The sequence below is a fragment of the Carassius gibelio genome, chromosome A11 (genome assembly GCF_023724105.1).
Source record: "Carassius gibelio isolate Cgi1373 ecotype wild population from Czech Republic chromosome A11, carGib1.2-hapl.c, whole genome shotgun sequence".
NCBI classification, from domain to species: domain Eukaryota; kingdom Metazoa; phylum Chordata; class Actinopteri; order Cypriniformes; family Cyprinidae; genus Carassius; species Carassius gibelio.
Genome location: NC_068381.1, coordinates 2,336,215 through 2,480,393, shown reverse-complemented (window position 1 = coordinate 2,480,393; position 144,179 = coordinate 2,336,215). Strand labels below are relative to the sequence as shown.

The 144,179-nt window shown below is 35.9% G+C and overlaps 1 protein-coding gene and 1 long non-coding RNA gene across 3 annotated transcripts; one reads left to right on the top strand and one right to left on the bottom strand.

Annotated features, from left to right (window-relative positions):
- Window positions 1-38,629: 38,629 nt before the first annotated feature.
- Window positions 38,630-45,797, bottom strand: LOC128021998 (uncharacterized). The gene is made up of 2 exons (XR_008185833.1): window positions 45,656-45,797; window positions 38,630-39,808 (listed from the first exon to the last, which is right to left on the bottom strand). It is a non-coding gene; the product is annotated as an uncharacterized LOC128021998 (long non-coding RNA).
- Window positions 45,798-63,446: 17,649 nt separating this feature from the next.
- Window positions 63,447-141,357, top strand: LOC128021966 (zinc finger protein GLI2-like). Of its 2 annotated transcripts, none has more exons than XM_052609076.1 (14): window positions 63,447-63,775; window positions 78,202-78,321; window positions 104,068-104,173; window positions 113,384-113,577; window positions 116,497-116,670; window positions 122,843-123,044; window positions 123,131-123,317; window positions 124,091-124,201; window positions 128,467-128,601; window positions 131,472-131,621; window positions 133,021-133,185; window positions 134,943-135,224; window positions 136,702-137,026; window positions 137,135-141,357. In XM_052609076.1, exons 2-14 carry the CDS (start codon window positions 78,213-78,215, stop codon window positions 139,273-139,275), a joined length of 4,281 nt encoding a protein of 1,426 aa, XP_052465036.1. In that variant the 5' UTR covers window positions 63,447-63,775; window positions 78,202-78,212; the 3' UTR covers window positions 139,276-141,357. The 2 variants fall into 2 exon arrangements, with proteins under 2 accessions (XP_052465036.1, XP_052465037.1); XM_052609077.1 differs by having other exon boundaries at window positions 78,205-78,321; window positions 137,135-140,824.
- The last annotated feature ends 2,822 nt before the right edge of the window (window positions 141,358-144,179 follow it).

Sequence of the window (144,179 nt, the reverse complement as noted above, 5' to 3'; positions counted from 1 at the left end):
ACAATAGACTTTTCCTGTAGAACACTGTAAAATAAATGGAAATGATTGAAAAAAACAACAACAACAAAAATGTGTGGTTATAAATTGGCCAGGTTTTACATTGCAGATTTAGTGGTCAACATAGCACCAAAATTAAACACACACACACACACACACAACAACAACATAAGATCTCCGAGGAAATATTACGACTCAAAGGTTGCTCTTTTAAAGTACAGAACAGTTCTCAAATAAATAAAAGAAAATGACTAATGACACTATTATCTTTGAGCTGCTTACAGGTGAATTGAACTTGATTCATAATTGACAAACTTTGCAACACTGACACAGTTATTAAAATGAACTGAATCAACACTAAACTGAATTGAGTTGAATAATGATCTACCATAGAGGTGCTTATACTGTATATGAATTGAATTTTTTCTTGACCTTTGCAGCATTGACACTGTCATTGAGCTGAATTGAATAAACATTGAATGTAATTAAGTTGAATAATGACACTGTTATCTGCTGAATTGAATTTGCTCATAATTGATGAACGTTGCACAATTTACATAGTTATTGAACTGAACTGAATTGAACACTGAACATAACTGAATTGAATAATGACACTATTGCCTCTTGAGTTGAATTTGTAGCATAATTGATGAATTTTACAATAATTCTGACTAATGGCACTGTTATCTTCTGAGCTGCTTACAGGTGAATTGAACTTGATTCATAATTGATGAACGGATCTGAATAACGACACTGCTGTGTTCTATAGAGTTACTGAGCTGAAATCAAATTAGTTTAATAATTGATAAATTTATAACATTGACAAACTTAATCAACACTGAACGGAGTTAGATAAGTATGCTATCATCTGTAACTCTAACTGAATTGGTTTAATAATTGACAAACTTTGCAACATTAACAATGAACTGAATCAATACTGAACAGAATTGAATTTTGGAGTTTTTTCATAATTGATTAATTTTACAACATTAACACTGTTACTGAACTGAATTGAGTTAACAACACTAATCTTCTGCAAAGCTGCTTTACATAAAATGTCTCAATTGTGTCGTAATTGATGAACTTTGCAACACTGTTATTGAATAGAATCAACACTGAACATGAATTCAATAATGAAATCATTGTCTGCTGAATTTGATTTTTTTTATCAATATCATAAATTCCGAAACAAATTCAAGTTCAATTACATTATTGTTTGATAAATTGAATTTTTCATAATTGATTTATTTCTAAAAATGACATGTTATTAAATTGAACTGAATAAACACTGAACAAAATAGAGTTAAGTCAGCCGAATTGAATGTTTCATAATTGATTCATTTTACAACATTGACACACATATTGAAATTAATTGAATCAACAATGAATTGAAATGAGCTCAATAATGAAACTACTGTATTCTGTAGAGCTGAACTGAATTCGTTTAATAACTGACAGTTTTTGAAAAGAATTGAATCAACACTGAACAATCTTTCATAGAGCTGATTTAAATCAGAAAATGAACTTGTTCTGTACAAGTTATTTTCCTGTTTAAGCTGCTTTGAAACTATCTGTATTGTATAAAGTACTATAGAAATAAATGTGACTTGACTTACGTATCAACTTTGTCTTCTAAATATTCCCGTGGAGCCATTAAAAAAGACACAAATGAGTCACTAGTTGTCATCTAGTTGGAATATAGAAATATAAACTGAATGTTACAGTAATAACAGCTCAGATTATTGGATGAGAAATGTGTGAGCTTTTATTGAGATCTCGGCGTTTGGCATCTTGGCATTTTGAGACGTTTTAGGATTCTTTTGAAACTCCAGAGGACAAAAATGTGAGGTTACCTTATTCCTCAGATGTGTCTAGAGCATTGATTTTCTTGTTATTGTTCCACTGATCCAAGATTAGAGGAAAAAAAATCAATCGAATTCACCCCTGGACACTGTCCAGATGAATCAGATCACTTCGTTATCACTCAGCGCTATTGAATTTATGTCAGTTCACATTCAAAGACATGAGGCGTTTCATCGAAGTGAAAATGTCAAGCATAAACATTAGCGATAGACTGATATAGTATATGTCATTAACCCAACAGAAACCATATTTCTGCCTAATCAGTCTAAAAACAATCTCCCTCATCAACAGATGCTCATTACTGGTGTATGTTTAATTCATTTGTACACAAACAACATCCTAAAATACATGTCTTTTGTTTTTAATGAACAAGCGCATGTCATTTCCATCACATCTGCATTGTTTAGCAGCATTCTCTGGTAGAGCTAATTTGGAGGGAACACTTTAATTATAATTTGTCTGACGAAAACTGATTAAAAATGCACAAGGAATCCAGGTTGGCTATGCTTGTTTGTAAAAATGGCCGAAATCTTGTGATTATATATCAAAACAGATATTTAAATGAATGAATAACTAAATAAATTACAAAAAAAGAAATAAATATTCCTATTGTAATCTTAACATTTAGTAAAAAACGAATCAAGAAACAGATTTTTTTTGACATTACAACTGTAAAATTTAAAAACTAAGATTTATTATCCTGATTTCGTCATTTTCAAATGTTTAACCATCAAACTTTTATTTATTTTGCTATATTGCAATTTCGTGCGACCCTATTTTGTGGTGTAAAATTACATTTTAAACAATTTTGGAAATAACTTTCTCTTTAAAACAGCAACATTTTTTATGCAACCTAAATACGGATATATTTTTTTGTACACACTATGACAATTTCTGCTTGACATTAAAAGACCTAAAAATATTAAGTTTACAAGTTATGTTTTTGGGGTGTTTTCGCTCATATTTCATCTTAAGCTATTTACTGACAGTGTTCAGCTCTCAGCGTCGGTCAAAACACACACACACACACACACACACACACAAAACCTCAGAAACATTGACTACAACAGAAAAAAGCTGCCAAGAGAGGAATAGCACAATCCAAGCACATGTGGAAACATCTCCTCGTCATTTTGAGCTCTCATGTGGCACAGAAAATTGCTCTTTTGAAGAAATCTAAACATGCATTCTGCAAACCCTCCAAATATGAGCTTTATTTGTCTTTTGCTCAGAAACAGCAAATGCAAAAGTCAACGGCCAATGCATACAGATATGTTTAATTATTTATCTGAGTTTGAAATGGACACTTGGACATGAATTAGCTTCACCATTAAATACAGCTTTATGGGAAAATATAAAAAAAAACAAAGCAATGCTCTCCGACACTGAACAGGTTTATCTTCATAACCTACTTTTCTCAAGGCGCAGATATGGTTTTCTGTCTTAAAATCACACGTGAGTCAAGAATCTCAGTGACCATAATTACCAACTGACAGTCAAAACAAACAAAACTTCTCCTAAACAACCCCAAAAACGAATGACAAAACTAAAAGATAAACACTCACGCATTCGTAGCCGAGGTGAGAAATTAAGTGTGAAGTGTGAGAAAAAAGAGTCACGGTGATAAAAGCCTGTCTGTCAAAATACATCACGAACACAGACGCTAGACCAATAAGAGTCTCTGTGTTTGATGAGAAATCTGACGCAGCAAGTCGTGCTAACACGCTAACAATAACATATGTTCAAGGCAACAAAAGAATTATCAGATGATAACAAACATAAGTAAATAACCCTGGTTCCTTTGACAAAAACCCAGTTTCCTGCAGTTGTGTTTTTTGGACTCTTATTCTGACGGCACCCATTCACTGCAAAGCACCCATTGGTGAGCAAGTGATGCAATGCTACATTTCTCCAAATCTGATGAGGAAACAAACTCATCTACATCTTGGATCTTCGGAAGGTGAACACATTTTCTGAAAATTTTGTTGGATCAACTATATGCAGTGCTTTAAGTGGCCCAAAAGAGGTGCCGGTACTCTATTATTGCCAAAAAAAAAAAATATATATTTCCAGTTTTTTTTTTGATGACTCCTCTCATCCCCTGAGGTAACAACAACTATATTGAAGGGGTTTTATATACAGCAGTCAACAGGCGACCTTAATAATAAATCCTTTTTTTAGTTTGTGGATTTGCTTGAGCTAGAAAGAAATGCTGAACATAAATAAAATGTGCAAAAGGATTTTGAAAAAATACCCTTAGAAAGAGGTACAGCATTAGGCTACTGCATTCAAACTTCCAAACTGACTCAAATGATTCGCGAACCCGCTCCGAACTCCCGAACTGACTCAAATGATTCGTGATCACCAAATCGAATCAAATGATTCGCGAACCTGCTTTGAACTCCCGAACTGACTCAAATGATTTTCAAACCCGCTACGAACTCCCGAACTGAATCAAATGATTCGCGATCCCGCTCCGAACTCCCAAACTGACTCAAATGATTCGCGAACCCGAACTCTCGAATTGATTCAAATGATCCGCGAAGCCGCTCCGAACTCCCGAACTGATTCAAATGATTCGTGATCACCAAACTGACTCAAATGATTCGCGAACCCGCTTTGAACTCCCGAATTTACTCAAATGATTCGCGAACCCGCTCCGAACTCCCGAACTGACTCAAATGATTCGTGATCACTAAATCGAATCAAATGATTCGCGAACCCGCTTTGAACTCCCGAACTGACTCAAATGATTTGCAAACCCGCTACGAACTCCCGAACTGAATCAAATGATTCGCGATCCCGCTCCGAACTCCCAAACTGACTCAAATGATTCGCGAACCCGAACTCTCGAATTGATTCAAATGATCCGCAAAGCCGCTCCGAACTTCCAAACTGACTCAAATGATTTGCGATCCCCAAGTTGACTCAATGATTCGCGATCCCGCTCCGAACTCCCGAACTGACTCAAATGATTCGCGATCCCGCTCCGAACTCCCAAACTGACTCAAATGATTCGCGAACCCGAACTCTCGAATTGATTCAAATGATCCGCGAAGCCGCTCCGAACTCCCAAACTGATTCAAATTATTTGCGATCCTCAAACTGACTCAAATGATTCGCAAACCCGCTCCGAACCCCCGAACTAGGATGAATTAGGAAGCGTGCATTGTGATGGGTGCTCTGAAAAGCGGCAGCGCAGGCAAAGGATTAAAACCTCTATTTAAACATATGTCCAAATGAACATACCGGTACGCTAAAAGCACGTTCTGGGCACATGGAGAGGTGGCAGTACGCTCAAGAGCTATATTTGGAAGTGGTGGTACTGAGTACCAGTGCATACCGGCCCACTTAAAGCACTGACTATATGTTACTGAAAACCTCTGTAGACTCATATAGACAGACACTTGACAGGAACCACATTAAGTTACCAGGAAAACGACACTATTTTGAAAACAGATTAAATACAGTAACTATACTAATAATATACATAAAAAAACATCCATAGAAAATTACAAGTACACTGTCAGATTTACAGACAATTCCTTAGACATTAACCCCTAAAATACTACAAAATACAATAATTTTCTTACTTAGCATTTTGTCTTGTTTTCCAGTAAAAATATAGAAAAATTCTTAAATCAAGACTTACCTTGGGAAAAAAAAATATTGCGATTATACGTCTTGTTTCCTAAATACATACATATTATATATATATAAAAGTAGTAAGTTCATGCTTTACTGTAGAAAAATATATAAATATATCAGCCAGTCGTGAAAGATAAATGATCTTGAATTAAGCTGATTTTTCAGACTCCTATGGCAGATATTTGTTCTTGTTTTTAGCATAATCTCACTTCACTTTGTTGCATTTTTCTGAAGTACTTCTGCATCTCAACTAAATGTGTCTCGATGTATGAATGTTTAGATATTTGTATCAGAAAACAAGACAAAACTACTTTTTCCTGCAGTGTAAATAGTTGACTTTGACAGATATTTTGTTAAGTTTCACAACCCTCCATCAGATCTCCCTCAAGGTAAAGACCTTGTTTAACTGACCCTCCAGATCTCAACAGAGGAACGTTTCATTGCTCGTGAGACTTCATGGAGATCTTAGATATGTCTCTCACAAAATCCCTGAGATAAAAAGGTAAACAGCTTTACAAAGTACTGACAGACTCCATATTTGACCTTTGGGTCTGTGGAAATCTGAATTATATTAAAAACGGTCTTAGTCTTAGTAAAAAAAAATGCACCAATACTGACTAAGATAGAATGACAGACAGAGAGAAATATCCATGTTAATTTATTTTCTTTTAATTCCACTTCCTGTCATTTCAATTCAGCTCCCTGGACAATTTAATTAAATCTCACACTCAATAATCGAAAATAAATTCTGCACCACACCATCACTCTCTTAACTCTCAGAAAGAAATACAATAAAGGTACAGAAGCTGTCTCTGGGGCAGTACCATTTCCGAAATGTACAAATATGTACCATTTAGGTACTAATATACATATTTAATGTAATAATATGCAGCCGTTAGAGGTAAATAACACACGAAGGAGTAGCTTTCAAAACAGTCCTGCCTCAGTGACAGTTTTGTACCTTTTTTTCAGAGAATATTCAGTCCTTCGTTTATTACAATCTCATCTTTTCTGAAGAGGTTTCCATATGATCCATACTGCCTGACTCTCCAAAGACAAGAGAAAAGGAGGGCCGAGGCGCTTGTTTAAATTCTAGCCGAGACAAAGCCTATTGACTGGGGCAGGGAAGGCCTCACAGGACGAGGGAGAACAGATGCCAGCGATTGAAGACACATAGAACGATAAAAAGAGCACGCAGGCCAGCTTTACTGTAATCTATAGGCCTGTAAAAGCCATATCCATTCAGCCTCCAGAGTACCTCGCTCACACAAACATAGAAAGGCTTTCACTTTCCCCGTCCGTCCGTATCTGATAACCCTCTCCCATCAGAGACACCCTCCTGTGTCAAGGCATTGGTCAGTTTTAATGCCCACCTTACGGTAATTGTTAAGCATCCAAACAAAGGGTGGGAAGTTTCTTTAAGGTACACAAAGGTAACCCTAGTCAGACTGGCAAGCTTCATGCTAGCTCTCTAGAGGTCAAAAAGGGTCTCAATGTACGTCTTTAAAATAATAATTTATGTAGTTTATTGAGGCAAATGTAGTAGTTAAATGTGAATTAGTGTTCCCTATCTACAAATAAATATTATTTCAGTATTCCGTTTCAAAATCTCACATTTATTTCAGCGTATCTTGCTATTTCTATATCACTTATGAAATCTGAGTAAAACCATTTTTTTTTCCAGTGAACACATAGAAATTCCTGAAAACCGGAATCAGGGAAAACTGTATATACACAACACACAGAAACTTCATCTCCCAGCTTGTCCTCACCATAAGTGCATTCGACCCAGAAAAAAATCTCTCTTTTTGCACACTTTTGTGTGGTTTGCATTGACACACGGGTGCTATACTTGACCTGGGATGCTTAACCTCTGACCTCCGACTCTTCAGATAAAGGCTGACGGAGAAACTAAGCCAAGCTGTCACTCAAAGTCCTGGACCAGAAGTGCAATGAATTGGTTTGAGTCCAGGACTGAGTTACAGATCTGGGAACAGACGGGAGTGTAAGAGAGATTCAACATTCGCTTCAGTTGTCGACTTTAGTTTTAATTTTTTACTGAAAGTTCTACAACCTGATGATTTCTTACCTGTCTAAAAGAGAAGTTGGACTGAAGCTCCTGGTTTGTAATCGATGTCCTTGGCGTCCAGCGTTCTTGTCTTAATAAGCTGGATTTGTCTCGTCTTGTCTTGAAGAAGGGTGTGTTTGCCGAGGCTTTCAAGCGAGTTTATGCAGTGCTAAGGGTCCAATAAACCTCTTTTGGTTTAAGTGGCAGCGGTTCTTGGGACTCATCTGCATCATTAAACGCAGCAAACGCTTGGTGCTTTTCAAAGCAGATTACATCAGGTCAGCTTCATTTGACCTCAGATTATCCTTGACATATGTTTGATTTTTGGGGGACTCCAGCGGTACGGCTTATTGAGAGACGTTGTCCAAGAGTTTAGCCAAGGTCAGAACCTTCACATTCAAACCCCCATCAAGACGGGTTTCTCCGTAAATACAGACCCTGGTGCTTGTAGGGTAAAGGATTACGGAGTGGTCAAATTCAACTACAAATGTAAACAAAGTTTATAAAAAAGTATTTTTTTTTTGTTCTCTTCAAGCTAAAAGCCAGTTTTATGTCATAAGCACAGATCTGCAACTTATTTTGGTTTGATGTCTGGAGATTCTCAGACTGCAGGTGTCTAATATTTGTAGATTCAGTTTTATCTCCAGCAGACTCATCAAAAAACCCAAGGCCATTTGTTGTGTTTTCCCATGGAATCTGCCAGGGCTTCGCATCCGCCTGCAGAGAGACTGACAGCAGCCTTAAAGCACAGACGTACAACACAAAATAAAAATGTGTTTTAAAGTTTTTTGGGGAGAAAGCATGATAGAATGAAAATGACAAAGACAATGAATGGAAGACAGAATGAGAGTGAAATAACAATGGAACGAGAATGGGGGAACGACAGAACGAGAGAATGATAGAACAGGAATGAAAAAATGATAGAATGAGATGAGGAAACTGACAGAATGACAAAACGGGTGTCATGATTTGCAGGAGAGGAATGTGGAGTAACACAAACAAAAGTCTTTAAGAATCCACAGGAAACAGAGAACAGGGAGGACATTCAACAAGTGTAACTGGGGTGTAAGGATAATTGGGAAGACACATGTGCAAGTAATGACTGACCAATTAAAGGGAACACAGCACACAGGGGGAGGAAAAACAGAATGAAATGTTTGAGATTGGGATTGGGTGGGAACCAAGGAGAAGGTTCCAGTGGAGGACTGACACCCATGAGGGGGCCGGCAGACAGAGTCCATGGAGGAGACGATGGAGGGAGGTGCCAGGGAGGAGTGGTCGCCAAACTCCAAGGGACTGACCAATGGTGGCAGAGCAGGTGGTGGAGGAGCCTGAGGCGGAGATGGAGAGCCGAAAAGCCAGAGTGATGGGGAGGATCTGGAGGTCCTAGGTGGAGCTGATGGTGCCGGCGACAGACTACTGACACAGAGATGTGGATACGGGAGACCGCTGTGGAGCCGGACCGACAGAGGACTGAGTTGGAGAAAAGGAACCAGGATGAAGAAACCAGGTGGAGCTCCAGAACTGCCGGGCCATAACGAAGAGGAGGGAGCTAGGAGCCATGGTGGAGCTGATGGGTCAATGGACTGAGGCGGAGTCCAAGCCTCGGAGGCTGGAGGTGGAGGTGAGGGAGATTCCGACCCCATCGACTTTGGAGGATGGCAGTCCCATGGGGCTCACACCGCATAGATGGCTGGATGAGGGTGAGCAGAGGTGGAGAAGGCAGGAGTGGGTGGGAGAGCAGGCATTTTTGAGGAGCGGGCACTGGAGGACACATTCTAGGAGCAGGCACTGGAGAATTGGAAGAACCCACAGGGCTGGACGAGGGAACCATTAATGAAGGAAGGCTGGAGGGAACCAGTGAAGACAATGGATGGAGAAGAGGGGAGAGGGGGCAGTTTGATCTCTAGATCAGATTCCCAGTCAATGAGATCCTCCTTCTCACACACCTGGACTGACGTCAATGCCTCTATCTCTAAAGGCTTGCCTCTAGGTCAGGAGTGACACTGGAAACTGGCTACTGGGAACTGGTCGGGAATGGAGATCCATTTCTCACCAGTGTTTACTCCAAAAAGTTGGTGAAATGCACTCGAAGACTGTCCTCGGATGACGGCGCTCTGTACGCGATGGTCAAATTGCTTGTGAACTGCAGGGCCATAACAGAGACGGGGGAGCTAGGAGGCATGCCGGTACTAAGAACAGTCTAGTTTGGGCCCAGAGCGATTTCTAGGTCAGGAGTGACACTGGCAACTGGCTACTGGGAAGGAGGAGGTATTCCGGGCAAAGGACGGGATCCATAGGACACACTATGGAAGCAAAAAACATGGTAACAAAATGGAGAGGAGACACAAAATTTAAATAGTTTGGGTCATTTATTCTGTCATAATTCTCAGGAGAGGAATGAGGAACGAGGAGTCGCAGGAGTAACACGAACAAAAGTCTTTAATAATCCACAGGAAACAGAGAACAAGGAGGACATTCAACCATTAAAACCGACAACACAAACTGAAATGACTGGAGCTTTTAAACACAGGATGATTGGGAAGACACAGGTACAAGGAATGATTTTTTCAAAAGGAACACGGCACACATGGGGAGGAAAAACAACGGAATGAGTCCAGGGGCGTTACAACGAGAATGACAGAATGATATAAATTGAGAGTATGACAGAACTCGAATGATAGAACAACAGAACGAGAATGAGGGAATGACAGAATGAGAGAATGAGATTGAGGGGAATAAGAGAACTATAGAAAGAGGCAGAAATTGAAAGAACGACAGACAGGAGGAGGCATTTCACCCTTCAGTAAGTGACCTTGAATGTGTTCTGCCCCAAAGCCGTTTCTGCACAGACAGAGAGCTTTGTACACAAATATGGCCACCCTGAGGCGCGGAAACGCCCTTTAATTGCTCGGACTCCACTCAATCACTTCTGGACTTGTAAATGTACTAGCATTTGTCAAGGAGATCTAAAGATTTGGACACTGACAATGTGTCGTAAGGAGGGGAGGGTGTGTCAATGGAGAAACCAGAGAGTCCAATTCTGAGGAAGTGACATGAGAGGTCAAAAGGTCAGCAGATGGGACAATGCCGAAAGAGCACCCTGGTGACCTCACGATCACCACCCTCCCTGCTGCGGAGTAAACTTCTGGAAGTGTCTGGGATTATCCAAACAGACCCATGCGGTTATCACCCGACAGCATATTAACACACTTACGACACCCACTTCAGCTTCTGCTGTGTTTGACACCTCTTCACTAACAAGTGCACAGTTCTGTGAAGCTCTACATCATGAAAGAGCTTCTCTTTATTCATTCAATATGTTTAAAGACCTCAGAGGAGATGTTTAGCTTGCGCATAGGCATTCGCCCACACTGTGCAACTACATTTTTACATTTCCTAAAGTGGGTCTGCAACTTCGCACAGTAACAGCACATGTTTCTCAACAAAACACCTTATTTTAGGAAGCATTCGTAAAGTGACTGTATTGTAAGAGTGACTGTATGTCAAGTACCTTGAATGTCTTGTTGCCATTATAAAATGCTAAAAAATAAAAATAAAATAATTATATAAAATGTATATATAAAATGTTGGGTGCCACGTATGTAGCAGGATGCATACTGTAATAGATAAAATTAGCATTAAAAAATTATATATACATTTTTGTTATTTATATTTTAACACTTATGCATCCAGCTTGCAATATATATATATATATATATATATATATATATATAACAAGCTGGATGCATAAGTGTTAAAACAACCATTTAAAAAACTATTATAATTTGAAATATTTTAAGCAAACAGGATGCATAATTGTTAAAATTAGCATTTAAAAAAAACAATAAATAGAATTGCATGTACTGAGAGCAAATAGGATGCATATTCCTAAAAAATAGTATTAAAAAATAAAATATGATTTGATATATTGTAGCAAACAGGATGCATAATTGTAAAATTATAATTTTACAATAAATTATATAAGCTATATAATTTTCTAAAATATATTAACACGTTTTATAAGAAATAATTGTAGATAGGTAGAGTTAATTTTTATAATTAATTACATTTTATTAATTAAATATTTAATGATACTATATTTTTTAATAATTTAAATAGATGAATGAAAATCTAATTTATAATTAAAATGTGAATTTAGCGAAATAGAATAGCAATTTAATGTAATTCAAAGACATAATACTTCATGCAAAAGTTTTGTTTTTTAATCAATTTAATTTTTCAGTATTTTTTAGAGGTTTGATCACATATATTCTTGCCTAAAACACACTGCCCCACACCAGTTTTGTCCAAGCATTCACATGCAGGCCCTATAAGAGGCCAAAACATCCTCTCAGTGCCCGATCCTAGGCTCCTAATGATGCGGTTCATCCATTAAGCAAGTGCACAGACCCATTCACCTACTAACTGCATTAATATCCTCCCGTCCTCATGCGACCTCCCCTCGGGTCGCTCCGCGGGAGCAGAGAGATGCATCTATTATAGTGCAAGCGTGCGGCTCCCCCATTAGCACGGATCTCACCACAATGTGTCTTTAGGAGAGTCAGTCTCGAGTCCTGGTTGAAATATCACAATAACAGCGTGCCGATGCTTTTCCCACGACCCTCCCATACACAGCGGTCCATTATGAGCAGCTTCCAGTCTCTCCTCTTCCCTTTACAGCGGTAAAACTCCTCCACTGGCCAATGAAAGGGTTTACAAATCAGGGGCTCTTTCGCTGGTGAAAGCGAGAGTTTATCGACCTCGGGGTCAGCAAATTTGGGCTTGAACAACGACGTGAGTGTATATATAGGATGAATTGGCTTTAAAAAGATTCAAGGTCTTATTACCTGCTTCATTACTCTTTGCATATGCAAGAAATGCACTGTATGCTAATGTTCAATTATGAATATGAAATGTGTATTTATCATCAATTAGGCCGAGTGGTTATATTCAACACAGCATGGACTCAAGTGCCTTGCTGTTGTTTTCAAATGGTAGAAATACTACTAATAAAAATATAAGATAATAATAAATATAATAACACCAATTAAAAATGATAAACATAAATAAAACTAAAATAATGCATAATTAAATATAAGTCTATCCTATAAAATGGTAAAAATAAATACTCTGATAATAGGAAAAATAAAAATAAATATATTAATAAATAGAACAAATAAATACATAAATATAAACATTCTATAAAATGGTTAATAATACAATAATAATATTACATAAAATATCAAATTTATTCTATATAACCTCTATTCTATAAAATGGTAAACAAAATATTAAATAAATAACAATAAAGATAATAAATGAATTAAATTAGCAATAAATAAATTCAATAAAATTTGATTAAATAAAAGTAAAATTAAACTAGAATGAAATTTAAAGTTTATGTAATTTATGCTAGTCCTCTAATTCAAAGTCTTGAAGCCAAATAACATGAAATGGTTTTAAAAACCGAAACCTTTCATTTATGACACGATCCATTCTTCATCATTTTGTTGTTTCATCTTAAAATTCCACTTTTTTTTTTTTTTTATAAGCGTGGCCAAATTATATTCCAAATCCATGTGCATAATTATTTTCACATCCAGAAGAAGATGTTGTTGTTGATGAAAAAAAAACACACTTTTGAATACTAATTAATATCATTGAAAGTATGTAAAAGTGTGTAAAACTGTGTAAAACGGCAGCCAGTGAAACAGCACCTGAAGCCATATGAGGACACGGACCAGATAAAAGCCCTATCAACACACACACACACACACACACACACATTCACTCGCTCGCTCACATTCTTCAACCCCATTAATGGCTCCTCCAAACCAAAACAAGCTCAAGCCGAAGACACAAACGCTCTCGAAAACATGGAAAACCAGCATCGAATCCTGATAATGCCTTCCAGGGTCACATCTGAATCTGAATCTGGTGTTTTCCCATCTACTAAGCCCCCCCCCCCCCCCCCAAAAAATTTATTGGACTTCTATTGGACTATTGAAAAATAACACCCATTCACTGCCATTGCAAAGTTGAAAGAGCCAGGATATGTTTGAATATAACTCAGATTGTAAGCAAGTGATATTCACCAAGGATGCCTTGAGGGTGAGAAAATAAATAAAATAAATAAATATCAAATAAAAAAGCTTACTCACCAAATCCCTAAACCAGTGTTTCTTAATTATTGGGTTGTGACCCAAAAATTGCAAGAAAAAAATGCAAGAAAATGCAAGAAAATACATTTTATTTTGCAAATGCAAAAAAAAAAAAAAAAAAGTGCTAAATGCAAATAATAAATAGCAACTAATTATAACGATGTATAGTTAGGATCACAAAATAAACACTTACCAAACTTTTGAAAGCATCCTGTACTTTAGATGTCAAAGGTTTTGCACGATACAATTAGCTAGTCAACCAAAATAGGATCCACACTACTGTACATTAAACACATCTTGCTGTGCTAGTGTTTGTGCATTTACAACATTGTCATTTTCTATTCAGCATTCCTTATCGTGGAAATAACGCTTAATGTTTTTTTTTAAGAAGACCATTCTTTTCCCCAATAATCAGTTCTGGTGATGCGTCCAAAGTAAAACTTGTGTCCTGAAGCAAAACCCTGACCCACATCAGTGGAAACACGATGCCATCATACTAAATTTGAATGATGCCTGAGTAAGTAATGAATGAATGCCAGACTTCCTTTGCTAATTAGTTAGTAATTAGCAAAGAAGGAACCTTTATAGTGTGCATTATTAGTGCAGCAGCGCAGAACTAACACCCAATGCCCGAACACATATTATTATTATTTCCGAGGCTAATCTCATATTCAGAGTGTATCAGCTGACCTAGAAACAACACAATGGCAACTTTTGCGTCTTAAGGGCGCTGGGTGAGGACAATGGTGGCATTGAGCGGGTTTGGCTTGAGGGAAACCCCAACAGATGCCTTGACCCAACACAACCTGTTGAAGAACTCAATCACGTCCCATTACGCCTGTCAACACGGCTCTGCAATCCAGCGGCCTGCTCTCTCTCAGCGCTGATTAAAACGCACAACTCTCCGTGGAAAGCCAGTCATCAAGTTTGCCATTAGAAACACCCCTGAGAGAGAGCGAAGAGGCCAATCTGGGATGTGATTAAACCACAGAGACTGAGAAGAGAGCCCTGTGTCCTCCAGTCAAAGACACAAAATACAGATTCTTTATTGGCATTGATGGTTCCATGAAAACCCCAAATTTTCCACTGCACAAAAGATACTTGGAAAAGGTCCTTTAAATCATCAAAATGTTAATTTAAAATTAAATCAAAATTAAATTTGTATTTTTTTTAAACGGTTCTCTGGAAAGTATTTGAGGGACCAAAAATGGTTCTTCTATGCAAAAACCCCAATTTGGAACTTTTATTTTTAATACACTGTTTTTTTTTTTTTTTTTTTATTATTAAACATTTTTGACTGAAAATTTTTACTTTTTTAAATTAATTAATGTATTTTTAAATAGTACTTCATTAGAATGGTACTAAACCTGGTAAAGATTTTGACACTTTCTATATGAACACATACAAAATTTAAATATATAACATTAAAAACAATTAATTAAAATTATTAAATAAAAAATAATGGACATGATTTGAAAAGGTTAGATGGTCCTGGGGGAACAAATATTATAATTGGTTCTGCATCCAAAAAATATATCTATAACTAAAAGCTCTTTTTTTATATTGTGTGATATCAACCTCAAATTCTGAACTCAACTTCTATAAATTTATGGCTTTAGTTTTCACACAGTTTGAGAGTAAAACACGTTTTTGGAAAATATATTTCATTTAAAACTTAAAAACAGTATTTTTGTGCATTTTGTTCAGAATAATAAACTTTTATAACTTTTTTTCACTTCAGTAATAATCTGCCAAAAAAAAAAAAAAATCTGTGCTCCAAGCATTTTAACAGTTAAGTTGGACATTTTATTTTCTATGCTAATAAATGGAGAATATCTGTTCCATAAATATAATTTAGTACCATAAAATCACCTAAAAATACAATATATGAAATACAAAACATTATCAAACTAAAACATAGTATATTAAGGCATTTTTGACTGTCACTAGAGCAGCATTAGAGGGTTAAATGAGTGTACACTGCAGACTTACTATCATACAACTCTAAACAGATGTGGTTCAGTAGGCCGTCTAGATGAGATTTCTTCTTTGCTGGCATTAATTCAGAGGCTTTTTTTAAAATGGGATGGGGTTGGGTGGTGTAGGAATGCATGGAGGGAATTGCGAAGCTAACTGTGGGGAAATTGCATGGAGCCCAGTGGGAATTTCGGCAGACCCAGACAAATGCCTTCAGAGCCAAGATCTGAGATTATCATAATGGGAGACAAAGAGAAAACGTCTGAGGTTGGGATCAGTCCCAGCTCAATATTGTGGCCATTGACTAATAAAACAATAGACGTCAGACTTCGAGTTGCATGCGCTCCTTTTCAGATGTCAGGAGAACACGCACGACTCTCGAAAGAAAACTCCAAGCTGTCACAATCTCCAACGAGGATATTGCACTGATTTACCTTTTGCTTTTAAAACCACGCTTTGCAAATCCACACGAGCACAGTGTCGGTGGAAAAGCCACTTTTAATATTCAAAGTCCCGCCTCAAATATAATGAGTAAAACAGGCTCCGCTGTGACGGATGACCTGTGAAATGACCGCTGTCGGTTTGTGTGAGGGACACGATGGTTTCAGATATCTGCAAACAACGAGCTGAAGCCATAGATTGATGGCACGGGTACGTGAGACCGAAGTGTGTTCGGTGGGAGACAAAAGAGAGAGGTGATGAACTCCAGACGCAAACTCAAGTGCAAGTGCGAGAGACCACCGGGACTCCCGCGAGATTTCTAGCTTCTAGCATAAAAAGCATATCAAGGAGCTTAAAATTAAAACCGGTGGCTCCTGATGATACACTAAGGTCTTATGAAGTGAAACGATCAGTACGTGCAAGAAACCAAACATTATTTACAACATTATTATTAAAGCATCCAATAGTCATGTCAAACGTGCATGTTTTGCATGTCTAAAACATATAAAGTAAATAAACTAATTAGGGATGCACGATAATATCGGTACAACATCGGTATCGGCCGATAAAAGCTTAAAATGAGCATCATCGGTATCGGCTGATATGACTATTTCTGCCGATGAGCCAAACCGATATTCTCCAAGTGAAATAATTGACCTATTTTTCAGATGTGAATGCCTACATTTGTAAAATAATACATTTATGGTAGAATCAGTACAGAAGAGATACATGGATTTCTCTTCAGTAAAATTAAAGTTTAAATTTATCAGGCGAAAAATTTTTATATATATCGGTATCGGCCAAAATTATTTTGAAAATATCGGCATATCGAATATCGGCCAAAATCCAATATCGTGCATCCCTAAAACTAATGTTCATCAACTCATCTTTTTACAGTTAGAATGAGAAATTATTAAATGTTAACTAGTTCACTGTAAAGAACCGAATCAAATGAATGATTCGTTTGATTCAGTTTCTTGCACAGACTGATTGATTCGCTTCATAAGAAGGTGAGTAAATGAACAGCACTTTTTCATTTTTGGGTGAACTGTCCCTTTAAATTCTTGCTGTCTGGTAACCATTGATTTGAGAAACCTCTCAAATTTGACACTGTAACTGAACGCAGTCTCTTTTAAATTTCCCCCTGGGTAGTTTAGAAGTAAAAACATCAATCCGTCCTGGAGAAGAAATCTGAGGGTTTTTACGCACACATGTCCCATCTTGGAGGAAACCAGCGGATTTGAGGAACCATCTGTTGGCCAAAGCCTTTGGGAAGCACACTAATATGGATTTAGGATATTGCTCTCTGCAGGTGGGACGGGAATGGCCCCTCTTTAGAGAAATTAAAAAAAAGTTAGTGTGCTACTCATAAATACACAAATTGAGGTGCTTTGTACATTTGATTTCAATGTTATCTTTCAACATTAAAGTGTTCTTGGACATTTTCTTTGTTGGTCAGATGTTCCTGTCTCAGTGTTCAGATATTTAACATGTGGCAGCATTATTGACCTCTGCTCTGACCTGCAGTCAATCAAAAAAGCTCACACTTAGATTTACATTCATGCATTTGGCAGATGCTTGGATCCAAATCAACTTACATTGCTTTCTAGATATAAAGGTTATCACTTCATGTGTTCCCTGGGAATTAAACGCATGCCATTGTTACAGAAAAGCCCAATTACATATACACTTTTAACACAGTTTTATTCAAAACAACTTACATTGCATTCAATGGATACATTTGATCAGCTCTTGCTTTCCCTGGGAATCAAACCCATGACTTAAAAGTACAGTATAAAATATATATATATAAAAGAAAAAAACATTGTGTCCACATTGGACTTGGACTTGAAAATGGATTTAGATCTATTTATTATTATATTATTATTATTATATTTTAAAAGCTATACAGGTGTACAGGCTATGCAATAAAACTATCTAGATAAAAATAAAAAAAATGTTGCAAAAATACTATTGTATTATAATATATATTTTAATAATAAAAGAAAAGAAAAAAAAAATCCTTTAGTTTAACTTGATGGACTAAATAAATGAATGCATTAATTAAATAAAACTACATAGACTATATAAAAAACACTAATACTACCTTAAAATACACAGATGAAAATTAAAACCTAATTTTACTATATAATTAATATACATATGTACACATTTAAAAAAAAAATTATGAAAATTACAAAAACAAAGACACAGAGACTAAAATGAGCTAAAATTACAAAAAGAAAAATAAAGATATAAAAATGCAAGCTAATTAAAAATGTCAATAAAAGCATCAAAATGATAACAGCATAAAGTAGATAATGGAAAACACAAAATAACCAATGTGATTGAGGTCACCTGAAAGCTTCACTACATTAATAATGCATGTGATTTTTGAGTCAATTACAAACGCCTTTCATGTCATTTGCATCTATGATTTTAATTTGTTAATGATTCATCACTTTCAGACTTTCTGATACAAAATATCTCATGCATTAATGTTGTTCCTTGCTTTTAAACCTGTGATGAAAATATGAAACTAATGCCAACACACAAAATAAACGTGAGCTGGCATAACAGACGAGTCCGAAAACACAAGATTAATTTAGCCCTCTGACAACTAAACCAGGGCAAATAAACCCTTCTTATCAGGTTAATTGCTAAATTTAAGCCATTCAAATCTTTCTTATCATTTATTGATTCTTGGAGTTTGTGATGCCAGATCATAAGGGCAAGATATTAGTTATTAGCAGCAACTCAGTGTGAACTGAACTGTGTCTGTGACATCTGTAAACGTGGCACTAACTATCCTACACATATCTGATTTAAGCTGCTCTTTAATTAGTTTTCGGACAGGTCCGCGAGGCTCTTTGTGCCTCTCTTTGAGTTGTGCATTAGCTTGTGAAACACAGCAGACGAGCTCTCTTCACCAGAGGTCAGCTGAGGGCAAAGATAACAGGAAGTTCAGACCTCCCGTATTTGAGCTCTTTCTAGTGACCGACAAACTCAATAAATGAAGCGAGAGGCGAGCGGCGCGGGGTCACACACCTGTAATATAGAATCCACACCACACCCTTTCATATATCTTCACAGTGTAAGCCAATCTGCCTAAATCAGTGATTTACACCATGAATTCCTTCTGCAGCATGCTTCAGTGTTAAACTGTTCTGGCACACAGTATGTTGATTCTCAAAGAACGTGGACAAGGTTATCAGTACGATTTTTAATGTTTTTAAATAGGCCTCTTCTGCTCATCACGGTTGCATTTATTTGATCACAAATTCTATTTTTTTTTTTTACATTGTGAAAAAGTATTACAATTTAAAATTATGGTGTTCTATTTTAATATACTTTAAAATATAATTTATTTCTGTGATTCAAAACTGAATTTTACTCCAGTCTTCAGTGTCACGTGATCCTTCATAAATCACTCTAAAAATGCTGATTTATTATTAATGTTGAAAACATGAATTTTTTTGTTGCTTTTTTTTTTTGGAGACTGTGATACTCTTGTCAGGATTCTTTGATGAATAAAAAGTTAAAAACAACAGCATTAATTCAAAATAGAAATATTTTCTAACAGTGTAAGTCTTTTATAAATTTAACACAACTACTTAATAAAAGTACACTGGTAAAAATGATTTTGTAGTGAAGTAAATACTACATTAATGCACATAATTTCTACATTAAATAATTTAGTTAAGGCAAGAACTAAAAAACAGAGTAAATTCTATGTTGGTACTCAATTTAAGCTTGTAGAAATTAAAGTCGGAACATAAGTATATGTTACTTGGAGCTGTTTGTTATGTTTACAAGGATTCTTTAAGTAAATATCAAAGTTATGATCCCATATTTCCCATCATGCACTGGGGCACAAATAAATGTCACTGTTTTCAAGTTGTATTTACACAGTTTTATGGTTGCTTTTGATGTTAAGTTCAGTAACTTATTGTTTTGTGTCATTTGGAGTTCATTTTCTACTCAAAATGACCCATTCATACTTTTGCTTAATTTTTATTACATTTTATTTGATTTCATTTGATTCAATACTTAAGTTTAGTTTAAGTTTACTACTTAAATAAAGTTTACAAACAAGAGTCAGTCAAGTTTACTGGGAATTTCCAAGTAAACAACTTAAACATTTCTATTTAAAACTACTAGGCTTTTACTTGTAAACATGTTTGGTAGATTAACTAGCCTTTTCTGATTGTTTCCATCTTTTTTCCAAGTAAATCCTACTACAGAAAAAAATTACCAATCCCAAACCTTTGAGCGTTAGCATATGTGGTAGCATTATACATAAATGTATATACATATATGTGCACCAAGGGATGCATGAGTCCTTACAGCGCTTTGCTAAATAAATCATGAATGTTTTGGCAAATTTCCACTGTAATGTGCTAATTTTGAAGAATAAAAGAAGTGTAAATAGAAAGAGCTATAAAATGAATGCAGATAGCAGCTTGTGTTTGGAAATGTTTGAGTTTTATTAAGATTTCTGATTCATTCGGTGAGTTTTTTAAAGGCGTCTTCCTCAGTTCAACCAGAGCAATGACCCTGACCCTAATCCCAAACTTAAACTCATAAAATCGCTTGACCTCAGAGGAAAATTCCAAGTTTGATGTCTCTCATTATTTATTTTCTTTAACCAACACATACAGAAAAAATCCGATGAAAGATCTGGGCAGATTATCAATTAATAAAGTCTAAGTACCTTCCACAATACTATGTTATAACTTCAAATCACTGCATGATTTGTAAACTAATACATCTTGTTATTTGCATAACATAAAGTATGGCTATTCTGTTGTGGTAAACTTGCTCGGTAGCATACCCGGTACAGTGGTACACATACAATGAGCGATCATTATTGGTAAAAAATTTGTTATTTTCAATTGCATTAACCTTGTAGCACCACTAACCAGACATTTAATATCCAAAAAGCTGCAATACGCACCGTCCAACAACCAACATAATGAAATGTCAGAACTGAAACTGAAACATGCGAAGAAGCATTATAATATTATTTTGCTGAAATTAAGCCACACGCACATTTTCCCAATGAACCTGGGATCACACGCTAAAAAGGTTTTGTCTAAACAAATAAATAAATACAATTAATGCAAACGTTCCAAAAATAGAGTTCCAAGAGTTATGACGACTTGGAATTAAATTGTTCAACCAAAAAACTACAAAGATATAGATTAACCTAATTTAAACACACATTTTTGAGTTGATTAATATTCAAATAAATAAGTAGTTTCAATGTGCTTATTTAGCATGTGCTTAACCTGACCATGAGAACGGAATTGTAGCCACAAAAAAGTAAACATAACAGAAATAAAAAAATTTATAAACGTCAATCATAACAGCATAAAACACTAACACAACTAAAAAACATATAAAATTACACTTAATTAAAAAATGTACAGTATATAAAGAAGGCTGCAAACTGGAAATATACAGTCTGATTTTACGTAATCAAGGAAGTTAATAATAATTGAAATACAATCAATCAATACAGAAATTGGCGTTTAAATGACACACACAATACTACATTTATGTAAGATTATATTTCAACAGAACTCATCAAAATATTGCTTGCAACTTAAAATACTTTTCAGCTTGCAACCATGCATTTATTTAAGTTGTGGTCTTCTTTTTAGAGCTCACTATAGAGTCAGCGTCTATTTTATTTGTTTTCATTATTATATAATATATAATTTCTCGGCCCGGTCAAGTGAAGCAGCAAAGTGTGCTTCCCACAGTTACAGGCACAGGTCAAGGGTCGCAGCTCTGGACCCTTTCTTTCGCGCATCAAGATTAGTCGTATAAGCCAACGGTCTAAAATAACTACTGGAGCCTTTTGTGTTCGGCGGAGAAAAGAAAATGTCCCCCTCTCGTATCTTTGTGATCTGTAAACGCCAATTGTCCCTGGTGTGTAGAGAGTTAGAATGTCATTTTATCTGCCTTCTCTCCCCTCAGAAGTGTGTAGATTCGCGAGATCTTGTTGGCACAATGGTTTGTTGGGGCTTTGGGCGGCTCGTTTTGATGTTGGGAGTCGTATGGAGCTGTCGCATCATGCGAAGGACACATGAATGTACACACACACACACACACACACACACATGTATGGCACGCCATCCTGCTATCCCTGATGTGGCGTTGTGTTACCTGCATGGCTTTTCTTTGATGTGAGAATGCTTTCACAGGCTGGAGAACAGGTAACAAAACAGCGCATTAGACACCTTTTCCACCGCGAACAGTTCAACTGTGAGGAGCATTGTCCATTGTGTGCAACTCGGAGACACACAATCGAAGACTTTGTGTTGGTATGTGTTCGGTTCTTTAAGAATATCCCCACCGAACGGGGCGTCAGGAGAGGACACGTTGTTACAACTCGTAGTGGATTTTATTTATTCTTGGTTCATTTTTTATTACAGTTGATTAGTCCACAAATATCAGCAGCAGGTTATAAACCTGGAGAAATAGAGAGGTTATAATGTAAACAATACTGATAACCATAAAATCTAAATATAGATTACATAATATAATATATACAAATATAAATAAAATATAAATTTCAATATAGTCAGTATTTAATCTTATAAATATCATAATATACTTTGTGTAGCCATTTAGTTTAAATACTAAGCACATGCATATTAATGTCAATATACATACAATATACAATGTTAATATACAATGTCAATGTTACACATTAAACCAATAGCGTTCTCAGTCTGTTGGCTCAAAGTGAAAAACAGTGAGTGTAGTTCTAAGTGGCATCGCTGAGCATAGTAATCCATTACAAAATGTAAAGTGATCAACTACATTACCCATCCAGCACCGCAAACAGGAAGTAACTCGTGTGACAGTGAAACGCTCCAATTTCAAACATTTGCCTTTTTATAGCCACGGATACTATCGAGCCGACAATATTAAACATCAGATCGCACACAAGGTTTTATCAGGGTGACCAAAGTAACAGTTATCAATCATACAAACCGCGCACATATAACGGCAGCACAGCAATAACGCAACAGACAACAAACTCAATGGATAAAAACAGCAGCTTACCGGTGGCGCATCTCTCCTGACGAGACAACATGCCAAAATGAATACTCGCTCCCACTTATAGCCCGCGCTCATTCATTACTGGATTTAACACACCTGTTTGGGATTTGACTGGTCCATGCTTCAATCAGGCAAGTGAAACCTCCCACCTATTATCCTGCGTTACATTACGAACACCCGTGACACAGTGAACGCAACACCTCCCACTTGACCGACTGATCATGTGATTTAAGGCGGTCACAGGCAAAACATTACACCACATAATATATACATTTTTTTTTTTTTTTTTTCTTCATGAAGAATAGGACACCATTGTCATTGTTCAGACACCTCCCCTGACAGATGTGTGGTGTTCTGCCAGGTTTGGTCATATGGGGTATGTACTCTTCATTCTTCGTGAATGGTGGTGCAAGTGGTGGTGAAGGCAGCGCCTGGAGAACTGGTGGCCAAAAAGACGAGGTCTAGGAGTCACTGGTCTTCCACAGGGATGAGGACTACCAGTCTCCTCACGTCTCGCCGTAGGATGACTGACGTCAACTGCTGAGTATTCCTCTTCAGTTGCCCAACTATAAGGGAGGCAGGGGGGCCTGCACACGTCTTAACGTCTGCGTCTCTCACAAGTCCTTTCTTGTCAGGGTACACAGCCTGGATCCGTCCGAGCCGGAATTGCCCTCGCAGTGCGTTTTGATCAGCAATCCAAACAATGTCACCTATCGCTACATTTCTTTGGGTCTGGTGCCACTTTGGCCGAATGAATAAGTTAGGTCCGGCCAGTTCACTCCACTTCTTCCAGAACATATCCACACCAATCTGGATGGATCTGAAACGGCGCCAGGGATGGGTGCACAAGTCAATTCCTCCTGTATCTCCCCCTTGCCTGGTCCTCCCGAGAAGCAGAGTATTGGGGGTCAAATACTCTATAGAGTCTTCTTGTTCTTGTGCCCTAGCGTCAATCGGCCTTTCATTTGTGAGGTTAGCTGCCTGGTAGAAGAGGGTTTGGAGCTCACCCCAGGTGAGCGAGCTTGTTGTCCCTCCGAGGCTAGTGAGAGCCCTTTTTATGAGCTTAACTGCAGCTTCCGCAGACCCGTTGCGATGAGGTGCGTCAGCCGGATGAAAGTTCCATGCCCACACTGTCCCATTCTTGGCGGCTTTGTCCTCTATGGATGCTTCCCGTAAGGTAGCTAAGTACCTATGCAAATCTTGTAGGGCAGGTTTAGCTCCAATGAAATTGGTTCCTCTATCTGACCACAATTTTCTGGGATTGCCTCTCAATGCTACAAAGCGGGAGTAAGTTTGGAGAAAGCTTTCAGATGATTGGTCGTCAACGAGGTCCACATGGACTGCCCTTGATGCCATGCAACAGAATACTATGCCCCAAACTTTTTTTCCTGTTCTTTTCTTGACAGCATCCTTGATTTCAAAGGGGCCAAAGAGGTCTAGTGTGGTATACTCAAATGGGTTAGCACGCTGTGAGCGTTCTGGCGGCAGATCACTCATCATCTGCTGGCACATCTTCCCTTTCAGTTTGCGACATGTAATACAGTTGTTTGCAACTTTCTTTACTATCCTCCGACCTTGCACAATCCATGCCTTCCTCCTGGTACGCAGAAGCGTGGCAGCAACACCTTCATGGTTCTCGTCATGAGCTTCTCTTGACAGTAGTGTTGCGAGCCATGAACGAAATGGAATTAAAGGAACAGCTGTTCCATCTTCTTTCCAGGACTGGATTCGTCCTCCACAGAGAAGGATTCCCGTGCTCTCGTCTTTGTGGACCACCAAGCGGTTCAGTGTTGAGTCCAGGAACTGACTGCCATCTTGAGCTGCGAGGACCAGGTCTTGGAAAGCTTGCGCTCTCTCCTCAGTTGACAAGATAGAGCAGTTTACCTCCCACTTTGATGAGTTAGGTGCCTGGCATTGGTTCAGCCAGGTTTCTGCAGCCCTTCGAGTCCAGGCTATGGAACCACACAGCTTAGACAGAGAACTGAAGCGTTGAGGTTTCACAAGGCGTACCAAACCAATCGCCCAGGGCCTTCTCTCTCTGTCTGCCACTGATGTTGCACCCGGGACAGCTGGTGATGTTGATCTACCGTTGACTCCATGTCTGAGGTCCGCCTTGATGTCAGGCCCGTTAAGGTCAGTTCTTTCTTTTGACTGGGCCCTGGTAATCACAGCTGAGAAGGCTTTCCGCTGAAGTTTTCCCACATCTTCAGCAGCAGAGGGTGTAATCTCACTGGCCATCTTCATAGGCCAGTCGGTCTTAGGCCATTTCAGGAACTCAGGGCCTTGCTGCCATTCTGACCCTTCATCAAGTTCCTCCGGAGTTGCACCTCTGGTAAGAATGTCAGCAATGTTTCGTCTGCCTTCAATCCACCTCCAATCTTCCACATGTCCGGCTTTCTGAATCTCACCGATTCGATTTGCGAAAAAGGTCTGGAAGCCGTAGCTATCCTTTTGGATGGCTGCCAGGATTGTTTGGCTGTCCACAAAGTGAATCCATTGCTTAACTTTAATGTGGCAGTGCTTCTCAAAATACTTTTTTAGGCGGGTAGCGAAGACCGCGCCACAGAGTTCTGCTTTGATCACATCTCCTTTTTGGTCGAGAGGGGTGAGTTTAGCCTTGGATTCCACCAACTTCACTACAACCTTGTCTTGGTTCTCCCACCGCAGGTAGAGTACGGCTCCATAGGAGGATTCGCTTCCATCTGAGAACGTGATCCCTGTCGGTGGGCCTATGGCTCCAGGAGGCGTGAGGCTTCTCTCAAACCTTACCTGGCCAAGTCTCACAAATTCTTCAAAGAGCGTTATTGCGGCTTCTCTAAGTTTCAGTGAGAGAGGAGCATCCCATGTGTCTTTAAATAGGTTGTCCTTGCCAGCTTCCTGGAATGATTCTCGTACCAACATCACTCCCCTCTGTTTGGCTGGTGAGGCAAGACCAACCGGGTCGTATAATGCGGCAATCTGGCTAAGAAGTATGCGTCGGGTAAGGGGATTTGGTGTTCCTTCCCTGACATCCTCCATGCTCAGATTAAATCCTGTCCTCATTTTCCCTCTTTTCTTAGAGAAGTTGATAGAAGTTAGCAACCGGAGCTTGTCTGTCTCAGGTTCGTAACCGACCCCAAGCGCTTTGCTCTCCCCATCATGCATTTGGTTGGGCAGTACGAGGGTTGTGGGTACAGTTGTTTCAGAAGGGGCTCCACTCCTCCCACTTTGGCGTGACAGAACCCATGGTTTCAGGAAGAAGCCTCCCGCTCTCAAAATCTCCTCCACCCCTTTAGTGATCCTCCCCAGTGTCTTGGGGTCATCATGTGAGGTCAGGATGTCATCCACATAGCTGTCCTCAGTCAGAGCTCGCCGTTCTTCAATCATATCAGCAAACTGAGGAAGGTTGGCTGTCTCTTTCATTGCAACTTGGGCAATACATCCTGCTGGTTTATCGCCGATATTTACTCTGACGACTGCAAACTCCTCAATGTTGTCCTCAGGGTAGTCTCTCCAGAGAAAGCGGTGGAGGTGAACTTCATCATCTTTCAGCCACACTGAGTTATACATCTTTTTTACATCACCCAGTGCGGCATGGAGTCCACTCCTGAACCTCAGAAGGACACCTCTGATGGGATTGAGTACATCAGGACCCTTGTGAAGGAGATCATTTAGACTTATGCCTCGGAACTCTTGGCTACTATTCCACACAATTCTCACAGGGGTTGAGGAGGAGTGAGGGTTCGGTGCAACCAGATGGCTGATGTACCATTTAGGTCCTTCCCAGTTGTTAATTTCCTCCCTTGTGAGTTTTGCAGCAGCCCCTCTTGAAACCATTTCATATATTTGTTCTTTGTATGCAGCCTTCCACACAGGATCTTTCTCCAGACGTTTCTCAGTGTTTCTGAAGGTCGCCTCCACTGCCTGCCGATTGTTTGGCAGTGCTGTGAGGTCTGTCTTCCAGGGATAAGCTGCGTCCCAGTGGGGAGAGTTGCTGTGTTTGTCCGCCAGCACGTATGTTAGGCATTCTTTTATCTTTTCCAGGTCCCGCTCTTCCTTAAGGGTCATTTCTTTTCCTCCAGGGGGGCACCTACCACACTTGCAGCCACCACATTGAGGACTGCACGCAGCTCCGATGCTGTCCCACCTGAACCACTCGAAGACGTCTTTGTTGGCTGTTGCTGTGCTCCGGACAAGCGCATTTCCTTCCTCTTCCCGAGGTATGATGGTCTCTTTATACGCCATCGAGGCTGATCTCATGGTTCTCGCAAGGTGAGTCTCGGAGCAGTAAACGGCCATGTCAACTGTCTCAATGAGATCGGGATGGGTTCCCCCAACGGTCTTTCCTAGGGGACCGTCCCAGAGAACGAGGTCTTCCACAATCCTGATTGGCTGGGGAACAAGACGACCTTCCCGATGACTGATAAGAAGGTCAATCTTTGTGGGACGGACCAGTTCGTCTCTAGGTACATTTGGGAAAAACTTCTGCAGTTGCTCGGCAGTGACTGATTGAGTCACTTCGGCGATGTTTTCCAGGCCATAGCAGAGAATTCTATGCTCTGCCACTTTTCCCTTGGATGTCTTCACCTTCAGCCGCAGGGAATATCTTTTGGTCAGGACAGTCTTCTTCATTCCCCCGATTCCATGGACTATAAGCCTGATGTTCTCACCGCACAGTCCAAGTTGATCGGCAGTTTCATTGGTGATATAATTGGTATCAGATGCGAGGTCGATTAGGGAGCCAATAAGGCAACCCGAGTTTGTCGTCACTTCCATCAGCATCATCACCACTGGATGTTCTTGCAGTGCATCTCCAGTCTTGGCACATACAGTTGATGATATTTTGTTTGAGAATGCATTCTTGTATTTCTCTCTTTGTTCTGGAGTAAGTTCTACCAGAAACTCCTCTTGTTTGTTAGTTAGGCCAAGTTTCTTTCCTCCAATTTTTATGGTACTCTGCTCCTCACTGCTGTAGTCCTTCTTTGGAGTCGGTAGCTTAGGACACAGAAGGTAATTGTGGTCCGACACCCCTCCTTTCCGACAGTCTACTTTTGGGCAGAGGTATCTGGGTGTGCATCCTTTACCATCCTTGGGGTGGGGCCTCAAACACTTGGAGCACAACCCTAGCTTCTTCACATGGGCTCTCTTTCTTAAGAGATCTTGCTCCCTGAAGATCTTGCACGCAAATAGCTTGCCAGCATGGGAGTCATCTTCACAGACAGTACAGCTGGGATAGTCGTCCTTCTGACCTGCTGTGGATTTAGTAAAAGCCTTCCTCCCTCTCTTATCTGGGTAGTCTGCAGCACCCTTTTCCACAGGGCCTTTGTCCACAGGGCTTGGCTCCAACTGATCCAATTCCTCAAGAATCTCCTCTTGCCTTTTCAAGAATCCTAGGAGGCAATCAAAATGATACTTTGGAGAGAACCTGTTTGCTGGGTCAGTTTTGTGCATAATCCACTCCTTCTTGAGTGAACTGGGAAGCTTGCTTTCAAGAGATTGAGCAACAACACGGTTCTTCACGGCATCCTCTTCACCAAGAATCTGGAGGTTGTACAGTGCTCTTTCAACAGCCTGGATCAGTTCAATGGTTCTTCTTGGATTGTTTCCTTTAACAGGGGGAAGAGACTGGACTTCGCTGGTGATCATTAGGACTATTTTTGCTTTGTTCCCGTATTTGCTGTCCAGCAGCCTGAACATATCGTCGGCGGATCCACAGCTAGATAGGACGAGATCCTTCTTAACCTTTTCGTGGAGACTATTTAATAAGTGGAACTTTTTTATACATTCCACACCTTGTGGGTTACCCAATTCTTGTAGGTCCTCCCACTCAGTCTTCCAGCGGTAATAGTCCCTCATGTCACCAGAGAAAGTCGGTAGCCGTGCTCTTTCAAGGCTGATTTGAGGCTTGAGATTAAAGTTCCCTTTGGTCCTTTCCGGGCTGCTCTGCTGTGAGAGGGGCCGTGTGTTCATGTTCAATGCCCCCGCATACGTTTTGGGCTTCAGCTGGCGATCGGCAGATATGTCAGGGAGAGAGATGAAAGGAGCATCTCGTATCGGATCACCAACCGCGCTGCTTTCATCTTCCAGGTTTCTTTCTCTACCCTTCACTTGGTCTGCTTCGTCCTCCTCCAGTTTGTCAGACAACGCCAGGACCCTCTTCTCTAGTGTCTTGTGGCGTGTCCTGAGATCTAATGCCCTCGAACCAGGAACCAACTCCTTCCACTCTACTAGCATTTCTCTGAGTTCAATGACCTCTCTCTCAAGACCTCTATTTCTTAGCCTACGGTCCTTGACTGACTTCCGAGGGTTAACTTCCTCTTCCTCTGCCTGAGTGATGGCCGACTCAGCTGTTTTGACCTGCTTAAAAAACACCTCCTCTGCATAGCTGGTCCAAAAGGTTTCCTGGGTAGCATTCTTTACCTCAAGGAACCTGTTCTCACACTCCGCTGTCTTTTCATCAATTTGGTTTGCAGATTCTATGACCTCCTCATCCGTTGACTCTCTCAGGGCTTCAGCATACTCATGTCCCGCATCTATGACTTTAAAAAAGTCTGTCCTGAAAATCTTCCATTCACTGAGTACTTCAGTCGGTTCCAAGAGTCCCGGTTTGGTGAGAGTATGAGCCCTTTTGGTGAATGAAGCCTGTGATCTTGATCGCACACTTTTAAGCTTTTCCAAGTCTGCCATTGTTACTCCCTTTGTGTTGACTGGAGACGTCAATGCCAATGTGCACACGAGCTCCTTTATCCTTGATCAACGGGCAGTTTGATTAATGATAAACTTGGGGTCAGTCAAAGAAGTGAGAGGCCAACTGATCCTGGGTTGATTGAGCTTCCTTAATGAAGCAGTCCGTGGCTGTTTTTTTTTTGCTGCATTCAATCCAGTGCAGTGGGCCGCGGTTTATAACTGTTCGGTTCTTTAAGAATATCCCCACCGAACGGGGCGTCAGGAGAGGACACGTTGTTACAACTCGTAGTGGATTTTATTTATTCTTGGTTCATTTTTTATTACAGTTGATTAGTCCACAAATATCAGCAGCAGGTTATAAACCTGGAGAAATAGAGAGGTTATAATGTAAACAATACTGATAACCATAAAATCTAAATATAGATTACATAATATAATATATACAAATATAAATAAAATATAAATTTCAATATAGTCAGTATTTAATCTTATAAATATCATAATATACTTTGTGTAGCCATTTAGTTTAAATACTAAGCACATGCATATTAATGTCAATATACATACAATATACAATGTTAATATACAATGTCAATGTTACACATTAAACCAATAGCGTTCTCAGTCTGTTGGCTCAAAGTGAAAAACAGTGAGTGTAGTTCTAAGTGGCATCGCTGAGCATAGTAATCCATTACAAAATGTAAAGTGATCAACTACATTACCCATCCAGCACCGCAAACAGGAAGTAACTCGTGTGACAGTGAAACGCTCCAATTTCAAACATTTGCCTTTTTATAGCCACGGATACTATCGAGCCGACAATATTAAACATCAGATCGCACACAAGGTTTTATCAGGGTGACCAAAGTAACAGTTATCAATCATACAAACCGCGCACATATAACGGCAGCACAGCAATAACGCAACAGACAACAAACTCAATGGATAAAAACAGCAGCTTACCGGTGGCGCATCTCTCCTGACGAGACAACATGCCAAAATGAATACTCGCTCCCACTTATAGCCCGCGCTCATTCATTACTGGATTTAACACACCTGTTTGGGATTTGACTGGTCCATGCTTCAATCAGGCAAGTGAAACCTCCCACCTATTATCCTGCGTTACATTACGAACACCCGTGACACAGTGAACGCAACAGTATGATTGATACAGAGAAATTTAATCACGCTAACTGGCTGGTGCTTTTAACTGTATCTGTGGCTGTATTGAGAGAGGAGGGACGGTAAACAATGGCCGGCCCTGTGGTTGTGGGCAGCAGGGAGCTGGGTTTCCAGAGCTTAGGTCAGGACACCAGATACCTGCATTTGCCTTGTAGTTCGCTCCAGGACAAGATTTTTTCCTCCTGAGAGGACATCAATTTAGTAGATTGGCATGGTTTCACAACCCACTTTGGCCTGGTCGAAACGATCCTATTCATTCCAGGTCTTGGGGACTTTAAGGAGTAGTTCATCCAAAAGTGGATTTTTTTACTCGCACCATTATGCGCTGAAAACTTTTGGTGCAGGATTTACTTGGAAACAATTTTCACTCAAATTGCTAGTAAGTGTCAACAATAACTCAAGCAAGTAACATTGAATTAAAAGTGACATTTTTAAATGAAAAGCGTGAAATTATGTTGTCTTGTATCAAGTACTCCAAAAATCTTTTTCATGTTTTATAAACAGCTTTGAAGATTCATTTTTCACAGTCGGGAACACAAAGAGACATGTAAAAAAAAGTATTATTTACGAATCCATTTTTAATAAAATACCATATCTGTAAAGAAACAAAAATGAGAAAGGAAGTATTTTATCTGATTCGTATAAAATACACATTTAAGTATAAAAATATGAGAAATATTTATTATATTTTGCATAATAATACTATTAAATGGATTAATTAATAAATGTTAAATGGATTATTTAAATTACTGTTAAGAGTGAATTTACATTACATTTTCATATCTGTTTTTGTCTTTATTAAATTGCTATTAGCTCCTCACTAAGTAGGAAATCTATATATCTATCTATCTAAAACTGTATAAACTGTATCTCATGTAATATATTTATATATATACATATAGGAGTTGCACAAGTTGACAGAGTGGTCTTTCAAGGTGCAGTCATTTGTGTAGAGGGGGAATAGCAGTGGGGAGAGGACATAGCCCTGGGGGACGCCAGTGCTGATGGTGTAGGTGTTGGATGTGAGTTTTCACAGCCTTACTATCTGTGTCCTGTCTGTCAGGAAGCTAGTGATCCACTAACAGACGGAGGTTGGTACAGAGAGCTGAGTTAGTTTATTCTGAAGGGATATGCAGAAATGATTGTGTTGAAAGCGAAGCAGAAGTCCATCCCATATTGACTGCATCATCCACAGACCTGTTTGCTCGGTAAGCAAACTGCAGGGGGTCCAGCAAGGGTCCAGTTATGTCCTTCAAGTAGCCCAGATATTTGATGATGGTGGAGCGTTTGAAGCAGAAGGGGACTTCACACAGCTCCAGGGATCTGTTGAAGATCAATGTGAAGATGGGTGATAGCTGGACAGTGCAGGCTTTGAGGCGGGCCGGAGAGACACCGTCTGGGCCTTTGGCTTTCCTTATTTTCTGCTTCCTGAAGACTTTGCTGGGGATGGGCTCTTGTAGCTGGTGATGGCTTTCAGGCCATTCCACACTGATGTAGAGTCGTTACTTGAAAGCTGTTTTTATTGGCTCCTCGGAGTAGTTTAACTTTGCCACTCATTTATCTGCATTAACCGACGGAGAACTGTAAACAATACATATATGCTGTTAAATCATTGAAATACTAACTTGAAATCTCTAAGGAACAAGTAAATATTCTAGGTCAAAATGGTTAGGCTGACAAAAATGTTTGGGAATGTCTGCTAAAGAACAAAAACAAATTAGCTACTTTTCCAAAATCATGTTCATTTGGAGCCACAACAAAGGACACTGAAAGCACTCCGGTCCTGTTCAGACCCACATTGAAACTGCAAACTTGTTAATTGCAATAAAATCTTTTACATTTTAGATTTACGTTTACTACATGCTCTGCTTTCAAAGCTGTTGCACGTCTATTTGAGTTGTAAAAGCCAGTTAGTCGCCCATGTGCCTCTCCCCCCTTCTATGGTTACTGCTTATCCCATCCCAAAAAGAGAAGGAAAAAAACTTGACATATAGAGCTGAGAGAGTCTCAGCCTTTCATATTGTGATATCTGATACACAGGGAGTTTTTGAGGAAAGCTCAAATGTTTATTTTCGCCGAGTTGCCTTTGGGCTTATGGGAGGTTCGTTTGGCATTCGAGAAGTGTGTCGGGTGTTCAAGATTTAGCAGCTCTTTCTATGTTTGTGTTCTGGGCCTCGTCTGGTCTCGCATAAAGGACGTTTCTCATGCTGAGAGGTCAGAATGAACATCTACACAACTAGACAACCACCAAATCGATAGAAGGCTAGATTTATAAATCAAAGAATCTGATGCAACTAAACTATGGAGTGCATATAAATAAATAAATGAAAAACTGAAATATAACAGCATAAATTGATACATAAATAAATCTACAAAGAAATGTAAAAATATATATATATTTCTAGTTTTTTTTCCTTATTTAAGTGTGATATTTATATTCATTTTTAATGTATTTATACCTTTATTTCCAAAAAAATGTAATCTACAAAGAAATTTAAAAAAACAAAACAAAAACAAACATAATTTCTGTTTATATTTCCTTATTTGCGTATAATGTTTATATATATATATTAGGGGTGTAACGGTTCACAAAATTCACGGTTCGGTTCGATACGATACACTGATGTCACGGTTCGGTTCGGTTCGGTTCGATACGTTTTAGATACAGCAAAATGTAAAAACATCTCAACTTTTCAGAATGCCGCAAGCGCACCGCGGGTCATGTGACAAGAACTAACCAATCAGCTTCATCCTTTCCCGTAACAACGTTGAGAGCTCAGCCAAGATGAAGGATCAGCTGATCATAGTTGTATATGGATTGCAATTTTGAAATAAATTTAGTAGCAGAGCTACTGCAAGCGATTTTTAGAGCTGCAAATCCATTTATCCTTCGCTGAAATTTCCGCGTCTCATGGAGAGAGCACGTCATTGTTGCTTAGCAAAGACAGACGCCTCATGAGCGCTTCTGCCCAAGCGCTTTGGAAAGGAGGAGAAAGACGCGCTTAGCGTTTTCCATGCGTTTTTAGGCACGATATGTGAACGGCCCCTAAGGCGCTCGCTCACTCAGCACGCGCTGAAGGCTCGTTGCAAAATGTCGAATGCCTTTAACAGACCAGAAATATAAGATCCTAAAATAACCAACAGGTCTGGTGTTTGGGTTGGATTCCCTGTAAGCTATAGTTTCTAAATGCTGCAGGGATAGTTTGCTGCGTGCATGTTTCTCCTTTTTTTCGTCTTTTCCCAGATAGTACTGACGCATATATCCCAGATATTCCCGCTGGTGTTTTTTTTTTTTTTTTTTTGTAATCCCGCTGGTGTACCCTGTCATGTTGCAGATGCGACATACCGTTGTTTTTTTATCCACCACTCTCTTGCCATCACCATTATAGCTTAAAGGGAATCCAAAGTGCACCCAAACACCAGACCTGTTGGTTACTGGAGGATCTTCTTTTTCTAGTCTGTTAAACGCATTGGCTATTTTGCAACGAGCCTTCAGCGCGTACTGAGTGAGCGAGCGCCTGCTGAGTAGCCTAACATAAACATATAAGATGGTGTTTTTTTCTTCTTCGGGAGTGTCAGGGGCGTTGCCTGTTACGTTGTTTGGGTTATTGGGCTACCTTGTTGAACGCATATCATTATATTTCTCTCTCTCTCTTTTTTTTTTTTTTTTCAAATATAATTAATTACTCCAACGAACCGTTCGGTATACATAATGCGTACCGCGTACCGAACCGAAAGCGTCGTACCGAACGGTTCAATACGAATACGCGTATCGTTACACCCCTAATATATATATATATATATATATATATATATTTTTTTTTTTATATATATATATATATATATATATATATATATTTTTATTATACATTTATTTACTTCCACGTTTATTAATTTCAACATTTATTAATTTCTATATGTATTTGTCAACACTTATACATTTCCATATTTATTTATTTTTCACAAATAAATACATAAATTGAATACAAAAAATATTGAATCAAAATAAATAAATGCATAAATAAATCAAGAATGTAAAGAAAAATTTACATGTAAAAAAAACTTAATGAGCATGAATTTGTACTTATATTTTTCAAATTTATGTATTTATATGTATGTTTAAGTTTATTCAAAGATTATTGGGATATGTTTGACAAATTTCCAAGCAAAAAATTGTTTCTAAATCAATTATCTTTTTTCCGCAGATGTTAAAAAAGTATAAAAATATTGGAATCTCAAATGAAATCTCTTTAATATCTCAAAAACCCAATCTCAGCCTCAAAAAACAAGTGTCTCCAAAGAGATCTCAGAAATGTTTCGAAATGTGCTCTATACTGTATGACAACTATTGAGTCATTTGTGCCAAGTTTTACTTCTCCTCAGGATTTTAGGAGAAACAAACACACACATCGATCATGTTAGCGCGTCTCTGTTCAGAGGCTAATCAGATTTCTTAGCTCCTCTAAACCCACTTTGTCAGATGACTGTGATGATCAGACGTGCCAGCTGTCATTCCCGCCTGTATAAAAACACCAAAAACAATTCATTCACCTGGCCGTTGGAGATCGTTATACACCTTTTGATTAAACTGCCCGGATTTCTCTCATCAAATGGAAATTGTGTGTCATAAAACCCAGACAGCAACACTAAAATAATGGGTCCTTTCAGAAAAATACTCTCTTGAAGAACTGATGCTTCACTAGTTCCTCAGATCAGTTTTTTTGGTTTCTGGATTCTTTAAAACATCAAGACAATATATGAATAACACAAAACTCCTAAAGGGTCATATTTTGCCCCAAGAAATATCGATTGATGCATTTACTTTTCATTGCTGATGTCCTTCAGTGACTACCCTCACGAAAAAGAAGCTCATTCAAGTGTGTTATTAGTATACTTCTTTTAAATTAAAAATAGGAAAGTATCCTTTTAGTTTACGTTTTATGTACTCCTCAGAAATATACTTAAAATGACATTTAAGTATACTGTACTTGACTTATACTTACAATATATTTGAGCTATTCCTAGAATCCCTGTTTTTTATTGTTATACGGACGCTAGTACACATCTTCTGCACAGAATTTTTGAATTGTTACATTTGTTACATTGTTACAAATTATTGTTCTAATGATGGATGGATGGATGGATAGAGTTTTTACAGTAAGAATTACTTTAATATGAAAATAATGCCACAATATAAAAAAGTTATTTTAGGATGTCAGGTCATGGGACATTCACCCTTATATCTAAAGTCATACCTGAACATAAAAAGAAGTTTAAGAAAAGAAAAGTTTTCTGTCCGATTGAATTGATTTCGGTTGCCTGCAAGTATCCTCAGCGATATCTTTCTCATTAGACTGTGACGCGTGTTTCTCCTCGTATGTCTGAAAGGTATGTGTTATTATGGCACAGGACGTTTCATTACGAACCATGGCGGGGAAAGAAAGATTTAGATGTTGCCTGGACTCTGGTGGGGCAGAAGGTCAAGCAGGGGTCAGTTCTCCATCCCCCTGACCACACGACAGCGAATCCCTCCAGAATCCCTCAGCCTTTAATCAAAACCAATGTGATGTGAACTCGCAGGGGAGAACCAGGGGAACATTCCTCTGAAACATTCATGCAGCTTTTGTCAATTTCCTGGGAGCGCGAGAGAGGCGAACATTTGCTCACACACACACACACACACACACACACACACAGAGAAGTGATATATGGGATCCAGATCCAATTTGTCTTGTTCGCTGGAGCTGTTGGGTTACACTGGTCAGGACAGAGCTGGACCCGACAAGCTTTGATTTAAGACCTGATTGAGCGAGATTAGCCAGGGACGGGCTCCATTGGTTTGGATGTGAGCATTATTTAATGCACTGGGGGTTCAGGTGCTTGTGAAAGCTTTTGTGAATGAACTTAGAGCTGGGATTGTATGTGAAACACATGCCACCTTTACTCGAGATTGTTCAAGAAGCTTCTAGAAAGCCCTAATATTGGGTTGATGAGTTTTGCAGTGTCTTGAAACTCATATTGAATCTCATATTGAATTACAGCCAGTGTAGAGTTTAAATAATATATTGAGTTCAAAAGTTTGGGATCAGTAACTTTTTTTAAGAATTCTCTTCTGATCATCAAGGCTTCATTGGTCAAAAATACAGAAACAAAATGGTAATATCGTAAAATATTATTATCATTTAAAATAATGTTTTCTTTTTGTTATTTTTTTTACCTTAATAAACTTTAAAATATAATGTGATGTGCAGCTGTATTTTCAGCATTATTACTCCAGTCTTCAGTGTCACATGATCTTCAGAAATCATTGTAATATGCTGGAAATAGTTTTTTTTTTTATCCCAGTGCTACTTATTTATTTTATTTTATTTTATTTTTGGAATCTGTGAAACTTTTTTAAATAAATGCTGTTAAAAAAAACAGCATTTATTCGAAATATTAATCTTTTCAAACAATATATGTCTTTATTATCTCTTTTTATCAATGTAGCACTTCCTTGCTGAACAAAAGCATTAATTTCCTTCAAAAAAAAAGAAAGAAAGAATAATAATAAAATTCTGTACATTTGAATAAATGCTGATCATATCTGCATATATTACTTGACATCTTCCAGTTTGCATACCGGTCCAACCGCTCGACCAGTGATGCCATCACCACTACCCTCCACTCAGAACTCACTCATATGAGAAAAAGTACTCATACGTCAGAATGCTGTTTATAGATTTCAGTTCAGCATTGAACACAATCATCCCTCAACAGCTCATTCACAAACTGGTCCAGCTGGGGCTCAACACTTCGCTGTGCAACTGACTGTTGGACTTTCTGACTGGAAGACCCCAGGCAGTACGGGTCGGCAGCAACACATCCAGCACCATCACACTGAACACTGGGGTCCCCCAAGGATGTGTGCTGAGCCCCCTCCTCTTCACTCTGCTGACCCATGACTGCACACTATCACATAACTCCAGCCTCCAGCCTGAATATTCAGCAATATTGTTGGCTTTATTGCACAAACACAGACTCTTTGTTAATTTACTCTTGCATTATTGACAAACTATTTCCCTGTTTAACACTGTAAAGCTGTATTGTACAAAGCGCTATAATATTTCAACATTGGTGACGTTCGGAAATTTGTATTCATGACATAAGTGCCCAAATATTTTCCCAAGCAAATAATGTTTTCTGAAGTCTTTCTCGGATGTAAAGAAAACAGGCGACTCAAGACAGCGTTCTCACCATCAAAGTGTGAAACACACAGAACACAGACACAAACTTCAACACATGCAAATCACTCTCAATGAGTCACTCCAACAATAAAATGCTGGGACTCACAAAATCCTTTAGTTTCTGCTGTAGACGACCACAGATCGATGTTGTTTGACTTAATAGTGAACACAGTGAATACAATGACAGGTTTAGAGATTGAGACCAACACAACAGGGTTCTGGAAGCAAAAAAAAAACTATACAATTGTGAAACTACTTATTATAATATTTTGTATATTATTTTCATAAATAAATAAATTCATTCATTAATCAAAAGTTGATTTTGATTTTCAAATTATTTATTGATTGATTTTGTATAAGATTAAAGTTGCAAGAATGGCATTTCTGTCTGTTAATGTAAACACCGTTTTCTGAAATCTGATGACAAATGAGTTTGTTGAAATAAAGCTAATGAGATGCACTTCTACTCCTTCTGCCTGAATAAGGCCTGTGACAATCATGCAATTCCCCAGAGGGCCCCTGAGGGCCCCAATGCATGCTGCATGAGTGCTCGTGTTATTGTGGATTACAGCTCTCATTACTGTGTGCACTGGGCCCCAAATCACTGCAAAATATGAATGTGCAACAGTAAAAGTTTATCTGAAGAACATATGAGTTGCTTTTGCAAGTGCAAAACTCGCTGCCATGAAAAAAAAAGTGCTGAAAAAATGAGCTCCTCAAAATGTGATGAATACGAACGGGCGACCTTATTTCCAATAGGCAAAAGAAATCATTCACGCTTCGTGAAAAGGGTGTTTTGTTCCAGTTAAATCCCAGGTGCTTTTGTTCCTCTGTCAGCTTTTTTAAGGTAAATATATATAGAAATATGAATAATGTGCAGCAAAATGAGACTTGAATTGTGCATTCATAAGTTAATTCATAAGTTCACAGTATGTTCACGTTTGTTGTTGAAATGTAAATTGTTAAAGTATTCCCCTAAAATTCATCTTTTATGTTTGCAACGAACACCATGAAACGAAATATGAGAAATCATTGAGTGCTTTCTTCTAATTAGATTTACTTCTAATTGCTGTTTGCCAAGAGGACAAGTTAAGTCAAAAATGGCACAGTTTACCTAACTCTCCCCTAAATATAATCGTCAGTATCCTTCAGCCGAAACCACTATCCCACCTCGTTCCCTCATTTATCTAATGAACACCATATGGACCATACCAATAAAAATGGCGGGAAGAGGGTGGAGGAGGTCTTGAGCATGTGTGTGTGTGTTTTTGATGGGTGTGATGCTCTGCCCCTTGTTTTGTGGTGGGCTGAGGGTCGGACAGGGGGGTTTAAGGCAGAAGGTCTCTTGTTAATCAGAATTAGGCATTGGCGAGGGGCAATGCGGCCGCTGTAGCGCTCTAATCCCTGAATGCCTCTTAATCGTCTCTGCTCCAACAGTCACAGATTCAGCTGGCCGCTCCACCTCCTCAGATCAACCACGCTGATTAGCGACGATGGCCCTACAGAGACAGAAAGAACAAGAGAGGGGGCTGAGGGCGGCTAATTTAAATAACAATGCCAGGATAAGCACCCTTGTTCACTCAGAAATATTTAATATGTACAATACACTCTTAAAAATAAAGGGCTCCTACAAGGGGTTTTTGTAGCAAAGCCACTGAACCACCAGTAACCAAACAAGTAGTTTGAACTGAAATGTGTGTTGGCAGTGTGTGTAGGCTACACAACCACCCTATAATGATAAAAATCCATGAAGTGTTTTTTATATATATATATATGCTCAAATCTTTACATCATGTTGATCTCAGATGCCTTTCTGTGTGACGTCACACAAACAGGCCCCTCCCACTACAGTTTGATTGACAGTAGTGTTTCAGTACGGACTGGACTGGTGTCTAACCTTAGCTCCGCCCCCTGATTGACTGTCAGGAGCAGATGTAGACAAGAATCCTCAGCGATCGAGGTGTTTTGTTATTGGAAATAATTATGACCATAGCAGTCGTCATTTACGAACGACATCTGAGCTGCTGAAGACTTTTTTTTCAACACATTAAAACTAAAACTGCTGAAGTGTGAATCATCATGCTCTTTTTGTTTACCACTAGCGCATGCTGATGATGTTTTGTTCTTCTACAGTAACATACAGTAGACCAATAACCGATATTTTGAACTGATATATATGTCTGGAGTGTAAATGTTAATTATAATCAAAATTAAGGATAACAAGGGCTCCGACAAAAACTTTTTAAAAATGTTTTTAAAATTATTTTATTGACAAATCATTTCAATTTTACACTAGTTATACTGTTTATATCGGCTCAAAATATCGGTTATCGGTCTACTCAATATATAATAATCAGTATCTGTCCTGAAAAAACTTTTATATTAAAATAAATAGACAAATGCATCACAATTAACCAAATTAAAGCTGAAATAGATTTCACAAAATGTGCCCTTGGTTCACTTTATTTCAACTGCACATAAGCATTTCAGCAATATTACGCCAAAACATAAGCTTGAAGATTTGGTGTGTTGAAAACGTACTAAAACAATTATATATTTTAGCTGTTTGCATCATGTCATGTGACTATAAGCCAACATCTGAGATTGTAAGCATGTGAATGTGCTGCCAAATTATTGAAATATTATCTTAAAATCTCAGGGCTACATCAAATAGAATTTTAAGTTTTAGGGGTTCAGCTATCCCCGTAAAAAAGCTTGTGCTTTAAAGCCGTGCAGCTATTTATGGCCAGATGACTTTAGTATGTTTACATAAGGACTTTAAAAGCCTTCAAGGAGGCTGTCTAAACCAGTAACAACTTTCAAAACTACAAGTACCAGGCAAATCAAAGTGAAAGCAGTCGGATTAGAAGAATCAGGCCTGCAGAAGCATGCAGCATTAATTGTGCGTATGCATTAAGAGCGTGCTTGTGCACAGGGTCAAACAGGTTTAATGTGAGTTAGCATATGTAGCTTTCATTAGAATAAGTTTAGCTTACTCTCACCTTCATGTGGCTTAGACTTAGCATCTAGACTAAATAAAGCCAATCAACAACAGCTGCTTGGACTTCTGAACCAAAACCTTTAAAGAACTTAATCGTACTACAGCTTCTTTGCATAGCAAAGCATTGACCGTTAGCATTTTCCTTTCAATAACACTACTCTGAGGTTTAACTGAGTCCGGTGCCTGGTAATTAGATCAGGAAATTACTTCCCTTAATTAATTTGTGCCGAACAATATTACAGGATTATTCTAATGAAATCTACTTGAAATAAAATAACTGAATTAAACAATAGAAAATTATAAATATAAAAAAACTTAAAATATAAAAATGATTTCAGCTAGTTGCCAAAGCAACATTTCTTATTTTTATTTATTTATAACTTAATGTACTAAAATAACTTAAAAAATACAAATATAATCAAATAAAAAATTAGCATACCGTTTTATAAAATAATTGTAATAAATGAAAATCACAAAAACGCACAATAAAATTGGTCAAACTTACAAAAAAATACAATTCGAATAAAACAATTAAATAAAATGAATAAAATGATATAGTTAAAAAATAGTAATAAAAATTACAAAAACATAATAAAATACTCATTCAATCTCCACTTATATTATTCTACATAATTTATAAAGGTTTTCTTAAGGACTTGTCCAGTCTTTTAAGAAGAAAACAATCTAATGTATAGGCTAGTTAACATTTGAGACTTAATGAAATGTTTTCAGTTTGTTTATTTTTATATGAAAATATGGTATGCATTTTCCTTCAAACTATGGTATAAACATCATTCAATGCAAATTGGGAGCATTGTAATTAATAATCGCAATTACTATTACAATTTCAAGGGTATAATCTACAGTTATGATTTTTGGTTGTGTAGTTAAGCTTAAGTTGTACAAGTGTGAGTGTCGAAAGCCTCCCAGAATGCATCACACTTCAATGTCTTCAGGAGCAGCAGGATTACATGAGTAAAGTGAGGCATCATCACTTTAAAAGTGCTCTGCACGCGAGCCAACACCTGAACATTAGCACTTCTGCAATAAACCTGCAGAAGATCAGCACACACTCACATAAACCCCCACAGCTGAAGGCCTGTTAGCAGTGTTTACACTCTCAATCTCCCGGCTGATCTCTAGTGTGATTAAACATGATCCATGGGCCGCGCTGGCAGAGAAATCTCCCGTAAAGCTCGACAGAAAGACATGAAAGGTATTCTAGGTGTGAGTGGTTGCCGAGGAGTTGCTAAAGTATTATTATTTTTGTTTAATCTAAATTACTCTGTTGTTGCTAAGGGGACCAGGGTGATTGACAAGTGGTTGCTAGTGTTCTTGGTAAGTTTGTTTTGTCTGTCTACAAGTTTCTTTTTTCTGTCCTTTAAATTTAGTCAATGTTTTGTCAGGATATTAATATTGTTTCATTGTTTTATTCGACTTTTTATTTATTTGTCTCTTTAGTTGATATATAAATATATATATATATATATATATATATATATATATATATATATATATATATATATATATATATATATATATATATATATATATATATACACAAACATTTCATATTAATAAAAACAGATTAATCCAAAATTTAAATCCAAAAATTAAATAAAAATGTAATAAAGCATGCTTTAAAGCTGCAGTAGGTAACTTTTGTAAAAATATATTTTTTACATATTAGTTAAACCTGTTATTATGTCCTGACAGCAGTGGTAGAATGTAACGAAGTATTTGTACTTCGTTACTGTACTTAAGTAAATTTTTACGTATCTATACTTTACTTAAGTAAAAAAAATAATGCATACTTATACTTTTACTCAAGTAGATTTTTCAGCAATTATCTGTACTTTCTACTCCACTACATTATTAAAATGCGTGTCGTTACATCCTTCCGAATCTTGCATAAAAATTTTTTTGGTCGACTGACGTTTTGGCGTTGCTGGCCAATGCACGTTGAAACAGATCGGAGATCTGATTGGCCAAAGAACTCACGCGCTCAGCGCGTGTTTTGAAACAACACAAGCGGAACTGATGTAAATCGAAGATATTATAATATTAGTTTGACGTAAGTTAGAGGTAACTCTTACCCTAACAGGGCAACTTCTTTAGCTGGTTATTAGCACAGCAGGGACGATAGCTTGCTAGTTACATTTTTGGAGATGAGCAAACTACTGCTATATCTGTACATTCGTAGTTGGCTAAAATAGCTGTTTGTTTTGACTCGATGAAAAAATGTTAAAACTATTTATACGGCGTCGGCTCCTAGCTTCTTTACCATACAACATTGGGTATTTATTTGACATTCACAAGTAAGCATGCAGGCAAAACTATAGACGGTTTCATCGGGCGCACGCGCCTGGACCTAAGTTAACTTCTGGTCTGTGTTGTGTATATCGGTCTGGCTGCGGTGCCATCTACAAACGCAGTTAAAGCCAAGGTGATGAGTAGACTGAAGTTGGGCTCAGGTGGCTGTGCTGCGGGATGTGTTTCCCATACATTTATTTATTTTTGGAGACTCGCAACAATTTTAAAACTGATCGATTTTCAAACAGGCTTCTTTTAATAAACATGAGTAACGTAACGTTACGTAATGCACTGCACGTTTAATAATAATAATTCCTTACATTTATGTTTAAATATCAAAACGAGGCACGGGTGTTTTTATATCGCTGTATTTCTGAAAGAAGATTTGCATGTTATATGCGTGATAAAGCAGCGTGTGAGCGTACCAGCTCTGCTTTGTTTACAGCTGTTACTGGGGAAACCTCTATTTCTCGCGCTTTATGTCTATGCTTTAAAACATCTCCTGCTGGCAAATAATGAATTAGCATTTTCATTAAGTCCGCCTGATCCACACAGAAAACACATTTTGTTTGTTATCAAAAAATATCTACTCTAGAGGGACTTGGCTGTTGTTATTGATTCTATTTGGAGTCTACAGGAAGTTAAGTTAGGTCCACAAAAGCGCTCACGCGCATTAACGTTTGTTTATGTTGATGCCGTTGAAACCGTCTATATCTTGGTTTGATTCGATTGTGAACAATTTTGAACTATGACAGTAGTTTTTCGTCAATATCATGATATTATATATATATATATACAGTACAGGCCAAAAGTTTGGAAACATTACTATTTTTAATGTTTTTGACAGAAGTTTCTTCTTCTTATCAAGCCTGCATTTATTTGATCAAAAATACAGAAATAAATGTAATATTGAGCAGAATAATATTGTGCAGAATAAACTGGTCATACAAATTTGATTAAAGTGTTCAGAATAACACTCACCTGTGTACTTTTGAGTTTTTTTTTACTGCTCTTAATAGTATAGTAAAAATAAAATAAATTGTATGTCATAATAAAATAAATTGTACGTCATAATTGGCTTAGCCTAATTATTATTTAATGAGTAATAAGTAAATAACCAGATTTTTACAGTGTCAGTATTGCACAACAACTCTTTCCAGTACACAATAGATATTGTTTGTGATTGTTACAATTGAATAGCCCAGACATTGAGACAACTGATTGTACTTTTACTTAAAAAAATACTTTAAAGTAAATTTAAAAGTATGTAATTATACTTTTACTTAAGTATATATTTTGCAGGGTAGTTGTACTTTTACTTAAGTACTAAACTTAAGTACTTCCTCCACCACTGCCTGACAGTAGAGTATGAGACAGATAATCTGTGAAAAAATCAAGCTCCTCTGGCTCCTCCCAGTGTCCTATTGCCATTTGCAGAAACTCCATCGCTCCCGGTAAAAAACAACCAATCAGAGCTGCGGTCCGTAACTTTGTTTGTGTTCAAAATGTAGAAAAATGTATATAATAAGCGAGTACACCATGAATCCATTTTCCAAACCGTGTTTTTGGCTTGTCCTGAATCACTAGGGTGCACCTATAATAAGTGTTTATATTCGGACTATTTTAGATTGCTTCGGGGATACCGCGGCGGAGTAACCCGGTACCTTTGTGATTCTTCATAGACATAAACAGAGAGAAGTAGTTCCGGCTACAATGTTCTTCCGCAAGACGCAAGCAAGCAGTTCAAATAAATATATTTTTTAAATGTCCTTGTAAAAATATATATTATATTTTATACAGTGGCGTAGCAAGTCAGTCCCGGGCCCATATGCAATAAAAAAATTCACGGGCCCCCTTATAGCCCCCCTTCGAGTGGGATGCCAGGTATCCAAAAAAGAAAAGAAAAGAAAAAACACCATTTAAACACTTTCAAACTATTGATCTTGGCACGGTGGGTCAAAAAGTAAAAACATAAAACTACTCAGTCATTTTGGCACGGCGGCCAAAAGTGTAAAAACACAAAACTACTCACTCATTTTAGTTGCACTGAATATCCAGCATTTGACTCGTCTGCGACTGCTTCTTCGCTCCCCGACTCTCTGCACCTCATCAAGGTGTCAGCTGCATTGTTGTTTCATCCAAAGACGTGCAACTGCTTTTAGCTGACAAAAAAATTCCTTCTCACCTTCGACGTTGTTGTTGTTGTCCTTCGCACTAACGTAGGGTCGGCAAGAAAAACGGTCTATTTTGGGTAGTTGTTGTGTCGTGACTAACTTCTCCACCTTCTCTTTTCTCTTTAAGGCCCCACTTTTATGTTTATATTTGTCCATCTTTAATGTTCACGTAGATAGCCGCTATAGTCACCTCTCACATTGTGTTTTCTTTCTTCTTTTATTTCTTTTTGCCGCGACGTAAATAAATGACGGCGTAGTAGTCTACGGCAGCCGCGGAGTGCAAAAAAAAAAATTATAAACGCAAACAAGACATTACGGAGAAATAAGAAATTACTACACATGATATGCATAAAATAATATATTTATTGTGGCCACAAATTAAAATTAATTTGAAAAAAGAAATGTATTAAAAGCTGGGCCCGGGCCCTGACGCTACGCCACTGATTTTATAATAAAAAATGTAAAAATGTAATGTATTCATTTAAACGTGCAACAGCATTTAACAATTTTTTTTTTTTTAACATTTTTCTCATACCGGGAACCTGAAAATCCTTATTATAAAATTATATATGACTCTACCAAATTTATATTATTTATTATAAAAGTATTTTATAATTATGTTGCTATATTATTAAGTAATATAATTATAATTATGTATATATTATTACTAGAAATATATATATATATGCAAATTAATGTAAATCAATTAATGTAAAATATTATATATATATATATATATATATATACAATTCAAAACTTTAACTTAATTAAAACATACTTTATTATATAAAACGCAGACACACACACACACACACACACACACACACACACACACACACACACACACACACACACACACATATATATATATATATATATATATATATATATATATATATATATATATATAATATTATATATATAAAACTTTTTGTGTGTGTGTGTGAATACATATGTTCTGGCTCATTAACAAGCCATTGGTAAGTGGTTTTTGGAAAATTTGCTCCAGCAGCAGTGATGCTCGACTCAGTAAACAGCCCTAACAAGCGTCCAGGAGCGCAGATGGGTCTCCCATCGTGTTTATAGAGGTGCTGAATTCCCCCTGATCTTATCTGCTCATCACATCCCACATTCAGGTCAGACCGCATCTGCGTTCATCCTTTTAATATAGCCCTAGTGTCAACATTATGACATTAGGTTTGCAGATCACGACGGGAAACTATGTGGCGTTCTGCAAGTCCTGGAGACTTCTGAAGAGGGTTAAGGCTGCCTAGGATGCCCAGACTCGATGCAGACAAACAGAATGCAGAGTGGATGGGATGTCAAGATCGGGTCAGGAACGGTCACAGCGTCTGGAATCCATTGAGGCTCTGGAATCTCAAAAGTGCTATCTCACACCAAAGGACCTTAAATACATCAGCAGTAGCATACGTCTTGCACGGGGACCTGGATATTGTCACTGCTCTGGATAAGCGTGCACAAAAACATGCTCTTAAAGGGCCGGTTCCTCTTAAATTCAGCTGTAACCGGGGTCAGAGCTCTCAGGTTACTCAACGTGACCTCCTTCCCCCAACACACACACACACACACACACACACTTGTACATGGACTTGAGCTCTAATGCGAGAGCTTTCAGGACGGACGAGATATGAAAAGAATGTGAAAAGGTTTCTCGACTCTTGTTAGTTCAGCTGAATGATTTTAGCATGGACCACTCTTGGAGAGTGTCTTATTGGTAGTGATGAACTCTACACTCTTCTAATGCTGCATTCCGATCCGGATGGAAAGTCGGAATTTCCGAAATTCTACTTGGGAAAATTGCAATTAAACTCCTCTTGAGGAGTGGAATTTATCAAAACTGAAATGTCACAAGAAAAAAAAAAATTTTTGTACATGCATCTTGTTATTTGTTAAATGTTTAAATAAAAATGTAAATGTTAATTAAAAATGCACAAAACCATTCCATAGTTTGTAGTCAGTAAGATTTTCTTTTTTAAAAACATGAATTATTATTATTAGACGACCACAATCGATCAAAAGTGACATTTAAGATATTTATAATGTTACAAATGTTTCTTTATAATGTTTCAGTTTCTATTTCAAATAAATGCTGTTCTTTTGAACTTTCTATTCATCTGTGAATCCTGAAAAATGAAATGTATCACCTTTTCCACAAAAATATAAATATGTGCAACTGTTTTCAACATTGATAATAATCATAAAGGTTTATTGAGCATTAAATAATCATATTTTCATGATTTCTGAAGATCATGTGACACTGAAGACTGGAGGAATGATGCTGAAAATTCAGCGCAGCATCACAGAAATAAATTACATTTTAACACAGATTCACACAGAATACAGATATTTTAAATTGTAATAATATTTCAAATTTTTACTGTATTTTATGAATCAATAAATTAAGCCTTGATGAGCAGAATAGACTTTGAATACATTTTTAGTTTTGTTTTGTCTTGCATCTCAGTGTTTCCGGTCTGCTGTGTCTGTAGAAATGTGAGGAATTCCAAACGAGGCTCATTTCCTCTGATAGCGCTGAAGGGGTTTAGACGTGTCCTCATGAGGGATCAGGAGCGTCTAGATAACTAGGGTTCATCGGCGGTCGAGTGGTCTGCTAATATAATGTGTGTAACAGTCGCCGTGCCAGGTGGACTCAAAACACCGGTGTAAGAGTGTGACGTCAGGCTGAAATCAGGAAGATCTGGATGTGAACATCTTTCATCCCTCGAGAAGACGATTTGTATCAGTGTTAAACCCGTCGTGACCTTCGCCCCGTCACATCAGTATCAAAATATCAGACAGGAACAACATCTGCAGATGGAAAACAGGTCCAGGCTCAGGAACGATCCTCGTGGAGATATCCAGAGATCTTCTGCTCTCCGGTTGCTCTTTTAATGTCTGTCTGTGGGGGTTTAACCTGTTTTATGGTCCAGGAGTCAAGTAAAAAGACACATGGTTTGAGGAGTCATTCGTGTCTGGAGTGCAAATGCTACAAAACGACCCTTTTTACATTCAATGAAAGTATAAAGGTTTGCAAACAGTATTTCAATGTAAAATGGCACAGGAGAAAGTTTCTTAACATCTAGTGCTATTTTATTACTTTTTTAATAATATTTTAATAATATTACATATATGTGTGTGTGTGTGTGAAATTTATATTAATTTAATGTATGTAGAAATATTAATATTTACTATATATTTCATTTTATATTTAAATTTTTTAGTATAGGAGACTTATGTTCAGTTATATTTGTTTTCATATAAGTTTATATTGTCATTTTAGTAATTTTATGTGCTATTGTCATTTTTTTAGTTCTTTTTTATTTATTTTAGTTTAGTTTTAGTTCTTATGTAAATTTTGTGCTTCAACTTAAACTAAACGATAATTATGAAAGTTTCATTTCATATTTATATTTTAATTTTCTGATGTATTTCAGTCTATCTACCAAATGAAACATCACACATTTATATATATATACTACTGTTAAAATTTTTGAGATCAGTAACATTTATTTTTAATAAATTATTACTTAAGGAAGGATGTTATAAAAGATTTCCATTTCAAATAAAGGCTGTTCTTTTGAACTTTCTATTTATCGTGGAAACTTGAAAAATACACAAATATCACAGTTTTCCACAAAAATATTGTGCAGCACAACTGTTTTCAACATTGATAATAATCAGAAATGTTTCTTGAGCAGTAAATCATCATATTTTCATGATTTCTGAAGATCATGTGACACTGAAGACTGGAGGAATGATGCTGAAAATTCAGCGCAGCATCACAGAAATAAATTACACTTTAACACAGATTCACACAGAAAACAAATATTTTAAATTGTAATAATATTAACCATTTTAAATGTATTTTTGCTCAAATAAATGCAGCCTTGGTGCACATGTAAGGCCTTCCTCAGAAATATACAGATCAAACTGTAGGGAGGAGAAGAGGTGACACAGCGAGATGAGTCTCCATTAGTCTTTTTTCAGGCCTGCTGTCTCACCCAAGAGGAGCACAGAGAACAAAAGGAGACATCCCTGCGCACTCACCTTTCCTTCCTTCTCACGTTCTGCATGTTTCACAGCTCGCACAAAAGAGATCCGCTGCTGCAGACCTCAGTCAGCTGACTCCACGCTCGTAATACAGAGCCTTTACTTTCAGAAAGAGCAGGAATAGTTGAATGTGAAATAGAAAATGTGCTGGGATTGTGTTCACCCTCAGGCCATCCCAGATCTAGATGAGTTTGTTTCTTCATCAGATTTGGAGAAATGTAGCATTGCATCACTTGCTCTGCAGTGAATGGGTGCCGTCAGAACGAGAGTCTAAACAGCTGATAAAAACATCACAATAATCCACAGCACTCCAGTCCATCAGTTAACATCTGGAGAAGACAAACGATGAAACAAATCCAGCATTAAGACAAATACATAATTTAATAAACCATGATAACTCTTCCTCCGGTGAGAAAAGTGCATCTTCTGATGTCTCTCACATGAAAATCCAGCCACATATTTATGCTTGATTTTTACATTTTATTGTGATTATTGTGATGTTTTTATCAGCTGTTTGGACTCTCATTCTGACGGCACCCATTCACTACAGAGCAACTTTTTCGATGAAGGATGCATTATTGCGGATTATAGACTCATATTTTAGCCAGAAGCGACAGTGAAAATATTAAATCATCTCTATTGGAGATGAGGGGTTAAACACGCACGACTTGCTTCACAAGTCACTCCTCTGAAGGACAGAACTTAAACACGACCTAGCCGAACTCAAATCTGAATTGCTGTATCGTGGAGGAGACACTGGGGCACGACCGGCCTCTCCAAACACACAATGGGAGGGGGTCACGATGCCAGAGCTGCTGAATAAATCATACGGCCGTCCGGGACGAAGGGAGGAGGGTTGTGGCCCTGAAGTGTAGAGGGGCCAGATATGAGAGGGGGGGTCAGAGGTCGTGTCCCTTCATGTCGGAGAACACTTCACAAAGAGCCTCACACCCCGTCTACACTGAGAGCAGACGACAAATCAACAAAAAAGAAAGAATGTTCCGTTAGGAAACACTGAGCACACACTTCAGAAACATTCTGTCCAGTTGTGGAAAGGATAGAATGTTCGTGAGAGTAGAATGTCATTTAAATGTGAAATGTAACAACTTTCGAAATTCAAAGATGTTTCTTTGTAACGGTCTGTGTTGGTCAGTGGATATACACCAGATAATTAGGCACAGATTTGTAATCGTTCCATAATTTACATGATTTTTTATATATATTTAATACAACTATACACAGAACTATTTATTAATGATAAAGAAAAAATTGCTTCTAATGACAAATCTTTTACAAACTTGTTTCTCCTGTGAAGACTGTGAAATCTTTTTTTCTACTAATAAGAATTAGTTTCAGTTTTAAAATATGATTTGGATCTGAAATATTGTGGCAATTTTTAAGGGGAAAATTTTTTCAAAATTTTAAAAGATGTTTTTTTTTTACATAATTGGATACATTAAAACTAAATAATATATATAATGTATTAAAAAAGATATAAAATAATAATAATAAATTAAGCAAATCTTTAAAGAATGTTGAAATGTTGTATCAAGAGCATTTTCTCATAATACTGTGACAAATACTGAGATCAAATACTAATAATAACGACTTTAATGTAACAAAGTTTAGATCTTCAGAACCTTTCATTAATTGATTTTGGAAGGTAGTTTGCATTCTTTTAATTCATTCTAATTATATATATATATATATATATATATATATATATATATATATATATATATATATATATATATATATATATATATAGTTGCATTGATTCATTTTATTTAGGATGTTGCAGAAAGTTTCATTGATTTATAGCTTATTTTGGTGTTGTCATATAATTTAACTTTGCATCAGTGTTATTTTAGTATCATTTATATATTTTTTCAGTTTTTATTTTAATTTAAGTTAACATTTTATTATTAATGTCTGTCTTTTCATTCGTTTTTTTACATCTAGGTTGTTTTTTAACGTATGTTGTTGTTGTTTGTGTCATGTTGTTTTGATTTGCAGTGTTGATGGACAGGATCATGTTTAGTTGTGTGTCTCGCTCTCGGTGTGTGAGAGCGGGTCTGTGATGCTCACGCTGGGACGGCTGTGATTCATACACCTGTCATGGGTAAATACAACAGAGCAAGAGGTCACTCGCCAATTTGTATAGTGCTAGGGGTCTTGAAAAGCATGCACTCCGGAGGAACACAATAAATGCTATTTGTGTGTGTGTGTGTGTGTGTGTGTGTGTGCTCTTGTTTTTGTTTCATATCAGGACACAACTCTGTATAATGACATGGGTATTACACAGGTATAACAAGGAGAGGGTGACTTATAACACTCTTAGAAAAAAGGGTTCATTGGGGTTCTATATAGATAACCCGCTTTTAACTCCCAAACTGACTCAAATGATTCGCGACTCCGTTACGAACTCCCGAACTGATTCAAATGATTCGCGAACTTTAAATTCACTCAAATGATTCGCGAACCCGCTCCAAAATCCCGAACTGACTCAAATGATTCGCGATCCCGCTCCGAACTGCCGAACTGATTCGCGATCCCCGAACTGACTCAAATGATTCGCGATCCTGCTCTGAACACAAGAGAACTCTTTGACAAACAGCTGCTGTGCTTCTAAAGAACACACTTTTCACAAAAACAAACGTGTGTGTGTGTGTGTGTGTGTGTGTGTGTGTGTGTAACTTAACCAGACTTTAAGTACAAAATAACTGAAATTGTATATTTAGACTTATATGACATCGTACATGACATACTCAATTCAAAAAAGCAATTCATGTAGCTATTATAATAAGCTGGTTTGGTCAGCTCTTTGCATTCATGGCTCAGGTGAATGAAACTGGTCTCTCTCTCTCTCTCTCTCTCTGTGTGTGTGTGTGTGTGTGTGTGTGGAGAAGTTGGTAAAAAACACCAAATGCAGAACAAGAACACATTTACTCTTTCAGCTCTCCTCAGAGGTTTCATGTCTCCATTTTTCTTTCTCTAATCCTCGTACTCAGTTACATTTAAATCTACACGTGCTCATAAACGTCTTGGATTTTTGTTAAGTTTATCAGTTTTTGTTATCTTTAATAGCATGCACAGCAAATATTTCTTGCCATCTTTGGACATTGAAGTTCATCTGCGTCTCTAGCGCCACCTAATGTTCATTCAGTGTCCTCTCTGTTGAGCTCATGTGACAATATCAGTTTGAAACTCTGTGCTGCACACTATTATTTTATTCACATAATATTTAATAGGTAGAGAGTACACAGCGCATGTTTCATCTTATTTGAATTTATTAATCACTGAATCTGTATATTAATCATTATGTGTGTGTGCTGGTTTTCCGGTCTCGTCCTGTCAGTTTCTCACATCACATCCCCTGTGTTTGAACTGTGTGAAGTGCCAATTACAAACAAGCCAGTTTTACGCCCCTGATTGGTTCCACACAGCCAGTAAAATGGACAGAAGGCCTTCAGAGGCTGTTTTTTGGGTCAGAACGAGCTGACAAATGTGTGACAGAAATGCAGAGGTGATATTTCAGAGGTCAGTCGAGGAACAAACCACCAGTGTTTGAAGCGGGTTACTAATAGACTGCTGTTACTCTTACTGTTGAAACATTAGTGAAGAGAAACAGCTTTTCAGATTCACAGAGTTTCTTTGTGGAGGTGTAATAGTGAAAAATTTTACAGTTTTTTCTTAGCTGTTTGGGGAGATCTGTATTATTATCATGATTATTATTTTTATTTACATTTTCATACTTTTTTATATAACCGCGTGAGTTTTCATAGTGGTAGTTTTGGATTATTTTTATTTTTTTACTTATTTTCATATTTTTCAAATAAATTTTTTAAATATTTTAAAATATTTTACAGTTGTCAGATTGGGGTCATTTCCCATTTGGACTTTAACTCTTTTTTTTTATTAATTTTATTCTTTAAACATTTTTTTTTTTTTTTACTGGAACTTAAATCATAAAAAATGTCCTTACTTTGTATATATATATACAGAAGTAAAACTGAAATAAAAATTTATAAAATATATATAGAGAGAGAGAGAGGGAGAGAGACATTAAAAAAAGACACGAAACATTTCTAAAATAGTTCAAATTAAAACAGGATATATAAAAATTTAAACTGATTCAAAATCTTCATAAATGTTAATAATAATAATAATAATAATAATAATAATAATAATAAAATAACGCTAGTAAATATACTGAATAACACAACTCACTTTTAGACCTTTTTTTATTATTTGAAAAGTTTTACATTGCGCTAATGTTGAAATAACGTCCAACCCTTTCCTTTACAGTATATAATGCACAATACTGACAAAATTGAGGTTATTATAACTAATTGCAGGCAGATTATTTACAGCTGCGCACTTGAGATCTTCTTCATCACCTGCTTCTCACAAATACACGCAGTTGTGTCGCCCCCTACAGGACAGACGCGACCTGCACACCTGAAGCACAGGAACATGTTGCAGAAATCACAATGGGAGGCCTTGTATTGTAAGTACATACTTTTCCCCACATGCAAACACAGCTCAACTGGGTTGTGCTGCTGAAGCTGTACTCTCTGTTCGTCTCAGAGGAGGGTTTGTGGGGATTTGTGAGAAGAACAATGCTGCTCTTGAGTGCAGTCACGGGGGTTAAACTCCCTCTCGGCCTGTGAGCCCCAACAATGAGCTGGACAGAAGATCTAGCAGCAGTTTCGACTGTGCTGCTTCCACCCAGAGCCGCCCGAGAGCCCGGCGTGTCTTTATCAGGGATCTTTAATCCCTCAATCACCCGTGGGTTCCGTCCCGTCCCATCCGAGCCGTCCAGCTGCTGATGATCATGAAGAAACTGCATTCTCCTCAAACTACAAAAAGTTTTGTTCTTCTGTATTGTTGTCTTGTGTTGTAGTACAAATGTTGTAAAATCAGGATGCATTTACTTGAGAAGCAAAATTAAATGAGATATTAAATGTTTTTCTCCTTTGTATTAAAAAGTGTTTTTTTCGGACCTCATTGGAAGATATTTGTACTTGTTTTAAGCAAAAACTCACTTAATTTGGATAAATTTTATAATAACAATAAAAAAAAATAAAATAAAAAAACAGCTGAAAATGAAAATTGTTCCAGAGGTGAAGTTGAATGTGCTTTATCAACAACAACAACAACAACAACAAAAAATAATAGAAATAATAACATTATTCTTATATATTTATATATAAAACACCTACTACACCTTTAAATTCTCATGTCAGTGTAAGAATTAGTTTATACAATAAAAAAAATTATAAAAACTTACACTGAAATTAAAATTCCAAGGTGAAGTAGGTGTGTTTTAAAGAAAAGTGACCAAAACAATATTTATTAACATAATTATAAAATTAAGAGATTTCATTAGGAATAATTGCATTAGTAGTAATAATAATACTATTTTTATGTATATAATTGATTAAACGTACACTGAAATTACAATTCAAGATGGAGTTGGTGCATTAAAAATATTTATAAATATATAAACATATAAATATAATAATATTTATATGTCTATAATTTATAAACTAAAGCTTTAAGAGGTGCAGTAAGCACATTCAATATAAAATTATCATATATATATATATATATATATATATATATATATATATATATATATATATATATATATATATATATATATATATATATATACAAAAATATAAAAAATGTACAAAAAATAATATAATGATAATAATTATATTTTTTTATTTATATTATCAATCTTACATAGGAATTTATATTAAAAGGGAGACTAAGTGCATTTTAATGTACAATTATATATATATATATATATATATATATATATATATATATATATATATATATATATATATATATATATATATTCATACACATATATTCACTGTAATTTTTAGTACATTTTTAATTCTTTTGTCATTTTTATGAGTCTATATAGATTGTATTTATTAGTTTTAGTTAGCTAAAATATAAAAAGTTTACTTTTCATTTTAGTTAATGTCTATTTTGATTCTAGTAACTTTTTTTAACCAATTTTAGTCAATATATAGAATTATATTTCATTTTTTATTCCTTTTCATTTTATTGTATTGTGACTTTTACGTGTTCTTTTTACACATATGTTGCTTTTTTTATTTTTTATTTAACGTTTACTTTGTTTCGAGTAACGATAATTAAAGAACTGACTTCACACAGTAAATCCACTAATACATCACTTTCTTATGCATTATGTTTTGATGTTTGTAAAGACACAAGTTTCAGTTTGTGAAGTTATTAGTGAAAGTCTTTAACTGGTCAGTGTTTGGGGTCAACAGCACTTCCTGCCGGAGACAGACGGCATTCTGGGATACGCAGAGCCTGCAGTGGCAGCTGAACTGATGAAGGCACTTTCCTCCAGACGCTGGAGGACTTTACTTCTGTCCCAGACGTCACACACCGTGTCCTTAATGTCTTCTTCAGCCGCTTTCACAGCAGCGCTGGGAGCCTCAGAGCTGTCTGAGACGACAAATACAGGAGGACAAACACCGAAATAAACATCACAAGATCTCCACAGACAAGAAACGACCTGGAAACTACTTCTTTACTGAGAACAATGTGACTGATTCTGCTGCGTTCAGCTTCAGTCGTGGTTTCAGGGTTTAAGTTCTCATGAGTGTTTCTGGTATATGATCACAGTACTTTTTAATTCTAATGTATTTCTAATGTAAAACTCAAGAGATGAAAATGTATAAAATACATGTGGCAACGAAATCAAATCAAAACTATGATTTTAGGAACATCTTTACAAGTTTTAACCATCTGCAGATTCATTGACATGTTTTTCAGAGTGATGTTGAGGAAGTTTTAATATACAAAATAGTTGCTTTTTCATAAATGAAAATTTCGTTGTATTTCACGCAAATGGTTTGTCGTATGCAGGGGCGGATCCCCAGTTGGCAACAACGAATTAAAGGTTATGGGCAATTTGAAAATTTACTAGCGCGAATCTTTCCTGATTCGTGATCCCGCTACGAACTCCCGAACTGATTCAAATGATTCGCGTACCCGGTTTGAACTCCCGAACTGACTCAAATGATTCGCGAACCCGCTACAAACTCCCGAACTGATTCAAATGATTTGCGATCCCCAAACTGACTCAAATGATTCGCGATCCCGCACCGAACTCCCAAACTGACTCAAATGATTCGCGATCCCGCTACGAACTCCCAAACTGATTCAAATGATTCGCGATCCCCAAACTGACTCAAATGATTCGCAATCCCGCTCCGAACTCCCGAACTGACTCAAATGATTCGCGATCCCGCTATGAACTCCCAAACTGATTCAAATGATTCGCGATCCCCAAACTGACTCAAATGATTCGCGAACCCCGCTTTGAACTCCCGAACTGACGCAAATGATTCGCGAACCCGCTCTGAACTCTGACATATATTCGGATATAAATGTAATTTAAAAAATAAAAGTTAATAATTTTCGATTTTCAAATATTGCACCTGTCAAACATAGTAAACCACTTTTAAAAATCGTAAGGATACGTAACAACTTCGTTTTGTGTCAGAACTTTCACACTTTCATTCATAAATTCACCCAGTTTGTGTTTGAAAAGCAACAGGGATTGAATCGCGGAAATGGAACTTGCTGATCGAACTTCACGGAATTCGGCCATTTTTTTATGAATAAATCAAAAGTAGCATTTAATCAAATCTCGATATGGACTAGTGTCTGCAATATTAAAGGTGTCCAGTACCATCGCTCCCTACCATCCCAGTTGCTCAAAAAAAAAAAAAAAAAAAAAAACGTCCTCCATTCTCCCATCCGCGCTAGCACCTCATGTTTGCGGTTGAATGTTCATGATTGATGGATGAACATCTATGCCCGGGTAGAGTACATCAGCAATCCAGCGAAGAGAAAAGAAAACTAAAAGTAAAAAAAAAAACATTGGACGTTGGACGAGTTTCAATTTAGGGACCGTCTCTAAAGTTACATGCGATATTGGTATACACTTTTCTAACGTCAGTAGCATTTGATGAGAACGACTTATAGTCATAAAAACAACTGTAATTGTTCATGTAGGTGTCAGCTACAATGCACACCTTATACATTTTTAATATATATTAAAATAAAGTATAAATCATTTAGGTAAGAACAAGGCCTGTTTATCACTTTCAGGCACATTCCTGTGAAAGATTTTTTTTTCTCAGGTACCTTACGAAAATTACCAATCATCTTTCTTGTAGCCATAACTGCAAATTAACCATGGTTTTGTTACTTCAAATAATAATTTACAAAGTATTAACACACTGTAATATTTTGTTGTTGTTGTTATTGCTATAAAAACAGACCTAAGCCATCAATAGCCTTTAAAATGACTTAAAATGCATTATATAAAAAAATAATGAGGCAATTATGATTGGTTAATAATAACACTGTTAAAATACTTAATGTAGGCAAATACAAAATAAACAATTTATGTACATGTTATTACAAATGCCATGTGATTGCTGCTGTTACTCTTACAGGATGATCAAATCCTTGTTTAGGCTACTGACCAAACATTTAATTCATATTCACTTAATCTTTCATTTTTGGACACCTTTTTTGCTATAGATGACACAGGCTTTATAATTTCTTCAACAACAACAACAAAATGTGCATAATTTCTTTATGCACTGAGAGCTTCTTACACTCCAAAGAGAAAGGAAAAATGGATTGAATCATTAATATAGCCCACTATTACAGTATTTCTTACTATTTTTATTTTAAAAAAAATTTAATTAGATTTTCTGTTTTCATTTTCATTGTAGTTAAAATTTCAGTATGATATTTTAATTTTATTTTGTTCAATTATTATTTTATTTTTATTTTTGCTAACATGCTCCGATCTAATTCCCAATCCCATTGGAGCCCTTTGCAAAAAATCCTGTATATCATTTTTATTTTTATAATTATTTCCATGATGCAATGGATGTAACAGATTCGCGGTTTCGAAAAGCTCCGTTTCCCCATCAATATGTGCTTTATAAAATCTGCTGACAAAGGAAATGCCATTGTCATCATGGACAGAGAACAGTATGTCTGGGAGGGAGCGAAAGTCGAAAATGAGTGACTCATTTGATCTGTGAATCGCTTCAACTGAATGATCGAAGTCACGCGTTTGAATCAATCGGATCGGTTCCAGCGTAAATGACTCGTTCAATTGAATCGGTTCATCGGTTCCTCTTTTCTCTTCAGTCATGTTTACACGACACTGTCAGCACTACTACTGGCTTGGCTCACTAGTATTATGAGATTTAACTGAAATAAGCGAAAAAAGTATGGTGTTTGCAAATAAAATATCCATATCCAAATTATGAAGCCACATTTAACAAAACTTAAAGTATTAAAAAAAAAAGTAAATTTAAATGAAGCTGAATTAAAATAAAATAAAAATACTACATGAAGAATTTAAACTAAATAAAAATTATAAATGTGTCCTCTTGCAATAACTGAAATAAGTTTAAGTTGAAGCACTAAAACTGCAAACTGGAAATTAATAAAAAAAAATTAAAATAAAATAAATATAAATGAGACCTAATATAATATTTAAAAAGGACAAAACACTAAGAAAAAGGGCATAAAAAACACATAACAAAACTACTACCAATTTATTTTTACTAAATTGATCTTTGTGTGCTAATAATAAAAATATAGATACTAGTTATAATAATTTATTTATAAAATAAAAAATGAATTAAAGTAAAAGTGCAGTTGTTCACTTGTATTAATGTTAACTAATGCTAGCATAAATGCTGAAATTAACAATAACTATAATAATAAATGCTAGAGAAATATTGTTTGTTCCTGTGGACATAATTATTGTATATTTATAAATATTTATTTATTTATGTATTTATTTATTTATTTATTTAACTAAACTAAACCCACATCTATCAAAACATTTATAATAAAAAATAAAAAAAATAAAAGAAAGATTAAATAATACATATTATAAATATTAATAAATACAAATTATAAATGTTCCCTTTGCAGATAACATAAATAAGTTGATGTTGAAGTAACTGTAAACAAATAAAAACTAAAAAAAAGAAACCTAAATATTTATCAAGAACAAAATGACAAAACTTACCAAAAAAATAATAAATAAATAAAAACATAACATTAAACTCCCAAAAAATGTGAGTTAAATAAAAATAAATAAAAGCTAATTCAAAATATTAATAAATAATGCTAAAATAACACTGCATGTTAGCTAACAGTTAACTAACACTGATGCTTCATTGTAGAGTATTTTATTTAGTTATTTATTTAGTTTTCTGTTCCTATCCCACGCTGTGTTCCTGGAAATCAAGATGTCATCTCAACGCTTCCACACTAATGAAGTGCTTTTGCATGGATTAAAGCAGTGATCTGCACATCCATCCCGACGCGTTTCATCTCATGCCTGCGCTGTGAGGTCAGTGTGAACCCACCCGAACCAACCCACACGTCATCCTCCATTACAGCCCAATCACTACGGCCGAATCTAAATCAATTAGATATGAAGCCCAGAGGTCACAGGGTCAGCGCTGGGATGAGGCGTTCATTATGAGCGCAGCATATCTGATTTAATACACCGCTGGAACGGGAAGCCACTCGGGAGAACTGCGGATATTAAAGGTCAAATGTCATCCAGCATGTGGGCCCAAGATAAAGTTACTGTGATATACTCCGGAAAAGATGGAACATTTTAGGTTTATATACAGAGAAAGACATCAGGCACGTGTTTTACAGATAACCCATAATATACACATGTGTGCAATTTGTTTAATTATTTGTCAAAAGTTTGCAATAATTAAGATTTTTGACTGCATTTATTGGATTAAAAATACAGCAAAAACTGTGAAATATTATTCGAGTTTAAAATAACTATTTTCTGTGTTAATATAGTGTAAAATGCATTTTATTGCTGTCATTTTCAGCATCATTACTCCATTCTTCAGTATCACGTGATCCTCCAGAAATCATGAAAATATGATGATTTGTTGTAATAATATTTGACAATATTACTGTTTTTTTTTATAGTTTTTTAAGGTAAAATACTTTTTAAAAAAATATTGCAAAAATATATAATTTATTTAAGTGTTAGTTTTTTTTTGTACTTTATTGATCTTTGTTAATTTATGTTAATAAAATAATAATAACAAGTTATGTTAACAGATACTACTTTTGATTTTAAAAATGCATTTATAAATGTTGAAATTAATATTAACTAGATAAATGCTATTTAAATGCTATTGAAATATTGCTCTTAGTTAACAGGGTTATTATAAATGATAAAAAAAATACATTTAACTAAACTAAAACTAAATCTATTAAAAAGCTTTTTCTCTCTCTCTTTGAAATAAAGCTAATAAATTACTGAAATCAGTTTAAGTTGAAGCACTAAAGCTGCTAACTGGAAATAAATAATAAAAAAATTAACATTTAATTTAAACATTTTTTAATAGGTTTAAATATTACTATATTAATTAAAATGTATTATTTATTTTATAAAATAATATAATTTTTCGTTTTTATTATTATTGTTATTATTTATTATTACATTTTTCTGCATCTCTCTTGCTACAATAAAGCACCAGGTCCTTGTAAACACTAGGTGGCGCTGTAACATTACTCTGACCCTCTGCACGTCAGTCAGAAGAGTTCAGCGCGTGCAGCTGACGTTCCTCTGGAATCTGATTCTGACGTCACGCTCATTAGAAGCTTCTCTCAAAGGATGTTGAGGGATTTTCTGTGGTGTCAGGTGTATTTTGAGAAGATGAGAAGACAAAGTTCAGTATGAAATCACAAGGTGAGCAATATCAAGTTGATTCAAAACTCATAAAATACGTCATTAGAAAAACAATTGGTCCTTGTTTTGAGGCTATTAGGCTCTTTATTGGGAAGGAAACTGTTGACTCAAATTATGAACAAATTATGTCATGCTCACGGAAGAAAAAAGAGCTATAGAGGAGACCGGGGCTAGTTGTCACACTATTTTTACTCCATTAAATATATATTTTTTCATTTAAAATAGAATGTCTGTATAAAAACACACATTAAAGCCTTGACTACAAAAGCCTATTGAACGTTTCCACCTCACGTTTGAAATCTGCCATTAAATAATATTTGACATGCTTTTTAGCTGAAATGAACTGCCAGTTATTTATAAGTATAGTTTTAGCTTGTGAAATAATTATATTTCAAGCTTGTGTTCATCTAAAAAGAGAACACAGTTCAACATTTCAGTTCAGATCTATATAACTTAAATATGATTGCATTGGAATTTCAGTTTAATGCATTGAATTATATATATATATATATATATATATATATATATATATATATATATATATATATATATATATATATATATATATAAACATGATTCTAATCTAAGGCAGATTTGAATTAGGCGTTTGAAACAATAAACTATAGAAAATAATAATTTGATTTATTCATTTGTGATTGGACATTTTCTTATGTGACGACTAGCCCCAGTCTCTCTTATAGTGCATAAATAATTCTAACAGGATTTTCTGAAATGCATTATGTCTAGTGTTTCACTAGTGTTTCAAACAGGGAAAAATCTTTCACTTTAAGGAAGTTCTGCTGTAAAGTACTTTATTTACCCCTAAATAATACCTGAAGCTATATACATTGAGTATAAAGTGCACATATCAGTACTTTCTGAAAGCAAACCACTCCTGAGACAGATTTCTAGCTTTTTTTCTGAAAGTGATTTCTGACCTAAAGGCCTCCGTTAGCACCAAAACATGGCATTTCAGCAGATCTGTGCATATTTTAAAAATGAATCTTTAAAATACTGCCATCTAAACACCGGCATTCAATATTCAGCACTTTGCTTTCAAAATGTGCTTATATTTATAATCATGCTGCTGAGGTTAAGCTATTTTTTTCCTTCTTTTTGTTAAGCATCAAAAATATTTTAAGCATCAATTAAAAGACACTTTTATTTTTAGCTATAGATAATAAAAATAAAAATCTGGTTTTATTTTTGCATGAAAACATGCACATCTTGAAATGTGCATCAGCATGTGAATAGCCTATGCATGTTAGAGTATTAAATAATGGTGATTTAATCATAATCTGTTTTAGAACAGCTCACGTCTTAATTAAGCGTATTTAAACTTCACACGAATTCGTTTTGACCCCATTTCCATTTCCTATTCGAAATACAGACCCACACTCAGCTAAAAGTGATGAATGAGGCTGATTTAAGCGAGTGAGATCTGGGACGAAATGCGTCGATACCGATGGTCTGTTCTCCTGCTTTTCAGCGCTATTATACAAAATAGGAACATAAATAATAATAGTTTAATAAAAATAAATTATAATGAAATTAAACACAACTTTAAAAAAATTAAAAACGTGTTTATAAAGTTTATAGTAAAACTTTTCATGCATTTTCTTTTTTTTAAGATGACCTGTAGGAAATCTTGTAACTTTTGTCAGCGCGAGCATTCAGTGTGAAGCCCGACCCATCAGAGAGAGAGAGAGAGAGAGAGAGAGAGAGAGAGAGAGAGAGCATTGAAAACAGATCACCGGGGGTCTCACAGCACACAGTCGCGCTCACAAACTCTTCTGTTGTTTTTGTTTCCCAAACTTCTCCGATCCGGTTCCGTGCGCGCGGCGCGCAGATGAAAACTTCTTTCGTTCTCTCTCAGTGATGGACCGTAAAAGTTAGAAGCAGCTCCTAGAAGAAACTTTCCGCCTCGGAGCCGCCGTCTGTCGCGCAGATCTCGCTCGGGGTTTGATGGATGTTCGCGGGACGCGCTTCTGTTTTCCGGAGCCACAAAGTTTGCAGTGAAGAAAGAGTTTGATCGCGCGAGTTTGGAGCTTTGAGTCACTTTTCAGAGCTGGTGAGTGATCCATAGGAACACATTATAAATGCACGTGCATGTTTGACGAAATCTTGAAACTATTATAATTTTTTTCGTCATTGTTAAGAAAATCAGTTCGGGTCATTATAATATTTTTATATATTTTTTTCTGGTACACAAAACTTCGGGGGTGAAGTTGCATTACAAATATGATCCAATAGAGTTGCTTTTCGACTCTTGTTTGACTCCTGGCACTGGAATCCCAAACATTCTGCTGCAATTTGATCCACATGGGGGAAGATGTGATCAGAAGGTGCCAGGCACCAGTCCTAAACACATCTACTCATCCAGGCGTGTTAGAAAGAGTCTGCATGCGTTAAAACCCGTGCATTTCATATTTCAGAATCCAGTGCATGTGCAAAATAACTTCCTTCTAAAGTTTTAAAGTTTACATTTGAGGGGGGAAATATGTGCATTGCACCAAAATTGTATTTATTTGGTTTTCAAGCAACATAGACTTAAAAAAATAAAAAATTCTGTTGTAGAAATGCTCTTTTTATTGTATTATTGACACTACGTTAAGTAAACAGTGTAATAGAGGCTAATGGATGCAAACAGAAGTTCAGAGACCTGGTGTTTGCTCTTCAGACTTTCTTTGTCTTTCTCTGTTTACTGTGTGCTTTTCCTCCTGAAATACAATCGATTTCTGTGATCTCTCTCTCTCTCAGCCGTTAAAAAAAAAAAATTCACTGAGATATAGAAAAAACGAAGAGCCATAACAGGCTCCAAAAAAATCAAAAAGCTATAATTGGCCCACTTAAATCCTGGAAGAAATAGCAAAAAGCATTTGGTGGGAGTGAGTTCACATGCATTAGCATGAGAAAACAGTGTTAGTGCATTTGCCATTGTGTGCAATGAAGAGTTCTAGCAGTCAGAATAAAGGATGTGAAAGAACGACAGGCCCATTCAGGATTATTCAGGTCCGGCCGAGCTGATGGTCACCGGGGCCCCGGGGCCGCAGGGGCCTCTTTCATCTCCCTCGGAGCCTTTTTCACACATCCCGCTCTCTCAGTCTCCGTCAAGCCCTTTCTCACTGCAGAAGAATTTAATGAAGCGAATGCGAAAGCAGAGGAGATGAAAAACCGGAGGCCTGAATGGAAACGGAGTAAAACTCCCGCCGAGACGATTGAGAAGTTAAGACAAGAGCGAGAGAGAGACTCCACACATCACCACCAATTAACACCGCGACTCGGCCAAATAAAACGCACTTAAAACTTGTTTTATTCCATGCAACTAAAACGAGCTGTGCTTATAGATCCAGCTAGGCTGTTCATAGAGCAATTTCAAGACAACCCACCACAATGATTTAAAGTAACGCAGCATTAGAAACGGCATCTTTGTGCTAAAATGTTTCATGCTTTATATTCCATCTTTAAAGTGTTTGTTTGTGGAGCTCATGAAGGACAGCCGATTCAAAGTGATTGGAGTTTGATGAGCGTTAAAGTCCTCTTCTGAAGTGCTGTTAGCAGGATTGTTTTAAGACTCTTTAACTCTTTTGTTTGTCTTGCTAAGACTCCAGAGCACAATAGTCTTTCTCACAGGAGTATATAAGGTCAGAAGACTTTCATTAGGTCAAGAAATCCCGGGGAAGTCGAGCTCCTGTGAAGTCCTTCTATTGTGGAGCGTGAATAGAGCCGCTGGCCCCTGAAAACATGAGCTGTTTTATACCGGACAAAAGATACTGCTGGAGTTTTATTATCTTCCTATTGCTGAACCTGCTTGACCGTCAACTAAACGTTATTTGCTGATGATATGAAATCTTTCTTCTTGTTTTAATCTGCATAATTGCCTCTCGTTGAATGCATTGCACCATTAGTGCAAACTAAAACTAGTTCACTTGTGATTTTGTCCATTCCTTCAGTTGCAATCCATGCACATATATCCCAGTTTCAACCAATCAGATCGCAAGGTGCCGCTCAGCATAACCAATCACTGGCATCGATGTGTTTTCATGATCTGATCACTGCTGTCTCCTAATTAGCTGCAAAACTCTCAAGCAACATCATTATTTGTATTAAACCCATAACCTGTATTTAATGCCATCTGCGTCGTATTTTCTTTGACCTTTTGTGGTTTTATTCGTAGTTTTTCAGGATGAGGCTGTCACGAAACCTGTCCGTCATCAACATGGGTCTGAATTGACTTTATTCCATGTTTCAGATTAAATATTACGTTTGATTGGACACACATCTTTTGGTGTCAAAAATAAATTAATAAAAATTTATAAAAAAAAATAGTTTAATAATTAATAATAAATGTATATTTATTTTTATTATAAATGTATAAATATATATTATTTTTTACAAAATTATTTCATTTAAACCCCCAAAAAGTGTGTATGCATATAAATAAATAAATAATAAGTTACTAAATTAATACTAAGTTGCATTATGTGTGTGTTCAAAAAAAATATTTTATTTGTAAATTACGTATGTATATAAAGTATTTATTGTGCTACTTTTTTGTTGGTGTTGTTGTTAGTAATTGCCATAATTATTGTGGAGGGATATAAAAGTGTAGCCTAAATTAGTAAATGCTAGATGTTCAGCGTTTGTTCTTCAGACTAAAGTACCGTGAAAACCTCCCGCTGTACTGAAGAACTATATTTGAGTTTGCTAGTTCAGCGACTCGGCTCCGAGGATCCTGTATTCGTGCCTCCATCAAGCTCTCGACTGGCTTTGATTCGGGATTTAATGAATTCCTGAAGGGATGCGGTAACCGGATGATACTCCTTTGATACCTAAAGAACTTCTGACAGCAGAGAGCCGTGGGTTTATGTGCACAGATCATCATCGCTGATGCCTGATAGCAGAAAATCCCCGGCGTTACTCAAGGGTTTGGCTCGTGGCCTAGCGCCGGTCCGGACACGCTGTGCAGATGTTTACATTATTGAGACTCAGTTATTGTAAAACAGACAGTACTCTGTGGTTCATTTGTCTTTCATCGGGGCACATTTGCTCATCTTTAGGCCTTTGCAAGACCTGCTTGAGTTTGCTGGTTCCTCTTCTGAATCACGTCTGTATCCATATGAACATTTTATCCACATAGAGACTTTTTAGAAATTGTATTTAAATATCAACTTTCTGTCAGACGTTTCTCTAAAAATGGACCCAAATAGGTCAGTAGTTCGCATACAAGACCATTTGATGAGAAATGTTTGAGTTGTTGCTGAAATCTTTTCATTGCAGACTTTGCTTCTGGAAAATCTTAGCACAGTTTGAGACATTCGTGAGATTTTTTTATTTTATTGTTTTGTGATCTTCAGCATTTGCTCTCCTTTCAGTTCATTTTCCAGTAATTGTTTTGAGGAAATACTGTATATACAGTATATATATATTTTTTATATATATTCACAAATTGTGTCAGTTTATAAAAACATATACAATTATAATTTTAATTGTATAATTTCTAATTTAATATATACTTTATTAATATTCAAATTTAATTTTATAATATATTACATAATTTTACATTTTTACATAATTTATTTGATAATATATGTGCAAAATATATATTTATTAAATATACATTTTTTAATTGTAATTATATAATATATCTAAATATATAATTAATGTTTATATATTCTTTATATATATTTTATCAATATTATTTTTACATTATTTTATAATATATGCACATGAATGGTTATATGTACATATGCATTGTATACATGTACATAAATACATATGTTTTATATATATATATATATATATATATATATATATATATATATATATATATATATATATATATATATATTTTATAATAATAACAATTCGTATATGATTTATAATATATAATAAAAATAATAATTTGATCAATAATAAATAAATTGATAATTGAAATAATTTTATAAAATTATTGAATTTTAGAATATATTATTTATAACTATTTTCAAAATGTATTTTTGATCATATTTTTCATAATATGTGCTTAAAAACAGCTAGAATCTCTTTGTGAATTGTTAATATATTGCAATTTAATTTTAGAATATATTATTAGATTCATTATTAATATTTAAATGGGGTTTTCAGGTTGTGTTTAAACTCCTGTCAGCTTTCTTTACAAAAAGCCACCACTGTCTCAACGCTAAAAGCTGACATAACCACCCGTGTAAGTGGTTGAAACCCCTCGCTGCTCAATAACAACAGAGAGGAAGTTTATATTACAGTCCTGGTGTCAAAGCACAAGTGTCTCTTAAAAACACCATTTGGCCGGTGGATCAAAGCGTGCTGTTAAAAACCCCTGTGATGTCCGTCACTGAGGCTCATCCCGCCGCAGGCGTCTGGAGCCGTGGGTTGTGTGGCGGTGACACATGTGAGATGTAATGGCTTTGACGGCTGTTTTGGGGAGACGGGAGGAATCCTCCTGCCCTGAACTTCAGCGGGGGCTGCAATCGCAACATCTGTTCGGCATTGGACGCACCGATGGAGATTGTCCACAGGATATTGCACTTAGCAGCGGGGACCACGGGGCTCCACTATCACGCAAAACTACTGAAACAGCATTAACTCTAATACTATGGAAGGCCAACAGGGTCAAAAGTTTTTAAATGGAATGCATGAAATTTGACACTAAGTTTGTCTCAAGATCTACCCGCATTCTAAACCTTTCTTGTAATTACTTTACTGATATCTATTGTGCTAGAGTTTATTAACTCTCTCCCCGCCACTGACAGAATTTTCCGGCTTTCTGTGTTATAACTGGTTTATGGTAGGCGCTATTATGCTAACATACTAACATTACCAAATGAAATGGCGATCCAGGAAGTGGTTTAGGACTGTGCAAGCTTGATCTGTGTTTTGATCATCATTCTGAATCTGATCCAGATGTTATATTTTACAAAAACGTGAATTTCACAGCCTTTTTTTCATGAAACTTACCCACGTTCAGCCATTGATAAAAAAAAAATGATTGCATGAAGCTAGTATAAAACTGGTTTTCTTGATTAAAGACTCTGTTCTTTCTTTAGACATTGCATGCTTAGATATCCATACAACTTTTGTGAAAACGTTAAAAAATGCTGGCAGGGAAAGCATTCATGTTAAAGTTTAAACTAAAACGTTATTTTTTTTTACCTGAGAAAGACACACAACATACCGATTCTTTATTCTTCATGACAAATATGATGTTTTCTGTTTGCATACATGTATACCAATGTATCATCACGTCACACATGCAAATATAGTCTAAAATAAAGCAATTTCATTGGCTACTGTGTGTGTTGTCACGTTAAAACTGCACAAATAGTCCCTGTTTACCGTAAAATTTTAAGTGTTAAGTTTAAAGGCTTTTGGCCCCGTCAGCCTTCCATATGAAACCTCGGTCCCGTCTGGATTCACGTGACTCACTACTGTCTGCTAACATCTTGTTTGTAGCTCAGGCGATATCTCCACTGGCCATGACTGAACTCACTTTCTTATGAGTAATATTCCCTGGAATTCACTAGACCATTCACTATATTATCCTGATGGACTCGAGCTCGGTAAATCAGCCAGGAATGCAATAGTATGTCGAAATGACACCGAACCGGCGGCTCTGATGTGTCTTGTGATTAATTTAAAATTCAACTCCACTCTTTTTCCTATTGAAACCTCCAGAATAATTTTTCTCAAACGTTGGGTCAGGAGTGACTGTGGATTTTTTTTTTAAAGAATATATATATATATATATATATATATATATGTGTGTGTGTGTATGTATATATATATATATATATATATATATATATATATATATATATATATATATATATATACATAAAATGTTTATTTTTAAATGTATAATCAAATATATAGTATACATACGTAAAAAATAAACATTTAAATTAAATATGTTTTTTAATAATTACAAATAATTAATTAAATATTGTGTATCTTATATATACATTTAATTGTAGTTATAAATGCTGTTATATTTGTTTGTTTTTGTATTAATAAAGCAGTACTTCCCCAAAAAATGTTGGGATCAGGTTTTAGCAGAGATTTCTAAATGTCTAGAACAGTGGTCAGATTTGCTAAGAAACCTGTTGTTGGTTTCCTGAAGAACATTTGAGACACGGTTGGTTCCTGATGAATGTGAACTCCTTAAAGTCTCCTGAGCGATGAAAGATGTTTTTTTTTCTAGGAATCTAGTTTGAGATTTTTCCGTGTCTGTGATAAAGTGCGGAGTTAATTTTTTTGGTGTTTGTTCGCTTGTAAGATCCATGAAGCTGAGGAAACACACTTTAGCCCAACGCTTGAAGGATTGCGGCGGTTGAATGCTAGCGAGAGATCTGGGATTTGGCTCTGTGACCTTTCAGGGTCTGTCAGAGTCATTTGTTTGTGGGACGGCTGTGCTGTAATTATTCAGCAGGGGTTCAGCGAGTAAATCAGTGTGAGGAGCCAAACGGCTCTCCTGAAACTCCCCGCACCTGCAGCATGGAAACATTCATTTCTCTGGACGTCTCCCTCCTTCAAACCCCACCCGTCCTGATGGATTCACTTCTAGGAATATATATATATATTTTCTCTCTTGTAGTTTCTCAGACTGAAGTTGCACACTGAACGTGTTTGATGTGTTCGACTGTGTTGTTTTTTTTAAAAGATTCATCTCCACTAATTATGTGGGGATGAATGTTTTTTCATCTTGTGCAAGATGAATAAAAAGTTTTTGTGCTTCAAGTACTTTCATGCCATGCAACAAACTTAAAATCTTTCCTTAAGCTCTTACATGCATTGCACTGTGATTGCAAATCAAGTTTGTACTAATGTTGCAATATTATTATTATTATTATTATTAATAATATTTTACAAATATACACACATGAATAGATGACATGAACAGATGACGTGCTCTGTGCATTCTACGAAGCCAGTTTAAACATCTCGTGCAGAGCGCAGTCGTCCGAAGATAGTCTTTGGTCGAATTTTGTTTCCTTTGTGGAGTGGACACTGGCGAGAAATGGATCTCTGTTCCCCACCTGTTCCCAGGAGAATCTTGCCAGTTCCACTCCTGACCCAGTGCCCATCCCACCATCTCCCCGCTGCACACAGCACATGCCTTAGCCCACCACTGATGGCATGGAGCGACAGAGCAACGTATCACTGCTGGTGCCGAAGCTGCAAATGATGTCAGTCAAGGTGCGAGGAACGGCAACAGAGCCTGACATGAGGGAGAATGTTGCGGACAGAAAGAGCACGGAGTGGAGCTCTGCCCACTGCACTGCGGCTGAGAGTGAACTGATTACAGCTGGGACTGCTGGACTTTGAGGAGGACCTTAAAGACTGGAAAACAGAGCTGGAAGCTGATTTTCCCACTCTCTTCTTTGTCCCCACTGGTCCCTTCCAGCCCTGAGTGAGCACCCATATCCCAGTCCAGCCTAGAGAGGGTTCCAGTCCCAGAGTTTACCCCTGAGAAAGTTCCTGTTCCTATGTCTATCCCAGAGAAGGCTCCTGTTCCCATGTCCAGCCCCAGAGAAGGATCCTGTTCCCATGTCCAGCCCCAGAGAAGGGTCCTGTTCCCATGTCCAGCCCAGAGAAGGGTCCTGTTCCCATGTCCAGCCCAAAGAAAGGTCCTGTTCCCATGTCCAGCACAGAGAAGAATCCTGTTCCCATGTCCAGCCCCAAAGGAGGGTCCTGTTCCCATGTCCAGCCCAAAAAAGGCTCCTTTTCCCATGTCCAGCCCCAGAGAAGGCTCCTGTTCCCATGTCCAGCCCAGAGAAGGGTCCTGTTCCCATGTCCAGCCCAGAGAAGGGTCCTGTTCCCATGTCCAGCCCAGAGAAGGGTCCTGTTTCCATGTCCAGCCCAGAGAAGGGTCCTGTTCCCATGTCCGGCCCAAAAAAGGCTCCTGTTCACATGTCCGGCCCAAAAAAGGCTCCTGTTCCCATGTCCAGCCCAGAAAAGGGTCCTGTTCCCATGTCCGGCCCAGAAAAGAGTCCTGTTCCCATGTCCAGCACAGAGAAGGGTCCTGTTCTCATGTCCAGCCCAGAGAAGGGTCCTGTTCCCATGTCCAGCCCAAAAAAGGCTCCTTTTCCCATGTCCGGCCCAGAGAAGGCTCCTGTTCCCATGTCCGGCCCAGAGAAGGGTTCTGTTCCCATGTCCGGCCCAAAAAAGGCTCCTGTTCACATGTCCGGCCCAAAAAAGGCTCCTGTTCCCATGTCCAGCCCAGAGAAGGGTCCTGTTCCCATGTCCGGCCCAGAAAAGAGTCCTGTTCCCATGTCCAGCACAGAGAAGGGTCCTGTTCCCATGTCCAGCCCAAAAAAGGCTCCTTTTCCCATGTCCAGCCCAGAGAAGGGTCCTGTTCCCATGTCCAGCCCAAAAAAGGCTCCTTTTCCCATGTCCAGCCCAGAGAAGGGTCCTGTTCCCATGTCCAGCCCAAAGAAGGGTCCTGTTCCCATGTCCAGCCCAGAGAAGGCTCCTGTTCCCATGTCCAGCACAGAGAAGGGTCCTGTTCCCATGTCCAGCCCAAAAAAGGCTCCTTTTCCCATGTCCGGCCCAGAGAAGGCTCCTGTTCCCATGTCCGGCCCAGAGAAGGGTTCTGTTCCCATGTCCGGCCCAAAAAAGGCTCCTGTTCCCATGTCCGGCCCAAAAAAGGCTCCTGTTCCCATGTCCAGCCCAGAGAAGGGTCCTGTTCCCATGTCCGGCCCAGAAAAGGGTCCTGTTCCCATGTCCGGCCCAGAGAAGGGTCCTGTTCCCATGTCCCAATCATATTTTTAAATAAAGCCGGGGTAACCCTCATTTTACATACAACACACAGTGAAAATACATGAACATGACTTTGGTCAAATGCATAAAGTGCAGCATAATTTTAAATAACAAATGTAAAGTTCATGTAAGTATTCAAGTCACACAGAGAACACGTAATCATGTTAGATAAAAATGCACACTTCACCAGACCTCTCAGCTAGATTAGACTAAGTTTGCAAGGTTTGTGAAATTAAATGTTCATCAGCCTTTCAATGAATTGTTTAAATGGTATGAACGTGTATTTGGTAAATGCTGGCGGCAAACAAGAAAGCATTATAATTTTGGCATTTCTATTTCTAAAAATATAAAAGTAATCGTTATAATACTTTTTGTATACATTGATTCTTTTGTATAACCATTCTATCAGATAGACTTATATCCGTATTTAGACAGAACTGTAAACGACAAAAGTAAACAAGAAGGAGAATTTGAGTGCTTTTTGCTCAGGCGCTGCTGCTGTCAGTGACATCAAAATAAAGTCTGGCACATCGTCAAACACCTCAAACACTTCGGCAAAGCAGAAAAAAGTATCGGCCGATACAGATATTTGAAAAATGACAAATATCGGCCGATATATCGGCTTTGGTGTCCCTCCTCCTCCGGAACCTTCTCCTTAGTCGGGACAGATATATATTAAATTAAAGCATTTCTACAAGTTGAGTTTAATGTAAAAAAAAAAAAAAAGCATAAAGGAACTTAATCAGGTTTTTACCGTTGTATTGTTACGTAATTTAATAGCAGCTATTAGCAACAGTTTTCACACTCTGTATTTCTATTTGATGTACTTTATTATAGCCCGGAGTGTGTTTTAAATATTTTTGCCCAAGAATACAGTGTTGAATTATTGTAGGGATGCAGGATTTTCCTGTTACGAACACAAAATCGACACACGGACATTCTTTGGCGTTTTAAACACTGCCGTAAGCAATCGTCTCATGATTACGTTCATTCAGACGCAATCTGAGCACAGTTTCACCCTGAGAACATGTGAGGCTGGAGGACAGGAATGGGTTTGATAGCAAACAGCTGGGTTTCCTCTGGATTTACGGGCTGTTTTCACACATTGCGACACATGTGCCCTCACTAGGGGGCTTTAGTGAACAGCTGCCCACCTGTGAATGAGAACTTCATCTTGGAGAATTGCATCATCTGAAACATACTCAATGCTTTGACTTCTTTTAGAAGAGCAGAAGTGGTCAAATAATGGATTGAGAGAGGTTTAGGGTATGTAAACACTCGCAGGCTTTGCTGCCACTTAAACAAACACGAGGTTGAGGTCTGAGCACAGTGAGCTCTCGAGGGGGTCTCGAGTGTTGGGTTGAGCTGTCCATTATCTTCGGCTGAAGCCTGTATTGTGGCTCTGATGGCCGCTGAATGGATGTTTGTGTATCTAAAGACACTGATAGCTCATCAGTGGAGATCAGGATTATCTGCTCTCGGAGATCCTGCTGGGCATCAGAAGCTCGTTCGAAATGCAAATGACGATTGTTCAATGGCGTGACTTGTCACAATAGCTAATTAGCATTTCTTAAAGGTTTTATTTTCTTTGAAAACTAGTGATTGTGTAGGGCTGAGTGAAAGGGCTGGACGATACTTCGTATATCTTAGTATGCATTTATTTATTTGTTAAAGTTTTTTAAAGATTTATTTAGTGTTTTGTTTTCTAAATATTTAATTATGCATATTATTGTATAATTCATATGAATTAATACTTATTTAATATGAATTATAAATAATATTCTAAGTAAGTTAAATCATGTAATATTTAAAATATTTTTAGTAATATTTAATATGATTTATGGAACAACAGCAAATTACTTGGTATAGTATAGAAACAATTTAAATTTCCTATATATAGTTGAACATGTCTGGGCAATATTTATTTATTACATTTTAAATATATATATATTAAATAAATTGAAATATTTAAATTAAACAAATTCAGTTGAAGTAGTTGGATCATATTTTTCTCCCATAGTACATTAATATAATATTTTAGTACCTCTTTTATCAGCCTGTGTCTTTCTGACCAGTTTACTTAAGTTTTCATAAAATACCAAAGGAGATTTTTAGCATTTAAAAATGTTAAAATATTTTGTTATTCTGTAAAATTCTCTGTATAATTTTTTTTGTTTGTTTGTTTGCTTGTTGTTGTTTTTCTTTATTTATAAAGTTATTTATTTTATATTCAAAAAATATTATAATCAAAATATGTTCAAGCATCAATATATAATACTAATACTAATAAATATATTTCATATAAAAAAATAATAATTTAAATCTTAGAAAATAAATATTATTTGTAGTTATTATTCTGTGATTATTTATTCTTATTCACAATAAAATTAAATATATAAAAATCATATTATATATATCAATAATTAAATATTGGTAATTAATATATTTTTTGTAGTAATTATACTGTGACTTTAGTTTAATTATTCTTCTCAATAAATAAATAAAAGTCAATATTATATATTAATTATTAAATATAGTTAAATATATTGTTAAATATATGTAATTATATCATTTAATATTTTTAATAAATACTCAGATAACTTTATTCATTAAAGTTCTTTATTTAAAGTAGTTAAATACAATAAAATTGGTATATATATATATATATATATATATATATATATATATATATATATATATATATATATATATATATATATATATATATATATATAATTATTTAACATTTTTTTGCATTTACAATAAATGTCAGAGCTGTGTTTTTCCACATGATGAAAATGGCTGGATATTATTTATACTCTTAAGCTGCAACAAAGCATAAAAAAAGTTACAAATGTGCTATAAGTTTCTGAAGTTATTTGATGCTATTTTATCACAATGTCCTTTTTTAGAGGTTTGAAGTGTAGTATATTTGGTTGTAAGCTTTAGTTTTGTAGATGACATGAGTCGTGTGACTGGAGGCCTGTTGTTAGCGTTAGCTTTCGTGACCATCTGTCTGTTTGGTCTTTGACACCTGTATTATCCCGTCATATGGGTCCCGCGGCGATCACGAGATCCGAGATCACTAATGATCTTCACCTTTGTCTTCCACTGATTTCAGTCAAACCGCAGAGAGCTGTAGAGTACACTAGATAGATCACATCTGGTGCTGTCTGTTGAGTGCACACTAGGACTGAGTTAAATGATGGTTTGTTTGGCATTTGTGAAGTAAAGTTCCCTCAGCTATTGTCATGAATTCATGATACTCATTCTGTCTGATTATATTACAACATTATTTTGACTGGTTTGAGTGTTTAATTTTAAATTGTTTCATAATGTAAAGCTGTTTTAAATTAGAACAGCCCAGAGAAGAATTAAATTTAAATCTTACTGATTTGATACTGATCATTTGCTGTTGCAAAAATAACTTTAATTTTTATTTGTTTATATATATATATATATATATATATATATATATATATATATATATATATATATATATATATATATATATATATAGTTTTAAGAAGTAAATGTAATTGAATTATAAAAAAGATATAAAATATGAATAATTATGTTTAATTAAATATACTTATTCAATTTAATAATAATTGGGTACAACTACTTACCCTTATTTGTTTTAATAATTATGTAATATGCGTAATTATTTTGTAACTGTTTAATACAGTCATTAAATAAGTTTTCATTATTTTTATGTTTTTAATTGAATTTAAATTGCAGGTTTATCAAAATTAGGGTTAATGAATAAATCAGATTTAATTGAATTATTGAATTATTCATTAATATAAAACAAAAATAATTATTTATTTAATTTAATTCTTCAAATATCAATTTACATTTTTATTTAAAATATAAAATAGTTGTACGAATGATAATTATTATTTTATATAATTATTTAAATCATTAATAATTAAATGTTTTTTTATTAAACACGAAATGAGATTTTAAATGAAACAAATTTGAAATATTGAAATATTAAGTTAATTGAAACCTTAAATTATTCATAAGTATAAAATTTAAATTAACCAAGTAAACTTTTGTTACATTTCCATCTAATATAAATATATTATAATATATTCTCTGTCATTCAAAAGTTAGGAATAATTGCAATTTAAAATAAATAAATAATTGAATTAAATCCTTTATGCTCACCAAGGCTGCATTATTTGATCAATAAATGCAAAAAAATCTTAAAATAACGATTTGAAATAAGTGTTTTCTATGTGAATACATTGTAAAACGTAATTGATTGCATCATAACTTCAGCTTTCAGTGTCACATGATCGTTCAGAAATCGTTCGAATTATTCCAGACTAGTGTCTGCTAGTGTTTTACAACGCATTACACTGATTTTAAATAAAGTCATGAAGTGATGTAAGACTTTAAAACTGACTGCCAACACGAGCAGATTCTCTATGATATCAGTGCTGGATGACTGAAGGTGAATCTAGGGTCAGAGAAAAGGCTTACAGGATTGATGGAGCATTTTCATCATCCTGACGGCTGCGTTACGCCCTGATTTGGAGAACTGTCAAGTTTGTAGTCTTACAAAATATGAGCGAATGATGACGTCAGCGCCAAGAAGTTTTTAAGTCATGCAATCAATGCATGCACTGACGAACCGTTCACGAAGTATAGAATTGCATTCAGCTTGTGTCGGTGATAGACGATGCCCACGGAGCATCGCTGTTGGCGAAGGAAATGGGAAACAGATGAAGGCTCACGCGTGTGTTCCTCCTTTAATCGGCTTACCTTGCCTTAAAAACCCAGAGAACGAGACGCTTGAGTGACTAAACAAATCTGCTTCTGCTCACTCGAGCCATTTCAATAACGCGCCGTGATGCAGCAGACTGAGTCCCGCTTTCATAATCAGGTTTTCAGAAAGCACTGTTAGTTTTGATCGTACTCGGTGTTAGAGGTTAGCTTAAATCAACACTGATTGTTTGAGTTCGATGTGTGTCATCTTGCGGAGTTATAAAGAGTATTTATAGTTAGCAACCAATCAGAACACCCACAGAGCAACCACATATCTGTTATTATTTTTACATTTTTTATGCTTATGTTATATATGTATGTTATATATTTCATATTGTCTTTTGTTAGATTTTTTAAATATTTCCATATTTTATTATTTTTTTATAGTTTCATGTATTTGTTATATTTTATATTATTTTCTATTTTATAGGATTTATTTATATAATTTTATTATTTTTATATATATTTTTTATGTAGTTAATTTTCTTATTTTAGATTTAATTTCATTAAATGTTTTGTGTATTTTATATATCTTATATAGTTTTTATTGATGTAAATTTTTATTTATTTTTAATTGTACAGAATTTGTTTAATATTTTTTCATTTTATTATTTTTTTTATATCTAATATTTAATTTTCATTTAATTTTGTTATTTTATATATTTTATTTGATGTATTTTTATATATAGAAATAATTTCATATATTTTTTTATTTTATATTTTATTAAATTTTTATAGTAAATTTTATTTATTTTTGGTTTTTATTTGTATTTTTTTCTACATTTAATTAAACTTTATATATATATTTTTTATATTTATTTAATTTTATTTTAATATTTTATATTAATTTTACGTAATTTTTCTTTCTTTATTTGATTTCTTTACTTTCCTTATTAATAAATCTAGATGGATATTTTAGATGACATCTCAGTCTCTCTCTCACAGAAGACATCAGAATGGAGACCAGCGTTCCCACAGAGAAGAAAGACTGTAAGTCGTCTGCTTTGGATGGAAACGGCTTCAGCGAGCTGCCCAAAAAACCTTCCCCATCATCCCTGGCCAGAGGTACGAACTCGATTTCACTTCCTACTCTCTTCCAACAGGATATCTCTAAATTTAGCTCTCAGATCACATGCATGTGCACGAAATTCAAATTTGGTGCGTCCGACATCATTGGCTCTTGCATCTCACATGCCCAGCTTCTCCGCATTCAGAGCACATGAGATTTAAGAGTTGCACATACGCAGATGATGTTTTGAGTCTTTCTCTGGTTATTTATCACACCAGCAGAGAGCTCAAAGTCTCCAGCAAGCCTAAGAAAAGAATATGCACATGAAATATGCATTTTTAAAGATAAAATATGGCGCTTGCAGTCCCTGATAAGCCCCCGAGAGTCAGAGGTGAGCCTCCATCGGGCCTGATGTGAATCCTAAATTCAGGTTTATTATTACATGCGTCTCACACAAGTACAGTCGACACGTAATCACGGCCGATTGGACGAGCCCAGTGGCTTTTAGCGCTCTGTTTGCTCTGAGATTAATCAGGAAGAGCGCGAGCATGTTTAAAACATGTCTTTAGGAGAGCGATAAAAGCGCTGAATAATGAGGCCCAAAGACCTTGTTCGTTCCTCAAGAGTGAAAGTGTTATGAATTAGTTAAAATGGCAGCGGAGGACGACACGCGCCGAGGTCCACCTTTGAAATGGAAATACCTCTGCTGATTCGTGAAGGAATCTGGTGGCCTGCCATTGTTAAGGAAAGAGAAATCCATGATTTGCTGAAGAAAGGAGAGGAACACGACCTTATTTATAGTGTGATTTTGACTCGTACATGATTAATATGACTCGTTTTTAACTGCTGGGGGAAATTAGAGCCGAGACTGAAGTGAAAGTGAATTTGAGATCCTAAGGACTAGCATTGATGGTATCAGACAGAGTTTTATTGAGTTTTATGTATGTTTGATCAGTTGTATTCTTCTTAAAATACTCAGACGTAAAACACTTCATGCATTTCACAGTATTAATTTAAACATTTAATCATAAAGGTAAGAGTATACATCATTTGGGTGCTTCGCCGACATGGATTAATATATTTATATAGTGCTTTAAATTGCTATTTTAAAATTAAATAATTGACATTGAAAACAAAAACTCTTTCGTTGTGTAATTGGTTAGATGCATTTCTCTCTAAAGGCACGTCCAGTGAGGAGAATCAGTTCGTCAAATTCATTTTTGCAACATTAACTCTGAAAACATTCATTTATTAACAGTTTTTTACTTTTTTGTTTGTTTGTTTGTTTGCTTTTTGGGCCGCTGTGCCAAAATTGTGCTTGCATTCAGTAGCTTATACGGCAGAATTTTTGATCCACGTTAAAAAATAACCAAAATAAATAAATAAATAAATAAATAAAAAAAAAAAAAAAAAAAAAAAAAAAAATATATATATATATATATATATATATATATATATTTTTTATATTGATTAAATTGATAAAGATTATATTCATTAAAAAATTATATAAAGTATAAAAAAACTATAAAAATTACTAAAATTACCAAACATTTAATTTTTATCAGATTTTCATATTTCATGTTGTTATATATGTTTTTTTATTTAATCCTATACATATATATAATTTTATATATTATATATATATATATATATATATATATATTTAAAAAATGTTTTTTTTTTCTATTATATTTTATTTTATTTAAACTGAATATATTTATGTACGAATAAAAAACTATTTAAAGTATTAAAGGACATTGGCCTCAACTTCCTGTTTCAAAAGGAAGCAATTCAACCCCATAAACAAAAGTCTGCTCAAGCTATGCCATAGTGTCTTTAAATACATTTTCTCTATTGATGTCATTGCCGTTTAAGAGAAACAACTAAAACATGGTACTCTGATATATACACCGTGGTACTGAAAGGTTTCCATTACGCACTTTTGAGACTCAGATCTGTTGTGGATGCAAACTTTCAGTATCTTCAGCAGAAGAGAGCGAGCATGTTTAAAACATGTCTGTAGACCAGTGATAAAAGCTGTCTGTAATGAGGCCGAAGGAGCTTGTTCTTACCTCCAGAGTATAACTGTTATGAATTAGTGAAAGCGGAGGACTGCGGCCCGGTCGAGATGCTGCTGGAAAGCACCTTTGAAATGATGATTCTGCTTTCTGATTAATGAAAGTGTTTGGTGGCCTGCCATTATTTCAAACGGTCATTAATTGTGCATCAAAGAATGGCGTGAAATCGGGACGTTTGTGATTGCAGTGTGAACCGTCTTTGGTTTTGGTGTGTGAGGGATGTTCTGAGCTGAGAAACCATAGCAAACACAAGACCAAAGACTGATTCAAATATGAGCATAAGATAATTTAAACCTCTTTTAATGAGCCGTGCAGAACTGTGTTGTTAGAAGCTCCTCTGTATTTGTGAATGATAACACATTCGATGGGACTGACGTCATGTTTCAATGAAAATATGTTTTCTATATTCTGTAAAATAAAACCCCAAACTCTAGAGGAAGCACATGTGAGAAACACATGAGACGGGAGAGATCTCCGTAAATCTACATGTTTCTTCTAAGATTAAATTTGAGCATTAATCAGTGTTGTTATTATACATTTGTAAAAAAAAACGAATTTTTTAATTTAATTTAAAGTTAAATTAAAAAGTATTTTGTTTATTGAAATAAAATAAAATAAAATGATCATTTAATATTTTGAATTATCTTTTATTTTTTACAGTTTTTAATTTAAAAATAAAATATAAAATGACATGTAATGAAATATAAATATATTAAAAAAAATAATAAATAAAAGCATTAGATAAAAAAAATATTAAAATTGGGGAAAAATAAAATGTTACCTTGGCAAATAAATGAAAATAAGTTAAAGTTGAAGGATTAAAATGAGTTAAAATAAATAAATGTTTTTTTTTTCATTTACTAAAAAAATTGTAAATTATGTAGGCATTAAAAAACTTTTAAAATGAAAAAAGCATGATAAAATGACCTAAATTCTAAATCTAAAATAAACTTATACTGAAATAAAAACTATATAAAGATATTTTAAAACAACAAAAACTTATAAAAAGACAAAGTAATCTTTAACCAAAATTACCACGACAGAAGAAAATATAAAAGCCCTATATGACTTATTTATCTTCTGTAAAACATAAAAGAAGATATTTTAAACAATATTTCTATTGTTGTTGTTGTTTGCTTTCTAACATTCAACTTAGAAAAAGTAAGTCATAAATGTATGCAACGACTTTAGGGTGATTTTTCGGGTGAACAATTCATGTAACTAGTTTAACCAGCAATGACTTCCTCAACCAGCAGAACCAGAAAGACTGACAACTGGCTAAAACCAGCATAAACCTGGTCTGTACTGGTCTATTCAGCAGGACTGGTTGAGTAGCATCCGATCTCTAAATAAAAGCGCGGGCGTTCACCGGGCGGAAGAGCCTCAGCTGGCGACAGAGCAATTACTTATCGCTTTAATCCGCTTTATTATCCCGTCCCGCAGAGTCTGAGAAGTGAATATGGAGCGCGGGGCCCGAGAGACGAGGTCCTTGAACCCAAGATCAGATTCCCTCGAGCCTGGAGTCGCCTCTTTTAATATACGCTCGCATTCGGCCGCTTTACGGTCAGTGTGGAGTTTACAACAGAGCCCTTGTCACCTAAGTCATGCCCACCGCGAAGACGCCGCTATTAAAGTTTACACCCCTGTCCACCGTTATTTATCCCCGACGCTTTCCTCTCTATCAGACAACACGGCTAATGCAGACTTTTAATATGTTATTTACACATAAAAAACAAGCTATTTGTGTGAGGAGGGGAAAATAAATGGGCCGCCGCTCCCCTCGGCTCCGTTATATCTGAGTTTAACAATCTGGATTGCTAATAGAACCATTTATCATGAGAGCCGGTCATTTGTTTTATGTTAGGGGCCTGGGGCCCGCTCTCACAGACCTCTATGGAAATGTGTGCACGAATTATGAACCCGAGCGCGAGTCACCTGATTTAAAAGGGAAAACAATGCATGTATTCAATTAAAATGCGAGCAGGTGTCTCTGTGGTGCGTTTTACTGGACGCTGCGAGTTCTCGATGGGTGAGGGTTATAAATGCGCTCGGGCAAACGGTGATGCTGGAATGCATTTTGCACGTTGTGTTTGCATTGATGCATTTGCTTTTATCACATTGCATTCAGGATCTATCAGTTCATGCATTCTCTGCAGGGCTTAAAATTAAAACTCAAGCACAAGATGTGAGTGAAAGTTGGTCAGCATTGCATTGCAATTATATAAGTGTATAAAAAGTTTCAGTCACTCATTGCATGCATTTGAAAATATTATATGCGCCGAACTTCTTGCAATGAGAAGGAGTTTATAAATTTGTTGTCAACAGAAGAGAAGCATTTCAGAAGAGAAGCTTCACTGCGGCTTTCAGACAAAATATTACAAAATATAATAATAATAATATTTATATAAACATCTAATATAAATTACATATAATACAAAATGTATATAAAAATAAGTTATTATAATAATAAATTATTCATATTTTATTATTAAATATTTTACAATTCAGAAGTATTATAGTGATGTTTATTTATTGATTTGTTTGTATAATTTAAAAATAAATAATTAAAATAATTATTATATTATATTATATGATATTATATTAAAATAATATAGTTAGTTAGTTAGTTAGTTAGTTAGAAAAGTAGCAATTTGGATTTTCCATAATGTTTTAATGAAATAATGCACATAAAGTTTTTATAAAAAAAAAAAAATATATATATATATATATATATATATATATATATATATATATATATATATATATATATATATATATATATATATATAATACATATTAAATAATTTTTAGTTCAGTAATATTATAGTGATATGAATTGATTGATTTGTTTTTATAATTTTATGAAATAATACTAAAAATATTATTATTATTATTATTATTTATTAATTATATATATATATATATACATATATATATATATATATATATATATATATTTTTTTTTTTTTTTTTTTTTTTTTATGAAACCACGCATATACAGTTTTATGGCTCGGATTTTTTTTTTATAACCAAATGTTCATAAATCACTGTCCATTGCCAGTTTAGTTCAGCCCCTGATTCCCCGGAAAGTTGCCTTTTGTTAATGCATTCAAATGCAGCATGCACACATGCATCTTGATAAATGGCAATAAGGAGCAGCTTTTGTAGTGTTTTGTATTTATCTGAATTGCAGATTTGTCCAGTATTATTCATGTATTCAATAGTGCAATTATTCTTTCTGCAGAAGTGAGATTGCAAACTTTGGTGCAAAATATTACGCTATATATAAAACCAAAAAAAAAATCTATGCATTTCTATGTCGGCGTGAGGTTGCACGGCGGAGCAGCTGAGGTTGCTCACGAGCCTGCGGGTAATGACTTGATTAACTGGAATCGGTGACTCTCCACATACATCATGGTGAAAGTGAGTTAGCCGTGTTGCGGCGTGATTGATGGCCGCGCTAAGCGCCGCTGCAACCGTGTTTTCTGCTGAGTCGGGTCATTCCTGAGGGAAGCGGTGGGCAGGATGCTTAACATCTTTACAGACGCCACACAGACAATACGGGGTCAAGCGCAAATGCATATGCTTAAACGCATGTTAGGCAGCATGCAAACACAACATAAATTGATTTATGACGGGCTGGTTCGTGTTATTGAGCGCGTTTAAGTGAAACGCCAATACGTGACGTCTCTGGAAAGAGGTTTTGTGTTGTTAAAATGACACTTTTTGATTAATAAGCATTTAAAAACACGCCTTATCTGCTCCTCACGCATCCCACCTCGCATTTCACGTTGCATTATTCAAACCCAGTGCATTTTGTGAGAGGACGAGGGGCGGGATGGATGGTTGCGGGCCGGAGCGTGTAAATAGTTTTTTAAGAGAGGCCGGTTACAGATAAGGCCGGTTTGCTTTATCACCTGGATGAAGTGGCGGCGCTGACAGTGAATAATTGACTGGCCTCAGGGTAACTCCTCGCCTCAGGGGTCAGAGCGGCTGGCAGAGAAAAATGTGTCCGAAGCAGCTCTGTGTCCGGCTCTGACTGTAGAAGCACCTCCACTAATCTTCCTGAGGAGGAGTTTCCATTCTGCACTCCTTCTCTCGTTCCTTCTAAATGAGTCTCTCACAGGACGGCTTTGCAGGCCTACAGAGGCTCTCTCTCTCTCTCTCTCTCTCTCTCTCTATCCCTCTCTCTCTCTCTCTCACTGTGTGTATATGCAGTAATGCAGCAGGTCAAAGAGAAACACTGCAGAAACTCAGAGCGGCTCGTTCTGTTGATCGTTCATTCTGTCCTATGCTTTTCTTTAGTTTGTTTCTTCTATCATTTGTTCATTCTGTCGTTTGCTCTATCGTTTGTTCTGTCTATCATTTCTTCTTTCTAGCGTTTGTTCTGTCTATCGTTTCATCTTTCTATCGTTTGTTTTTCTATCGTTTGTTCTGTCTATCGTTTATTCTGTCTATCATTTGTTCTTTCTATCGTTTATTCTCTATCGTTTGATCTGTCTGTCGTATGATCTTTCTATCATTTGTTCTATCGTTTATTCTGTCTATCATTTTTTCTTTCTATCATTTGTTCTGTCTATCGTTTGATTTTTCTATCGTTTGTTCTGTCTATCGTTTGTTCTGTCTATCGTTTGATCTTTCTAGCGTTTTTTCTGTTTATCGTTTGTTCTTTCTATCGTTTATTCTTTCTATCGTTTATTCTCTCTATCGTTTGTTCGGTCTATCGTTTGATCTTTCTATCGTTTTTTCTGTCTATCGTTTATTCTGTCTATCGGTTGATCTTTCTAACGTTTGTTCTGTCTATCATTTGATCCTTCTATCGTTTTTTCTGTCTATCGTTTATTCTGTCTATCGTTTATTTGGTCTATCGTTTGATCTTTCTAGCGTTTTTTCTGTTTATCGTTTATTCTGTCTATCGGTTGATCTTTCTAACGTTTGTTCTGTCTATCATTTGATCCTTCTATCGTTTTTTCTGTCTATCGTTTATTCTGTCTATCGTTTATTTGGTCTATCGGTTGATCCTTCTATCGTTTTTTCTGTCTATCGTTTATTTGGTCTATCGTTTGATCTTTCTAGCGTTTTTTCTGTCTATCGTTTATTCTGTCTATCGTTTATTTGGTCTATCATTTGATCTTTCTATCGTTTTTTCTGTCTATCGTTTATTCTGTCTATCGGTTGATCTTTCTAACGTTTGTTCTGTCTATCATTTGATCCTTCTATCGTTTTTTCTGTCTATCGTTTATTCTGTCTATCGTTTATTTGGTCTATCGGTTGATCCTTCTATCGTTTTTTCTGTCTATCGTTTATTTGGTCTATCGTTTGATCTTTCTAGCGTTTTTTCTGTTTATCGTTTGTTCTTTCTATCGTTTATTCTCTCTATCGTTTGATCTGTCTATCGTTTGATCTTTCTATCGTTTGTTCTATCGTTTATTTTGTCTATCATTTTTTCTTTCTATCATTTGTTCTGTCTATCGTTTGATCTTTCTATCGTTTGTTCTTTCTATCGTTTATTTTGTCTATCGTTTGTTCTGTCTATCGTTTGTTCTGTCTATCGTTTGTTCTGTCTATCGTTTATTCTCTCTATCGTTTGTTCGGTCTATCGTTTATTCTCTCTATCGTTTGTTCGGTCTATCGTTTGATCCTTCTATCGTTTTTTCTATCATTTATTCTGTCTATTGGTTGATCTGTCTAACGTTTGATCTGTCTATCGTTTGATCTGTCTATCGTTTGTTCTGTCTATCGTTTGATCTATCTATCATTTGATCTTTCTATCGTTTATTTTGTCTATCGTTTGTTCTGTCTATCGTTTGTTCTGTCTATCGTTTGTTCTGTCTATCGTTTATTCTCTCTATCGTTTGTTCGGTCTATCGTTTATTCTCTCTATCGTTTGTTCGGTCTATCGTTTGATCCTTCTATCGTTTTTTCTATCATTTATTCTGTCTATTGGTTGATCTGTCTAACGTTTGATCTGTCTATCGTTTGATCTGTCTATCGTTTGTTCTGTCTATCGTTTGATCTATCTATCATTTGATCTTTCTATCGTTTGTTCTGTCTATCGTTTCTTCTTTCTATCGTTTCTACTTTCTATCGTTTGTTCGGTCTATTGTTGTGTTCTGTCTATCATTTGATCTTTCTATCATTTGATCTTTCTATCGTTTGTTCTCTATCGTTTCGTCTTTCTATCGTTTCTTCTTTCTATCGTTTGTTCTCTATCGTTTCGTCTTTCTATCGTTTCTTCTCTCTATCGTTTCTTCTCTCTATCGTTTTAATTTTTCCATTATTTGTTTGTTCCATTGTTTCTTCTATCATTTGCTCTTTCTTTATGTAGTTTGTTCTATTGTTCAATCTATCTTTCTATCGTTTGTTTGTTCCGCCATGTATTCTGTTCTATCTATCATTTGTTCATTCTGTCGTTTGTTTGTTACATTGTTTGCTCTTTCTTTATTTTGTTTGTTCTTTCTGTCGTTGGCTCTTTCTTCTGTTTGTTACTTCTATCCTTTGCTCTTTCTTTATGTAGTTTGTTCTATTGTTCAATCTATATTTCGTTCTATCATTTGTTTGTTCTGTCATGTATTTGTTCTATCTATCTGTCAACCTTTTAGACAAACTTAAACTTTTCTTCTCACATTACAGTCATCTAACTTCTGTTCTTGACGTTGCTGTGCACATTTTTCTATATTCCTACATACAAAGACATGGTATGTTTTAATATCTACCTCTATCACCATGTATTTTGGAAATGTACAAGAGTCAATCCAGAATAAAAGCTCAGTTTTGTCCTCGTCTCGTGTACAGCACATGTGTATGTAATGAGAGCGCCGCCGCTGTAACAAAGACGCCAATTATTTCCATTTTTGCCCACATGGAAGCAGTTTTGCGCGGCAGTAATGGCTCTGCAGGTTACATACATTTTGTAAACATTTAGCTTGATGGCTTTAATCTGAGATTTCATTTGGGGCCCAGAAAGAGAGAAAGATTAGGTACAATTCTCAGTCTATTTATAAAGCGCTCTGATTGCCGGATAAAAAAATCAACTTCAGGGCTTCTTTTTTTTTCTCTTTAGTGAGAAAAGAAAGAAGTTGTTTCTCGCGCCGCGGTTGAGTCATTAAAAGCGACTCCGAACAGGCTAGAAATCACAGGAAAGGCAAAGAGGAAAAAGTCAAGTCTCATATCAAACACTGCTCTTAAACCACAAGGGCTTTATGCATTATATATCACTCCTTTCTGAAAAGAGACCGTGCCACGTTTTTATCCACTGAAATAATTACAAAGCCAGAGGGATTGAGTTTTCACACACTAGCACATGTTGTTTAGCGATGGCGTGATGTTATTATGAGCTCACAGGGTTTGGCTGTGTTATAATAACGCGATGCAGCCAAGACGTGAGCGAAAACCAGCTGTGCTCAATGAAACACTGCAATTAAGTGTATCAGATATTATTTGTTGCACTGGAATGTTTGATTCGGGCATCAAAGCCGAGACATAAATCTCACCCAGACGAGAGTTGCCCGAAAACAACACGCCCCATTCCTGCCCGTTTACAAGTGTTGGAGAGAAATACAAGCGCTCGGGGGGATTTCAGCAGCACGGATCTGTTCATCCCTCTGTGTTCCCAACAGTAAACACACGCTCTCCTCCCAGACGCTGTGACCTCTGGGATTCGACGGGGTTTTTACGGAGCACACGCTTCCATCCCTAAAGGCTCAAACCTCTAATCCTTCATCTGCTGTATTCCCAACTGAAGCCGCTCTGTGGGAATTCAGCTGTGTTGCTGTTTAGAGGCCGTTTCTGTGGAACACTTTTAAACCAAACGCCTGTCTGTGTTATATAGAGAACAACCACCAGGTGATTTTCAGGTGGATCTTTTTTTACACTTGCATTTGTAAATTTGGGGTCAGTATGATTTTTTAAATGTTTTGTTCTCCTGTGCCCAGCATTTTAAGTATTTTTATCAATATTATAGGGAAAAATGTCAAATATAATTACAGTTTAAAATAACAGTTTTTAATTTTGCAATGCTAAAAAAAAAAATATATATATATATATATATATATATATATATAAATATATTTAAAATATATATATATAATATATAAAAATATATATATATATATAATATTTAATTTAGCTGCCAAAGCAACATTTCTCATTTTACTTAAAGATTAAAAAATAAAACAATTAAATAATCAAAATTAAAACTGAATAAATATTAGTTAACACACACACACAACAAAATTACTAAAACTATACTAAAATTAAAATTAAAACTACAATGAAAAATACAAAAATAAAACAGGGTTATTATATAATATATTATATTATATTATATTATAATAACCTATTTTAAATGTTTTATATTAAGTTTTAGATTTTTTAAAATAGATTAATATTTAAAATGAACTTTTTTATGTTTTTAGATAATGTAGAAATCTTTTAGAATATATAATTACTTTTTTTTTTTTAAAGCATTAATATAATATAATATAATATAATATAAAATATAAAATATAAAATAATATAAAAATTAATTATAAATAAAACTTTTTAAAATAAGGATCTTTTTTTAAGGATAATTTTTTTTTATAAATATTACAAATTATATATAATTTCAAAAAGTCTATATTTTTGTTTTATTACATTATATTATACTGTATTATAAAAGCGAACATAAATTATATTTATATACTGTGTGCGTGTGTGTGCACATGCATTTTTAATGTATTTATTTAGGATAGGGTGTGCTATTAAATTTAATCTTTCATGTGTTTCTCACTAGTCAGCTTTGAGAGAAACAGGGAAAAAAAGAGCCCAATAATCTCACACGTGTCTCTAGAGTTTCAGAAGTGATCTCAACAACATCTCAGGTTTGCCAAGATCCCGAGTCTGCATTCAAAGATCACAATATGACCTCGAACATTCATTTATTTCTGTATGATGACTATTGAATCGTGTGTCTTCTGGGATCTCTGGGGTCTTCTTGAACTGAGCATTCAAACTATTTCTATGCTAGTTTGTTCATGAGCTTTGAGTAAGCAGCTCAAAACGAAAGTGAAGAAATTAAATTATGAATCAGAAATGATGCAGTGACATTATGATTGCATAAACATTTCTGTTGCTTTAGAGGAAGGTGCATTGATGATGCACTTCCAAACGATTTCAAGTAATTGTTTTTGATTGTATATAAACTGTATATATACTATAATCTATAAAACAGACATTAACTTAGAGAGGAAGAGACCGCTGAGATTGTTCATATTTAAAGTCATTGCATTGGAGTAAAACTCACTGATTTTGCTTACAAAGTGTATAACAGCTTCCCAAAACAGCCTCGTTTGTGATCAAAAATGAGTCTTAATTCGTTTTTTTTTTTTATTAGCACTGATTGTGTTTCTGTTTGCACCTCAGTTTTAAAGTAAATATTGGCAAAATGATCCATAAATAGTGTTTTGACTCAAAAACTGCTGGATGAACTCCGATCAAACGCTTCCAAAAGGAAATATAAAACCCGATTTAAAGAAAATGAGATTGAATCCGAGATTTGATGATGGTGTCACATTAAAAGAGATATACAAGCGATTTTAAACCAGCAGGTCATTTTTGACCAGGGACACCAAATTAGGCAAAACACAAGATTGTTTTCTTTAAATATCTAAATTAAGTTTTTTGCATAAAATAAGCAAAAACATCTTCCAATGGGGTCATAAAATAAACTTTTAATGCATTTTAATGCAAACTCGTAATGCATCGTAATTTAAAAAACATATATTTTTTTTTTTTGCAGTGCATCTGTGCTGAAATCATGATTGTTTTGCATTGATATGCACCCATATATTCCTCAGAAATCTGGTGTTTAAGAGTGGTTCTCCATCTTTAATGAACTTTTTCTTGATCTGACCCAACCGTAGAGAGACTATTAACCAGAGGCAGCAGCTTCCTTCCAGTGCTTCTGATTCAACATGAAACTCATAGTGGGGTTTTTCCCTCGTAAACACTGAGATGCTAATGACCGTCTATTAGTTAACCCAGCGCTTTGGTTAGTGTTACCACAGAGTTCAGAGACTTTAAGGGTTTGTGGACCAGACGTGAAGATAGATAGATCAGGACAGCGGAGTGATAGAACCAGACGTTGGGTCAGTGTGGTGTTGATCCGTTATGCAGATCATCAGTTCCAGGGTTGTGTTGAAAACCTCCCGAGCTCCGCTGGGCCTGACATAAGATCTGCTCTTGAATGAAGTTCTTTGTGCTCATTGGGGCCGGTTCTTCGAGTGGCTGCTCTCCAGTGAAGTGCAGGACGTCCCGTGGCACGAGCCCATGGAGGGATCAGTGTGATGATGTCACTCTCGAAGGATGCTGGGGGTCTCTGTTGAGAGAGAGAGAGAGAGAGAGAGAGAGACTACAGTGAGAGACACAGACGAGCAGCACCTGAGACACTCGTCTGTCTCTCCATCTGTCTGGATCTGTCCATTCTGTTATTCTGTCTATCTATCCGTTCTTTCACTCCGTCCATTCTGTTGTTCTGTCTATCTATCCGTCCATTCTGTTGTTCAGTCTATCTATCCGTTCTTTCACTCCATTCTGTTATTCTTTCTCTCTATCCGTTCTTTCACTCCGTCCATTCTGTTATTCTTTCTCTCTATCCGTTCTTTCTATCCGTCCATTCTGTTGTTCTCTCTATCCGTTCTTTCTATCCGTTCATTCTGTTGTTCTGTCTATCTATCTGTCCATTCTGTTATTCTTTCTCTCTATCCGTTCTTTCTATCCGTCCATTCTGTTATTCTTTCTCTCTATCCGTTCTTTCTATCCGTCCATTCTGTTATTCTTTCTCTCTATCCGTTCTTTCTATCCGTCCATTCTGTTATTCTTTCTCTCTATCCGTTCTTTCTATCCGTCCATTCTGTTGTTCAGTCTATCTATCCGTTCTTTCACTCCGTCCATTCTGTTGTTCTATCTATCCGTTCTTTCACTCTGTCCATTCTGTTATTCTGTCTATCTATCCGTTCTTTCTATCCGTCCATTCTGTTGTTCTGTCTATCTGTTCTTTCACTCCGTCCATTCTGTTGTTCTGTCTATCTGTTCTTTCACTCCGTCCATTCTGTTGTTCTATCTATCCGTTCTTTCTATCCGTCCATTCTGTTGTTCTATCTATCCGTTCTTTCTATCCGTCCATTCTGTTGTTCAGTCTGTCTATCCGTTCTTTCACTCCGTCCATTCTGTTGTTCAGTCTATCTATCCGTTCTTTCTATCCGTCCATTCTGTTATTCTGTCTATCTATCCGTTCTTTCACTCCGTCCATTCTGTTGTTCAGTCTATCTATCCGTTCTTTCTATCCGTCCATTCTGTTATTCTGTCTATCTATCCGTTCTTTCACTCCGTCCATTCTGTTGTTCAGTCTGTCTATCCGTTCTTTCACTCCGTCCATTCTGTTGTTCAGTCTATCTATCCGTTCTTTCACTGTCCATTCTGTTATTCTGTCTATCTATCCGTTCTTTCACTCCGTCCATTCTGTTGTTCAGTCTGTCTATCCGTTCTTTCACTCCGTCCATTCTGTTGTTCAGTCTATCTATCCGTTCTTTCACTCCGTCCATTCTGTTGTTCAGTCTATCTATCCGTTCTTTCACTCCGTCCATTCTGTTGTTCAGTCTATCTATCCGTTCTTTCACTCCGTCCATTCTGTTATTCTTTCTCTCTATCCGTTCTTTCATTCCATCCATTCTGTTATTCTTTCTCTCTATCCGTTCTTTCACTCCGTCCATTCTGTTGTTCAGTCTATCTATCCGTTCTTTCACTCCGTCCATTCTGTTATTCTTTCTCTCTATCCGTTCTTTCATTCCATCCATTCTGTTATTCTTTCTCTCTATCCGTTCTTTCACTCCGTCCATTCTGTTGTTCTGTCTATCTATCCGTTCTTTCACTCCGTCCATTCTGTTGTTCAGTCTATCTATCCGTTCTGTCCTCTCTGCCTCTCATGTTCTGTATTTCAGTTTGTTCTCTCATTCTGTCGTGGTATTCTCTTACTCTCTCTGTTTTGGTGCTCTTTCTACACCCGTCCCTTCTGACGTCCTCTCATTACAGGGTTTAGTCTACAAGAAAAGAAAGTACATTTGAGGAACTTTTTTTCTCTCTTCTACCTGGCGTGATTCAAAGAGTCATGAATAATGAATGGTTCCCGAATCAATAACACTTCAAATATAGAACGTCTACAGGTTTGCAGTCGTGCGTCATGTTCATATTCACGAGAAATCTTCTGAAAGCTGTCCACAGGTTTGTCGTCTCGGCTCCTCCATCTCACCGAATGTGATTACAGTGTTTGTGATGAACCTCTGTTATTAGCGTGGATCCATTACAAACCCTCCGCCTGCTGTAGAGGGAAACCCAATGAAGCCCCACTCTCGCCATACGCCGCCCGTCCCGAGTCGCTCCAGTCGGGATGAGATGTGGGGGGTCACCTCATGGACCCTGTTGTTGTGCTCTCGTTTCATAATCAGACGCTTCGTAACGCCCCCAAACCCCCATAATCACAGGACCCAGCGAGAGGCTAGAATTACACGAAACCGAGAAGGAAAACTTGCTTTTGTCTTTGATTATTCTCTGATGGTTTTATGAAGCGCAGTTGTTCTTACACACAGACCACAACTTTGCATTTTATTGCATGTTTAACCCTGCAAAGCCTGACATATGCAATAACAGCCAGAAAAATCCTTTAAAAATAGAACAGTTTATTAAACCTTTAGACAAAAAAAAATGCATATGTGTTTTTTGTTAAGTATCATATTTGATGCATCATGCATCATAACGTCTGATACAGTTAGAATATTAAACGAGGAAGGTCATTCCTCCGCTGAGGAACAGTGAAAGTAAAGCTTCTGGAAACAAACGCTCTTCAGTAGTTTCGCCGCTAAAGTCTTGTTAGTTTAGTTTTAACACTCTGAGGCTAATTACATCGCTGTGTGCTTCAGCTCGACACACCGGAGTGTGGAAGCTAATTACAGCGCGTCCCGAACCAGGCCACGACGGAACAGGGTCAACAGCCTCGTCTCTCATCAATCGACGCGTTCTGCCTTAAGCAATGCCAACCGTCTGCAGAGTTAATTACTCAATTAAACAGCTTCAGTTAACGGCTCGCGATGCTCCAGACAGACTGCCAGAGAGTCATCCGAAATCTTTAATACCTTTTATTTCTCTGTCTTTGTTTCTCTCCGGGGAGATCTCTTAATCTAATTATCTTATGAAACATTTTGACCTGTGCACCTGAAGATCAAACCAGACTGCACTTCAGTGTGCGTTTAATTGATTTAGCTCTGGAAATTAGACATTTTGTGCTCTCGTTTTCTCTTTTTTAGCATGAGTGTAACACGATTAGGAGAAAAAGACTCTCAGTTGTCAGCGTCGTTAAAAACAAACTGACCACGAAACACATTTTGCCAGTATTTGAGTTTATTCGGACAATACTTGCACAAATAATTTTAAATAAAATTGCCAATGTGACATGGCTCAAATTGACAAGAATTTTGGTTTTGTCATTTTAAAGTTGTAAAAATATAATTATTATATTATATTATATTATATTGTATTATATTATATTATATAAAAAACATTGTAATACGTATATTTTACAAGTATTTTTTATTTTATTTAGTAATAATAACAATCACAATCAGACATTATTATTATTATTATTATTATTATTAAATAATAATTATGCTTCATTAAAAATTGAATTTGACCAGGCAATTTCACAATTTATATTTATTTATTTACTACAGATGAGTATTATATTATATTATATTATATTATATTATATTGTAATACGTGTATTTTACAAGTATTTTTTTTTATTTAGTAATAATAAGAATCACAATCAGACATTATTATTCACATATATTATTATTATTATTATTAAATAATAATTATGCTCCATTAAAAATTTTATTTGACCAGGCAATTTCACAATTTATATTTATTTATTTACTACAGATGAGTATTATATTATATTATATTATATTATATTATATTATATTATATTATATTATATTATATTACAATAGTATTATTTTTATTTTTTAATAATAAAAATCATAATTTAAAAATGTTATTACATTTTTTTAAAGTCATATTGATGTATAATTGTAACATTTTGGGCCACATTTTGAGCCTTACAAATGAAGAGAATATGATTGTCAGTTCTCAGTTTTCTTTATTTGATATGTTTGTTATTTATCCAGATAAAAGGCTGCTTACTGGTGCATCTCAAGCATGTTAGCAGATGTTTGAGATCTTTATGAGCAATACAGAAAGACTTAGATCAACATTACAGTTTCCTGAGACGGTATTTCACCTCTGACCTCGATTTGCATCATGCAGACATTAATTTTACAGCTCTCAGCTTCAGAAATATGATGCAAACGTAAAAGAAAGCTGGAAAATCAAGCCTGGCTTTCTGAGAAACAGGACAATCTTTTGAAAAACTCCACTGTAAACTTGCGGCCCTCCTGCAATGTGTGCTGATTACCCACGATCCCCTGCTAAGAGCGAGACTGACTGCACCGACAGATGTTTCTCATTCTGAGAGAAAACCCTTCTGCTGTGAGACCAGACGGGACGGAGAAGATGTGCTGTACGTCACTTTATATCAAATAAAGCCCGAGATGGAGTCAAATCTGTCTGAACTCTGCAGGACTGATGTTTTGAAATGAATTCATCTTGTGGAAAAAGCACATTTGTCTGCTTACAGTTAAAGGATGTAACCGTTTTCCATAATATAAACACTCGGATCGAGAAGAAATGAGTTTTTCCCTCTAATATTAGCATCTGTAAAGAATTTCTGTGGCTTTGATTTGATTTTGATTTCTGTGATGTTTTTATGTTACAATAGTGTGTAGCTCCGCCCACAATGATCTTCGATTTGATTTGTACTTCTGGGATGTTACGTTAGTGTGTAACTCCGCCCACAATTATCTTCGATTTGATTTGTATTTCTGTGATGTTACGTTAGTGTTTAGCTCCGCCCACAATGATCTTCGATTTGATTTGTATTTCAGTGATGTTACGTTAGTGTGTAGCTCCGCCCACAATGATCTTCGATTTGATTTGTATTTCAGTGATGTTACGTTAGTGTGTAGCTCCGCCCACAATTATCTTCGATTTGATTTGTATTTCTGTGATGTTACGTTAGTGTGTAGCTCCGCCCACAATTATCTTCGATTTGATTTGTATTTCTGTGATGTTACGTTAGTGTGTAGCTCCGCCCACAATTATCTTCGATTTGATTTGTATTTCTGTGATGTTACGTTAGTGTGTAGCTCCGCCCACAATTATCTTCGATTTGATTTGTATTTCTGTGATGTTACGTTAGTGTGTAGCTCCGCCCACAATTATCTTCGATATGATTTGCATTTCAGTGATGTTACGTTAGTGTGTAGCTCCGCCCACAATTATCTTCGATTTGATTTGCATTTCTGTGATGTTACGTTAGTGTGTAGCTCCGCCCACAATTATCTTCGATTTGATTTGCATTTCAGTGATGTTACGTTAGTGTGTAGCTCCGCCCACAATTATCTTCGATTTGATTTGTATTTCAGTGATGAAATATAACAACAATATTGTTTATAAATGTATAATATTAATTTTCACCTAATATGTAATTATATATAGTAATATTTGTTTTTACTTTGTTTATTATCATTATTGTTATTAATTTTTAGATGTATTGATATATAATTACAAAAATATTTGCCCAAAATGTGCAATGCTACAAACTTTTTTATTTATTTTGTAAATAGCAATCGCAATTTGAATCATTTTTTTAAGTCTTTCAGTAGATAGCGTCCTGCTCGGTCTCTTCTGAGGGCTTCGCAGAGGCTCTATTTTAGTTTTATCCTCAAGAGCCTGAGGCGAGTGTCAGAGAGTGTGAAGCAGGACGTGACGGAGGTTATTCTGCGCTTGTGAAGCCATCGATCAGAAACACAAGGACACGGACGCTGATGCTCGGCTTGACCTCTCGCTCTTACACCACACCAAACATCCTGCTAAAACATGAAGGAAAACTTAAAAGCTGCTTTTAATACTGTTTCATGATGACTTTACAGTGTTTTTATGAAAAAAATTATGATTTATACAGTGTTATTTTAGAATAAATGAGATAATACAATAGTTTCTATTCTATTTACATTTTTGTTTAGGTTTAAGTAATACGAAATAAGAAATGTGGCCTCGGCAGTTTACTAAAATGTTTTTTTTTTTTACATTTTATCTTATTTCAGTTGAATTTATTTATGACCAATTTTTATGGCTTTATTTTTTGTAAACTATAATAACTGGTTGACAATAAGCATATTAGGGCTGCATATTAATCAAAATCAAATTGAAATTGCGATATGACTGTGATTAAATGAAATATATGTGCTGCATGTTTCAGACACTTAAAAAAATAATATATATATATATATATATAAAATAAGAAAAATCGTAATTTTAAAGTTGCACTATAAAATAATAATAATAAAATATTATTATTAATTTTATATGATATTACAAAATATTGCAATACTAATATTATATTTTGAATACAAATAGTAGTATATGGATAGTAATATTTTGTTTCATGTTTTATAATAATAATAACTTTATTAGTGGTAGTAGTAGTAGAACTATATTATTATTAGTAGTAGTATTTTAATATGATATTCATATATAATGACACATCTTTTGGTCAAATTATTATTTTATTTTGTATTTTATTTTTCTAGAATAATCGTCAAGGAAATCCATTCTTTGATAATAAGATTAATTTTTTGTTGTTGTTGTTCTTTAATTAATTTTATATTATAAATAATATTACATGTTTTATGACACCAAACATCCTGCTTTAAAGTCGGCATTAAATAAAACAAAAAATATTTATTAAATGAGGCAAATAAAAGGTATGGAGGTAAGGAATGGAGTTTCACATTGAGTTCAGGTGAAGTAAAGCACTGTTTGAGAGTCTAGTTACCGGTGACCCCGCAGAACACAATGGATGGTTTCAGGTGCGACTGTGCTCTTCTTCTAAATGAGCCGCGTCCTTGTTTAATTTACAGATGCGCTGGAGGAGTAATTCGTGCCTTCAGCTGCAGCTCTGGGCCAGCTGTTATCCCCCTCGCCCCCTTGGAGGGGTTTCGCCGGGCTAATATGAATGTAGGGAACCACGCACGCTGACGGCGCCCGCAGAAACGCCACTTTAATGCATCGCATCTTAATTATCACCCTTATTCATTCAGCATCAGCGCTTCTGCTGGCTCCGTCTCTCCGACAGGGCTCTTTTTATCACAGCACCGGTCTTAAAGATAATAAACTTCAGCTTTAGGGTAATTACTTAATCTGGACAAACCTGTGTGTTAAGCAGCACTATTACGAGCAGAGGTGATAAATCAGGAGCTGGAGGTGGCGGGCCGATCACCACGGCCTGTAATCACTCTTACAGACTCTTGTGGTCTTAAGTAGCTAGATTACACAAACAGCATGCTAACAACACACACCTAGCACTCTGTTTGTCCTTCTGCTTTACCTCCAGCAAACTGGGCTTACTAGAAGTTAAGAATTAACATGAAGTGATAGTCTAAGAATATGTAGGGATAGGGATGAGGGAGGATGGATGGATGGATGGATGGATGAAACGTTGGATGGATAGAATGACATAGAACAAAGGATGGATAGATGGATAAAATGACAGATAGAATGATGGAGGGATGGATGAATGGATGAATAAAATGACAAATAGATATAACGGGGATGGATAGAATGACAGATAGAACGATGGATGGATGGATGAATGGATGAATAAAATGAAATACAGATAGAACGATCGATGTATGGATGAATAAAATTACAGATAGATAGAGCGATGGATGGATAGATGGATAGAATGACAGATAGAACGATGGAGGGATGGATGAATGGATGAATAAAATGACAGACAGATAGAACGATGGATGGATGGATGAAACGTTGGATGGATAAAATGACAGATAGATAGAGTGATGGATGGATAGAATGATAGATAGAACGATGGAAGGACGAAACTTTAGATGGATAAAATGACAGATAGAACAATGGATGGATAGAATGATAGATAGAACGATGGATGGATGGATGGATGGATGGATGGATAAAATGACAGATAGATAGAATGATGGATGGATAGATGGAAAGAATGACAGATGGAACAATGGATGGATGGATGGATGGATGGATGAAACATTGGATAAATAAAATGACAGAATGATGGATGGATGATGGATAGAATGATAGAACAATAGATGCATAGAATAACATATAAATAGAACGATGGATGGATGGATGGAATGACAGATAGAATGATGGGTGATAGATAGAAGAATGGATGGATGGATGGATGATATATGGGTGAAATGAGATAGAATGATGGAGGGATGTATACGGATGGATGTATGGAACAATAAATATAATAATGGATGGATGGATGAATTAATAAATATAATAATAGATGGATGGATGGATGAATGAATTAATAAATATAATAATGGATGGATAGATGGATGAATGAATTAATAAATATAATAATGGATGGATAGATGGATGAATTAATAAATATAATAATGGATGGATAGATGGATGAATTAATAAATATAATAATGGATGGATAGATGGATGAATTAATAAATATAATAATGGATCGATAGATCGATGGATGGATGAATGAATGAATAGAATGACAGATGGATGGATGTATAAATAAAAACGATGGATGGATGGAATGATAGAGAGAACGATGGATGGATGGGTGAATAAATATAATGACGGATGGATGGATGAATTAACTCATGAATTAAAAAGGAACCTAATTCTTAAATTCTGAATTCTTTTTCACAATACTGTATTTTAGATACCCAGTGTTAGCAGGTCACATCCCAGAATGCACTGGGTCTGCTAGTGTATAGTGGTTGGCATAGCGATGTTTAGTTAGGCCTGAGGCCAGCTTTTTCTTCAAGAATTTCCTGTCTAATTTCCCCTCCTGATTCTGTGAGTAATGCCCAAAGCTTTTTTAATTGCACTGCAAAGACCCCGGCCACTCAAAGAGCCATTATTGTTGCCGAGTACTTCCTGTAAAACGAAACCATTTACTCCTTTAGATCCTGGGATTAGGGTCCAACAAAGATGAGAGGGGCTGTGCTTGCTTGGCCCGAATATTCAAAGCCGTTTAAAGTTAAGGGGGACCATGTTTATCTGATCGAGAGCTAAAATGTTCTTCATGGTTCTTCTAAGAACTGTTTATTGGAAGGTTCTTTGGGAAGCCAAAAAAAAAACAGTTGTTCTACACTCTTAAGGTTCTTTATTGGAATTTCACCATCCATGAAACTTCCACAAAAGGCTCTTTACAGAGAAAAAGGATAGTTAATGTTGTGCAAAGCCGAGTTTCCATCTGTTAAACTCAAAAGAAGATATTTTGAAGAATGTTAGTAACCAAACAGTTGACGATAGTCATTGACTTCCGTATTATTTTCTTTTTCCTACTATGGAAGTCAGTGGCTAACATCAGCTATCTCTCTTTTCCAATGTTCTACAAAACAACAGAAGAGAGAAATTCATCTTCACAATAATAAAAATAATGGTTCTTTTGAGAACTGCTTACTGGAAAACCAAAAATGGTTCTTCTGCACTCTTAAGAAAGAAGGTTCTTTGTTGGGCTTTATAGTTGCATCAAGAACCTTTAATATCCATGAAACTTTTCCACCCCACAAAAGTGGAAAAACTACAAAGGAAAAAAAAAACTACAGTTCACCTAGAAATAAAAATAGTTGTCATTTACTCACCCTCAAGCTATTTCAAACCTCCATTAGTTTCCGTCTTCTGTTAAACACAAAAGAAGATATACTGAAGAATGTTGGAAGCCACACAGATGTTGGTAGCCATTGACTTCCATAGTATTTTCTTTTTCCTATTATGGAAGTCAGTGGCTACCATCTCTATTTTCCAGTGTTCAACAAAACAGCAGAAGAGAGAAATTCACCTTCACACTGAGACAAATATTGTTTCTTTTAAAACTATTCACTTAAAGGCTTCTTTGAGGAACCCCAGTTTTTTATTGGTTTTTAGAAGCTCCATAAAGATCCCAGTGAGAAGTGGCCAGGTTAACAAGTGCATGAAAAAGTCATCCGCTCTGGAGCGGCACGCGGCACGCGGCCCGACACTGAAAAAGTGCGGCACACCTCTGCGCCGTTCCCCCAGATGTGAAAACAAATGTTATCACCTAAAGACTAATAGATGCGAGGGGCTCCACCGAAACTCTGCAGCCGCGCCGCAGCCCTGGGGGATAGGGCTCGGAGAAGCTGGTAAACGTGCCTCTTGAACTCTCCAGAGCGATCCTCTTTTGTTCTTCCCGTTGTGGAGGAACAATGGAGCTGTCTGCATGATCGAATAATCCTGCCCGCTCCTCCGGTGATGGGGGCCCCGGACGTCAGCGGCCCCCGAGCCTCTACGGGGGGGAGAACAGGTCGCCAATGGGGTGGGTGTTTGTGCTGACATGAAAAATGCGACGGCTGGAAATAACAGTGGTAATGTGGATAATTGAGGGCGGGCACAGATGAATGAGGCTGCGGGGTAACGTGTCGTTTTAATGACAGAGACCGGGGTGGGTTCGCGTTTGCCACCGTCTTATTTCGGTCGGGAGTGTTTACGGAGGCACAAACGTTTGGGTTTAAGTTGTGTATTTTTCATGCTTCCAATTGCCCTAGTTTGTGTCTTATCCTCTGTTTTATTTTTGCATCTCCTCCTCCGCCGAAGTTGTGATTAAAGCACAAAATCGTTCTTAACCGGACCTGCGTGATTAGGATTCATGCATTGCTCCATGACTTCAGCTCGGGAGAATTCCTGCAGAGGCTCTGTCATGTTCTGCTGACCCACTTCACTCCTTCTTTTGTCCTCGACCTCTCTTCCCATCGGCCCCTGCACTGATTCACTTGCTGCATTAGTAATGGCGCATTAACTGCGGCCGGGCGCTGAATGCAACCTCCTTGCACCGTTTACAGGCCATCTCATGAGTTTCTCCGTTTCTCTACTATCTAAAGGTCAGGGTGGAGCCTCGTGCTCCAGTTGCGTGTTTTAGACTGCTGGTGTGATTTCAACAGCTGTGTGGCATTACTATAGTGCATGTCAGGTGTATTTTATGGTGTTTTTTATTAATTAAAGGCAACCAGAGGGATTTTCCATGACAAATAGTATAAAGAGAGCACTTAAGTCCGGCTAGTCACGCAGCTTATTTGATTGCGCTAAAAACATGCCAAAAATGCAGCCTGTAAAAGTAAAGATCGCTTATTGTCACGTTTGACGGCTGAATTTAAGTACAAGCACTTCTCAGAGTTTCAGTGTCTCCTTTGGTAAGATTTTGTAGGAAAATTTTAAGATAAAGAGAACAAAATGGGGTTAGTTTAATCAAACAGACTAATCCTCAGGGCAATGTTCAGTGGTAGATCACCTGACGAAAAAATTAATAAAACTGTCACGTAATCACCTTCATTTCATTTTTTCTTTGGTAGAACACAAAATGAGACGTTTAGCAGAATGCTCACGCTGGTAAAAAAAAAAAAAAAAAAAAAAAAAAAAAAAAAAAAAGATATTGTCATCATTTACTCACCCTTGTGTTGTTCCGAACCCAAAGGAAGATATTTTGAAGGAAGTTGCTGGTAGCCATTGACATCCATAGTATTCTTTTCCCTACTATGGATGTCAAAGGCTACCATCAACTATCTTTTATTACAAACATTCCTCAAAATATATTTTATGTTCAACAGAAGAGAGAAATTCACACAGGTTTGGGGCAATAAGGGTAAGCAAAATTACATTTTTGGGTAAACTACCCACTTAAGTGCCAAAAACGGATGAAAAACAAAATAAAATTGGAATTTTTAAAATGAGGATTTAGTTTGTATTAACTGAAAAATCGTTCCCCCGCAATGAGATTCTGCAAAACTACTCCGGTTGTGTTCTGTTGAAGGTTTGGAACGACATCAAGGTGAATAAATTACCTCAATTTGTTTTTTTCGATGTGCTTTTCCTTAAAGTTTTACATTATGTAAATGTGAGGTGAAAAAGAGAGACAGAAGCGGGTCACTTCCTGTCCTTTGGGACGGTCTTGTCTGCCATTTTTGAAGGGTATGAACAAATTGACAGAGAAGCAGAGAGTGTGAGAGACTGCTGACTCACACTGCTTCTGTTGAGTGTATGAATCCTCTGGAGGAGCTGCGGAGAACCCCAGGTGTGGATAATGACCTGTGACCCCTGACCTCCCCGGGTCACCCCTCACCCCCCCACTGCTGGCGCCCTAAAGAATGTTAATACAGTCCAGAGATCAGCTGATTCACTTACCCTCCTCTCATTCCTGCCAAGTCAAGCTTTACTAGAATAGTGCTCGAAGTTAGTGCTGGTTTGCACATAGAAGTCAAATTGTAGTCGTTACTGATTACAGATTACCTGATGAAAACTGTATTTAGTAATGTAATCTAGGTCCATTTTTTATATCAGCATCATTAGATACATTAAATCATACCTGTTTTAAGTATGTTGCATAATTATTGGTTTCTTACATGGTCTAATTGCTTGAGAGGTGTTTTTTTCACCCAAATTTAGAAGCATGGTTTACAAGAAAGTAGAGAAATCCAATCAATTATGGATGATTAATGGCCATTGTGTGAATTATATGTAATGATGTAATCCATTAGAAGTTACTGTGATCTGATTATGATTACTAGTACTTTAGTTGTGGAATCTGAAAAAATAATTTTATTTAAATAAAAATAGAAAATGTGAAAACCTAGAGAACCGGAACGCTCTTAAAATATGCTTTGATTTCGACCAGTTGGATATTTATCAGTTTATTTTCACAGGACATTAAAAGATTAGGAGGAGCTCCAGGAGCGAAAGACTAATTAGAAGGGAAAGCTAGTTAAGACTTTACCATTGCAAACCGCTCTTTGCGCATGGCGAAAAAACCGTCAGCTGTGGTTTCCCGTTATCATAACCGCTAATGAAGCCCTGTTGGCCTTAAACGGGACGTCCCAAGCCAACAGAGGTTTTATTGCAGGAAAGTGCTGATTCTGATTCTCTTCAGGCTCAAGTAAAACGATCCAGCCAAAGGAGTTATGATGAAAAGAAACACCAGCCAACATATACGACAGACTGTAAAACACTGAGACAACAGCTTTTAGTCTCTCATTAGAGAAAGGTTTGATTTCAAAGGCCTGACCTCCTCTGATTTCACGTCGCCCTGGCACCTTCGTTTCGGACTCGTTTCGGAGCCAGTAATGTGTCAGGGACGTGGTTGGTTTGGGAGATGCTCCGATTGGCACGGCCCAGCATGAGGCAACGATGCCTGGCCGAGGAATATTCTCTCCCTGCGCTGTCAGCCCTAGTTTACGTCCCGGATGGTTTTTTCCTTCACAACGTCCATCATCTGTACGAGTTCAAAGAGCGTCTAGCTGCAGGTCTTTGTCAAAAGCCCAGTTGGATATCTTTTATGTTGGGGATGTAGGATTTCTTAGGATACTTTGATTATTTATTTATTCCTCCACTCTTGTGTGATAGTGCCAATATTTTACACGATACTGCTCAGCGCGCTCTGAAATTCATGTTACTTTATTGTAGCGCTGTTGCCTTTGAAATTTATTTTTTGAAAGTCTTGGCTTTTTCTCAACTCTCTCTCTCTCTCTCTTGCAGGCCCTCATCACATCTTCCCGACTTTCCATTCTCCGATCCCCATCGACGTGCGTCATCACGAGGGGAGATACCACTACGAGCCCCATGCGCTCCACGCTCTGCACGGGTGAGCCTCCAGCCCTATCCATCTCTTGTTCTCAGCGTTTGTGAATATAAATAATCTCTGCGCTCGCAAATAAACCGTCTGCTTTGTTTATCCCCGCGGTTAGAATGCATGCAGACATGCAACATTCAAATGCAGAGTAATCGGGTGGACCCCAAAACGACCGGCGCATGCCTTTGATGCTTCATAAAAAGCATATGAATGCAATGGACATTCAGATTCAAAACATAAAACTGAGCCACGTCATTCTGTTCGTGGTTTAACCGTTTAAAATAAATTTATAAACCCTGGCCTTGTTTTCATGCCAGACACAAAACTGAAGGCCGGGTTAATCTCAAACCCAGGAAGGAGATTAGTGTGGTTCACTAGATCAAACATCTGGAGAGGAGAATATAAACTTTTCTTCTCTCATCTTCGTCTCTTTTATTTAACAATTTACCTTTAAATCATTGAGCTGATACCTTTTCCAGAACAACTTACTTGGCTCCTAAATTACTTGAGAAAGTTTTCTTAAAAGAAAGCAGTATGCTATGATTATGTCGTTTTATTGCTCACAGATTGCTCTTTGATATCTCAGGATTTTTTTTAAGTTTTCAGATTTAAGTATCATTTTGGACTTAGATGTTTCTCTTTAAATTACTTACTGAGACAACCGTTTACATAAATTGTGCATGAATCTACAAAATTAGTATGTGGACAGTAGTCCATTATATTATTTGATCTACATGTGAAATTATTGCGTTCGTATTGAGACTTTGGTGTTTTTTAAAAAGCTGAGCACATTGCTGAGATCTCTGATGAAAAAAATGAGACACATTTTAGATAACAGGAGAAATGTGAGATTCTGAAAGCTTAATTTCTTTTTGGCTTTGTTTAATTTAGGTATCAATTTGGTCTCTTATATTTCTACTCAAATTCTCTCAGATTGAGCTGAAATTGAGATCTCTGAATTATCGGTACAAAACGATGTGTTGATTTGAAAATTTGATGAGAAACGATTGAGCTGAAATTGAGATCTCTACATTATCGGTACAAAACGATGTGTTAATTTGAGAATTTGATGAGAAACGATTGAGTTGAAATTGAGATCTTTAAATTATCGGTACAAAACGAAGTGTTAATTTCAAAATTTGATGAGAAACGATTGGGCTGAAATTGAGATCTCTGAATTATCAGTACAAAACGATGTGTTAATTTCAAAATTTGATGAGAAACGATTGAGCTGAAATTGAGATCTCTGAATTATTGGTACAAAACGCTGTGTTGATTTGATAATTTGATGAGAAACGATTGAGCTGAAATTGAGATCTCTAAATTATCGGTACAAGACACTGTGTTAATTTGAGAATTTGATGAGAAACGATTGAACTGAAATTAAGATCTCTGAATTATTGGTACAAAACGATGTGTTAATTTGAGAATTTGATGAGAAACGATTGAGCTGAAATTGAGATCTCTAAATTATCGGTACAAAACGATGTGTTAATTTCAAAATTTGATGAGAAACGATTGAGCTGAAATTGAGATCTCTGAATTATCGGTACAAAATGATGTATTGATTTGAGAATTTGATGCGAAACGATTGAACTGAAATTGAGATCTCTGAATTATCGGTACAAAACGATGTGTTGATTTCAAAATTTGATGAGAAACGATTGAGCTGAAATTGAGATCTCTGAATTATCGGTACAAAACGATGTATTGATTTGAGAATTTGATGAGAAACGATTGAGCTGAAATTGAGATCTCAGAATTCTCGGTACAAAACGCTGTGTTGATTTGAGAGTTTGATGAGAAACAATTGAGCTGGAATTGAGATCTCTGAATTATCAGTACAAAACAATGTGTTAATTTGAGAATTTGATGAGAAACGATTGAACTGAAATTAAGATCTCTGAATTATTGATACAGAACGATGTGCTAATTTGAGAATTTGATGAGAAATTATTGAGTTTATACTAAGATGTCTGACTCTTGATTTGGCATCTTGAAACGTGAGAGCAATGTGAGAATTAGAATACTTCATTGGGTTTTCATATTTGTTTCATTTGTGTCCCATATGTTTCTCCTTAACTTCCTTAATAAAACAACTCTTGATATAAATCACATTCAAAACAGCTCAGATCATTTGATCTTGATGAGAACATGATGAGAAAATCCTTCATAATGAGTTCATAATGTTTCATGGCGTTTTTTTAGTTCTGTTTCATTTCAGCATCAGTTTTGAGATTTCTGACTAATAACAAGACTTTGGTTGAGAGCATTGGAGAATTTGATGAGAAATAATTGAGTTCATACTGAGATCTCTGACTTTTGATAACAAACTTTGATGGAAAAAAGCTGAGTACCTCGTTGAGATCTGTTCTGAAACTCCATAGAGGAGAGATTTGAGAATAAGGCGACGTCAGCATCTAACATCAATATGCTTTCCTGAGGGTTTAGTCATGTCTCCCCAAACAACGATGGTCTTCGGTTCTCCCAGCATCCTCTGGTTCAGATGTGTAGAGCCGTGGCAGTAATGTAGGTTAACCTTCAGACCTTCAGAGCTTCACGCGTCCCGCATGAATTCTCCAGCAGATCAACAGCAGCGGTGGTATTGTAGAAACAGAACATAAAGTGGGCCGCGCTAGTTTCTGAAGTTGCACTTTGTTTGTTTTTCCTTAAATACAACACCACAGAGTTTTTCCTCCTCCTTGTCTTTTTTGAAACGGGGTCTGGAGGCTCGAAGGATGGTTTATCTTAAAAGAGCAGAATAAATCAATAGAATTCTGGAAGTAGCGTTGTTACATTTAAATTCACAGATTTTGATGGTGATACATTCGGTCGGCCCGCTAGCAGCTAGCCTATTCATCACACATAGAGCCTTGTTGGGGGGAGACTAGCTGTCTCAACACTCGCTCGCCTTGATTAATGTGATTTGATCTTGACAGTGGACCCCTAATTCATCAAGACCTTGATCTGGCTGTCTTTTCCTCTGCCTGAGCCAAATTCATCTAATTACAGGGACATTGTGCAGCAAATTAAGCGCGGTGTCGCCCGTGGCAAGCCGGGACACTTTGTTACAGTCGCAGGGAGGCATGTCAAGGGTCTCCGAGCTGATAGTCTAACATGACATCTCCATACAGTTCGTTTTATCATTGTTTGCATATAAAATAATGAGGGCGCTGGTTATTTTGTCAGAGCTGTCAGCAGAGCAGCCGTAGGAAGCTTCCCAATGGATATCTTGTTTTCGTTCTTCATTTTTTTTCTTCCTTCGTTTGACAAAGTGAGCAGGAGAAAAGATAGCTTTTTTTCCAGAATTGGCCGAAGTGACAACGGACGGTGCGATTCATCTGGAGCGCCGTGGGAATTCTCCCAAGACTCTTCCCAACAAACCTCCCACTTGTCAGCGTCGCTTCTCGTCCAAGAGCGTCTCAGAAAGCTTCCGGCGAGACGACAGGACACTTCCTCTGCTCCGATGCTGCACGCGGGACAAAGAGTGTCTTTGGTTCAAGGGAATTCTTTGCATTTGTGGTTTTGTCCAGTAGTTCTTGAGTTTGTAAAAACAAGAAACATGTTAACAGTAATGCACTTACAGTGGAAGTCCAGCTGGGAAGTGTGCAGCACTGCCAACATGCTTTTAAATGCTGAGTTTATTCAGTTTTTTACAAACTGAGGAACACGTTTAAGCTAAGTTCTGTGGTGATCGACTGAAAGCTTGTAGACAAAGTTGGACTATGATTTATATATTAATAATGTGGTAAATATAATGTATGTTATTTTAAAATAAATATATAGAGAGAGAGAGACTGATCCTTTAAACAAGATTCAAAGTTTTAAGACATGTAGTTGCAAATAAACAAGGTATTCTTCAGCACAGCTGTGATTATGTCTGATTTGTGATTTTCTCATCACAAATGTTGGTTGAACTGGTTCAGGTGTGAGACTGAAATCATGCGTCATCAGTCATCTAGAGCAGTGTCGGTGTGGAGGTCGCTGTCTTGTGCTTGTGATTGTTTGCGAGGAAGTATGGAAGTGTTGTTTGCTCTGTGAGAGTTTGGAGACTGTGTGTGTGTGTATGTGTGATATGGCTCTCTGGCAGAAATGTGATTTATCTAAATCAGAGTATCAGCCCCCAGGTAGAGACGAGTTCCTGTCATAGAACTATTCATCACCGCGCACACACACACACACACACACACACACACACACAGAGAGATACTGCCACTAGTACATTAGTGTACAGTAGATTTCAGATGCTTACACATACTGTGAACATATACTTTGTTACAGTTGGGTGTTTGCTAGCCTAGAAATAAAGCAGAGGAGTTTACTGAACATCAAAGGAGCTAACAGACACTATACAACACATTAACATCATAACCTTAACTTAATCACAGACGAGGAAGAACTGAACAGACAGGGTATTTAAACACACAGGAGGTAATCAGGGAACTGGAGACAGGTGGGGATCAATCAATTAACAAAACAAGAAAGGGAAGATGACCAAATAAGGGAACAGAAAGTCCATGAACGTAACAGACATAATCAATATATATATATATATATATATATATATATATATAAATATATATATATATATATATATATATATATATAGGAAATATGGTTATTTTTATGAAATAAAAAAGGTCTTTATTTAAGTCATTCAGCTGTTAATTGTTATGAATAAATGTTTATCTGTTCTCACGCTTATACTGAAATGTAGACATTTTATATTTACACATTTTTACGTTTTCTACGTAAATTATTATTTATACAGATTTTCTCTTCTCTAAATGGCATGTATTTATTTATTTATCTATAACTTTAAGAATCATTCATTAAGTTATTTAAATAGTGTATGCATATTTTTCTTATTATTTTGAAACATTTTAATATCATGTATTTCACACTGAATGCATATTTTTGCATGTATACATATATTTTAAAAAAATCATTTTTAACTTTACACACACACACACATATATATATAATGAAATTTACAATTTCTTTTAATTATGTATTGCATTTGCTATGTATAAATGTATAAATGTATAAATGAAAAATATTACATATTACTTAAATGTTTTATTGCTTTTATGTACTTTATTTGTAGCAGCAAATGTTGAGCAGAAAAACAGAACGAAATGCATCAATATTCATTCATACTGTAAGAGTATAATGCTTTCAGACGCACGTCTAGCAGCTCAGATCATCGTACAGTATCTTCGGTGTCTCGTTCTGAGACCTCTGAGATCTCTGTGCTCTTTTCCTCAGGATTGCTGTAGAGTGCCTCTGTTTGAGATGCTCTGGACTCCTGTGGTGTGTGTGAATGGGTGTTAAAGCGAACGTGCGTGTCTCTATCACCAAAAGAGCTCAGATAATGCCAACACGTGGGCACCTGACAGCCTGGCACGACCTGGAAACAGGTGCTCTGCCCATCTGCTCCTCCACAGAAACAACAGCCTCGTGACGGGAGTCAAACACTGTCTCGCTGCTGAACAATAGAAACGCTGCACTCATCTGATGCTTTTATTACCCGGGACAATACTGTGGCAGATTAATAGAGGAAATGAGTGTGTATTTATGTGCTGTGATTGTGCTTTCTCTCGGTTATGACGGGAAGATAACAGGTATTTGCTAACGTCTTTATCCAAAGGTGCTAATCAAATCCATGCACAAAAAAGTGAATGTGTCAATCCAAAATATTAGGGTGGCAGTGCAGTCCTGTGTCCAGAAACACTTTCTTTAGCTGATTCAGTGCTCATTTTGTAGTGTTACCCAAATTCTGATCACTTTAATTAAAATAAAATATAATTCTAAAATGTGTAACAGTTTCTTATAGCAATTTATAATATATATATATATATATATATATATATATATATATATACATATATATACATATATATATATATATAATTTTTAAATTGATTCGTTTAAAAAACAAAATAAATTAAAACAATATTTTAACAATTAAAGCATTAAAGCAATATTTCAGAACAGAAGTGTTTTGATTATTATTTTTATTCTCCATTTTTAATTATTTTACACATGTTAAAATGTAAACTATTTAAAATAGAAAAATAAAAATGTGTGTGTATATATATATATTTATTCTCTTTTTAAAATATTTTATATTTTAATATGTGTAGAAACTATATATATTTCATATCATAACATATAATGATTGCAAAAATAGTTTTATTAAGAAAAAGGAAATAAATTAGATATTTAAAAAATGTAATGAGAAAATTTAAAATGTATTAATTAAAGTAATATAAAAAAGTTTACATTTTTTATTATAAATATTTATATTTATATAATGATTTTTCTAAAAAAAATAAGAAAATATAAAAGTTAAATTACGATAATAATATAGTTTATAATCATAAAAACAACATTTTGCATGTGTGTCTGCATATAAAGCTAGAAATAAAGCTTTTATTAAATAAGAAACTTTACATAATAAATATAAAATTTTTAATGTATTAAAAATATTTTTTTTTATACAAAACATGGTTGAAATTTTTCATTATATAAATTATTTAATGTAAAAAATTATAACACAATAATATATATATATTTTTAATGTAATTTCTGTTTGCTCCTGTCCCAGTGTGTACATGAATGACGGTTATACAGTGAACATCTCTCTCTGAGAGGAGCCTCAGGATCCTGGCTCCGACTGTCCATCAGCTCCGTTACCCCACTGCATTCTGGGAGCCTTAAGCCCCTGCTCTCTGTAGGAGGGTGGAGGTGTGAAAGGGGCAGCTTGCGAGGTCCCATAATCCCCTGGTGCAGAACGCTCTTTGTTGTTCTTGCTATGAAAATGAGAATCACTCCACAGGCTAAGCGTGTTAAATCTGAATATTGCATTACTTATTTAAGCACCGCCCGGGCTGTGTGTCTATTGTTTGAAACTGAGATGTTTTATGTGTAGTGTGCATGTGAGACACGCCGTTATTAATATGCATATGTCTGATATACATACACGCTCACTGTTTTCAGTTTGTGAGGTTTATTTGAGAAGAACGAGAAGTTTTTGAATCTGATGACATCACTGTAGTTGAACCACACTGTAGTTGTTTTGATGTTCTTGTCATTAAAGTGAGTGGAAAACTTCAATAACTTGCTAAACAGATATTGGCAATGGACCGATGGAATTAAATGCATTGGAAAGACACCGGTGAGATTAAACAGGGAACAGATTTGGTCAGGTGACATCTATTGATTCATTTGTGTTTATTTATTTCTTCGAAGGAATTTTAAGAGAAAAATCTGATCTTCTTAAAATATCTAATCTTGTCCGAATGTAATTTTTTAAAAGTTTTAATTAAAATAAAAAAAGTAATTGTTAAAAGATTTAATTAAATGTGAATTTTAGAGGAAAAAATTCAGATTTTTTGTTTAAGAAAATTATTTTTATTTTTTTATTTTCAAATGATTTTTTCAAGTGTTTAAATTAAAATAAAATAATAGCTATTATAATATTTCTAACATGTAAATTTTAGGACAAAATTTGGTCCTCAAAAAATATTAAATGTAATCTGAATTAAAAAAAATTTAATGTTTCGATTTAAATACAATAAAAATTGGTTTAAAATATTTGTAACATTTATTAAAATTTTTATTTATTAAGTGTTTTATTTGTATTAATTTATTACTAAAATAATATTTTAAGAGCAAAAAACAAAGCATGCTTCAAATTTGTTTGTTTAGTTTTTATTAAAAAAAACTTTTTATGATATATTCAGTTATATATTTAATTTTTTATTATCGTAAAAAAAAAATGCTTATATTTGTTTTTGTTGAAAGCTATAATATAAGGTAAAATACACTTTTTATTATATAATATGTTTTATTATATATTAAATTATTTTATAATGATTAAAAAAAATTATATATATATATATATATATATATATATATATTATTATTATTATTATTAATTTTTTTTTAATGGTTTTAAATGTCATCAACATCCTGTAGATTGTGTGTCAAGAGCTTGAAACTGAGGGAGACTCTTCAGCCGAACGAATATCCCACGGCTTTATTGTCCCGTCTGGGAATCATTCGAAATCATCAAGAGCTTAAAACGAAATGCATCCGACGAATAAAACAAGAAAAATGATCCTCAGCTCCAGCGCAGAGGTTTCCTTGAAGGAGGGATGGAAAGAAAGGCTGCTCTGGATTGTGTTCGAGAGTTCGGCCTTTCCCATCACACCTCAGAGCTCAGAGCTCAGGAATATTAGTTATGACACACTCTCCGAACCGAGCCGCTCTGTGTGAGAGATGTTTCAGATCTGCTGAGTCCAGCACATCATCATCTCACAGCTTCATGTTCCTCCAGATAATATCTCGCTCACTACAGCTGCTCCGTTTATAAGATGTAATTACATTAAGATATGCATTGCAGCTTTCAGGGTGCTTTTGGGACGTAACATGCAACAACCATCTTTCCCAAAGCTTTAAAGGCTTTGTGAGGTTTAACTTTTAAAAATGAACCATATATATTTGTATTATAATTGTACAGTTATCAGTAAAAAAAAAATGTTTTATTGTTTTAATTTGATGTTACAGTGAAATATATATATATGTAATAATATTTAGTTATATTTATTTTTGCTTTTATTTAGAATTTTTGTAATTTTTATTTAGCAGTAACAATAATTATTTTTGTTTAATTGTTTTTTTTCTAACACAATTTATAAATGCGATTGAAATCTAATTGCATTTTTCTGACAAAGATTGTGATTACAATTCAACTTTTTAGAAGAAAAATCTGAAGGAAATGCACATTTTTTTATTAAAATAAGAATTAAAACATTTCTAAAATGTGTAAAATTAACTTACATTGCAATTTATAAATAATTTTGTGTATATATATATATATATATATATATATATATATATATAATACATTTATAATTATAAATTATAAAATTAATAATTTACTTTTTATTAGTTGCAAATTAAAATCTAATTGCATTTTTTCAGATAAAATTAATTATTACAATTTAAAATGTAATTTAGGCTGCACGATTTGGCCAAAAGTTTATGATTATATATCAATCTGGCTCTAAAATATGAATTGATACATTGTTTAGCATCGTAATCACAATTGTTATTAGAAGGGTTTTTCCTGAATAGTGCGTATACTGTATATGTATATATATACACAAGCAGAAGCAGGGTTTGTGATGGTGTCAGTGTTGTGTTTGTGTCCAGCGCTGCAGGTTTGGGAAGCAGTCCGCTGATCTCCGACATCTCTCTGATCCGTCTGTCTCCGGGAGCGAGCGAGTCCAGCTTCCTCCCGCCGCACACCTACATCTCTCCACACGTGGAGCATTACCTTCGCTCGGCTCACAGCAGCCCAACGCTCTCCATGATCTCAGCCGCACGAGGACTGAGTCCAGCCGACGGTCAGTCACACTCCAGCACCTCAGCCTCTGTCTTTAAAAATCACAGCTTTTTGCAGGAGAAATATTACTAAATTATACTTTATTAGTGATATTTTTTTCTTTTTTGTTTTAAGAAAATGTATATTTACTTTAGTAATAATAACAATTAATACATATTAATAAATTATAAAAAAATAAGAATAATATAAATTTTATTTTGAATATATATTTTTATGTAATTGCAATTTTTCTGATTAAAAATTGTGATTGCAAATTAACATTTTAGGAGAAAAATAAATCTGATCCTCTGAAAAAGAGTGTTTAAGTGTTTCAATTAATATAAAATAAAACATAAGTACTAAAATATTTCTAAAACGTGTAACATTCATTTTTGTTGCAATGTTTTAGTTATTATATTTAAACAACTACTGTAAACATACTATTATTTATTAATTTGCAATTATTTCTAACTTCTAACTTTATTAATATTATTATTATTATTTATTGTTAATAAGTGTCAGCAGTGGATTTAACCTTTTAATTTTTTTTTCAAATTTGTATTTATTTATTTGCTAATTATTACTAACTTTATTATTAAAGTTATTAAAAAAAATGTATTATTAAACTTTGAACTTGTCACTCTCCTCATAATTTAAAATGACAAAAAAAATGTTTTTCTTCATTTACAATTTGTATTTATTTATTAGCAAATTGTTTCTGAAGTCAAAGCACTGCCATTAAAAAAAAAAAAGACAGAAAAAATAAATTATAAATATTTATTTATCAAGGCCGCTTTAAATTGCTCAAAAGAAAGTCAATATGTCAATAAAGACATTTATAATGTTACAAAAAAAATTCTTTTGAACTATTTATACATCACAAAATAAAAAACAAAATGCATCACAGTCTCCACAAAAATACTGTGCAGCACAACCTTGTTCAACATTGATAATAATCAGAAATGTTTCTAATAATCAGGATATTTTCATGATTTCTGAAGATCATGTGACACTGAAGACTGGAGGAATGATGCTGAAAATACAGCGGAGCATCACAGAAATAAATTATAGTTTAACACAGATTCACACAGAAAACAGCTGTTTTAAATTATAATATTTTTTCACAATTTTACAGCATTTCACATCTCAAAACTTCACTTGTAATGATTGTTACGTTGAATGCCTCTGTTTAGTTTGGAGTATGTGTGACGTGTGTATATTCGGGTTCGGCCACATCGCGGTGAACTGTCAAACATGTGAAACTCCCCCGTCCTGCGATCTGCCCTTCGAGGGACGCTCTGGAAACAAATACTGCGCAGAATTCCCGAAATCCATCCCAGGCCTCTCCTCAGAGCTGAAACACAATTACAGGCGTCTGGCGAGCGGACGGAGTCGCGTATAAATCACGCTTCACAGTCTGTCAGCCGTAATGTGTTTGCACCTTTAAACTCAAATAAGCAGCGCGCAGGAGATCCCGACAGCGATAAAGACGTAAAACAGCCACCAGAAAGAGAAATGGGGCTATTTGAGTTCCTGTGGGTAGACCTTGAACACTTTCCAGACGCATCTGACCCGCTTTCTGACCCGCTTTCAGACCCGATTCAGCACTGGCTCCTGCGTTAAAAGCGTATTTGTTTTTTAAGACCGAATGCATAGAAATGAAAGGCTTTGGAAGAGAATCCGAGACGCTCTTTGGTTGTGTTCTTTGGCACGCAGAGTTATTTCTGAAGGAGAGACGGATACATGTCTTTTTAATAAGAGATGGTTTTGTGCCCAGTGCATTCTGGGTAATGCTCATAAGGCGTTATATTGCACACTAACAGTGCATTGCATGCTTACATGGAACGTATTTGTGTCGTAATGCTTGTAATCTGTTCTTCAGCATTAAACTTAAATTGCTGCTGACACTTTTATAAGATGTTTAGTAGATGCAGATGTCAACATGTTTTTACTGGAGGTCCCTTGACCACTCGTCTGTAAAACTTCACTTATAATGCTAGTTATTGTTTCTTGTTCCAAAAACAGTCATAATTTACTTTTTAATGATCATTTTCCACTATATTTATTTAGCAGGATATTTTTTTACTGCACCTTTAAGACTATGTTATTATATGCAAATGATGTCTGCTCTGATTCGCTGACCATGCATCAGGGTTCTCAACTAAAACTGTTAAAAATTGTTTTTGGTAATTGAAATGTTTTTTTGTTTTTTTTTGGGGTAGTACAACGTTGCTATTTTTATTTGTATTATTTATTTTTATTTTTTTTTGTACTAAAAATTACAACTAAAACTTAAATAAAAGCACGCAACAAACTTACTAAGAGGTGCTGGAGATATTTTTTTATTTTTATGAATTAGTTTTTTATTATTATATATTTTTTATAAATATTTTAAATTCATTTTTATTTATATATTTTCTATTTAAGTTTTAGTAAGTTAAGAATTTTTTTTAACTTTTAATTTCGTTTTAAAAAAATATTTCTATTATTTTTATTTTATTTTAGTTTGAGTTATTTTAGTACATTAAGTTAGGTTATTCAGTTTTAGACTAAAATAACTAAATAAATATATAAGAAAATACTAAAATACTAACTACAAAAAATATGAAATGCTAAAAATAGTACTAAAATTACTAAAACTAATATTAATTAGTATTAATTAACTAATATTAATTATTTTAAAAAGGTAAACAAAAATAAAAATAACAAAAACACATAATAAAATTTAAACTTAAAAAAAAATGCTATATAATAGAATATAATATTATAATGGTTTATAAATAATATTAAAATAATACTGCTCTACATACACTGTTTTCATCTGTTTCTAAATGCAAATGTGGGCGGGTCCTATGTTAATGAGCTCAAAGTTTATGATTATCCTAAGATTTAGTCGTGTTGTGGTGAATATGGCTCGTTGACTCTCTCTTCTCTCTCTCAGTGGCTCACGAGCACCTGAAGGAGCGAGGTTTGTTCGGTTTGCCCCCTCCGCCCCCCGGTGCGACCCCTGCAGACTATTACCACCTGATGACGGGCCACCGGACCCCGTACGGAGAGCTGCTGATGCAGGGGGCCGGAGCCGCTCACCTGCCCGAATACTTCACTCCGGTGGACGGTGAGTCCCAGAGACACACACACAGGAGTTTGTCTGCACAACTGCTGAAATGCATGATGTTTGTTGTGTTACTGTCTGGTTCAGGGGGCTTTTTAAACACAGATTTGTCTCGGATTCTTACACCAGCTGAGAGTAAAATAAAGAAATTTTCAGGGTCCACTCGCAGCTGCCCGGGACGCTCCACACATGTTATTTCTCCTCTCGAAGGAAACATTCTGTCATTTAGTGGTTCCTGAATCACCTTAAACAGGAAGTTTGTTGTTAGGACCAGTGTCGTTTTAATATCATTGAGATATTTGTAATATTCTGAATTCGTTTTGAAATTTTCAGTTTTCATCTTAATTTAGGTTAAGTTTTAGTAATTTTGTTGAGATTTTTTTTTTAATTTTAATAGTTTTATTCATTTTTATATCAATTTTAGTTTTAGTTATTTTATTTTTAAGCTTAAATAAAAATTAGTACTAGTTCTGGTAGCGTTTTTTATTCATATTTTGAATTAGTTTTTATTTGTATATTTTCTGTTTTCATTTTAACTTTAGTTAAATTTTAGTGTTTTTTATTAGATTTTGTGTTTTTTTAGTTCATATTTTTTATTCATTTTTATATCAATATTAGTTTTAGTTATTTTATTTGTAAGCTTAAATAAAAGTAAAAATAGTACTAGCACTGTTAGCATTTTTATTCATATTTAGAATTTGTTTTTATTTTTATATTTTCTATTTTCATTTTAGTTTTTGTTAAAGTAATAACGATTTTTTGTGTTTTTGTAATTTTATAAGTTTTTAAAATATATCTATTTAGTTTTTATTCATTTTATTTCAGTATTAGTTTTTATTTCTTAAGCTTGAAAAGAATTACTTCTAGTAATAGTACATTTACAGTTTTTAATAATATTCTGAATTAGTTTAAATTTTTTTATTTTCTGTTTTCATTTTAATTTGAGTTAGTTATAATAATTTTGTTATGTCTTGTCATTTTTTAAAATATATCTATATAGTTTTTATTAATTTTATTTCATTATTAATATTCTGGATAATTTTTATTGTGTTTTTCGACATGTTTATGATTTTTTATTTTACTATGAACAATATATGTCTATAGTTTTTATTTCAGTTTAGGTTTTTGTTATTTTAGTTCCATTAAGTTAAACTAAAGGAGAATAAGAAATATTGCTTTGACAACTAGCTGAAATATTGTTTTTGGATTTTAGTTAGTTTCAAGTGATATTTTTTATGGTTTTAGTTAACTATAAAAACCCTGGTTAGGACAAACAGATTAGTTCTTCATTATTCACAACTGTACGTTTAGTAAAACAAGGCGTAGAGTTCAAGATGATGAAGCTGGGAATAAAAGTTCATCAAAATAAACGGAGTATTTTGCCTTAACCAATCAAGTAATAAGTGACGGGGCATTTAGTTGATTGCTTGATTTCTATTTATGCATATTTCCCTGGATAGCTCCACCCTGCGACATCTCAATGGTCCAAAATCTGGCTCCTTATTAAACATTAATCATCAAATCTGTTCTGACTGGCTGTAATTATGCCGTGTCATGTTCAGTGTGAACGGACAAATTACTCATCACTTCACGCCTGGTAAGTCAGAGGTATTCAAAAGAACATGTCAAGCTATCACAATCATTGATTTATTGCTTTTGGAATTTCTCTGCATCTGAATCAGAGTTACTGAAGCATCGCAGTATTACCAGGTGGATTATGTTGTGTTTATTTAATGGTCTCTTCTGTGTTTATCACCGTTCTTTGCTGTTCTACGTAAAAATACCATGACGAGCTGCCGTGAGTAATATTCCACAGAGAGACAGAGGTGTTATTTCAAACAAACACATGGTGATACAGAGTATGTCTTCTGCTTTCTATAGAACAAACATTCGTCTCATTCAAACAATCAGAGCTGAAAAACAAACACTCTCGGCCTGCTCTCGCTCTTCAGCGTGACGTCCAGGCGTGTGTGCGTGCAGATCTCGGGCTTTGCTGAAGCAACATGAATGAATAGCTCATTTAGTTGAGCTAACTGCGTCTGGCTTTGATCTGCGTCCTGTCCGGAGCCGCTGATGCTTCCCGACAGCTTTTACACAGATGTGTTTGAATGCTGATGGTTGAGTGTGTTGGGAAACAGTGTGAGTCAGTAACTAAGACAGACAGAAACAGAATGAGAAATATGAAAGTCAAGCAAAGCCATTTAGAAGGTTGTAAAGGTAACTTTGGAGTTTAAAACAGCTCATTTTCCATGGTTATATGCCATTTAGTCACGATAATCCCAAACTACCCAAAGGTACACTAACTGTACAAACAATGGAGCAGCCAGAGTTGGTGTAACCATCAAAAAAATATTGCAATTATTAGTAATCATTAGATCCACAGATTACGAAAGTGAAGAACAATAACACAGTTGGCAAAATTCAGCTTGAAGTGCTGTGGATGTTATGGATGCAGTTGTTTTTGTGCTATATTTTGGGTTAAACCTGATTACAGCTACAGTATTGAGGATTCTTTTTTTTTCAGTTATAGCGCCACCCATTGGTGGAAATTGCTCAAATTTGGTGCGCAATCTCAGATTGTCCTGGTGTGCATATGTGCCAAATTTGGTGAAATTTGGACATAATCACTTCCTAAAACTTGAATTTGTTCATAAGAATTTAGCTACATGCAAACGCTTGGTGCGTGGAATTGAAACTCAATTATATGGCTTACAACAAACTCAGATAGGTGCAATATGCATCTGAAAGCAGTTCTATCCTCTGGGAAAGAGAAAAAAGAGAAATTTAAGTTAAGCATGGCCAGTTAGAAGTTTGTACAAGCTACTTCTAAATTTAAAGCACCCATTTTCCATGGTTGTATGCCATTTAGTCATGATTAACTCAAAATACCCAAAGGTGCATTAACTGTATAAATACTAAATCAACCAAAGTTACTGTAAGCATCAAAAACATTGCAGCTAGCAGCAACCATTTGGTCCAAACAGATTTTAAAATGAAGGGCATTACCAAAATTGACAATTATAAAGATCGCAGTTACTATTTTGTATTTTTTTCAGTTATAGCGCCATCTATTGGTGGAAATTCCTCAAATTTGGTGTGCGGTCTCACATTGTCATAGTTTGCATGTGTGCCAAATTTAGTGAAGTTTGGGCAATGTCACCTCCAAAAACTCGCATTTGTTCACATGAATGTAGCTAAATGCGAACGTCAGGTGCATGGCATCGAAACGAAATTCTTTGGTTTACTACATTCTCAAATGTGTGTAGTATGTATCTGAAAGCAGATCTGTCCTCTATGGGGTGGCGAGATCATGTTAATAAATTCATTTCCGCTGAGGTAAAGGTGTAACAGAGACAAATGTCACTGCCATCGCCGAGCGCTCTCGATACGTTCAGCCATTAAGACAAATTCCCATTCAGTCACAGATCAGTAGCTCCAAAAGACTCCAATAAGACATTGACGTTGTGAGTTTTCTGTTTGCTTTTCTTGGTCTTTTGTATTTTTAGCATCCGTTCTCTCTGGATTTGGGTCCTGAGGCGGCTCTTAGCGCTAAAGATGTGTTAGGAGCTCCGACCATTGCCTGAACATGACAGCAAACCATTAGCTCATGCTAAGAGTAATGACCCTCACGGCAACAAAGCTGAGGGATTATTTATTAGCGCTGCGGTCTGTGGGGAACCAGTCCACGCACACACAAAGAAATGATTTGTGTAATCCTGCTTGTGTTGGCACAGCACGTGATGAAATCATTATGGATGTCCGGTTGCCAGAGTCTCTGTGTATGACCTCAAATCACACACACACACACACACACACACACACACACACACGCACACACACTCCCCGAGTGTAATGCTTTGCACCTGTTGAGTTCACTGCAGTTGTCTCAGTAATTCTCCACTGAAATAGCAAACAGATGAATCTGAAACATCCTGTACACAAGCTTTCAAGCTGGCTACCTGAATAATCAGACGTCTGGTTAAACCGTGCCGACATTTGATGAAAACTGTATCTTTCAGAAGTGTTTCGAATCCCAGTTGATGTCACCAGGACAATCGTGATTCGTAGACAAGCAAACACGCACTTATTATTCACACACATTCCTTTTTGTGCCAGAATCAGTTCTTTAAATTACCCTCATTAAACAAAGTCAAGTCTGCAATAGTTTGATTGTTATCTGGGTAATTACAGTAATTTATTGGGAAGGATTAATTGTCCCAAATCAAATCAAAATAAGGTCATGCTGAGTTCGAGATGGAGACGATTAAGACACATCTAACCGGTTTATTTTTTCACCAATCCCATTCAGCCTTCTACACAGCGAGTCACTTTAAACTCAGTTTCAAATTAATTCATCTTGACTTTATTTTTTATGCACAATATCCAACTAAAGAGCCTTTTTTATGTAAAACATTTTATGTATAAAAATTTTTAGTACAAATTTTTTTAGTTGTGAGTTGTTCATGGAAAAATACTATTTTATTTAAAAACATATATAATATTTTTATTCTTTTTAATATTTTTATATTACAAATATTTTATTTAAAATATTTAAATAATCTTTTATTTAAAATATTTTATATTTTAAATGTTGTAAAATATTATTTAAATATTTTTTATAAATATTTATTTAAATATAATATCTTATTGTATTGTCATCTTCTTTTTATCTATTAATTGATCATGCATTAATATATTTTATTGTATAGATATTGTACAGACAAAAGAAAATGCAATGATACATGAGGAAAAAGATTTGTGCTTTTTTTTCACAACGTTTGTTATGACATCTTCACTATCTGTGTACAGTAAATTTTGTTTTCCGTGGCCAGGAATCAGTCTTGAGCTCTTATTGATGAGGTCCGGCTCTTTCCTGCGGAGCCGTGAGTCACAGAGGGTGTGTGAGAACATCGATCATGCAGTCGTGCTCCACACACACACACACACACACACACACACACACACACACACACGGTTCCTAAAATAGCTCAGCGTTGGGTGAAACTGGAAATGACACGCTGAGATTCTCCTGAGTGAGAAAAAGAGAATCCAACAGAAGTATTGATCACCTGATCGGATGCTAAACTGGTGTTCATGTTAGCGTTTGGCAGATTGAATCCATTATCAATGGAGCAGAATTATTGATTGAGTTTATATCCTGGTAAATTTGGGATAAAAATAATAATATTTTTTTTATATTATGTATATATTTTTTATACACATTATCACCAAAGCATGAGTAAGTGTTGGGCACTTTAATTGTTAAATTATTAAATATTATTATATATTATATTATCTTTATAAACATTTTATTTTATATATATATTTTTTTTATAATATTATAAAATTGTGTTTTATATTAAGTAATACTCTATATATTTTTTTTATTGATAGGTTGATATTTTCTGGATTTTTTTATATCCAGTATAATTTGCATTGATGAATTGTACAATTAGGATTTATTAAGGAAGTAAATCTTTTTACACACAATATTCCCAAATATTTTTTTTTATATAATTCTGTACCCTTTCTTATTTGCAAATATTATTTTTAAAATATATTTGATATTTTAAATGTTGTAAAATATTATTTAAATATTTGTAATAAATATTTATATTTAAATATAATATCTAATTGTATTGTCATCTTCTTTTTATCTATTAATTAATCATGCATTAATATATTTTATTGTATAGATATTGTACAGACAAAAGAAAATGCAATGATACATGAGGAAAAAGATTGGTGCTTTTTTTTCACAACGTTTGTTATGACATCTTCACTATCTGTGTACATTATATTTTGTTTTCCGTGGTCTTGTGCTCTTATTGATACCCTTTCTTATTTGCAAATATTATTTTATTTTTAAACTAATATTTTAAATGAATATGTTTCAATGTTTTTATTTTTAAATAATATTAGATTATAATGATTAGATATACAATATTAACCTAGTAGTACAAAACTGTAGGGGCCTTTTAATTTGTATAATAATTGTATTGTACAATTTTAATAATATTATAACTTTTTATTCAAGGTAATGTTTTGATCGTTTTTTTGATTAATTGATATTGACTAGATTTTGATTATAAATCCCTGGCAACTGTCAATGATGAATTGCTTGATAAAGATGTATTAAGCAAGTATAATCGATTTTGAATTGATGTCCCGACAGTGTCACGGTTTCCCAGTCCTCGTGTGACGCCGCGCTTGAGTCGGAAGCGAGCTCTGTCCATCTCTCCGCTCTCAGACGCCAGCATCGACCTGCAGACCATGATCCGCACCTCGCCCAACTCTCTGGTGGCCTACATCAACAACTCTCGCTCCAGCTCGGCCGCCAGCAGCTCTTATGGACACCTGTCCGTCGGAGGCATCAGGTACCGACTGCCTTTGAATGCTAGTGTCCATCATGTGTTTGTTTCGTCACGTGCAGCACGTTTCCATCTCTGCTGTTGTGTTGCAGTCCGTCGTTCCCGTTCCCACACTCCATTAATCCGGTGGCGTATCAGCAGCTGTTGTCCCATCAGAGAGGGCTCAGTGCGTTCGGACACACGCCTCCGATCCTCCAGCCGTCTCCCATGTTCTCCAGCAGACCCCCGCTGAGCCTCTCCTCGCTGCAGACGCCCGCCTCCAGCGACCCCGAGACCAGGGTACCACACACAACTAACCACCGCCACATTCACACAACTATCAGCCGCCTTTTAGTTTCTCAGAATGCCTTATTATTTTATGCATAAAATGTGCTATGCTAAATAAATAAATAATGATAATAATACGATTTGCATGGTTCAAGTGGTAGAGTATTGCGATAGCGGCGCAAGGTTGTGGGTTCGATTCCCAGGGAACACATGTTAGGTAAAAAAAATGTTAGCATGAATAAGTCACTTTGGATAAAAGCTTCTGCTAAATGCATTAATTTTATTTAATAAAAGGTGCTGTGCAAATAATTTTATTAGTAGTAGCAATAAATAAATACATATTGTAATATTTATTATGTATGAAAGGTGCTATACAAATAAATTATAATAATAATGACAATACTTAAAATATTAATAGTAATATAATTTTTTAGCATGCATTAATAATTTGTTTGTGTATAAAAGGTTCAATGCAAATAATAATACTAATAAATCAATATTATATAATGCATATTATTTAATAACATTTATTTTTGTATATTTCAATATTATATATTTATAGTTATAATTTTTCTAATAAAATATTTTACAATAAATAGTTATTATACGTTATTATAATATTATATTTATAGTGCTAATAATAATAATTGATTAGTAGTACAAGCACCTTTTGTAAATAAAAAGTAATTTAGCTATGAAAGGTATTATACAGTTATTATTTATAGTAATTATTATTTTACCATTAATTATTATGCTTTTTTTTCTCTCCTTCCCTCCTTCTTTAGAACACAAATGGCGACTCTGCAGTCAGCAGCACGGTAAACCCACTGAACAACAAGAGGTCAAAGGTCAAGACCGAGTCGGACGGGCCGCGACCTGCGTCGCCTTGCTCTCCGGTAAGAAACTAGTTCAAAACCTAGTGAGCTGACTTCTCCATCATATCATAGAAGTCAATAAACCAAAAAAAAAGGAGACTCAAGATCCACACACAAATATTATTAATGTAAATTAGAATGGATTATCATATATATAATATTAATAAATAAGTTAATGTAATGTAATGTAATTTATGTTTGTGTGCGCACTGATGTAGTATTTAAAAATAATTTATACATATTATACATAAATTATAATAAAATCAGTTTTAATTAGATTTAACAATTTTATTATATATATTAATAATAATATATTATAATACTCACTGCAGATTAAATAGTTTATTGCACTGTAATGTTAATATTAAAGTGTAATGTATTGAATTAGTATATTAATATATTAATATTTATAATTATACAGTGTATATTCAAATTAAATATACTTTATTAGATTAATATGTAAAATTTAAATAATTAAATATATTTTATATTAATGCAAAAATATTGAAACATGGATGTTTGTGTGTGCAGTGTATTTTAAAATAATTTAATATTTTTTATATTAATATAAAAATATGAAGCCATTAATGTTTGTGTATTGTATATTTAAATATTGTTATTAATGTTAATTTACATTTTAATTTGATTTATTAAACTATTATTTGCATTTTTTTTATTGGCAATCAGCATCTACTGACTACATATTATACTTTTTTTCTGAGGTTGTAGCAGTGCATTCTGGGAATGCTTTCTCTGTGAGATACACTTGACGATGAATCTGGCTTGAAATCATCCATGATCCCTTAAAATGCTGTCTTAGTAGGCAGCTCACTAGATAAGCTTAAATAAACAACAGGCGGCGAATGGCCCAAGTGTCCTGTTATTCCAGAAAACAACTCTTTGAAACACTCTGTACTGATCAATGACGGGCCAGGAGGCCCCCGGGAGCCGCCGGCGTCCCCTGACCCCCTTCTTCACACGCACAGCGCAAGAAAAACTCCAGCTGATAAGAGCTTTACACGTGCTGACTCCCTCGCTCACCGCGTTTCTCTCGCGGCCGTGTAAACTGTGCCAGAGCACTTCATTTTAATGAAATATTGGCTGGCCGTTATTGTCACCTGAGAGTTTTTTCCCCCCTCTCTTTCTCCTTCTCTCGCGCGGCTCATCTTTTGACAAATCTGTGGCTGCTCTTGCCGGTGAGGCTGGTTTGTGCTTGATGCATGTGGAATAAGGCGGATGGCGTCGTCTTGGGGCCAACAGAATTGATGAAGATAGCTCACGGGGCAGAGATAAACATGCTGTAGTCAGCATACCGTGTGTGTGTGTTGCACTGTACCCACAGCAGTGCAGCGGTCCGATCACTCTTAACACCACACACGTGTCCCTACAAGCGCACAATTAATGTTTCGTCTTCCTACTACGATTCTGGCTAAGTAAATAATATAATAGTGTTCAGGGAGTGCTGATATAGAGCACAACGACACGTTTCCCACGCCGTTTGTCTGTCCATTGGCAGCTAACATCTAAGGACATTGATTAAAAAAAGGTTGAAAATAGTATCACTTTAAGAGTGACGACAGCTGACATTGATATATTGTTGGGTTAAGTCATGGTATTTTGTAAGCAAAATTCAACATTTTTTGACGTCAAGTCAACGTTAGGTTCACGATTTTCAATGGCAAACAAAATTTTACATCTGTCCACTGTCGGAGCTTGGCGGCAAGCCAATGTTGCCTTTCGACGTCAAAACTATTTTAATTTCCAATCAGAATTCAACGTCTGTCCACTGTTGGACGTTATGTTAAACCAATGCTGCATTTTGACATCAACACGATTTTCATTTCCAACCAAAATTTTACTTGTGTTCAGTGTTGTTGGAAACTTCAAACCAACATATTCCATCCAAAATTAAACGTCTGTCCATTTTTCGACTTATCATGAAACAAACAAACGTCAACCCGATTTTCATTTCCAACCAACAATCAAAATTCAACATCTGCTCAATGTTGGAAGTTGAGTAAGGGTTAGGATGTCAACCTAATTTTCACTTCCAACCAAAATATTACATCTGTCCCATTTTGGAGGTCGACGTCAACATTGGATTTCGACATCAAACTGATTTTAATTTCCAACCAAAATTGAACGTGTTCAATGTTAGAAATTAACGTAAAGCCAGTGTTGGAGTGTTTGGCATCAACCCAAAATTGGAGGTTTTTATTTCCAACCAAAATTGTCTGTCTTGACGTCAAGCCAGTTGTGGGTTTTGACATCAAACTGATTTTTGTTTCCAAGCAAAATTCAACATATGTCCAATGTTGGAGGAAACTTCAATCCAACAAACCAACCTTTCAATCTTAAATTTAACATCTGTCTGCTGTTTGAGGTAACATCCAACCAATACTACATTTTGATGTCAACCCGATTTTCGTTTCCAATTAAAGTGAAAGTGACGTGACAAACATACTCAGAATTCGTGCTCTGCATTTAATCCATCCAAAGTGCACACACACACACCATGAACACACACTTAGAGCAGTGGGCAGCCATTTATGGTGTGGCACACGGGGAGCAGTTGGGGTTTGGTGCCTTGCTCAAGGCACCTAAATCATGATATTGCCGGCCCGAGACTCGAACCCACAACATTAGGGTTAGGAGTCAAACTCTCTAACCACTAGGCCATGACTTCCCTAGAACTGTATTAAAATGTAACTTTAATTTTCATTTCACAACATTATTCAACGTTCAGCTTTTGGTTTTGACACCAATCTGATTTCTACAACCAAAATTCAAAATCTGTTTAATGTTGGAAGTTGGGTTAGGGTTTGGCCAACACTGGGTTTTGATGTCAACCCAAAGTTGGAGGTTTTTATTTCCATCCAAAATTGTCTGTCCTATGTTTAAAACTGACGTCAAGTCAGCTGTGAGTTTTGACATCAAACCGAATTTTTTTCCCCCAAAAAATTCAACATATATCCAATGTTGGAGGAAACTTCAATCCAACAAACCAACCTTTCAATCTTAAATGTAACGTCTGTCTGCTGTTGGAGGTGCCGATCTCCAATTCCAACCAATCTGTAACTTTCATTTTCATCTCACAACAGTGTTCAGCTCTGGGTTTTAACATCAATTCGATTTTTTACAAACAAAATTCTACATCTGTTTAATGGTGGAAGTTGGGTTAGGGTTTAAAGCTAGGGTTTGGCCAACACTAGGTTTTGACGTCAAACCAATACAAAATTTTGACGTCCATCTGATTTTCATTTCCACCCAAAATGTAACTTGTGTTCAATGTTAACATAAAGCCAATGTTGGTGGTTGACATCAAACCAGTGTTTATTTTTAACGTCAATCTTATTTTCTTTTCCAACAAAAATTCAACGTCTCTCCTATTTTGGGAGCTGAGATTGAGTCAAGTCAAGGGTTTTGACATTAAAACGATTTTCGTTGCTAACCAAAATTCAATGTCTTTCCGATATTGTAGGTCGACTTCATGTCAGCTCTGGGTTTTAACATCAGAACGATTTTACAACCAAAATTCAAAATCTATCCAATGTTGGCGGAAACTTCAAACCAACAAACCAACACTTTTCATCCAAAGTTTAACATCTATCCATTGTTGGTGTTGAACTTCTGTATGATGTTATATTAATGTCCAATGCCAGCGATTTAGTCTGTGGGTGGTTTGCCAATATATAATACTAGATGCATTGGCTTCTTATTTGGGACTTGATTTGCATAGATTTGGCTTAAATATTATGTAAACTGTTCAAAAAAATATCACACAGGCATTGACGAATCAAAACATTCTCGTCTGCTGTACTTCCCAAACACTGGGTCGTGAAGTCTGTTTTCACAAACATACGATTCACTAATAATTTTCTACTAAAAATTATTATAAATGTACAAAAACATAGGAAAACTGAAACCACACATACAAAAAATATATATAATTATCACATACTCTGTTTTATTGTAAATTAGTTAAGATTAAATTTTATTCATAGACACTGAATGTTGAATATATTTAAAGAGTAAGAAAAGAAAGGCTGATAGGATAGTCTTTATACGTAGATGGTTAGCGAGTGTTTTATGCAAATTAACTAACTTATTTAGAATACTCCAAATTCATTAACAATAGGTGGAAATTTGTCATTGGAAGAGCTCTTGTGTAATAGTCCAGTTACAAATAATTTACGCAATTAATACCACGTGAGACCCATTTCCTCTTGCTAACAAAGCGGTCCGCTAAAAAGCGTTTACGCTGTAACTCTGCGGTTCCCCCTCAGGACCATCCGGGCGGCGCAGTGGACCTGAAGGAAGACTTGGACGACTGCAAACAGGAGGCTGAGGTGGTGTACGAGACCAACTGCCACTGGGAGGGCTGCAGCAAAGAGTACGACACGCAGGAACAGCTGGTGCATGTAAGTGTGTGTGTGTGTGTGTGTGTGTGTGTGTGTGTGGGGGGGGTTATGGGATATTGTGACACACAGCAGACACAGGTGAACGTTTCAGAGCTGTGCTCAGTTGGAACAGAGTCAAGTCAGCACTGAATACCTTCAGAATCAAGATTTATGGTTCTAAACACATCAACATTTTTTCCAACTTATTCTGTCTAAGGACCGCCCACTTAGACAAGAAGAGCCCGCCTCTCCTGCATTTATAATGAGGATCCGACCAATCAGATTAGAGCTTGGCATTATGAGAAAATTCTCATTGTTTTTGTGAACCATGTGGTCCTGTCTTTTTACCTAAATTTACCGAGGCAGTTTTGGCCGTGGCAGCTGAGTGGCACAAGGTGTCACTGAACTCTGACCTCTTGACCTGTGACCCAAAGGGCACAGCGTAAATCTGTCTCAACAGATGATCTGAATTGTCCATGTGGAACTGAGCAGCTTTAGAAGAAAATAAATCTGGGAAAATATGGGAAATAAAGAGTTAAATTACTGTATGTTCATTAAAAAGAATCAGTTCAACAGTCAGTCAACACTAAAACAATTTACTATGTTATATATATATATAGTATTAATATTATATTAATATTATATTACCATAATTATAATAAATACTTGAGGTTAATTTCAGCCTGATTTTCATTAAGAAATTATTGTATGTGTGTGTTTTATATTACACATAATTTATAAAATTAATATATAATATTAACTATTTTATATATATATATATATATATATATATATATATATATATATATATATATATATATATATATATATATATAATTATATATATAATTATTATATAATATTTAGATTTTTTTTAAATACTGATAAAAATCCAAATTTTATATATAATAATCCAAAAACAGTTTTGTTTTTCAAATACTAAAAGTTAACGCTGGATTTTCATTTCCAACCAAAATTTCTATGTTAGTAAATGATGTAAAGCCAGAATTGGGATTTTTAAGTATTATATATAGTTTCTATAATATATAATATTACTTATAATAACAAATCTGAAGTTTATATATAATAATGTATTTTTGATATATTTTTTTTTTCTGTATGTTCAATATTCAGAATCATTCAGGAACTGGAAACAATCCACACACACACACACACACACACACACTCCACAAAGAGCATCATCATGGCCACATCTTTCCATCATGTCATATAACACTGAACTGCTCAGGATCACTGATAACACACACACACACACATTTGTAACAGCCGTTATCAGTGTGTATCAGTTGTGTAAACAGACGATGACGAGTGTGTGATCTAGTGACTGAACAGACAGAAAGAGTGAATGTTTCAGTGGAACGGACGCCTCTTTCTCTCCGTCTCTCTTTCTGCTTCACTGATCGGCTGGAATGCAACAGAAGCACCACAGGAACAAGTGCATGCTGGGATAGATCAAGCCTGTCTCAGGAAAGCACATCAGACCCTCACAGAGAGCAGTCAGTCGTGAACACACTCCAGACAAACTCCTCTGGACAAATTAAAACTTCATTAGCAAGCAAATAAATAATTGTTATGTTTGTTAAACATATAATTTAATACAATTTATAGCATAATAGTTGAATAGTATAGCATAATATTTAAAAAATAAATATATATATATATATATATATATATATATATATAAATATATATATATAAACCATATTATAATATTATTACAGAATATATAGTTATATATATTGTATATAAAATAATAATATAATTCATAATATATAAAAAGTTATTATATATATGTATAAAATAATATATATATTACATAATATTATATATAATATTAATAGATATTTATAAAATATCCTGCAGCATTTGAAACACATAGATGTAAACATTTAATATAAATCAACAACATTAGTGTGTTTATATATGTAGTGTGTACACACAAATAATATTAATTATTATATTAAATGTAATTATTATTATTTATATATATATATATATATATATATATATATATATATATATATATATATATATATACACACACACACACACACACACACACACACACACACACACAGAGAGAAAATTTAATTAAAATATTATTTAAGTTGTTATTGTGATAATTTTAATATTATAATTAATATTATATATGAAAATATAATTTATACAGTAAATAATATTATAAATTTATATATTTTTAGAACTATTTATTTTAAGTGACTCTGAACACAATACAGATTTAATTAAAAAAAAATAACGATTATTAAAGTTACAAAATAATAATAATAAAATGATTATTGTACAAAAAGTAAAAATTATTTTTAAAAAATGAGATTTTTATGTAAATAAATATAAAGATATTTATCATATATATACCGTGCAGCCTTTGAGATGCACAGATACAGAGACTTGATCTGATAAATCACATCCAGACTTTCTCAAGCGAACAGATTCTTTCTGAAGCCGCTTTGTGCACAATCCCAGAAATCCCTTAAAATCTGTTTGTGTTTGTTGGAAATTGCAAACTTGCGTCTCTCCTAGATCTGAGGTTTCTCATCCGTCACCAGAGACACTTTATAAAACACGATCACACACCATCACATTTTCTTAATCCCGTCTTTCAGAAACCAGACGCTCGTGATGGATAGCATTGTTTCTTCAACTGGCCAATGGGCAAATGGACTCCTAAGAAGCTCAAATTGCTTTATTTTCTCAAGTCTTGCATCCAAATGACGCCAATTGTGCAGTTTTTTAGCACGACTCGTGAAAACGGCTCGGCCAATTAGACTTTAAACACAATCCTGACATTACAAAGGGAGAAAAGACGTCTGAGAGAGTGAAAGTGAGCTGTTGTGTTTGTGTGTTCGCAGCACATCAATAACGAACACATCCACGGGGAGAAGAAGGAGTTCGTGTGCCGCTGGGACGAGTGTTCACGCGAGCAGAAGCCCTTTAAAGCGCAGTACATGCTGGTGGTTCATATGCGCAGACACACTGGAGAGAAACCACACAAGTGCACTGTGAGTCCGTCACACACACACACACACACACACACACACACACACCTGCAGCGAACTAGCCGTCTGCATCAGGGACCTAACCATTAAAGAAAACATTCAAAATTACATTTCCAAAAAGTAAATTCTTACCTTTAAAAATGTTTTTCAAAAATGTAAAATGCATTTGTCCCTCAACTACAGATACATCAGAATATTTTTGTACTTTAAAAATGTATGCAAAATAATAATTAAAAAAATATATATAATGCAAATGACCCAAATTTACAGCTTAGACAACTTGCAAATTTAGATGTAAAAAATGTATTTTAAAAATAAGTATTTTTGAAGCGGAAAAAGGCCCACAACTACGGATAAGAAAACTAGCATTTTTATACTTAAAAAAAAAAACTAATTTAAAAAGAAAAAAAAAAATGCTAACAAATAATAATAATAATAATGATAATAATAACAATAATAATAAAGTTCCCAAACTAAAGATAATACAACTATTTGTTGTTAAAAATGTATGCAAAATATTATTCATTATTCATAATATAATTCAGCTTATATTTATTCTATATATATATATATATATATATATATATATATATATACAGCTAAGAAAATTAGCATTTTTATTCTTTAAAAAATGTAAACAAGTCATAAAGATAATTATGATGATGATGTCCACAAACTGAAGAGGAGGAAACTTCTTTTTTCATTTTAATTTTTTAATGTGTGCAAAAATAAAATAAAATAAAAAGAAAGTCCCAAATATACAGCTAAAAATAAATAAATATTAATTACAATGCAATATCTTCAAACTACAGCAAAAAAAAAAAAAAAATTAATGAAAACTTGCATTTTTATCTATTTTAAATACAAAATAAAAATGCAGATGTTCACAAACTATACTTTAGAAATTAATAATAATAATTCTAATAATTTAAAAATGTCCAAAAACTACAGCTAAGGAAAATTTTGTTTTATACTTTAAAAAGCGTAAAAAAAAAAAAAAAGTCCTCAAACTATGGCTACATGAACCCACACTAAACACTTATCCTCACATATACATTAAACGTGTTAAAGTGTCCTATATCAAGCATAATTCAGAGTGAATTCCAAACAATACATCATGAAGCTAGCAACTCTAAAGTCATGGGTTTGTTTTCCAGAGAATGCAATGCATGAACTTGAATGCAATGCAAGAAAAATACCTTGAATGCAATGCAAGTCACTTTGGATAAAAGCATCTGTCAAATGCATTCATGTAAATGTGATGATCAGCATTGAATAAGCAACTGTGTTTGTGCACAAAAATGAATAACACTGGAGATTAATTGAACTGTCACAGCTGTAGTCTATTCACACACACCCCTGGAGTGAGCCTTATGTGTGTGTGTGTGTGTGCGTGTTTCAGTTCGAGGGCTGCTCTAAGGCGTATTCTCGCCTGGAGAATCTGAAAACACACCTGCGCTCACACACCGGAGAGAAACCCTATGTGTGTGAGCACGAGGGCTGCAACAAGGCCTTCTCCAACGCCTCGGACCGAGCCAAACACCAGAACCGCACACACTCCAACGAGGTAAACACACACACCTCCATCCGTTAATAGCTCTGTTAACACGAACATCCACACAATTCATCTACTTACATTACTGTCATACAAACATGACTCAAATATGAACACATTCGGGTCATATTTCAAACCAAATAATAAATAGTAAAATAATAATGTCAATAAAGAAAATAATATTTTAATTTTGCATTGATATTTTTTGTATATAATTTACCAAATCATATTATACTGTAATTATTTTTTTAAGTAAGCATACCTCTTTAATTGAAAATTAGTAAAACAGCAGTAAACAAATGCTTCCATGATGTGTAAATATTTAGTTTAGTAATGTAATAAGTCGTATAAATATAGAAAATATTATTTTAATACTTGTGCATTGTTTTTTTATTCTTCAGATTTTTTCAATTTACTGTATAACAGCTAATCAATATACTGTAGTACATTTTTTTATTTAATTAAGCATAAATTGTTAAATAAAAAAATAAATAAAGCAATAATACAACAAATGCTACCATGATGAGTAAATATTAAATTTTGTGAAGTAAAAAGTAATTTAAATATAGAAAATAATTTACATTTTGTTTTTTACTTCAGATTTTTAATAGTTTACTGTGGAACAACCAATCAGAATTCTGTAATACGTTGTTCTTATTTAAATAATTAATTGAAATAAATAAAACAGCAGTACAACAAATGCTATCATGATGTATAAATATTTAATAAAGCAAATTAATAAATCATATTTAAATAGTTTTGTATTACAGGAATGAGAATGGGATTTATTTTAGTATGTTATTTATTTATTTATGTATGTATTTATTTTATTGTGCTAATTATAATTAGGTAGGTAAATCATTAAAATAATATTTAAATGCAAACCATTTTAATAGTCCTAGAGGATTTTTTATATACATACATATCTATATATCTATATCTATATATAAAACTTATTTTTTAATAGTGAAAGTAAACGCTCTTTTACGTGCAATGAAAGTGGATGGTGACCATGAGCGTAACCTCAAAAAAACTTCAAAAAAAGAGCTATCAATCAATGAGGGTGAACAGCTTACGACAAAATATTAATTTCTGGTGAGCGAAGACGTAGGTCGACTCCATTAGATCGGTTAACGTCATCCAGGAGGGAGTTTCGGGCGTATGTCGCGCCACTAGTCGTTCTTCAGAGGACGGATCAGATAATCTACTTCACTGTGGCATTAAGGATCTGCTAACTGCCTAATGCTATGTAAATGTGCCATTTTCAGCGTATGCTAACAAATTTAGGCTTAAATTAGATTTGTTTACACATTCCCTCATCGTGTGTAGTGATTGCTCCTGGACGCCCAACGCTGTCCCATTAACCGGCAACGTGTGCATGTGAATAATGAGCTGCGAAGCTAATGAGTACGGCAACCCACAAAACATTAGTGAGAATCAAGTACGTCCCCAACGGAGAAACAGACCACCTGCAGACCGCGCATAGAAAATGAAACCTGGCGCCATTTCTGTTGTTGGTTGATCCATCACGAGCTTAAGGAGGGAGAAAGATCATTTCGTCTCAACTTTATTAGTAAACAGCCATGCATCACGAACGCTTAGCATTCACACAATCAGTATGTCAGCGCACGCGCCGTAATTTATTCCTCTAATTGTGTATTCATCTACCGATCCATTTGAAGATAATCTGACTTAACAGGAAGAGATAAAACTCTAATTCAAAGTCGTACATTTGACTGTGTGAAACCGAGTGATATTTATCTCCGCAGAAACCCTACGTGTGTAAGATCCCGGGCTGCACGAAGCGCTACACCGATCCCAGCTCGCTCCGGAAACACGTCAAAACCGTCCACGGCCCCGAAGCTCACGTCACCAAGAAACAACGCGGCGACCTGCCATCCCGACCTCATCCGCCCAAGGAAAATGGAGAGAACGAAGCGGGAGCCAAACTTTTAGGCCGGACGGCGGAGGAGAAACTCGAAGCCAACAGCACGACTAGAGGAGTCGAGGACTATCTGCAGGTCAAGTCCATAAAAACGGAGAACTCTATGGTAAGATCTAGTGTGAACAAGGCCTAAAACCAACTCTACTGACGATTGTGTTTGATCTTTATGGACGCATAACAAAATGTATGTAATTTGAATAACAAGAGTTGTTTTTTTGCATGCGTGTAATCTGTACTCTTAAATATATTATTCATTGCTGATTAAATATGCATTAAAATATTTTAGTCTATTAGAGGTTATGCTAATCCAGACATACTAACAAAGCATGCCGCAGATATCTATCTTTAACCGCTCTCTCTACATGTGCTTCCTGTTATCTCTTTCCTGTTTCTCTACCATACACTTTCCGTAAGGACAGACGTTATTGAGGTGAGCACGGATCCTGTTCTAATGTCTTAATAATCAGTCGGTTTCCAACGTTGTTTTTATTGGGCAGTTGACAAATGACAGGATTTTGACCAACATCAAAATAGATTTGTGTAAACTTTCAATAAATATAAAAGTAATTGCACACAAATTGCAAATGTATCTTCCCTTTTTTCAAACTATCAAGTTTAAAAACTGTGTAGACAAGAGACAAAAAGATGCTAATTGGTTTTTCGAGGGTAATTCATGACCAGTCCATTTTTTAAAATAGTCCCCAATTTTCCAGTATATTTGAATTGGATTATATGGATATGTCAGCTGCCCATTTACAGAATGCATGGTAAATGTTTCGTACATGATTCTCTATCTTTTCTTTTTTTTTCATTGGGTTATATCATAAAAACCTCACTCACAGAGCTGTTGTAATCAAATTTAGGAATGATAGTACACCTCCTCCATTCTAAGACATTTGGCTGTTGAATTCATCACTGTGTCAAAAAAAATTGGACCCCTTCATTGTGTAATTGCCTGAGATCTGTTGGTGCACTGAGGGCTTCTAATTTCCCATGGGCTTCCACCCCAACAATCCAGCCCTATCCTCCCACCATCCAAAGATCTAACGCTCCCGCCCGCCACTCAAGGATAAAAGCCATTAGTGGATTAATATTATATCAGTGGGACTGTTTTTGTGTCCTGAACAAATAGTGTCAGTGATCAAGCTGTGATCAAGAACGGCTCCCCTGTTCACGTGGGGACAGAATACATTTTCTTCATTCAAGAGATCCGCTGTCAAATGACGTGAATACAAAGACGTGCCTACCTTATTTATGTCGAGAGCTTTCCCCTTTGTGTATTTAATGCCAGGCCGCATGCATAATGCACAAAGAGGTTGCCATAGGAAATAACGATTTGTCATGCACTTAACCTAGCTTTGAAAAATCTTGAGGGGGATAAAAAAGACGTGGGATGTGTCTTGAAGAAGGGTGTTTTCCCAAACCTCGACTCAGTATGCTCATTATTTGCAATTTACACTTGGGAAAGTAATTGTATGGGTCGTGGGTGCATTGCATGTTGCTGTGTCTGCGTTCTGTTCCTTTCGGGTCATTCTCTCCGTTGAGCTTCTTGGGTAATCACACTTTCCATCTGTCCCCCTCAGATGTATCAGTCCAGCCCTGGTGGTCAGTCATCATGTAGCAGCGAGCCGTCACCACTTGGCAGTGCCTCCCACCATGACGGTGGAGTAGAGCTGACGGGACTCAGCGGGGGCAGCATGGGAGATCTGAGCGCTCTGGATGACGTGCCCCTTGTGGATTCAACCGTCTCCACAGGAATGTTAGGCCTTCATCTTAGGAAGAACGCTAGCCCTGCTTACAGACTCATGCACCTGAAGCAGGAAAAGCTGAAGCTGGTGAGGGACTCGTGCTCCTGGGTAAACCCAACTCCTCCTGCCCCCTGCACCAAGCTGCCACCCATCAATACCGGTGAGTAAACAAACGGAAATGAAACCGTGGCTTGATGACATGTCCACCGCTGATGCATTTCCCAAATCCAGTTCTTATTTCTCTAAATTCAGCTGCTCTCTGTTGCAGGTTCTTTATTGGAAGGTTCTAGCGGTCTGATTGATCCAGGGCTTTCCATCTCCAGCCCACACCTGGGTGACCTTTGTCCCGGGGAGACGACAGTTCTGAGTCAGTTGGTGGAGCGTCGTGATAGCCTCGCCAGCACCACGAGCTCGGCTTACCTCCTCAGCCGTCGTTCATCGGGAATCTCGCCATGCTATTCCAGTCGTCGGTCCAGCCAAACCTCGCAACCTGGTGGCCGTCTTAACAACATCAGCTCTACTGGCTCCTACGACCCCATTTCCACCGATTTGTCTAGAAGGTCCAGCGAGGCCAGCCAATGTGGAGGACTCCCCAGTCTACTCAGTCTGACTCCTGCCCAACACTACAGACTCAAAGCCAAGTATGCTGCTGCAACAGGAGGCGCTCCACCCACCCCTCTTCCTAATATGGACTGCATGAGTCTAAGGACTCGGATGGCCCTGTTAGGGGATTCCCATGAAACGGCCACTCTCCCTATGCATCCCCCTTCAGTTCCCAGAAGGTGTAGTGACACCAGCTATGCTAACCGTAGCATCTTGCCCCATGAGGTGACAGGAAACATCACTCGAAGAGCGAGCGACCCAGTTAGAAGAGTAGGCGCAGAGCAGCATTCCCTCCAGCAACGTTACAACGGCTCGTCCTATCAGTCGTTACACCCTCTTGCATCCAGTCGACACTTTTCGCAAATCAACACCCTGTCTGAGGGTAATGTAAACCACCACATGTATCCACCCCGACCTCCAAGCATTTCTGAAAATGTGGCGCTAGAAACCGTGGCGAGTGAAATAGACAATGGTCTTGATGATGCAGTGATGTTGCCTGATGATGTCACTCAGTACCTTACATCTCAAAATAAAGATTCTGTCCAACATGCTGCGACAGCGTACCGCCACCACCCTGGACAGAGCATCCACAGCTTTGGCTCCCCGCAGGAGTCCCATTACCAGAGACGCCTAGCCTTGGTGGAGGGCAACTTGAATGCCGTAACACGTCAAACTGCAGCTCCGAGTTCCCAGCAGACGTTTCCAGGTTCCCCCAGTGACACTAAGAGCCAGATGCCGGTGCAGTGGAATGAGGTCAGTTCAGGGACAGTCGATTCATCTCACAGCCAAACCAAGCAGGGATCAGGGCGGGGAAACCTCACCGCACTCCAACAAAAACAAAACCTCAGCCCTTTTCTGAGCGTCAGCTCCAACCAACAAGTTGGGCTGATGAGTCACAACCTCGCTAACGCTGCCCAGCAGAATCACGTGCAACGGAATAACGAGTTTAATTCCCAGAGGATCAACCAGAAGCAACCACTACGCCCAGCTAACACAGAGCAGGTGAACTTTCTGTATGGTTACCATCAGGGCTCTGCTTTGAATGACATCAGTGTAGGTTTGTTGAGCCCATCTGGTAAAACGCTGACGGCACAGCCTGGCAGCATCCAGAATAACAGGGTACGAGCTAGTCAAAGCAATGCCACTTTTCCAAATAATCAGGGAAATTATTCCCAGATGAGCATCAACCAACAAGGCTATGGCATTCCGGCCCAGAATCCAATGCTGAACGGAAACCACGGACTGCTACAGCCAAGGCCGCCCACAGAACCTAAACCCTACAGTGGGCAGCTCTCAGCGCCAACAACAACTGCAGCGCAGCAACTTTGTTACCCACAATCCAACTTTAGCCCTACGTATGACACCTCCGAGGCCAGTTCCAAAAAATCAGCTGACGTGGGTGTTAACAGCACAAATACCAACGGCATGTTCTACACTGGGCAGATTCACATGTTCCATTCCAGCAGTCTGGGAATGGCGGATGCAGAGTGCGCAGCTATGGTCGCAATAGGCTCCCCTGAAACAAATCAGGTCTCCAGCACAGTGGATTCAAACGGAGAAGAGCATCCACAGATCGACTTTGATGCTATGCTGGATGATGGCGACCACTCCAGCCTCATTTCCGGAACTTTAAGCCCCACCCTCCTCCGCAGCCTATCCCAGAATTCCTCTCGTCTCACTACGCCCAGGAACTCAGTGACGTTGCCTCCGGTACCTGCAGGAATCGGCAACATGGCCATCGGAGACATGGGCTCCATGCTGACTGCCCTCGCAGAGGAGAACAAGTTCCTCAATATGATGTCATAGGAAAAACAGCAAGCACACGATTTAAAGAGAAGGTTTTTAAAGTGTATGACTTTGAACAAGGACATAATATTGCGTAAACATTTTACATGCTTTTTAAAAGTGTATTGTTATGTATAGTATTAGTTTTTGTCCTTTTGTTTTGTTCAAGAAGCCATACTTTGCCTTAGACCAGTGTATGTACAGCACATATGAACAGACAGAGAATTTGATAAGCGACAGTCCTGTATTTTTATACGACTTCTGAATTGACGACATGAACACAGGAACAAGTGCCTCGCTGTGCACGAGCACATGCAGGAATTTCATTACTCTAGCAGAACGGGACTGTGTCTTATCGAGAGGTTTTGTATATTCTGTAAATTAAATGTAATATTATGCTTCCTATCCTTGTTTTTACTAGACAGGAGAGAGGTCCCAAGTGAACGTGCAGATAAAATATTATGAAACATTATGAAAGTGTGGTTCAGATTCAGAAATCACAAATTTTTGTTTTGATTTACTGACGACCTGAATGGACTCACAGGAACATAACAGCGCTTTAAAGAGATTGCATTCCTCAAGTCTGAACCGAACTCAACACAAACTGATTATATTGAACTGTTGAACTCAATATACAGAAACTGTCCTGTTGTACACAGATTCATTTAACAAGGCTGGATCATGTAGATATCTTTTGTACATTTTTTATGAAATACAATATTGTTGTTTTTCTACTACAGTGTTGTTTGCTTCTTCATTCTAGATGCAAGGCATTTGTGAAGAGTTTAATGCCTTAAGTTTAGATGCATTGCATTCAGTGTACTTTCCCTGGGAATCATTGCCTTTGTTAACACCATGCATGAGCTACAGGAAATGAGTTTTTGGACCTTCCTAGTTCTTGTGATGACAGTGTTTGAGTATTGATGGATGTAGAACGTAAATGCTGGTAATGCATTGCTCTTACATGTTGGCCAAGTTGGGCAAAAACAAGTTGGGCAACAGTCATGTGACTTTAGAAATAGTTTTTTTAGTTTTTGTTTGAGAGTGGGCTGCTTTAAGAACACTGAATGTACGTCGTATGCATACTGAGTAGGTTCTGGAGTAAACCACCATGTTTTCTCAAATGAACAGTGGCAGACTGACCTCAGAGGAGCGACTGCATAAACCACATAAAACACACACTTGAAGAAGGAAACGGTCCTGGGACGAGGTCTTCGGAGGAAAAGCCTCAGGAACAAATGGTTTTATTCTGACAGTGAATTCAGCCGAGGCCTCGTTTGATCTCCTGTTTCTGATAGCTGAAATTTCGTATTCTCTCTGAGAAATGAAAGAGCCGGGAAAATAGCCTTAGGAGGAATAGCCAGAGGATGAGAAAGAAAAAGAAAAAATGGGGGGAAAAAGCGTTGAAGTCTGAGAGCGGACAAAAGGGAAATTGCCAGAGCGCATACAGAGGGTTGAAAGGCATTGTAAAGACGCGACCCTAGTGACCTTCTGAGAGATCTGCATTTGCCTTAAATGATATAAGACAGTTAAAGTGTGCATGCTATCTAGAGCAATTTGTTTAGAAAAATGAGACTAATTTTAATCAAAAATTTAATTTTGAATGTTTTTTTATTTTTTTACAAAATTTTCTGACATGCTATTGATTGCTTTGGACTTCAAAACACTTTTGCAGTAAAGGTCTATGGGGCAAGAATAATAGATTTTTAAGCAATTAAAAGCATTTTTCTGTATAGATGAACTTTTGGTTATGTGTTTCTGACGTTATTCCCAAAGAAGGATTGTCTTTAAGTGTTGTGTTACGTCACATCATTTTTGTATCCTTACATTTAAAAACCCTTTATGAGTTATTTCACCAAAGAATGGAAATGTGTCCATCTTCTAATTAGTCTCGAAGCATTCTAGGTGTATGTTATTTCCTCTTTCAGAATAATCCAATCATAGTTATATTAAAAATTGTACTTGCTCTTCCATGCCTTTCAATGGGGGCAAACAGGTGAAAAAAGGAATGGTAAACGAGTGCTTCCTGGACTCCAAAATTGGTTAAAATAGTTTTTGTAAAATAAATATGCATAATTCAAACATAATAAAAACTTTTTTCTCACTTGTGCTGACTGTTTGGACCTGGAAGATGTGCCATTGTAAAGATCCCTAACAAGTCTTGTTAAATTCAAAATGCATCTAACCTGGTTAATGTTTATGATTAGGTGACGTGAATGTAAACATTGTCCGTCTCTCTTGATAGTATCCCATACCAGTGTCATCTCAAACTTTATATGGGACAGGAAACAAGCATCCATTAGGTTTCCCTCAGAGTCCAACGAGGCAGACAGATATAATAGGAGAAGCAGAGCGAGGGCTTGTGGGATTTGGTAATGGTGTGTGTTGAGAGCGGGGCTCAGGAGATCGCTGAGCTAACGATGCTGTAATGTAGTGCTGCTGTCCACATGAGTAGCAGCGTGACAGATTGGGTGAGAAGCGAGAGCAGACCGGAGAACTACACACACACACCGGCCGATCAATCAATTAAAGATGCGGGCAGCCATGGCAGGAAGAGATGCTAATTAACACACTGCAAGGCGAGACTCTCACACACACACACACACACATATATACGCAAGGGCCGCTGCTAGTCAATGCTAGAGCAGATTGTCCTGTGCATGCACACATCAATACTGTGTCATTTGTGTCATGCTGAACAACAATTAAGTAATGTATCTGCATTTCTGTAAGATTAAGTTTAGGGTTCGGGTAGACGTTTATAATACATGTAGCAAATTTAAAGGGATAGTTCACCCCAAAATGATTTTTTTCAGAATTAACTCACCCTGTAGCCATCCTAGGGTGTATATGACTCTCTTCTTTCAGATGAACCCAATCAGAGTTATATTTAAAAATGTCCTGGCTCTTCCAAGCTTTATGATAGCAGTGAATGGGTGTTATTTTTCAGTAGTGCGATAAAGTGCATCCATCCATCATAAAAAGTGCCCCTCATGACTCCGAGGGGTAAATAAAGGCCTCCCGAATCGAATTGATGTGTTTTTGTGAGAAAATGTTAAATATTTTGTGTAAGATATTTCAAACTTTAAGGTCTGGTATGGGTTTCAAACTTTAAGACTATGCTAGTCTCGCAAGAACCAGCGTTTGTTTACAGGAGCAAAGGAAGCAAAGTTTCCTAACTTTAGCAAAGGAAAACCAGTCTCTTCTCTTGGCTTCTATCGAAACCCTCTGACATTCTTCTTTACAAATACTTCTAATTTGTGACCGGTCTTTTGTTTTGCTCTCTCCCCTTACAACAGGCCGTATTTTTCTTCCAACAACGTATTTATTCATTACAGGAGGCCTTTATTCAACTCTGGACCCATTTGAGGCACTTTTTATGATGGATGGATGCACTTTATTGGACTTATTTTGGACTAATGAAAAAAATAGCCATTATAAAACTTGGAAGAGCCCGGATATTTTTTTATATAACTCCGATTGTATTCGTCTGAAAGAAGAAAGTCGTACACACTGAGGATGGCTTGAGGGTGAGTGAATCATGGGGTAATTTTCATTTTTTAGGTGAACTATCCCTTTAATTATAGTTATTTTCCAGCCGTAGCTTTATCCCTTCCTGGATTAGTAATCAAACACAGGTTCATCTCTTCTTCCAGACCCTTGGAAACCGAGTCGTGTGGGTCACACTCGCACACAAACACTGACCGGGGAAATCAGGCGAGATGACGAGAGACTTGAAGCTTCTGCAGTCTCCGGAAACTCAGAAAACATCAAAGACAGATCAGATTCCCCTTTCATCTGACGACATGTCCAGGTTACCACTGATGTCGTTAGGCTACAAAACCCTAGAGATTAAACTCTTTTTTCTCTACATACTCTGAATTATTTCAAAAATATATATTAAGCCATTTTTAACCGTGTACCTTCTCCCAACCATGAACTGGTGAACCCCTAAAGTGCTGTAGATGATTACATTGAATTAGTCTTTGTATTTATTTTTTGTTTTGAGATATCGTATTATCTATTCAATAAGGCATAGGAAAGAGAAGATGCACCATTTATCTAAGTGTTAAATAATTTTAAATAGGTACAAAAATAAATAAGATGTCAGAAATCTGGAAATATATCTGACGTCATGCACCAAAGGGTATATTATGCCTGATGGGCAAATATAAAACGTATTTGTATGTTTGACTTAAAAATTGTGATATAATTTACACAAAATTAGTCTTCAGATTGTATAATTTATGTCAATGCTTACAGTCTATATTTATTTATTAGGTCATATGAATGTGTAGGCATGTAAAGTACGAGTGAAGTGTGCATGAATACATTTGTGCATGTGTATTTGTGCTCGCATATGATACTGGATCTAATTGTTTTAAATAAAAGTTTGCTATTTTATTAATTTCTAAGTTCTAAGACTTCCAATGCAAAAGCCTCTGAAAGCCACATCTGTCAAAAACAAGATAATGGTTTTGAGTCAATGTTGTTTTAAGTCATGTGACTCGGCGGCCATCTTTGAATGGGGCAACATCAAGTTCTCCAAAACTGGTCACTATGCTTACGATTAAGTTTCATATTTGAAATCACCAAAGAAATCTGACGACAGCTGTGTCATAAATGTTGTTCCATTTGCTCAAATAGTGTTATCAAAAGCTTATTTTGTGCACATCTAAATCATTGGGTACGGTGCACAGATATGTAACTCCTAACTAGAATAGATTGAAAAAAAAAGTTATTAGGCATTAAAGGGTTAAAAACTGCTTGTTTGCTTATCTATTTATTTAAATTTTGGATTGAAATACGAGCTGGACGTGTTCAACAAGCAAGAAAAACTGAAACTGTTCCACTCACTGAAACAAGATGCTCATGTTCATCTGGATAATGTTTCCTTATAATCCACAGAGCGATGTGTTTAAATG

What these genes read in the sequence shown, in the direction of transcription:
- LOC128021966 (XM_052609076.1), top strand. Translation starts at nt 78,213, where the DNA reads ATGGAGACCAGCGTTCCCACAGAGAAGAAAGACTGTAAGTCGTCTGCT. An exon ending in CTGTCCGTCGGAGGCATCAG is followed by an intron (nt 123,045 to 123,130) that starts GTACCGACTGCC and finishes GTTGTGTTGCAG; the next exon opens with TCCGTCGTTCCCGTTCCCAC. An exon ending in CGCAGGAACAGCTGGTGCAT is followed by an intron (nt 128,602 to 131,471) that starts GTAAGTGTGTGT and finishes GTGTGTTCGCAG; the next exon opens with CACATCAATAACGAACACAT.